Genomic DNA, 129,081 nt, shown 5'->3' on the forward strand with positions numbered 1-129,081 from the left:
CTAACTCCACTCAAGTCTGGTTAAATTCAACGTATTTCACGTTTTGAGTCACTCCCCATCTAAACCTCACTCCAATTCCTCCAATGCACGTGAACTCGTATGCGTCACTGGACACCACCTCCTAAGAGTAATTCACAGTGAGTCAGTGACTGACAGCCCATCAGAAGACCTGGAGGTGCTTGCATTCTTCAATGCAGATGCTCCAACCTAAATGAATCTTCATTCCATGAAACTTCAGAGGCTAGAATTGAACCAAGAAATTCATCAGTTGTGGCAAAGCTTTAGGGAGGCACCAAGAATGTATATTGTCAACTTCTCTCACTTATTCATAATTTCCTCTATTCCAATTTCACATATTGTTAAATAAATGCCACATTTTCTGCACAATTGTTCCCATAGCAGAGAAATTTGGTCATTACTTTCTTGTAAATTTAGCTCATCTTGTATCACCAACTGTTTCACAACACCGGACTCTGCGACATGTCTCTGACTTACGCCTGACATACTTATCTATAAAAACTAAACCAAGGGGGAAAGAGGCAACCTGAGGACTAACTGGAGTTTCCCCGGGTCCTCCCTGGAGAGACAGAGGGCTGGGCTTGAAGGTGAGGGCAAAGCCAGCTTCCTGCCCCGTCCCTCCCAGCTGTGCGAGTCAGAGCTGATTTCCCTAATTCCACTCTGAACCCTTTGCTCTTAGATTTAGAAATGCCAATAAACGCCTCGCCAGGTCTTTTAAGGACTAAGTGCCCTGACATGTTGTTTTCCTTTCCTCCTTCTAACTCCAGCCCCCAGGGTGAGGAGGACGTAGGAGAGAAGGACTTCCTCACTCAAAACCCTCATCAAAAGCAAACTGTCAGGGGTGATAACGCTTGTTGCTGTCAGTGGGGTTTGAAGGCAGGGACAACCTTCTCTGTTTCATCTAATACATTTCTCTATTATGAGTTAGACCACGAAGGCATACAGGATACTACTTAAAAAGGAAGCACCTTCAACATAGATTCCAGGAATAATTAGTTCCAAAGGATAAGGAACAAACCTGGTGCTGAACAGGTTGAAGGGTCCTGGCTGGGAGCCCTTGCTTATTGCATGGCCCGAACTCGGCAAGGCTGCTTTGATTCGTGACCACTCATTTCATTTTCCACTCTCTCATCCAAACTCCAAACCTCCCTGAGAGGTAAAAGTCCAGCTCCAGTGATGACCTTGGGGGAAACGTCTCTGAATGACTTAAATGGCTTAAATGTTATTGGCAAGGGAACCCGGGCTGTTAAGACCCAGTAATCCCCTTTATGCCATGAAAGCCAGGCTTGCTGGCTCAATAAAGAGGGACTCACATTGGGCAGAATTATAAAAATCATCATCACGTTCCTCAGAGGGCTTAGTCCCAATTATGCACGCCTCCTAGTGCCATTGCTCAGTTCACCTTGCAGAGCATGCTCAGCTAGGCATGGTAATTATGTCTGTGTTCTAAAAATGGAAGATGAGAAAGTCTTTAAAGACCCATATTTCATATTAATACCAAATTACGTATCGGGTGGGTTTTCTCCTTAGATTAAAAAGAACTGGTGGTGAAGGTGAATGATTTAATTTAGCCCACTGTCCACCCCCGCACCCACCGCGTCTCCGCTGGAGAACACGGAGGCTGACGCAGCCAACAGCAGACACTGGGAGGAAGACATTCACCCAACAGCAGCTTGGAGTTTTCAGTTGGCGACAGGTTTATTAGCGCATCTTGAGCTCATGTCATTAGCTCATGGAGTTGCGGGGGAGACGTTCCTCTGACTGATAAGGCCCAAGTAGAACCTATGCTGGGAAAGAACAGGATGGCAAGCCCTCCTTAAGGGAACCAAATTCTTCACTTTGACAAGAACAAAGGCCTCGTTTTTTAAATTTCTTCACTCTTAACCTAGAAGTCTAGGGTTCAAGGCCATTTCTGTAACCAGTGCCGTATTCAGGGACAGCAGAACTGGCTTAGGCACTGGCTCTCTTTTCTCCCCAGTATCCAGTGGCATAGCTGAGCCCACATCTAATGAGTGAATGGTGGAAAGGAACCTGAATACAAATCCTCTGTGTAATCATCAGCCAGTTCACTCACTCACTTATTTCATTCATTCACCCAATTTTCGCTCATATTCTTTCATTATTAAGCACTAGGTCCTTGAGATGCCATCACCGAACAAAATAGAAGGAGATTTCTATCTTCGTGGGGCTTACATTCTAGGGGAGCAGAGAATAATGAGAAATGTGATACATAGTCTGCAAGAAGATGACAGAAGCTGGAGAATAAAAAGAAAACCAGAGTGAGCGATGACAAGAAGGGGGAAAAGGCATACAGGTTGCAATTTTAAAACACGAAGGTAGGTTAGAAATGATGGAGAAAGTTCTCGCTAGGCAGAGACACCGGAGGTGACAGATGTAGCCAGCAGACACCTGGAAGAGGAGCAGTCTGCATCGGCAACCCCAGGAAACAGCAAGAGTGGCAGAGCCGGGCCGGCCAGATGAGATATGGCACGGTTGGAGACAAGGCCAGGTCACGTGAGGCAGGCCGGCGCTTTGTGGATGGCATTGAGGATCAGTACTGTCCTCAGACTCTCTTTTTCTGAAGGCCCCCAAACTTCTGTTTGGTCTGGTGGTTAACATTTCAACTGCATGCCACAACCTACTTTGAGGGACCCCTCAAGACTCCAGATCGGAACACCTTGGCTGATGCTCAGGGTCATAAACAGACTTTGTCCCCTCTGGCCTCCCACACTTTCAGCACCATCACTGACCACACTGGCCAGGCTGGATGGGCCTTCTCCTCTGGTTTTCCAGTTCCTCCACCCGGGAAACCTCCTTCAGCTTCGTGGACGGTGTCCACGGTCACTCTGCTTCCCACTATTCACACGTTATTAGCTGGTAATGATCCATTTTTCTCTTCTCAGTTCAGTCCCCAGACTTAGACTGAACAGTGGTTATTAACTTCCCAACAGACTGTGTGACTGTGTGGAATTAGATATAGTCTTTATTAATTATGAATTGTATCTGCATTATTATAAAACGGTTCTTTTGACGTTAAACACGATCAGAATCCTTTTCTCTATAAACAGGAAGAGTCCAAAAGATTAAAATTCAGACAGAAGTTTTTCGTCTTTGCTTGATCTCATAGGATTCCCAGGGTCTGCTCTGTTTATTGTAGATTTAGAATAGTATATAGGAATTTGGGGGCTAAGATATTTAGAAATTATAGGAGGTTGTCATACAACAACCTGTGTAATTTTTAAAACTTTTGAGAAATCAAATCCAGAGGCATGACTTGTAGCTCCAGATGTCCCAGGAGACTGAAACTTGTGGATTCCTTGATCATGACAGTATGGAAATTCTAGGCTAAAATTTCCATAAAAAAGAGCATTATGTCTCATCTTTCCTAACTAGCACTGAGCCTGGTTTCTGAGTTATACACGTGGCACATTGGTAAAACTCCGTAAACACACATCAGCATTGTCTCCCACCCAAACTGGAACTGTTGTTTTTAAACTTTGAAGATGAGATTCCTTCTAGTGAAGTAATGCTTTGAGCTAGGAGATTGCCTCAACTAAGAGCTATGAACTTTCATCCAAAAAGAAGAATTTAGTTATTATAATACTAAATTCTAAAAATTTTAAGAATGATTATAGAATTAATGAGCTATCATTTATAATAAGCTTCGCTAATCTCACAGCATCACTAATCATCAAATCAGTGTTTGTTGATACAGAGCTTTAAAAATATTATGAGTCTGACTCACATGACTGATTTCAACCTCCCTACCACACGATAAAATCCATGACGCCTGGAACTGTGCCTTCTGCGTTTTGGTTTTGTTTTGTTTTCCACAGCACAGAAACCAGCCACATGGGAAGATATGGTAAGGATTTTGTTTTCTCTTATTTTTATCTCAGCTCATCTGGGGACCCAGAGGGATTGATGGGTGTTCTCAGCATCTGTGTGTGAGCATCTTGCCTCCTCGCTGCTGAGTTCTCCGGAGAGCTACCACTTGGCGCACAGAACAGCATTATTAAAGCTCCAGCCTCACCTGTCACATTAACCTACGTTGGCTTTCAAGCTCTTTCCCCTCCACCCATATGACTTCTAGGGGACTCAGGTTTATTCAAGGTCCTGGGAATTTTATCTGGTAATTTAAAAAATATCAGCAATGTATATACATATTTCCAATAAGCTATTAATAGAACTATACTCTCTCTAAAATAATTTCCTGATGTCATCAAATAAATCCATATGGTGGTTTCTTTCAGCATTAAGCTTCTGTCTGCTTGTCTTGTGGCTTAATTGATATTCCTTTAGGACAGGCTAAGAGTTGGGAGAAAAAACTGCAATTCATTTCCAAACTAGAATCCAGGTAGGTAGAATCTATTTCTCGTATCAGATTTCAGACACTGTAGCCTTATGAACAATAAAGTGAAGACAGAGCAAAAAAGGTCTGTGATCTTCTGGCATGCCGTAGTGCTTGGGGGAAGCATGCACATTGGATGAATGTAAGAAAAACGTTAGGTGGTGTTTACATAATCGATAGAACAGAGCTACATAAGACTCTGAACTCTTATTAAATGGAAATATATATTTTGGCCCATCCAGGAGAAACATTTCCAGGAGAAAACACTTGATATAGCAAAAGAAGAGTGATGGCATTCATATGACTGTGATGTGACCTTTATTGAGAGGCTAAAAAGCACCAAATGGTGATTACAGATGAATTACTGCATAGACTGCGATTTTCAAGAGGAATCTTATTTCTGAATCTTGAGACAGTGGGACCGAGGAGACATAGCTGTTTCTATTATCAGGAAGAGAGTGACTCTCAGAATGAAAAACAATCTGCAGCTTCAAATAAAAAGAGCTGACAGCAAAATATTTAAATTAATTTAAGAAATACAGGGCTGTTCATTGGTGGGTGCTTTTTGTAGGCATATTTCAAAACATCTGTGCTTGTTTCCATGGAAATGGTGGATGGTTTATTTTGTTGTTAATATGCCACATGGGCATGAAAGATATTCAAGGAAGCTACCTGATGGAAAACTAAATATAGACATTTCCAGACAGTCTTACAGAAGTTACAACTTCCACACCTAGGCTGAAGGTGGTTCAGCTCCTTGATGAAATCTTCCAAGTTCAATGAACTTTGACTATTTTCTGAATACCTGCAGCCTTTTTAGAAATGGTACCAAAAGCTATTCATCTTGATGCCCATTGGATGGGATACTCAAGTTTGAAAAAGTTCCAAAAAATAAAAGTAAGTTCATCCAACTTCAAATGTTTAAAAAATAGTGAGGAATAATAAGGCAACTCAGTAAACGCCTCTTGTGAAAGGCTCAAAGCCTCAGGTTTTGTTTTCTCGTCCGAGCCTCTCGCTGTTTCTCTCAAGGGCACCATTCTCCATTATTTCTCTATTTCCCTCTAAAGCAGAGAGGTTCCCACGTAATTTGGATTATGATTTTCCCACCTAAATTTCTGTCAAGGTGGAGAAATTGGAAAAGGTAAGAAGCAGTTTTAGTACACGGTTATTTTTTTAAATCTTCTTTCCTATTGTCACAGTCTCTTCTTTCATTAACTCTGCCTCTTCAAATCTTGGACTTTATCAATAGAGCTAAGACCTTTTTGCTTGAGTGTTCAGAGTTGCAGGGGATGGAACATTAAGGTCTATGGTTTGGCATATTTATTCGAACTTCAGTGTAAGTCACAACTCCGCAGTTTCACTGTTGGGCTAGCAAACTTACATCGCCACCCTCCAGCCCCCAGCATCACTTTTTTACATCATTAGCCCACAAGAATATACGATTCCAAGCTGAATCAATTCTTAGTTCTGGAATTTCCTGTAAGATGGGCAGGTATCTGCAGATGCCAAGCACTTTGGGGTTGTTTCAAATCTAACGAGCAGCAGAATGATGGCACCAAATTAATTTCAAAAACTGCTCTTGAAATGCCAGTAGTCATAAAGGCTTAGTAATCTGATATTGTGCTGTTTAGCAAAGAGATGAAAGTTTCTCAACATTAGTGCTGATCTCAAAGTGTCATTTAATAAAGTGCGATACTTGAGCTACAAAAGCTTTTAAGTTATTTTTGAATTATTTTCTCTTAAAACACCCACCATGAAGTTAAATGTGGTTAATGTTTCCACTAACTTTGTTACTTAAAAGTTTACCTCTCATATTTGAAAGGCACTGGGGATCACAGTTCCGTGGGCGACAAAGAAAGAGACTGTGAAATAGAGTACCAAATCCAAGGATGAACTTCTCCAAACTCAGCACTGACTTTCCGTTCAATTCTCAGCCACACAGATGGATGGAGAAAACATAATTGATCAAAAGAAATATTTCTAAAACTGATGGATTTTTAACTTCTCAGCCATGCTGAGCTGCCTTACACTAATAAATCTTGGAGAAGATTTTCTTGAAGGGTCATGGTGACATAGTTCGATAAATAGAGCAGGGGACTGAGTGCCAGGAAATTTGTTTGTGTTCTAGCTTTGCTTTTCAGTGGATTAAAAGTATTTAGTTTTTAAATAAATAATGGTGTTATTTTCCAATTACTTATTAGCTAAACTAAAAGAAACAAAGACAAAACAGCACATAAAAGTGACATATTTAGCACTTACAAAATGCCAGGTGGTATGATAGCACTGGGACATTTTTGTCTGTTGAAAAGTTCTATGAACTAAATATTATCTTCATCCTCACTTTCCTAATGAACAAACTGAAACATAGCAAAGTAAAGCAGCTCGTGTAAGAAGATTAAAAAAAAATGATTGGTGGATTCATGACTTGAGACCTGTTTCCAGAGTCTATACCATTGGCCACTATGTTCCACAGCCCCCTGAATAGGATAGAAAGACTGGTCAGAAATTCCCATCAGATTACCCCCTGCTATCTTTTCTTTATAGGTTTTTACATTTAATTGTCCTTGAATTTAACAGAAGCAAAATGAATTGCAGTTAAAGTGAGGGAATTGTCAAAATGGCAGATACATCTTTCTTCATCATAAGAGATCATTGCTTCTGAAAGTATCCCTGAAATTTAAGGGAAAAAAAAGAGTTCATGACAACATCAGAAGGTTGGCATGTGTTTATTTTAGTACAAATCCATCAACTCCCTGTTATGAGTGAAGAAGGAATAAACATACTTCGCTTCTCTCTGTCCCCATCCTGATCTTTATACCTTTGGTGTTATTGTTATTATTGATATCATTTAAATTCTGTTTTGTAATTGTAATTCCAAAAAGTGATTAAACCTAATGCTCTATATAAAAATGATGGGTACCTACCCCTGAAGTCTGAATTCTTTCATGCTTGAGAATTTGCCCTTGAATGAAAGCTTAGCTGGGTACAAAGTTCTTAGCCATATTTCCCACCTTCACTTCTACCCCTGCCCCCACTGTCAGAGTTTGTGTTTTTAAAATATTAATTCACGATTTTCCAGCAGTGAGTGTAGTTGTGGAGAATTCTGAAATCGGTCTGATTTTTGTCTCCCTTTTGTGTAGGTGCATCTGTGTGTGTGTGGCTGTAGGTGACACTTTTCAGCCTGCATGACTATCTAATTCTTTCCTTTATTCTTGAATTTTAGGGTCTGTCTCATTGTTGGCCATTTTGTTTCCATTCTTTTTCTCCCAGGCACTGTGCATTTTCAATATGCATTTCAACAAATTTATCTGAGGAAAATTTTCTCCTATTATAGCTTTCAGCATATTGCCTTCAGGTTCACTGTTGGATTGTATGTTGGGCCGCTGTGTCATATATCCATACACTCTCCATAATGATTTCTGTGTCTTTGTTCTTTATTCATTTGAAGCTTGCTCTGAGAGGCCAAGAGGAAAGTTTTTAGTTACGCTTGTTCTATTTTCTGTTGCTTCTGGTGTGCTTTTTCATCTCTCTAATATTTTTTGCTTTATGTTTCTTTGGCTTTTCTGTGCACAGACAACTTGCTTTTTATCTCCTGGTTTTGTCTTATTATCTCTTCTTTGAATCCTTGGGTCCCTTTTGTTAGCTTTCCTTTAAAAAACGGAGTAATAAATCATGTTGTTTGTTACTACTCTGAAACTGTGAAATGCCACTTTTCTTAATTTTCCCTTTCTTTTTTCTTTAATGAGTAAGGCTCATTTTTACTCATCTTTCCCTCGACTTTTGCTTAAGTATTTTTTAAGTATTAAGTTTTTGCTTTAGGTACTTTTCCTTCGCATCTTTCCTCCCAGTGTCTGTGCTGATTCTTCCTATGTCATGGAAAGGGGAATTAAACTGGAAGAGTCTGCAGCTCTGACTGGGTCTGGTTGTCCCAGACATCTCACCAAATCAGACACTGTTGGTACATCTATCTCCCCTTTCCCTCCTTTGCCCTGCGAGTACATGTTTCCTCAGTTACGAGTATCTAAGAACCAGCGACAGCTTGGAGGTAACAGGTTCCTCTGCTCCCCGCTATAGCTGCCTCGCCTGCCATCTCCCCATGGTAGGCGGCTGGGTCATAGTCAAGTGGCAGTGGTATCGTTAGTGTGGGTTCTTCTTCAGCTGTCATTCCCCTGTAACTCTGTGGTTCCTAGAAGGACACTTCCTAATTCTTTCAAAGGGTGATGGTGGCTCTAGAGTCCCCAGGTCTAAGCAAAGACTCTGTGATACAGTGATCATGACTGCTGAATTTAATTCTGTTTCTGCGTTTCTTCACCTATTTTAGTGTAGAATTCACGTTTTTGGAAGCTAGGCTTCCAAGAGGGTATGGCTTTGGGTTATGGTCATTTCCTTATTTCACTGAGGATATTATTTTTCTATCACTTTCTATTATTTGTCAACTGGGGTGAACTTAAGGAGGAGTGAATAAACACGCATTTATTCCACCATCTTTATTTAGAAATTCCTTTGGATTTTTGAGCAAGTTGATCAACTAAGCCCAAGTAAATGTGTGCAGAAGCCTATTTGTTCTTTATGCCAGTTTTGTGCTTCTCCCTAATTGTGTATTTCCTGCTGGGCTTCCTATTCATCTACCTCAGGGACCTCACTCCTACCCACCCCTCAATACACCCTTGACTCACATAAAACCAGGAAACCACTAAGCAAGTATGATTCTCAGCAAATCTTCCATCAGGAAGTTCTACTTTAATAAGACTGATTCAATGTGACCCTGTCCCTGAGATATTTATATTTGGAACTATAGTTCTAGTTCTAACGAAAGACAATTGTTATATAGAAAAGAAATAGAAGGTATCGGCGACAGGTGAAGGATAATGCTAGAGGCAAGAAGAGTTTTCTGGAAACCTAAAAACCAACCACTGGCCTCTACCTAAGAGCAATCTGACCCTTTGTTCTTCAATTAAAATATATGCAAACAGCAAGTAATCTGTCACACATCCTTAGTCATAAGCAATTTATGAGAAAAATAAGATTTCAGAGAGTGCTTTGGCATACTCTTCAGTACACAAAATAAAAGTATATAAAATAATCATATGCAAATGAGGATTATTAAGGATTTCACTGAGTTCAATATTCTCTTGAGCATGTTAACATTCTCTGAGAAGCATGGAAATACTACCAGATTGCTTAGAAAATCCTTCTTTTATTAAAAATAAGGCAAAGATAATCTTCTTGCTAACATGGAAATTATCAGATTCAGAATTAATAAGCTTATACTATATCATAGTAATAATTATTATTATATCAATAATATAACTTACCTTATTATGATTAAACTAACAATTTCACAGTATTCTTCTTTCTAAATACACTGAATAGTAAATGTTTAACAAAACAAATTTTAGTTGTGATAATGTTTTATGATTTATGAAAATAGGGCCATTTTTCCAATTATTAAAGTGATATATATTCAGGGTAAAAACATATTAAGATAACATTAAGAAAAGAGATATTTAAAAAGTTAAAATAATTCTTAACCACATAACCCACATTAATCACCATCAAAATGTTGAAGTGTACATCCTTTGAGAATTTCCTCTATGTGTGCTTTATGGTTATTAAGAACAGGAAAAAAAATGGAAAACATGAAGCTAGTCTTCTAAGAGTTGAATTATTACCAGAACATGCATTTTTGTTGATATTGATAACTAAATTCAGGTTCCTGGAACATGTGTTCTTTTAGCCGCAAGAAATATAGTTAAAACCAACTTCCCACAGTTTGGAAAGAAAACCAAGTCATGACAATATGGGAGTCAAGATGTCACTGGCAAATTCTTACAATAATATTTAAATATCAAACAAAAATACAATTTTAGAATTGTTTTCAGAACTGAGATGATTGATTACACCCTCAGCAGATTTCACATTTTGATGTTAACACGAACAGTTTTCTCACCCTGGATTTTGCATAGGGCTTTCAATCACTGTTCAAACCATCAGATATGTATAAATGCATCTGTCACAGAAGATTTGTGGCTCACATGTCTTCAGGAAAGTCACGTGAAACCTTTAATTCAAATTCCGTAGTACCCCAATGGACTATTTAACTAGTAATGAGTCCACACAGATATCTCTTCATTTGATTCTCCAGTTATACACGCAAAAATTATAAATTGTAATATTTGCTAAAATTGGAAATGTAAGCCGCTTCTAAGAAATGATAAAGAAGCTGTGCTGAGAACACTAATTAGGAACACTGGGAGGTCATTCCGGTCTTTCACATCAGACATGTAGGGACATTAAAATTAATGTGATGGAATGTCGCAGAGATCTGTCACCTGTTAACTCATCCGGAACACACTGAATAAAGTTGACTGTCTCTTTCAGCCTTTGATTCAGGAAGGGCAGGCACTTAGGAGGGAGCTGGGCGCTCCAGGGACCTGAAGTCACAGCCTGGTCATCAGACACCATCTGCTTGTTCCAACTACCCCTGGCTCCCTGCCTCCAATCTGGGATGAGTGTGTGCTGGAGACAGCAGATTCATTATGGGACAGCATGGTTTTCCTCATTTTATGGAAGATCATCATCATTAAATTAGTTATGAAAGGTTCACCAAGCATGTCATTCTGTTTCCCAGCAAAAACAACTCAATCAAGAGAGCTTTCCAGTAATTTAATATGACTCAGTATATGGTAAAAGTTATTTTGACTCTTTTAAAATAAAATTTTTATTTTAGAGTAGTTTTAGATCTACAGAAAAATTGTGGAGCTGGTACAGAGAGTTCCTGACACCACGTACACACATTCCCCTACATTAGTCACAATGCAAGAACTACCACTAATAGCAGGCATGCTGTTATATATAATAGTATATATGCCTTATGAATATCACTGATATGATGCACACCAATAAACAGGACATATAACTGTGAAACAAATTTTTTTTAAGTTTAATGTGTTTTGGGGGATTCAAAAAAAATTTGAACATCACGCTTTCAAAAACTGATCATGGAGTGTTTTTTTGTGTGTTGAGTCTTGTGTTACAGTGGAGACATAAGGAGGCAATAAACAAGGTCTAGTTCTCAAGGAATATCGATTTCCTGGGAATTCTGCTCAGGTAATAAATTCTCCATCAACATCAATTCAACACAGTGATCTAGAAAAAACCAGTGACGTTTGCATAAGTCCTGCCATTCTGCACAATGTTTCCAATTATTTCTGTAAGATCAAAGACAAAGGATGTCTTTGATTTTGATGTGTGTGTATGCATGTATCTCCTCTTAAAAACAGAAACAAGAACAATAATGTTAGCTCACAAATAAATTATACGTTGATTCGGGAGTGAAGAAAATGCTTGTTTTTTCCCAGCAGAGGAAGCTTACAGAGAATTTTTTATGATGTTTAAGTGCTTTGAAATGTGAGTTAGAAAGATAAGTACTGAAAGAGGCTAGATTTCTGTGGCCTTGAATTCATATGAATTCAAACCAACAGTTTCTCAGGCCTTTCATCAGAGCTTCAAAGTCCCCCAAGCCACAAACACATCTTAATAATTCTTGATAAAAGTCGAAGTGCCCAGCCTTAGACGCAGAGTGAAGAGAAAGAAGCTTGGTGAAGACACCACACACTTCGGCACCACAAAGCAAGCATAGGAGGACCTTCGGGGATGGGGCTATGAAGAGGTGCAGAGAGATCCTCCCTTCCTCCTTCTGTCCCTTCCCTTGAACCCGGGGTTGTTGACGTTTCCAGCCCAGATCTCTTTCCTCTCTCATAAACACCTGGATGCTAACTACTCAGCCCCATCAGGGCCCAGGGATGCCAAGTCCGCGGGGCCAGCTTCGGAATCGCCAGTCACAATGAAAAATGAAAATGCAGGACCCTTTGTTCACAATCACTGCAACAATGGAGATCTAAATCAAGGGCCAGGTCCCTCTGAGGGTCTGACCCTGTGTGATTGTACAGCCTCATGTCCCCGAAGCCAGCCCTGCAGGCTGGTGGTGCAAAATATTCCACAGGGGAAATTTTATTCCAGAATTCCAGAGTCACTCTCTTTTCTGAAAGGTAGTTGGCACTAGGGAAGAACTACAGTTTCCAAGAGGCTGTACCCAGGGAATTGTCAGGTGTTGGAACTTCCTGTAGCCGGGAGCCCCTTGTTGAGAAAAATGGGGAGCAGTGTGATGGGGAGGGGTCTATACGGGAAAAGAGAGAGAAAAGCTTCACAGCTGGAGGATCCGGCAAGCAGACAGAGGACAGAAGATAAGAGTGGAGAGCGTTTGTTGTTACCATTCTTGTTTCTTCCAAAAGGTGGGAAAGTTGAAACAAAATTTCTCCCAATCTTCTTTTCTGTTTCAACTGGGCACAAAGATTAAACTTCCAGTTTTAGCATTTTTCTTTCCAAAAGATTTAGTTTGCCATTTCTCTAACTAAAGGTATTGTACCACATTACAGTTTCAATGAATATAATTCCATAACAAAGCAGGGCCATGTAAAGCCCTGGCTGTCATGTGAGTTACATAAGAAAAATGCCATTAGTAAATTCCTAGTTCATTACCGTAAGTTTATTTGCCTTAATCGAAGTTTGCTTGATGGACTTAATAATGCAAGTCACAGATTAAGTCTCATTAAGTCAAGGATTCACCTGAAAGGAGAGAGTCCTGAGAACGTATTAGGTTGCAGAGTCCCCAGGATGCGGTCCACAGCTTTGTTCTTGTCCGTGCTGATGCAACGGGTGGAGTAAACAGACCCCTCTGCTCTTACTGATGTATCCCAAATTAGACAACAAAATAATATCTAGCAAATGGAAAGTGTTGTTGAGTTAAAATACTGCTACCAGCATTTTGATCTGACAGCAGCTCTCGGTTAGTGTTACTGAGTCAGATAGAATTTTGCAAATCTACAGGGAGAGACAAAAATATATTCTCCAGAAGGTTCTCCTCTAATAAGATTCCCTGAACTGGGCCTTGGGAAGCAATGAGTTTGGGGTCTTAGGTCCTGACAAACCCTTGGAAGAGAGCAGAGCTCAGTGTTAGGTTGATAGCCTCTTAGGAAATCTGAGAAGCTGGACAAAAATATGCAGGCTTTACGGCGATGTCAAAGCCAAATGCATCCCTTAGAAACTGCACTTTGAATTTTGCATTTTCCTCTTTTCCTGGGCTGGCGATCTGCACCACAATATTGTCTTGCTGCTGGGCAGTGAGCTGCAGCTCCCAGTCACCCACTCCATCACAAAGGTGAACAACTGATACACTTACAACCATTCTGGATCCAGACAGCCATTCTCTCTTTCGGCTTTTAGTACAGTTTTCAATAAATTCCATGAGATATTCCACACTTTATTATAAAATGGGCTTTGTGTTAGATGATTTTGCCCGACCCAGGAAACTAATCTCCAGGTGACGCACACCAAAATTTTGGAAGCAAAGAGGCCTTGGAGGTACAAAGCTGGTGTGTTATTCTACTGAATTACAGCAGGCTGTCAGGAAAATATGCAGTCTCCATGGGGGAAAAAGAAAGGGTGGGAGGCTGATTTGCCTTTATTCTGGGAATTTGGCAATTAATGAATACGTGTAGCTGAGGAAGAGGAACACTTTGCATCAGGAAATAGTATTAAGATTTGGTAATTGTCAAAATATCTCATGAGGCAATGTCCCGCCAGAGGCAGGGCTATGAGAGTGAAACGTTCTTAATATAGTTATAATTCCTATTAGATGCATTTTAAAACGTATCTGGTTTTGCTAGTTTCTAAAATATGGCTGATAAGGAAGTGGTACTTGTGAGTCCAAGGAGGCCACGTAAGAGATCGCGCTTAACCTCTGTTGCACTTTCCCAAAAGGGAACAGCCTTGTATCATAAACAGCTGGGCGCGCGTCCTGAAATGGTGAGGAGTGACTGCCAAAAAGCGCATCCTGCTGTGTGTTTCATGACTGTTGTTACTGATCATTTGTGGGGAATAGCAAAAGACTAGGGATTATTCTGAACACAGGTTTGGAAGTTCATCTGGCCAGGAAGCTCAAAATAAAAACGAGTCAGATGAGAGACAGACTTGAAGAGAGCGAGCAGAAGAGAAAGCTACAGCGTGAAGCCACCAACTCCACGCCACAGACCACGCAGAGCACTTGGTCCATCCCCTGTGCTTTGTTACGTTTGCCAATGTCCAGATGCTTAAGTCACTCTCCTTTTCCTCATCCTACGGACATGTAGATAGCACTTCCAAGCTATTACACATTCCTTACCCCTGTTCAGTGTGACAAGCAAAAAGAATTGCAATTCTATGTTCCTAGTAAAGAATCTGAAACACTGCCATTTTAAATAAATGATGTTATTTTTGGAGCCACCACAGGACCCAACAGCATTGATTTGGGGACCCTTAATTCTTTACCTAAAATCTCCACTCCTGAACTACAACACATTTTGCACATAAAATAGTTGCATTGAGTCAGTCATGAAATTAAAAGTTCACACACATTTTAAAAAATTAACCACCTCTCATCTGCTTTGATTAGTTCAGAAGGTTTAAAATCAGAAAGCCAATTCTGGGCTGAATAACTGAAAACCAAAAGGGCATGGTTGTCAGTTGCTTTTCTCCCTTGCCTACAGACCCCCAATTTTGTCTGGGTAGCAATATTCACCATAATTGCATGTAACCCAAGCCCAGTCATGGTGAGTCAGTTTCCTTTTGACGTAGGTTTGGACAAGGGACCAAGTTCTGGCAAAGATATAGGAGGAAGTCTGCTCGAGGTTTCTGGGAAAGGTTTTCCTCCTGATACAAAAAAAAAAAAAAAAAAAAAATCAAGAAGATGATCTCCAGGTCCATCCATGTTGCTTCAGATGGAATTATTTTATTCTTTTTTATGGCTGAGTAGTATTCCACTATATAAATATACCACAACTTCTTTATTCAGTTATCTGTTGATCATTCTAAGTGAAGTAAGCCAGAAAGAGAAAGAAAAATACCACATGATATCACTTATATGTAGAATCCAAAAAAAAGACAAATGAACTTATTTACAAAACAGAAACAGGCTCACAGACATAGAAAACAAACTTAAGGGGGTGGGAAGGGATAAATTGGGAGTTTGAGATCTGCAGTTAAACAACAAGTTTAAATTGTATAGCAGAGGGAACTATATCCAATATCTTGTAGTAACCTATAATGAAAAAGAATGAAAATGAATATATGTATGTATATGTATGACTGAACTATTATGCTGTACACCTGAAATTGGCACAACATTGTAAACTGAATATACTTCAACTTTTAAAAGTATGAAAACAAACAAAAGAAATCAAGAAGAGAAACCTCCCCTTATCACTGCCACCTTTCTTTCTGCTTGGGACACTGTCTTAGAGAATGTAGATACTTGCCATCTTGTGGTCATAAAGGTAATAAACGAGTGAAGGCGGCAGAACAGGATGACAGGAGGAGCCTACGTCACGGATGCTCACGCCCCAAACCTGGAACGGCCCACCTCCCAACAACATGTTCTGTGAGATTAGGAAATATTCAACCATAAGAAAGAATGCCATTGGCAGCAACATGGATGGACCTAGAGATGATCATACTAAGTGAAGTCAGTCAGACAGAGAAAGACAAATATTATACGATATTGCTTATATGTGGAGTCTAAAAAAATAGTTATAATGAGCTTATTTATAAGACAAAAATAGACTCACAGACATAGAAAACAAATTATTGTCACCAAAAGAGACAGGAGGGAGGGAGAACTTGGGAGTATGGGATTAACAGATGCGCACTACCATATATAAAATAGATAAGCAGCAAGGTTTTACTGGATAGCACAGGGAACTATATTCAATATCTTTTAATAAGATATAATGGAAAAGAATGTTAAAAAGAATATATATACATATACACATAAATGTATAACCAAATCACTTTGCTGTATACCCGAAACTAACACAATATTGTGAATCAACTATACTTCAATTTAAAAAAAAAAGAAATACCTATTATTTAAGCCACAATAGTCAAGAACTCTGTTACTGACGGCCAAATGTGTTTCATTGTACTCCAAAGAATAATATTCACAAGCCATCACCAAAATTCTATGCGACAAACAAGAGGCAAAGTAATTTAAAATTTGATACATAGTGAGATATAGAAGTGGCTGGTTTCAGTTCTCCAAAATCCTTGTTGGAGTTCAGATTAAATACAAGAGACCTCTTTTATGACATGAGACAGCACGGCTGGGATATTCACATAACAGACAAGATAAGACTTTGCATCACCAAAACGCACTGCCCATTGAGACGGCGGGCTGTGGGGCATGTGCAGAAAGACGAAGAGCAGAGAAGCAGTAGGCGATGCGACGCAGATTACAAATCCGGTCTGATTCAGTGCCAGAGTCGTGGTAAGAATACTTAAGTGCAAATAAAAGCTTTTTTTTTTTTTCTCTGAAGTTAAAATGCACAAAGCTAAGACTCGGAGATTTCTTTTTCCGATCCTGAAGTAAATCATGACTAATAAAGTTGTTTCTTTTTTTAAGTAAAATGCACCAAATGCCCCACATGGTATTTGTGATGTTTATCAGAGAAAACTGGAAACCATGAAGTGTAATAAGCAACAGGGCATCAGACCTTTCAGAATGTGTTGCCTTAGGGATTCCAAGAAGGTAGCAAACATAATATTATGCAGGATGTTTCTGCTGCTGTTTGCACAAAATGACAACAGTGAGGAAGCCTGGAGAGACAGGGAAATAGTTCTTTGCACAGACACAGAATTGACTTTAGTCGCTCTGCGCCCACATACGGAGTCAAGACAGTGTCACTGAAAGGTAGATTTGACCAATGACCCCACAGGGAACAGCCTGGAGAGGATGTATGTCTGACGAGTTAAAGATAAATGTGGAGGTGTTTAGCTCAGCTGAATAACCCTTCAGGTCCCTGAGTATTTGTCATAGGAGTAATCGTTCGACTCTTTGAACTTTTACCTTGGGACAGACCAGTTTGCAGTCAAGACAGTACCAGCCTGAGGGTGGGAAAACCAAGGTTCAGTCACTCCATGGGCGTTCATGACATCGAGAAAGTCACTTCCCTTCCCAAGCCTCGGTCACCTTGTCTGTAAAATATGATAGAACCAAGTGATTGCAGTGAGTCTCATTCTCTGGTCTCTCAGGTCGAGCAAGCCTTGTAGGTGGAGCACAATCTCAGAACTAGGAGTGGATCTGGGGGCCAGATTTTCAAGCTTGCTCAGTTAACAGAGGCCCAGAGAGGTGAGTCTATGTCTGCAAGGATTCATGACTGACAAGTGACAGGTGAGACTATGGCCCTGGTGGGGTGACAACCATCCCAGTCTTCTAGGGATGGAGGGATTTCCCAGGATGTGGCATTTTCAGTGCTAAAGCCAAGAAAGTTCCAGGCAAACCAGGACACATGCAATACCTTAGAACTAGGTCAACTCATTTCCAGCTCCTTGAACCACTTCTAGGTACCATAAAAATGTGCCTCCAGGGTCACAACACTCCGGTGGAACATGACACCTGCCGAGGCACTGCATAAACGACTGGGCCCCAATCCACTGTTGATGACACTTATGATCAGATCTTTCCCTGAGCTCTCATCCAGGTCTTCCAGCTCAGTCCGCTCAGCAGGAACAGAAGAGCTGCCATGGCAGAGACTCCTTCAAAGGAAAAGTGTGGAAGGATGTGGCTTTGTGTCCACTCAGAGCTGTAGCTGCCTGCGAGATGTAGTCTGAAGAGCAGCAGAAGGCGCAACGACCTCCAGCCTGCGCAGGTTCACTGACGATGATGCTGTCTACCGCCAGTAACAGAAACCGGGACAGGAAACAGCCCAGACAATAATGAAACTTATCATTACACTCACAATACTAGGAATCAGCACAGGGGCCAGGCATAACGTGAAGAGTTATAAAACTGATCCACTTGAAGAAGTTTATTTTTCTGTCTCCTCTCTATTTTCCTTTTAATACCAATCTCCTCCTTGTCTCTTAAGCGGCCGCCTGTGTAAAGTTACGCTCTTCCTCGTCATGTTCAATAGAAGATGGAAACGCAAAAACACACCCCTAAACATAAACCAGAAAGCTGTAATTGCATGCCCACCCTTAGAGCACTCCCCATCATGGGGCAGGCCGTGTCAACCAAATCTCACCTCTTTCTGAGGCTTTAAAGAAGGAAATGGAAAAGGGTGATAGCTAGGCAACTGCCCTTAAAAGTCTGTCATTCGCTCACATCTTCTCTGTCCCTCCAAATTTCCCTTACATTTCAGTGACTAAAATCCTATAACAACATTTCCCAGAAGCCCTCACTCATTGGAGACCAGTACACATCCTTCCAAAGGGAGACAATGTGAAAAGCAGAAGGCAGAAGAGGAGCAGGAGCAGTGATTCTCCTCTGGCAGCAGCTGGCAGACTTGTGGACGGACTGCAGTCGCAAGGAGTCCAGTGACTTCCAGGCGTTCTGTGAATTACTCACAGCAGCAGGCGGCAGCTAATTGGAGTCACCATCCTATGCTTCCTATAATTCCTGATTTCCCAAATGTTGGCAGTGGTTTTCCTTGACCTTCGCTTCCCCACCCCTTTGAATAGTTCTGCAAACACCGATTTCTGGCACTACATTTAGGTGGCACTAAATTTTTTCCCTGTTTAAAATACCTAGAAGATTGTCAGTGAAGAGTGTCATGGTGCAACTTCAACGTATTTCAAACCCAGCTTCCACACCACCAGGGAAGGGAGGTTGGGATGTGATATCGAAGAGAGTGAGTCGCTAGCGTAAATGTTGCTAAATAATTCAGGGGAAGGAGTGCCGAGAAGGAATGCAGTATTTCCACCGTCATTTCTAATCTCCATCTCAGCGTTTCATAGGATGGGTTTACATGCTTAACTAACCTGTCAACACTCATGTAGTGACCAGAGAGATGCCCCTCCACACACCACACCAACCTTCCTCACATTTGATGGTGCCAGAATATACATTCTTTGAATATCTCTGACTGGAACAAAATGAGCACCATGAAAGATAAATGAGGCAGACTTGCCAGGGTGAGAGTTAAATGTAGTCTCCGTTCAAACCCCACTCTCGATGTAGCTGTGGTCCATAGCTTTCCTGCTCCTTCTGGTCGCAAGAACAGCCTCATTTCCATCACCAAAGTGGCTATTTCCTTGTAATAATCATCAGTCTGAATTTTTCTTGAAGCTTTTCTCATTCTCATTTGGAGACCCCTGCTTGCTGGAAAGGCTGTCGGAGCTGGGGGAGGACGATGCACTGTCCCTCTCTGCTTTTTCTGCCCCTTCACTTTCTTTCCCCTCCCCGCCAGCTACCACTCCGGCTCAGTCTTGTGGATGAGGTGGGGGAGAGCACAGTGCACCGGGCTGGAGGCACGTGGAATCTGGCCCTGGTGCCTCAAGACTTTGAAGATCGAGGAAGAGAAAGGTAGACTTCTGTCCCACAGTGCTTACTGGAGCTTTCAGATATTCTTGCCTCGGGTGATGTAATGTCTCTCCTTACCCTGGCTGTTTCCTTCACCCTCTATGTAATGTCAGTCACCCTGTACTGGGTCACTTTGTCTCTCTCTGGGTCTCTCACAGGTGAAATGCTTGCAGGCTGGCTTCTTCACCTCTTCCTGTTGTAAAGAGCCCGCATCCTGGCTGGCTGTCAGCCACTGTGTAGTTGGCTCACTTATTGCCCTGGATCACTTTTCTTGGCCACAAGCATGTAAATCCAGATTCAGGCTTTCATCTTCAGTTTTCAGGTACATTTCTCTTCCATTTACTAAGACTGTGTCGCAAATGGCCTAAAACTTACACGGTGCAAAATGACCATTTATTATGCACAAGGATTCTATGAGTCAGAGTTCAAACAGCATAAGGGGACCGTTCCATGGGTCTGGGGGATCAGAAGCAAGACTCAACCGCGAGGGGCTAGAATCTAAAGGCCATTCACTGGAACGTTGCGTGACTAACGCGGGCTGTTGGCTGGAGTCTCAGTTCCTCTCCAAGTAGCCCGTTTACACGGACTAAGTCAGGCTTCCTCACAACCAGGGGCTGGATTCCCCCAGAACAAGCATCCCAAGGTGAAGGAGTCAAGTAGAGTCTACATCATAAAAATGAAGGTCACCCAGTAGCATTCTGTTCCCCAGTAGAGCAGACACTTTCCACCCGCTTTAGTGGAAGAGAAAAGAGACGCCTCTCTTTCCTGGCAACTGGCCAGGTTCTGCAAGAGCATAGTACTCTGGCCCTTTTAGGAGACAATATGCTAAAAAGTGCTTATCTTTCAAACTGCTGGGGACAGATGTCACATTCCCAAGCCCTTCTCACTTAGTTTGAAGTAAGAAAAACACCTCCCTCCTCTCCTCCGTACGAGGAGTAGAAAGAGGAAAAAAAAGCCACAAATGCCAACCGTATTATCCAAAGAAATTATCTTTTCAACTTCCAACTAATCTTTTTTTTTTTTTTTTTAGACTTTCAAGGTAGGTGTTGGATTAAGGAGGTAAAAAACAGATCTTCACTTCATTTGCAAATCTCGTATACATAGTCTGGCACCTGAGCTTGGAAACTCAACTCGAGGAAGGTGCAACGATCTTTTTGGTTGTTTTTGTCTCACCCTTGCCTTTTGGAAACACTGCTGAAGTGGAACCAGAGTCTCATATAAACATTTCTTTAATTAGAAAGTAGAATCTGGCAGTGCATAAAAGGAATACAGTAAAATTTAGTGGAGTTAATTTTAGAAATGCAAGGATTGGTCGATATTTAGAAAACTATTAACATAATATTCATCACCCATAAAAGACAGAGTGCTTTTACATAAGGCTAGGAAAAACACAGACTTTCATGGGAAACAGGCTAAGGACATAAAGTGATACATTAGATGGACTCACAGATACAAATACAATGGACAAATGTACAACCTCATTTGATAAACAAAGATTATGCAAATTAAGACAAGTACTGTGCTTAACCTATACAAATTACAGAATATGTAGAATACTACCACTCTGGTTTTTTTTAGCGTTCCACCAAGATTCAGCTAAATAATGCCGTCACTTGATTAAAGCTTTCAATGATTCCTCCAAAGGGAAGGAATCCTAGCCCTTCTTCCAACCCCCCACACCATTTATTGATAACACTCCTGTAGCATTTTCTACTATTCGCCTTTGACATCTGTGCATAGGTCTCAAATTTATTTCTACATGGTATTTTCTTCAAAGGCAAGACTCATGTCTTGTTAGTCTTTTGTATCCTTAACGGCACTTAGCTCAGTATTTTAGACAGCATTTTTTAAATAACAAAGACAAAAACAATGTTAGTTATCAAGTTTGCTACGTGCCCGGCATTGTACAAAGCACTTGATGTGAATCCTTTAAATCTCACGACCCTTAGAGATAGATACCGTGATTAGCCTAATTACAGACCAGGAATCAGAGGCATAAAGAGGATGAGTAATTTGCCTGTGCAAATACAAATCTCTTCATTTGAATTGTGTTCATTTCTCTAATGAGCCTATCAATGAATCCTGGGGGTCTTGTAGTATTTTTTTGACATGTAACGGTAGAGAAAGGAGAGAAAATGAAAAAAAAAAAATTCCAAAGAATAAAAATAGAGGCAAATAAATTGTATGCATATTTAAAGAAAGATTTGATTCTAAAGTGGTCTGACAATAAGAATTAGAAAAAATGGAAGAAAATAGAGGTAGTTAATGCATAGTTGCTATTTAAAGATCATCATCTTAAGAAAATAACTGGTTATATCACTTTTAAAAATAAGTTCCTTAAAATGATGGGAAAAAAAGAAAAACACTCATTTACATGTGGATCAAATGCATGCTAGAATGAATTTTATTTTCTAACTCTGCTTGAATGGGTGTTTAAAGAGAATGACTCTACTGTTACTGATTATAGCTTTCTGTAACCCAGCCCATCTTCCTTTTAAAAGGAGTATTGGTCTGATAAAAATTACAATACTGTGTACTTTTTAAATTCACTTGGTATTTATTCAGACCCCACAACCCTAGAACTTCGAGGATATATAATTTGCATCATTCAAGGGGCAAAAGGACATGCTTAAAAGGGTTAGAGGTGGTCTTATATACTTGCAGTGCTTCTGTTCCAGAACAATGGAAGAATCTGACTGTTTTTGCTTAAAAGTTCAGGGCTCAGAGGGTCCAGACAATCAAGGCATTCACCAGGCTCACATTGTGCTGGATGAAATTGGAACATTGGGTCACAATTGGATGTAAACCTAAACCTCTCTGAATATAAGCAGGCAGGAGTGTGTAATTCGTGGCAGAAACTTGAATGTGGAAAAGAGGAATGTTAGAAGTAATAAAAACAAGAAGAAATGAAGTGAGAATCCCAGAGCCTTCCTTGCATGCCAGAATAAAGTCGATGTGTGTTACATTCTTTCCTTTTGTGGGTCCCTTCCACACCTGTTGTTGCTTTCCTGGGGAATTAGCCAAAGTGATCTTATTTCTAAGCCCTAGTGGGGAGAAATGATTCTGTCCCAGGAACAGGAAGCCAAGGTTCACATTTTCCACCATTCTTCTTTTTAAAAAATCTTTGATAGAGGAATATTATTTTAGTATAGTGGCTCAGGGAAAGCAAAAACCACTCTCATATGCACACAGCACAGGAAAGTTGGTTAATATATTAATAGATTGAATTACTAATGCATCACTGTGGCTCAGAGCTTAGTTCGGTTTTTTTTTTTTTTTTTTTTTGGTTGGTTGGTTGATTATAGGTTGCTTGGTTTGTTGGACATATTACGTTAGAGAAATGACCCCTAAGAGGTGAGTCAGTTCTATCTTTTGATGATCTCATAGATACTTATTTGAAAACGACTGCTCTTCTGGACACACAGTCCCCAAACAAAGTGCAGGCTCTGATTTTATTGAAATAAAAATTTCTGCACAAATCATAGCCCTTTTATTAAGGTTTACAGGAAGAATATTTTATGCATATACTCATTCTTCAATTCTGTTTTGCATACTTCAATGCCCAGCACTGAATTTTATTAAAGGGCTGGAAAGAGAGTAATTATCCACAGGAAATCTACAGCCCTGGATAAGAGATAAAGCATTGGTGGTCTGCTTGAGGTCGTTGTCAGACCTTCTTGATAAAATATTATATCGCCAATAAAATCACTGTCACATATAAGTGTGTTTGTATTCATGCAAAGTCAATGGATGGTATTTTTTTTCTCTGTCACAAGCACAATCATTCACTCTTTCCCAGTTTGTAACTCACTACTGTCACCTTCACCAAGTTACTTAACCTCCCCAAGCCTCAATTTTCTCATCTGTCTGATAATAATACTGACTCCCTGGAATTGATGTGAGAAGCAAATGGCATAATAAAATACATCTTTTCGGGAGTCAAATAGCATACCTCTTTTCAACTATGCAGGCATATCTCCATTACTAAATCATAGACGTTGGCACAAAATAAAATATAATTCTAGCAGTCAGAGTTTTCCGAGGCAGAATGAATGGCACCAGGCAGTCGTGACTGATTGCTGCCATGGGGAAGTTTTAAGCTCATGATCACCTGGATGGAAGGCAGCAGAAGAGATCCAAGCATCAGATGAGCAGCTGGACTAATTGACTTTCAAGATCCTCTTCTCTAATTCTATTATTTTGTCCTATTACTCATGTTTTGTACCCTTTCCCTGGATGAATTTTTATTTTATTTTTTTCTAGAATGAATAAAATGTAAAAAAATCAATAGCAATTTGTACTGTCTGCCCAAATGCCCCAGAAAAGGCCATGAGCTGAGCCTTCTGCTATCAGCCAGTAAATATAGATGATCCAAAAGAATGTGACTCTGGTCTCCGCCAATCTGAGGAGGTTCATCAAAGACTGGCAGATTTACGTGGCTCTTTTACTCCAAGTGCCAAACCCAGGTCTATCTGACTTTGGAGCAATTGCCCTGAGACTTCACACAGCTGTATTTGTGCACTGCTGTGCAAGACTAGTATAGCAATGGAAATACAACTTCTTAGCTTGTCATCTTATCTTGGCAACTGGGTACTAAATAATGTTCACCATAAACCTTGAGATCTCTACCAAGAAATGAAGCTATAAGGGTTGAGGAAGAGAAGAAGCTGACACCATAAGAAATTTGATTCTGCTTGAAGAAATTTAGGTCAGCCGGAGAAATATCCTTTTTGAATCTGATGCAGCTGGAGACATTTTCTGGTATAGAATTAGACATTTACTGTAATTTATTTTTCTTAAGCAGTGCTTGTGGTTGGCAGTTCTAGATTTCCCTGATATCTGGTGTGCTTCTGCTAACAGTTAAATTAAATATCTCTTCCCCACCACTATCCCTGCTTTCAATAGTCAGGCAAGACTGTGAAACTAGCTTTGGCCAATGAAATATGAGTGGAAGTGACATGCCTCTTCTCCAGGAAGGCTTTGTAATCACTGCTAGAGCTTGACTTTCCAATGTCTCTTGCCCTGTCACAGGGAACCATGATGATGCGTGTGAGTCTGTAGTGTCATAAAATGATGTGGAATAAACACATAGAGACCTGCGGTGAACAGATACATACATGAGGGAGAAATAAACATTTGTTGTTTCAAACCACTGAAATTGGGGCTTGGTTTGTTCACAGCTAACCTGGTCTATCCCGACTGACTCAACGTTAATGGTCACTGTATGTTCACAACAGATCTAGTTAAAAGGGTTACAACACACAGACTGCAATAAGCAACTTTGCTCTCATTTCTTTCTCCAAAACTATTGCACAGGGTTTTATTTTTCTAGAAACTTTTGTAACGTAGCAAAACACTAACGGAGAAAACAAAGAGCAATTGGCCACGTGTTTGACTCTCTCTTTTCACAAGGTAGCTATCTCTATTACAGCACTCTGTAATTAAATATGCACCAAGCTATGAATTTTTGCAGAACAGAGAGTGAGACTTACTCTTCCTCAAAGGCACCACAGTGCCTTCCACAGAACTTTCAAAACAACAAACGCTGACTGAGCATGTACTGCTAAATACGTGCTTCTCCCTCAGGTGCAAAATGCCATCCGTTGATGCTACCTTTACCTTAACTTTCTAATTCAATCTGATTTGATTCTTGGGTCCCTTGCCAGGAAAGTTTTGCTCTCCCATCTGAACTCCTTACTTCCCACTGATGGACTTACTACCACCTCCTCCAGAATCACTTCCAACCGGAACCTAGCCCAAGAGATTCTCAAACCTTGTGTTCTCAGCATGACTTGACATTCTTAAAAACTACCGAGAATCCGAAGAGCTTTAGTTCACATGGGTTATAGTTCTTTACATTCATTGTTTACGAAATTAAAATGGAGGAAACTTAAAAATACATATTTATGTATTTCCTTAAAATAACAATAAGCAACTCATTACATGTGAATGTAAACAACATTGTTTTTATGAAAAAGAAACCGATATTTTCCAAATAAAGACGTTTTTACTGAGGATGGCAATGTTTCAGTTTTCACAAATCTCTTTAATGTCTGCCTGGATAGAAGACAGTTGCGTTCTCTCTTCTGATTCTGCGTTCAATTTGTTGCACTATTCCACATCTTCTGAAGATTTTCACTGTATACTTGTGAGGGTGTGAGGGTAAAAATGGAAAATGCTATCTTAGTGTTATTATGGAAATCATTTTGAATATGTGTACCCCTGAAAGGATCTGGGGGGCTCTTGGTGGCCCCTCTCTTTCTTCTCTGAAATGCTTTTGTGTTAGGAAACCCTATGACAGAGTTTACCACATGATTGTTTTCTGGTTGTTTTATGTGTAGTAGGTGTAGTTCCCAAAGTAAATACTATGAATAAAGGGATAATAAAGGCTTACAAAAGACAGAAAATTACAAAGCCTGCTATAAATACAACCACAGAATTATGACACAGGGTTAATAAGCACTAAAGTTCCATTATTTTTTAAATAAATATACCATTAAAAATAATCTAAGCTTTTAAATCTTATCTCATTCAACTTCTTACCCCCAGAGACAACCAGAATAATGAATGAGGTAATCATCTTTACAGTGAGTTTTTTACACTTTTACACAAACATAACTGCATGCAATATTCAGTATTGACTTGTTTGAGTTTTCCTTACATAAATATTATCTTATGCATCTTAATTCTTCTTAGCTCAGAATTTTGTTTTTGAGATCTATTCACATTGCTACTTACAGACCTTATAATGCCATGTCTTATTTTTTTCATTCCCAGGAGTAGACATTTAAATTGTTCCCAAATGGTCATACAAAGCATAACTGATGCTGAAATGAGTATCCTTGCTCATTTTTCTTTTGCTATTTGTACAATAACTGCTCTAGGTTAGACTCTTAAAAGTAGAATATCTGGTCTTTCCTACATGTGCACTTTTCTGTTTTACTAGACACAGTCACTCTAAACTCTATGCACCGTTTTTATATTTCCACCACCAGTGCATGTGAGCGCTCTCTGCCCCGCACTTTAAACTGTCAGAATTTATTTATGTTTGCTCGTGCCTTTCTGAGGCTAGCACCGTGTTAGGACATAGCATGCCTCCAGCACGTACTTGATACCTGAAGCAGCTCTAGCCTGAGGCTTGGGTATCTGGGTGCGGACACAGGTTACAAGCATAGGCTCACTGCTCTTTCTTTATTCTTTGTGATCCATGCAATGGACTTGCATGCTATTTTTCAGGTAGACTCAGCAGGGTATACAACAAACCCAGAAGCTTCTTCTGTTTTCTCCCATTCCAAGAAGCACATCCTGGTACATGCTTTTTTGCTGAAGTATAGTCAGTTTACAATGTTGTGTCAATTTCTGCTGTTTAAGTACAGTAGCTCTCCCTCATTGCCTGCATCCTTAGCCTCCAACACAGCCGTCCTGTCTTTAAGGGCACCATTACCAAAGCACCAAGACAAGTGCAGCTGAACTGCTTCATTCTAGACAGAAGCTGCCAGAATCCCCTTCTGCAAAGCAAACATTACTGTGGGGTGCATAGTTGTGCAGTGAGAGACTGCGGTCTGTGTTCAATTATTCTGCTGCGAGGCTAATATGATTGTTTCAAGACCTGACAAATTACCAGATGTTGACAACCAGTTCAGATGTGTTTCCATATCCCTATAAGCTGAAGGAAAATGTAAAACTCGAAGGGGAGACTGTTATCTCCTTGACGGTGATTATTTCAAATGTGCATCTTCTCGTTTGAGAGTAGTGGACATGCGTATGAGAAAATGTGATGATAATACTGTTCTAACCCAGCCTGGCTTACATATCTGTGACAGACTAAGTTTGCAAACCCCATGCACATTCTATGTTAAGAAATTTGTACTGGAGCTATCAATGGGTGGCGTGGAATGACGTACAATAAGTATTCCTATGAACTAGGCAAAAGAATGAGTCCACATAGCTTTGTGATTTTCTTATAAAATAAAACTTAAATCTGTAGTGAAAAATCAAGTTACATAGCACTTAGGACATTTGAAAATACCATGACAATCATTTAAAAGATCAGAATTGTTCTGTTTGACAGAAGAGTTGACAGGGAAGTGTGAAAGTCACTTAGCCAGAGGGTTCAGGATGAAGACCAGGACCTGGCGCCCCTGCCCAGACATAGTCCCTGACTCTTCTCCCCACTTGCGTGTTTATGAGCAGAAAGTCCTGGTGCTCATTTCTACTGAGCTTCCAGTCCCTGGATCATTTCCAGTGGAAACTTAAAGTTTACAGAACTTGGGGTTTGACCCAACAAGTCGCAAACTGTGAGTCATTTCTGCTGTTGTCATATATCCCGTAGCTACTTCTCAGGGTATTTTGTGAATGAAACGATCTCAGGACTTTAGAAATGTCTAAGTTAGAACTTGGATTTTGTTTCTTTCAAATTTCATGTTCTCTCTCCCCCATGCTAGAAGTGGATATCTTTATTGAGTCTTCTTTTCTCCAAACCCACGGAGAAGTCTGCTGGGTTTTAAATACCAGGGATGTCCATTTTAGCCCTATCTACAAAGATTTCCAAAGCTAAAAGGCTAATAATATTTGGTTTCACTATTATCTTAGAATAATTACAACTCAGTATTATATTAGACTATTTACAACTAATTTACCATTCTTTCCCACTAGAAAGTAACAAAAGCAATAAACAAATCTGGGGTGACACGCCACCTCTAAATTTCTCACGTAAGTTTTTTGCACCCCAAATATATCCTAATAAAGAATTTAAAAATATATATTTTCTTTTGGTGCAGGAATTAGAGAAAGTATAGGGTTTTGGCTTGTAAACTTCATGATTTGTTTGAATTTTGCAACAGGCATTGGTAAGAACATACTTTTTCTCAGAGACTTATCACAAAGTCAGACAATCTGGGTACATTATACAAAAATGTAACAAAAATGGTAAACTCATTAAAATACAATAAGTAAATTTCACTTAACAAAAGCAAGCAAGAAACGAAAAGGAACAAATATATCCTCAAGCTGGGAAAAATCATTTTAAACTCTCAAATATTTATTTGATTTTATCTTTCCAAGAATAATGGAGCAAAAATAATCACATTCCTTTTCCTTTACATACTTTGGTTCAGAGAAACCAGATTCAGAATGAAGCTTTGCTTCCCTGCCAAACTGTCAACTTTGTTTAATATTTAAGTTTCATACAACATAAACATAAGAAACAAAATTATTGCTAGTGTGGGGGTTCTGAATTTGACTCATTTTTAACTGATCACTGTGTATTATGAAAGCAGACATAAATCTCCATATTCCCCTGATCTTTTGAGTGTTTCCCACTGTAACTCCAGTGGTGATGAAAAATGGAGTGGTTTTATAAATGTGGGCATGCACACATGCTTTGTCTGTATTTCAAGTGGTATAGTTTCCCACTATTTAAATTTATTCATGTTCTTTTGGAGGAATATCTCTTTCAAAGAGAAATTTAAAGGCTCCCCATACAACCTTCTTGATCGCAACCAATTTCATATGAATCTTGGATTTAGTCCTCTTTTTATCTGCCTCCCTCCCATGAACCACTAAAATGGTCATAAAAGGCTGAATTCTTTGTTCACAGTTATCTGTCCCCGCCCACTGTGGCCACGTTTCCCTCTAGATGGCATGTGTTGAACTGTCCTGTTGACTTTGAGCTCACCCATATGATTTTCTTTGGCCAATGGAACACGAGTGAAAGCTTTAAGGCCACATTCCAAGCAGTCTTTAAGTGAGCCTACGTGGTTTGACAATGCCTCTCTTGTGTTCCTGTTCTCTGCTTATAAGAACAACATGTCCCAGATTTGAGCTGTTCTTTCACCCCGGGTGCCACAACGCAAAGACGCAGGGAGCCTAGCCAAGCCAGCATTGTCAAGAAGAACAGCGACTGACCCAGAACCCTCATCCAATTTAAGTGGAAAATAAATCTACGTTGAAAGCCACTGAGTTTATGTGGTTGGTGGTTACAGTAGCAAAAGCTGACTGAAAAATAACAGTATAAGAGGGGGAAAAGCTACAAAACCACAACAATATAAAGCTCCAGAGAGAGGCCATCTTAGGATAAAAAGACTCAACAATGGGAAGGGGGACGGTGGGAAGTTGTTGGAGTGTTGACTGGAACAGCTTAGGTGAAACCGCAGCTTGCAGCACAGGTGGGGCTACTGGAGACAGACTGGAAAGCAACTTGCCTTGCAGGATCTGGGACAAGCTTGGACCCGGAGGTATGAAAGAGCTCAAAGTCTATGATGCAACTAAACTCACCTTCCAGTCCTTACACTCAACCTAAGCTCGCTGGGCTAAGAAGCTCCACTTAGGAAAACATTCTCATGGTTACCTATCGCTCCACTGTTGGCTACCAAGAGTCATTTGAGTAAAACCTGTGAGAGAGGCAAGAACAAGACCAGTATTATCATCAATAAAGCACATTCTTGGAGGAAAGAAAGATGATTCATGAAGAAAAGAGAAATTTAAAATAACAGAAGTTGGTGTCCTCAGAGATATTTGAGAAGAGACTAGAGTCATAGAAATAAAAAAATACAACAAAACAGGGTCAAGGAATAACAAAAAGGAATATGAAAATGAATAGATGTATGTATATGTATGACTGAAACATTATGCTGTACATCGACACAACATTGGAAACTGACTATACTTCAATTTTTTAAAAATGGTCAAGGAAAAAGAAAAATTGGACAATAATAAAGAGGTTTTGGAAATAAAAAAATGTTGTTTGCAATACTGGTGATGCTAAGTTTGATTAAATAAAATTAAGGCGGTTAACACAGGATATATCTTTTGGGAAGATACATCTTCCCTGATGTAATATAATTAAGAAATAACCCATGGGGTGGTACTTTGAAGCTGTGAATACCCTATTTCACAACCACTTGCCATCCAATCAATGGTTTTAACATCCATTAGCAATCCTTGTCTGAATCAATCATTATATTGAAAATAGCAAAATGATGTTTTCAAATTTTATCATTCCTTTTACATTTATTGCCTGATACTCTCTTTCTTTCTCTTTCTTCACTAAGAAAAATATCACTAAGGATTCATGAATATTTTATTAATTTTTAGTCAATGCATCGTTGTTATCCATTACTATCATTTTTATTAGATATTTGAGTTGTCCTAAATTTGACCTCCAGGAGACCCTACAAGTTGGCTCCTATGAATGATTTATTTTTAGATTAATAAAACATATTAAATAGCTAGAAAAGTACAGAAATATCAAATACATTATTGTGAGACAAGAATAACAAGAGTCTAAAAGCTTTCAGATTAAAAAGCTAACAAACAAATAAATGAACAAAAACGGTTTCCCATTGAAAGGAAAATAGACATTTCATTAATAATATATGAGAAGCTTTTTCCTATAGGAAAATATTTGCAATCTTGAACTCTTTATCTACCCAAAGTCTGAATAAAGCATGAAGGAAAAATAGAGACATATCCAGCATTCAAAGACTCAGAAAATTTATCCTGAAAACACCCTTTTTCAAAAAGCTCTATTGGGATGTATGTCTGCAAAATTAGACAGGGAACAAAGAGTAAGGAAAATGGGGTCTGGAAATGAGAGTTGCAATGCAGATGAGCAGAGACAGGAAATCTCACATGGTGCTTGTGCCACAATCAGGAAGGACACTGGGGTCAGTGTGGGGCTGGGGGTTGGACACTTCCCATGGGCAGAACCTAGGGAAAGAGAGTGGCTTTGTCAGCTCAGGCTGCCATAAAAAAACACCGCAGACTTGATCGCTTAGACAGCAGAAATTTATTTCTCACACTTCTGGAGACTAGGTGTCCACGTTGAAGCCACCAACAAATCTGGTTCCTGGTGAGGACACCCTTTCTGGCTTGTAGACAGCTGCCTTCTCACCGTGTCCTCACATGGCCTTTTCTGTGTGCACGTGCATGTGTGTGTGTGTGTGTGTGTGTGTGTGTGAAGAGAGAGAGAGAAAGAGATCTCTGTTGTCTCTTCCTTGTATAAGAAGAAGAAAAAGCCCTATAGGATTACAGCCCCACCCTTATGATTTAATTTAATCTTTATTTCCTCCGCATAGGCTGTATCTACAAACACAGTGACCTTGGGGTTAGGACTGCATATGAATTTCGGGAGACACAGTACAGCTCAGAGTAGGGGGATTTTCAGAGATTTGATACTTTATTACAAAAAGTTGTAATTGCCAGCTAAAACATGTTAAGAGTACAGTGTGGGCCAGTTCTGCTCTAACAGCTACAGAAATGTTACCACCTTTAAGCTCATGAAGTCAGTTACCACTATCATCATGGTAGTCATTTGATAAGTGAGTAAATCAAGAAATAAGATTGAAATACTTAGCCTAAGGTCGTATACCTAGTATTTGCTAAAGCTGGGATTTTACCCCAGGCAACTTGATCCCAGTGTACTCCTTGGGATGCTACACTGAAAGACCTCTAGAGCACATCAGAATGTAGTCAGGGCAGGTAATACCAAATCAACTACGAAAATCAGGAACAAAAAGGAAACATAATCATAGCACATCACCTGGTTCTACAATGAACCACATCTATATGATCATCATAACAAAAATATGGCTTATGGAATTTCAATTTTGGAGTGAAGTTATGAATGTAAGTTGGACGGCTTAAGTATGTTCCTAGAACAGGAGGTAAACTTGGACACCCTTGTCAATTTAAAAGTAGAATACAGAGGACAGATGGTGAGAGATGGAGGATTTAGAAGAACTTGAGAGAGGGGCTAGGATGTTAACAGTGTCATCTGACAAAGTGCAGTATCCAGAGAGAATTTCTAATATTTATAGAATGGGAATAAAGATATGATCATTGTTATGGGACAAACTGAGTTCCCCCCCAAAAAGGTACATTGGAATCCTAAACCCCAGTAGCTTGGAATGTGACTTTATTTGGAGATAAGGTCTTTACAGAGGTAATCAAATTTAATGATACCATTAAGGTAGGTCCTAGTCCAAAATGACCAGTGTCCTTACAGAACGTGGAAATTTGGACCAAGAGACAGATATGCATAGAGGAAAGAGGATGTGAAAAGATACAGGGAGAAGAGGACCATTTACAAGCCAAAGAGACATTCCTGGAATAGATCCTTCCCTCACAACCCTTGGAAGGAACCAACCCTGCTGGCACCTTGATTTTGGATATCTAGTCTTCAGAATTCTGAGAAAATAAAATTATGTTGCTTAACTCATCCAATGTTAGTACTTTATTATGGAAGCCATAGCAAACTCATGGAACCATATAGGTTAAAGTGACACATTTATCCAACAGAGACCCTGGGAATGTGTGTGTCCCCATACTGGGAAAGGGAGGAAAATGAGAAGGTGCTTTACATTCACTTCATCATGAGAATGTCTAACACTGATGAATGAAGAAGCAGCATTAAACACGTATTTAGAGAGATGGAAATCACTTTCTCAATTATTAGAAACAGACTCACTCAATTTTCCCAGGCAGGATGGGGGGGAAGGGATGGGGCAGGGGATGGTTCCTTTTCACAAAAAGTCTTCTGTAGGGCTGGATACATTTTAAATCATGGCATATGTTACTTTGACTGATTTTTGAATGGATTAAAAATAATACTTATTTCAGGATTTTTTTGGAGGGAGGTCAACAGTTAAGATCAAATTCTACATAACCAAACGTCACTTTCTGTAAAACAGATCTCCACACCATGTACCAATATAAGTTACAGCTTTCAGTTTATCCAAGCTGAAGTTTTTCGGGGAAACTGAAGATGATATAGGTTGCCTCCAAATCAGGAGAAATCCCTGGCAAGTCAGGCCCTAATGTCACAAAGGTTTTTGAAATGAGCAGTTAGTATCATTGAATGTTTAGATCCAGTAAATCATAGTAAGAACAGACTTAATCTCAAGCCTGAAATATGCAGAAGCCATTAGGACAGAATAGAAGAAAACAATTTCTGATATTGGGGAACACGCATGGGGATTACGTGTAGTCTTACATAAAGTGAAGTGGCACAAGAAGCCAGTTTCATTTGATCTCATTCTATAATTTAATCACATAATTCAACCTCCCACCCATCGTAGGAATGCAGCCCGAAGGATTAATGCGGTGAATGTTTAAAGATGAATGGAACCATGTCCAAAGGACACAGGAACTGGCTTGCAGGGGCTCCCATTGGCCAAAAGAGGGAATATATGAGCATTGAACAGAATGACAATGATGGATTAGAGCACACATAATTTTTTGAAAACCCATGAGTCCATTGTTACAATCAGAAAGAGGCAGAAGAGGTAGAGAGAAATGGAGAATGTTCTTTATGGCATATTAAAGACTTACTTCATTTTTAAACAGAAGAATACAAAAAGGTTTAACTTGCTATTCAATAGGAAGACAACATTTACAAAGATGTCAATTCTTTAAATCCTCATTATTTTAATCTAGGAAGAAAATGCAATTTCATACAAAGAGCTCCATGAATTCGTAAGGGACTTAGTAATACAATACTGAGTTCTATCTTGAAGAATAAGCTGATAAGGATAATCTGAAAAATTCTAAAAAAGTGTGTGTACATGTGAGAGAGAGAGACAGAGGGAGAAAGAGAATTTAGATATCTTTACAAGAATATACAGCAACCGATGAAATCAAATTGAGAGTAGAAATACACCTGGGACTTCATATACATTTAAATTTGCACTTAAAATTAGTGAGGGAAAAATAGAATGTTTTGTAAGAGGAGCTGGGACAATGTCTAGCTACTTAAGAGTTAAAAAAAAAAGCTGGATTTCCTATTTCATTTCTGATTTCCAAATGAACTTTCAAAAGTTTAAAAAGTATGTAAATAAACAATAATAATAGTGGAATAAAATAACAGTACATATCCTAAAAGACTGAGTGATGTACTGGCCAGTAACCCTGGGTGGGCTACAGGAGCAAGCATAGAAAATGAGCAAGAACAAGGGAAGAGTAGGCAGACAAAGCACAGCTTCATTCACTCTCCAGAGCCAGCCTGCAAGGTCACCATGGCCACCACCTTGAACATCACTATGCTACAGGCACCTGGCATGGCTTCTCCCCGGAGCCCAGAGCCACAATGCCCCTGAGCTACAAATGTTGCTACAGCTGCTACTTCTCCAGATTCATGTGTTTACTTCACTGGGTTTCTGATGCAAATTCCTGGGCAAGAGACTCAAACTGAGTGAACCTAGATTGAGGTGATGTCACCAAGATAGCAACAGAGGTAGTTCCCAACTTCAACCCCTCTCATAAGAAGACCAACTTGCAACTCTCCATAGACAAGACACCACTGTGAAAATCCTCAACCCAGGGGTGAAGCTGAAGCGCCCCACTGGACCACAGAAATCAAGAAGGACCACATTAGAAGGGTTAAGAGGCGAGGTTTCACTTTGACCTCATCTCCCCTCTTCTCAGCCGGCACAATTAGAGAAGACGCTAAGTATATTTGATCTGAAAGCTTAGTAGCAGATGACCAAGAGGGAAGAGTCACCCCAAGCAAGGAAATAGCATGTGCAAAACATAGAGACATAGCGAGCAGTTAGATGTAACTTGAAGTTAAGAGATGCAAGGAGTAAGAGAAAACTGGCATAGTATCCAAGGGGACTGAAAAAACCATTTGGATGAAGTTGTCTAGGGGGCTATTTCAGCTTCTAAAACCAGTGTACATCAGAATAATCTGGAAAACGTGTTGAAACGCAGGCTGTTGGGTCCATGTATACAGATTCAAAGTAGGTCTGGGTTAGGGCCCAAGAAATTACAGTTCTAAAGAGTTACTGTTGCTGCTGATCCAGAATGCTTTGATACTTAGATATTTTGAGAATCACTGCTCTATACATTTGAAACACTCTACAAGATTTAAGCAGGGGGGTAAGATAAGAAAACTTTTGTTTTTGAAAGGTTATGCTAGTGGCCGATTGTGTGAAGGACGCTGTAAGGGTAGTAAGCAAAGTGATTAATTTGGAGGCTTTTGCCAATGGCCTAAATGAGAGATGATTAAGATCGGAACCTGATCCGTTCTTGAGGGGTGTATAATAGAGGATAAGCTTTTGATACATATAGGAGTGAATAAAGATACACAGATCAGATAGTAATCTTGGTATGGGAATGAGAGAAAGGACAAAGCAGAAAATAACCACAGATTTCTAGGCTTCCATGACTGGATGAATTTTATTGCCTTCAACCAGAAGAAATCAAGCTGCAGATTATAGACAGAGATATGATAGATAGGTAGATAGGTAGGTAGGTAGATAGATAGATAGATAGACAGACAGACAGACAGACAGACTAATAGACATAGATTACATATATATATGTACACATTCATATAAATAGAAGGACAGACAGAAAGACAGATATACAGAGTTAGATGTGGTAGGAAGGAAGACTCAAAGTTTGGCTCCATATATTTCTAGCAATTGAGTTTAGGGTACCCATGGATTAATTGCCTTTCGAGTATGATATCTTTCTGGTTGGCCTATCAAAAGAGTAAATCCTTGCAAATTATTAACTATGGGTGCTCAGTGAATGGGGGCCAGAGGAGGGGAGGGAAAATGGGTAGTTACTAATTAATGGGCATAAATTCTTAATTGTGAGAGATGAGTAAGACCCAGAGATCTGCTCTACGACATTTCCCCTGCAGTTAACAGTATTATACAGTCCACTTAAAAATTTGTGAGAAGGACAGATCTCATGTTAAGTGTTCTTACCCTGATAAAATACAGAAGAAAGAAAAGAAAGAAAGAAAGAAAGAAAGAAAGAAAGAAAGAAAGAAAGAAAGAAAGAGAGAGAGAGAGAGAGAGAGAGAGAGAGAGAGAGAGAGAGAAAGAAAGAAAGAAAGAAAGAAAGAAAGAAAGAAAGAAAGAAAGAAAGAAAGAAAGAAAGAAAGAAAGAAAGAAAGAAAGAAAGAAAGAAAGAAAGAAAGAAAAGAAGGAAGGAAGGAAGGGAGGGAGGGAGGGAGGGAGGGAGGAAGGAAGGGAGGAAGGGAAGAAAAAAAGAAAGAAAAGACAGACAGACTAGAATAGAATGTGTAAACTGCATCTCCTGGGCAAATCAAACTGGAAGGTCACTCAGCCACTGAACACCAAGAAGTCACTACTGTCGCACAATCATGTGAAACATCAGTGGAGGATTCCCTCTCTTCCCTCTCCGTGTTATTGGTTGGTCCCTTCTCTCCACCACTCATCTAATCTCCCCACCCACTCCCACTCTTATTCTAACAGACAAGCTATCTGTGCATGAACTGCTATGGAGACCTCTGGAAATAAAGAATGAAAAGTACTACTTTTCATAGAGACCAATCCAGCAATGCGAAAAATGATTTTTCTCCCATCCCTGGAAAAGCTGGTATAAGAGGAACAGGAGGATGTGTGGAGGAAAGTGAAACCCACGTGCCTGTCCTCACCAATTTAGTGATGATACGGGTGTGGGAGGAAACTGGGAGACTTCTCCCTGACCTTTCTAGGGGCTACCGAACATGAGAGTCTCGGGATGGCTTCATACCTCAAGCTGGCAGAGTGGCGGGACATATGAAGATGATCCAGCCAGTGATGCCTGGGTACAGGGACGTAGAAGAGCATCACAGGGGAGTGGGAGAGGGCCAAGTCAAAGATTCTCATAAAGCTATGTTTGCCAGCCTCCTGCGAGCTTTCCACACACAAGTGAAACGTGTGCCTCTGAAGTTGGCTAGAACCCCGAACCAGCCCATAGCCCCCTAAGAAGCCATGAGAAAGGCTCCGCTGAGGGTGAGAAGTGGAAGCAGTATTTCCTTGGTGGCAGCACCTGCCCAGGAAGCTGACAGGAGCCTGGCTAAGTGTCAGAAGCTCATTTAAAATCAGGTACCTTCTGGGCCACACAAGAGACTACAGTGGATCCAGGCATCTGGACAGCACACTCACAGGTCTGAGAGAGCCAGCGCTTGAACGGTGGACTGAAGTAGACTGGGAAAAAAGCAGGTACATGAGATGGAAGTTCTACTCAAGGTTATGACCTAAAAGTTTGTCATCGCTGCACTGGACTAGGTGCTTCTGAAAGAACTGAGCTCGATGAGCAAAAGAACACGTTGATTACTCTGCACTTCGGCCTTGTGCCTGTGCTGTGTCCTAGGACTTGCCCTCCGCCCCCATTTGCCCTGCTGCATCATTGCTTCCTCCTGGAGTCATTGTCAGCTCATCTCCTGAAAACAGGACAATACTCCTCACCTTTTTCACCTCTTGTACTTACTGCAGTGCTTACCTATGGTTTGTTCTCAAGACATATCTACTAACTGCATGCAATAAAGACTACGCAACAAGAACAGGAGCCTTCCAAGTACGTGTTTGTACAAGAGTTGGTTCAAAGGCTGGGATTCATGTCTCCATTCACCTCCAGGACTGACTTGGTCAGTTGAGCAGACTGGGGAGAATTTCGTCTTTCTTCTTTACTATACTATTTATACACTCAGAAAGCTGCTCCTTATAAAACACACACACACACACACAAACAAAAAACTTTTTCTCAGTTAAAGAACTCTTTTTCAGTAGAGGATATAAGTGGATTTATTCCCCAACTGGAACTTGTAAAAACCATTGGATTTTCAAAACAAGTATAATCTGAAGTTAGAGCAAGTCAAAGTTTGGTTAAATCAACACCTTTTAAGTTGTTGCAAAGGTTAACTTCTCAATGCCCTTAAGAAATACCAAAAGCGTTAGTTAGTTATGATGACTATAAATGAATGCTTTCTCTGTAATCTGTTCAAACAAAAACATATCCTCATGATTCACCAGTCAGATGAGGTTTGCTGTAAGCCAAATAGTGTTTTGGTCTTAATAAAGGATAATTATAATTTAGTAAAAACATCTGATAATTTAAACAAGCTGAGCACCACCGGCAAACACATGAGACTCCAGTACACAGTCCTTTTTTCCAAAACATCAGATTAAGAAAATGATAAATATGGAGCATAGAATACAAAATAGTTCATCATGTAGCTTGCAGATGTGTATCACATAACCCACGTTTACAAACAGCCCACAGAAAACATTTAAGACAGCTTTCAAAAAATACTTTTAGAATACATTAGCAACAAAGGATTCCAAACAGAGTCCAAATATCAATAGATTCCAGCTGCTTTTATTTTGATGGCCAATATGTCAGCAGTAGTCATTTCCGGCGGTTACAGCAGGATTCTGAATTTTGATTTCTGATTTGGGTTGTGTGCCAAGTCCTTCTTTTGACTTGGAGCATCATCTGGGACAAGTCATTCACTTCTCATGAGTTTCCTTATTATTTAAGAGTTTCTAACATTTATTAGCATCTTGATGATGTTAGAACTACAAGGAAGTCTTTCACAATCTTGGAGATGAGCCCTTCTCCTGTCTTACATGTTGGCTTGTTCACATGTAATTTTATTGGACGTCATGTTTAATGAATCTTGGACTGTTAGAACAGGAAGAGAATTTGGAGATAAAGGAGTCCAGGACAATCATGTCACAGACTGCATTTAGAATTTTCAGTAACTTATGGTGAAAAAGAATATGAAAACAGATATATGTATGTTATATATGTATGTTCATGTATGACTGAAGCATTGTACTGTACACCAGAAATTGACACAACATTGTAAACTGAATAAAAAAAATAGATATATACAAAAAAATAAGAATTTTTGTACTTAAAGCAAGAAGTAAACTGATAAGACCATTTTAGAGACAGAGAGCTTAAACAGGAAACCAAGCACACTAATTCTTTCCAGTAGAGCCTTGTGAATCTTTGAATTGGTGGAGGGTATACACAAATCAATGTTAGAACAGGAGAGAAGCTGCTTGTGTTGCCAAAAAATCTGCCTCCGCACCCCGAAAAGTGAATTCAAACTTAGAGGTAGAGTTTTGGGAGCAAAGAGAGCTGCTTTTTTGCTTTGCCCAGCAAAGGGGAGTCAGAGCAGGCTAATGCCCTGGAAACTATGAACCCATCTTGGGATTGGAGTTTGGTGATTATGTAGGCAAACTGGATGGAGCATATCAGTGATAATGAACAACAGAGTCCTTTACAAAAGTTTATCTTGTGTCATGGGAACTTCTTTCTGGAAAATAGCTTCTGGGTTTCGGATACAAGGTATTTAGGGTAGGGCGTAAATCATAGTGTCGGGGTTGCTAAGCACGTAATCATTCAAGCAAGTTAAACAATGGCAGCAAAGAGTAAAACAGGTTAGTCAGTTAGAAAGAACTCTGAGAAAAAAGATTAATCCATCACAGTGAACTCTGTAAGCTGCCTTAGCATCAGGGAAGCCATTTTGTGACTCCTTCACTTGCTCCCATTATATGCTTAGCAGAGCAGTCGACTTAGAGTCAACTGGTCAACTCAGTCAAGATGAAAGAAAACCTGCACCTATGATTTACTAGTTCTGGAATCTTAGACAATCATTTAAACTCTGAACTTCAGTGTCTTTCTTTATAAAATAGTTATTACAGTGCTTAATTCAGACAAATGTTGTGAAATGAATTAATGCATATCAAAAGATTGACTAACATATGATTGATAGAAGGGAAGACATAATTCATTCCCTGCATCAGATTATTGGTTCTCTCTCTCCCCTTAACCCATCATCTCTTCCCACCTCCAAACACTTTTCCCCTATTTTTACCAAAATCTTCTCCCGCCTGTAAGGCTCCAAAGTGCTGTGCTGATGCCATTAATGCTCGCACCTTATATCCAATCAATCTCTAAGTCCTGCAAAATTGTGTTTCATTTCTTCCTCTACTTCCTCCTCATTAGTTTAATGAAGGTGTTCATTTAAAGTCAGCAGCTAAGTACAAATGAAACAAGGTCAAGAACTGAGATATATATTTTCAAAAAGATCACGAAACAGATATGAATCAGGAGCCAGAATAGACCCTGAAGATGATCGGACAGGCAGAATGATGAACTCAAGAAACATCAGGACAGGAGGGTTAATGAGAAGGTCACCTGGCTGAATCCCAGAGGAAAATAGCTCATTGCATGTATGCATGGCCTCCACTTAGAGGGCCAAGACCAAAGCAGAGCAAAGTGAAAGATCTTTGAAGGTCACTATGTTGTGTATTTTATTTCCCTTGCCCATAGTATATACTTATGAAGGTGAGCTGAATTGAATCTAAGGACTACTTAATGTACGGGATACAGGAGAACTGTTTTCTATACTCTGTTTTCTTATTTCCCCATTCCTTCAATCATTCATTCAATAAATATTCTCTTTCTTCCTAATCTATTTTAATGTATTTAGTTCGTTTTTGTCTCTAGCCTTTTAATGCATGCCTTGAATTGTCAGAAAAGACGAAATTGTGGTTGCCTGTGGACATGCCCTGCTGCCTTGTGTATGGGGCTGGGATTCCAGTCTGTGAGGTGTGGTGAGAACCACAAAATCTAGGGGTGGAGAAACTTCTGCTGTTACCCAAAAGGCCAAGGATGATCTAGGAAAAAATTCAGCCTGGGTCTTACAATTTCAGAGGTATAGCTTCCTGGGGGCCCTATTGATTGGGTGAAATATATCAGGAATTGTCATGTTTTCTGAGCATCTAGGGAAAAATGGGTGGAAAAAAAATGTTGCATGAAGGACATTCTTCCAGAAGTTAGTGTGTACCTAAGTAGTTGAAGTCCTAGACACCTATGGTACTTCTCTTTTTCTTAAAGACCATTTGTTTATTCCTGCTCGTATGTCTTAGCTTTTAACTAAGTGGAAAGAACTCCCCTCCTGCTAACTCTACCCGCTGGACCTTCCCCTTTAAAGTGCAGCTTAAGCTCCAATTCCTAAGAAAGGCTTCTTGGACCATTTCACTCTGTAATGACCTCATGCTCTTCTAAACTCCGAGAGTATTTACTTAGCTAATATTTCTAAATAACCATAGTTCATATTTATTGAGTGCTTACTAATGAGTTGCTGTATTATATATTCTAGGTGCATTAACTCCTCTAATTCTCACAACAACCCAATAAACCAATGCCGTTTTTTACCTCACTTTATGGAGGAGGAAACTGGCTCCAGAAACCATGCCATCAACCACTATGTGCTGCGATGCCTCTCACTAGAAGGAAAGTTAAGAAAAAACCTACTGACCTTTAGGCCAATTGCTTATAATATTAATAATATAGACAATTGCTTTCCAATTTGGGGATTTTTTTTTCTCTTTATGTGTATACAGGTCATTAATTCACTCTTGCTGCCCTTAGTTGTTCAAAGAAAATGTAGCTTTGTTTATTTCATTTAATGGTTCTGATCTTTTTCACCCCACTGAACAATAAAAAAGTTAAATGTGCCAATGTATATGATTTCAATGTCTTCTGTGTAATCAGTCTCTCCATCTCTTTTCAGTCTAAAGCAGACTTCTTTGGCTCTGTCTCCTCCCCTTGCCCTCTCCAGATGATGTCTGCCTGTGTGTGGGAAGTAGAGCTAAGGTCCTATGTGGCAGGGAATGAAGGGTAGAAACAAATCTTTCTCCATTGATCTACTCTGGATCCTCTGTGGTGAGTCTTGTGCAGCAGCTGATTTGGTTTGCTCTCTGGAATGATGAGTACTAGGAAGGAACTGGTCAGGCCTGGCCTTTGAGGTTTTGGGGGGAGCCACTGTTGGATTCCGTGGTCCTGGCCAATTAATTGTTCACCTGCAAACTCTCACAAGTGGAACCTTCTTTGTCCTAAACCCAGATTCCCACTGATCTTCCATCTCTCTGTAGCTCTGTGTACTTTCTCACCAGGCAATCAGTGAATTTTAAATTCCATGATTTCCCAAGATCATAGTCAACCACTTCCTGCCATCAACCGTGAATTAATGTTCCCATGCACGGCTGTACATGGATATGTGGGAACTTCTCCTAAAGATATTACTTTATTATTTTATAATTTGACCTTTCTGTCCCTCTCCTCACATGACCCCCAAGAGAAGGTGTAAACTTTGCCTGTTGTTTAACAGGAGCTTTTCCACAGTCTTAATTATGGATAAAGTACAGAGAGAGAAAAAACAACATACCCATAGGGAACATAAATTGGGAGGTATTCTAAATTCAAAATTGAAATCATACTATAGCACATGCCATCCCCAACACTCATTTGGCATCTATTACAATAGATTACTCTTTTTGGAATTCACTGAGCACATAATCTGGACATGAGTTTATTAGATGGGATTTGTCAAATGATGTTATTATTCAGAATTCAAGATAAGAAGTATTTGAGCCTTTTTAGGTAGTTATTTTCTTTAACTTGATCACTAGAATTCATATCAGAAATGTTAATCCTACTGAAAAAATGAAACACAGAACTTGTCATGATGTTTAGACATGATCCTTAAACATAGGCTTGGACAGCTTAAAAAAATAGAGTAACATGAAAGGGACAAAAGAGTTGATCACCTACGACTCAAGTAAATATCCCCTGTTAAAAAAAAAAAAGGTAAAAATTTCAAACAATGTCCTTGAAACAGTTATCTAGTCTAGGCTGAAATAAGAATGGGCAAAAGGAAGATATGGGAGGAAGTAAGGAAACTGCACTCTCATACAAGATTTGTGATGGAAAACACAAAGGACCCAATTACTATGATTTAAGGATATTGCTACAAATAGGCACAGACCAGGCATAAAAGTGTTGGTAGTGATGTATAGCATCTGACCACCACCAATGAGACGCATTAAAAAATGAAAAGTTACCAAGGAAGTTTTTCACAGCTGCAGGCGAGCATAAATTTTTAACTCTACTAAACTCTTTTCTAAAAACAAAACTTAAAAAAAAAATCCCTCAGTTCATTCCATAAGTGTTGGTTAGCTGTTAATTTCAGATATATCATTTTGTGCCCCAAATAACTGTCTGTCTCCCTGCCCTCAATCATGATTCAAGTCTAATACTTCAATCTGTCATGGGCCAAGGGTCTCTCCACCTTTAAACTCTGCCTTCTCTGGGAGTGAGCCTTCACATTTGTTTCCACTAACTGTTGAGCGAGCACATGGGTAAGTTCATTTACTTTTGAGGGAACATTGAATAATAGCTATTCTAAATACTCCATTCAGCCCCCAGCTGGTTGCCAGCAGCAGTCTGCTGTAAATGAAATTCATCTTCAGTTGAGCTGTCATCAGGAAAATTTACAAAAGCCTACTTTGTTTTAGATGCTGTCAGATGACGAAGTCGTTCAGAAAGTTAGAGAAACTTCTCTTCCCCCTCATGCTGAAGCACAGGAAGATTAAAAAAGGCCAAGTCAGTGCAGAGATAAAGTAATCTAAGAATATGTTTCAAAGAATAAGGATTTCACTCAAAACTTGTCTATTGATTAATGCCTTGTGATTGTTCTTCATTATTTCCTGACTTCACTTAAAATTATCGGATTAGTCCAAGACAGGAATAAAAAGTTAGTTTTAGTTGGACAAGACTGAAAATGTTTCTTCTTTTTTCCGTTTCAGAAAAATCCCTCCTCTAAGTAATCATTCTTCTGATTTCTCCTTTTTTCTGTGTATAAATGGAATCACAGAGTAAGTGAGATAGAGTAAACCTGACTTTGTTCTTCATCTTCAAGATTGTCCTGTCTATTTAGATCCTTTGGAATTACATATAAGTCTTAAAATCAATACATCAGTTTCTAAAGAGCGAGCTGGGATGTTTTATTAGAATTATGCTGCGTCAGATTCACGCTGTAATGATATCGATTCTTCCAAGTAATTTTTTAGGTCTTCATTAATTTCTTATAGTCATATTTTGTAGCTTCTAGTATTGAGATGTAATATTTTTCTCTATATTTTCCTGGGATTTGATGTTTTTTCGTGTTACAGTACATGGTTTTATTTTCAAATTTTCTTTCTCCAGTTACCTATTGATAGTGTCTAGAAATGCATGTTTTCTATTGACCTTGCAGCCCAGGAGCTTATGAAATTCACTTATGATAGTAGCTTGTTTGAGGATTGTTTTGGATTTTTTTACATATACAACATAAATACAGTTTTACTTCACCTTTTTTCATTTTTATGCCTATTATTTCTTTCACTCTCCTTATTGAACTGGCTAGGAGTTCCAGACCAATATAATATTAGTTGTAACTGGTGAACGTAGACACCCTTAACTTGTTCAAGATCTTAGGAAAAATTTGTTTGGTATTTCCTCATAAGCATACTTGTCATAGGTTTTGCATAGATATGCATTGTCAGAATAAGAAATTTCCCAGGTACCTACAGTTTACCGAGAGCTTTTCATCACAAAAGAGTGGTTGAAATTTGTCAAATAGATCTTTTGCATCTATTAAACTGAACACTTATTTTCATTTTTTCTGGTGCATGTGTGTGTTGTAATTTGTAACAATGGATTTTGGAATGTTAAATAAATACCTTGTGAAAAAACAAAACAACAAAAAATGTTTCACTGATGGAATAGATTTCACTTATTCATATTACATATTTTATATGTTGTTAAGATTCAATTTAATGATATTTTTAAGGGATTTTTGCATCTACAATCATAAGGTTGTTGGCCTGTAATGTTCTTTTCTTGTAATGTTCTACTCAGGTTTTAGTGTCAGGGTTATGCTGGTTTCATAGCTGGAAAGTATTCCCACTCTGTCTCTGAAAATGTTTACTGGTGATATGTTTTTTTCTTTAAATGTTGGGTAGATATTTCGTTAACAAAGTCATCTGGACCTGGAGTTCTCTTCAATGAATGATTTGTTCTTTGCAAATGCAATATCTTTACAACTTACAGGACTATTCAGTTTTTCCATTTTGTTTTGTGTTAGCTTTATAAACTTGATCTGAAGAATCTGCTCATTTCATCTAATTATTGAGTTTATTGGCAAGAAGTTGTCAAAAAAAATAATTTCTTGTTTTCTTTTTAAAATTTGTGCAGTCTGTGAGGTCTATCTTATACCCCAGATAATGGTTATTTACATTGTCTCCCTCTCTCTTTCTTGATCAATCTTTTTAGAGGTTTTTCAATATTATTAATCTTTTCAAAGAATCAGACTTTGCATTTTTTTCATAGTTTTGTAAAAAATTGTCTCTCATGTTCATTTTTTATTTTGGTTGATTTTTGCCAAGATTATTATTTCCTTCTTTCTACTTATTTGGGTTTAATTTCCTTTTTTATAGCTCCATGATGTAGAAAATCAGATCACTAATTTTAGATTTATATACTTTACCAATATATGCACTTAAAAAACTTTAGATTTCCCACTAAAAACTGATCTAACTGTGCCCAGCAAATTTTAACATGTTGTGCTTTCATTATCATCTGTTTAAAATATTTTCTAATTTCTATTAGGATTTCTTCTTTGACCTATGGATTATTTAGAAATATATTTTAAATTTTCCAGATATTTTGGAATCTTCCAGTTATTTTTTTGGATACAGTTTTCTAATTTAATTTCATTGGTCTGAAAACATTTATCAGCATTCTTTTCAATTCTTTGGATTTGAGATCTGCTTTATAAGTCAACATGAGTTTACTTTGGTAAATGTTCCATGAGTAAGTGTAAAGACTGTGTATCCTGGATGAACTTTTTAATGACAGCCATTCTGTTATGAGGTGATACCTCATTGCATTTTTATTTGCGTTTCTCTAATAATTAGCAATATTGAGTATCTTTTTATGTGCTTGTTGGTTATTTGGATGTCATGGAGAGAAGTCTATTTAGGTCTTCTGCCCATTTTTTTATTGGGTTGTTTGTTTGTTTTTTAATATTGAGCTAAATGATCTGTTTGTATATTTCAGAAACTAGCTCCTTGTTGGTTGCATCATCTGCAAATATTTTCTCCTATTCTGTAGGTTGTCTTTTCAAACCATTCTGTTTATGGTTTCCTTTGCTGTGCAAAAGCTTTTAAGTTTAACCAAGTCCCATTTACTTATTTTTGCCTTTATTTCCATTACTCTAGGAGATGGATCCAAAAAAATATTGCTGCTATTTATGTCAAAGAATACTCTGCCTATGTTTTCTTCTAGGAGTTTTAGAATATCCAGTCTTACATTTAGGTCTTTGATCAATTTTGAGATTATTTTTGTATATAGTGTTAGTGAATGTTCTAATTGCATTTTTTCACATGTATTTGTCCAGTTTTCCCAGCATCACTTATTGAGGAGACTAACATTTCTCCATTGTATATTCTTGTCACCTTTGTCATAGATTAATTGAACATAAGTGTGTGGCTTTATTTCTGGGCTTTCTATCCTGTTCTATTGATGTATGTGTCTGTTTTTGTACCAGTACCATATTGTTTGGATTGCTGTAATTTTGTAGTATAGTCTGAAGTCAGGGAGCCTGATTCCTTCAGCTCCATTTTTCTTTTTCAAGATTGTTTAGGCTATTTGGGATCCTTTGCATTTCCATACAAGTTTTAAAATTTTTGTGCCAGTTCTATGAAAAATGCCATTGGTAATTTGAAAAGGATTGCATTGAATCTGTAGATTGCCATAGGTAGTATGGTCATTTTCACAATATTGATTCTTGTAATCCAAAAACATGGTTTAGCTTTCCATCTGTCTATGTCATCTTCAATTTCATTCATCAGCTTATAGTTTCAGAGTGCAGGTCTTTTGCCTCCTTAGGTAGGTTTATTCCTAGGTATTTTCTTTTTGATGTGACGGTAAATGAAATTGTTTCTTTAATTTCTCTTTCTGACATTTTGTTGTTACTGTGTAGAAATAGAACAGATTTCTTTTAATTTTATATCCAGCAATTTTACTGAATGCATGTATGAGCTCTAGTAGTTTTCTGGTAGCATCTTTAGGATTTTCTATGTATAGCATCATGTCATCTGCATACAGTGCCAGTTTTACTTCTTCCTTTCCAATTTGTATTCCTTTTTACTTTTCTTCTCTGATTGCTGTGGCTCAGATTTCCACAAGCTTTGCTTAAATGTGTCTGATTGTAGTCTCTTTATATTTATTCTGAATTTCTATTGACCCATCTCTGACTACCTGATCCTTCCTTCTGCTGTTCAAATCATATTAAATCTATCCAATGAATTCTTCATTTCATGCATTTTAATTTTCAGTTCTAGAATTTCCACTTGGTTTAATACTGGGTTTCTGCTTCTCTGCTGAAATTCTCTATCCGTTCTTCAATGTTATGCATCTTTCCTCTAAATGTTATAACTACTTCATAATAATTATTTTTAAATTCCTTATCTGTTTGTTCCAAAATCAAGGTAATCCATGAGTCTGCCTCTTGAGTATAGGTCACATTTCCCTGTTTATTTGTAAATCTAATAATAATTTTTTAACGTATGTTACATATTTTGTATAAAGGGACAGTAGAGTATGTTTTTGTTTTGTTTTGTTTTGTTTTGTTTTTCCCTGATAGAATTCACACTTTTCTTTGCTAGGCAGCAAGGACGAAGGCTGATCATTTTCGTATCTTGTGAGCCACAACTTTAATTAGTTTCAGTTTATAACTGTTTTCAAATGAGATAACAGTCATCCCTCAGCATCTGTGGGGGGATTAGTGCCACTACCCCTGCAACTACCAAAATCCAGGAATGCTCAAGCCTTCTATATAAAATTGCCTAGTATAGCGGGCCCTCTATTTCCACAGGTTCCACATCCCTGGTATGGAGGGCCAACTGTACATAAATCTCCCTTTGCCTTATAGCCCAACTCCTGAATTCCCCTTATTGACTTCTGGAGGGCTCATTTCTTTAATCTCATTAGAATTTGAGCTGGGAGGAAAATGGTTAGTTTCAGTTCACCTCGAGATTAAATTTCAGTCTTGTGTGTGATGCAAGATCTCCTTTTCCTCCCAATGGGAAATCAGCAAGATTCCCAGAACATGAGAATTTTCAGAATGGATTTATTTTGGCACTTGTGCTTCTCCAGACTTCTATCTATCATGCCAGGTCATTCTGTCAATCAAACTCTAACTCATTTTCCTTTGCCCAGAAAAATGAATCTTTCTGCATAGGTCTTTCCTTAGCTTCTGCCAGTAGCAGGGCAAGGCAATAGTCCCATATATGAAGGTGACAGCTGTTTTTCACTCTGTTATGAAGGGTTTATCCCTGTTTGGAATTTAGTTCACTAGACTTCTATTTATTCACCATACTTTGGTGGCTTTAAAAAAAAAAAGCATAATTTTTAGTTTGTCCATTGTGCTCTTGCTAGAGTAATGGTCATTCCATCTTGCAAGGAAGTGGAGTTCACTGTGTTGTTTTTATTATTGAAAGAGATAATATTTATATATTGAAAGACATAGCTTCTGTGACATAGCTATAAAACATAAAAGGAATGAGGCTACCTGTAGGGGGATATATAGAGTAGGATACATATAATCTTAAAAAATATGAGTGTAATGAAAAACAATTGGCATTAATAAAATGGTGGAATGGGATTAGGAAAGAACTCAGCATAAGCATACATAAAAAACTAACAAACTTTTTGGGAGACTATCTTCACTACAAGAGACTAGTAAGGAATTAGATACCTGAGAATAGAGAAACACAGAGAATATTTTCAACTAAACTTCAGTGGAGTTTCCAGAATTTTGTCAAAAAGCCTCAAAGACAGTTTATTCCAATATCTCATATGTGTCTTAAAAATTGAGCATTCCAACAGTTATGGACTGAATTGTGTTATCCAGAGTTTATATATTGATGTCTCAACTCTGACACCTCAGAATCTCAGAATGTGGATGCATTTGAAGATATCTTTAAAAAGGTGAATAAGTTGAAAATAGGTATTTAAAGTTGGCGGTTATCAATCTGACTGGTGTCTTTATAAGAAGAGGGCATTTAGAGAGAGATACCAGGAGTGCACATCCACGGAGGGAAGACTATGGGTGGGCACAATGAGAAGGTGGCATCTGCTAGCCAAGGAGGGAAACCTCAGGAGACACCAACCTGGCCAACACCTTGATCTTGGACTTCCAACCTCCAGAATTGTGAAACAATAAATTTCTGTTGTTCAAGCCCCCTAGTCTGTGGTATTTGTAATGGCAGCCCTAGATAATTAATACACCAACAAAAGGTAAAAACCATCACACTTCATTTCAATCTAAAGCCATACAAATTCTCTAATAAAAATTTCAAGGATATTTAAATAGAGAAATAATAAAATCTCTAATTATCCTTTAACTCAGTAGGGAGACTAATTGCCATTTTTCTCCTGAGAACAGAAAGTCTGTTGGTAATGGTAAAAGGCAAAAGAGAATGAGTTTAAGATTTATCTCACACTTAGAGCCCAGACAAGGTGGCCCCAAGGCTGAGGGAAGGATAGCCAATATCATCTTTTAATCACAGGGAGCATAATTTGTGCTGGCTTTGGAGCCAAGAATGTAAGAACATAGCCCTCTTGCAAATGAAAATAGTAGTTACAAGCCAACTGGGATCAAGCATGTCTTTATGCTTTCTACCATCGTTTGCATAAACAGAGGACAAAATGTGTTTGTCCAGACAAGTCAAAACTGTCCTACAACATATAATTAACTCATTCGAGTAAAATTATACATTATCTAATGTGTGACCAGTCCCATTTCATCATATCTGCTACAATCATGACTTCCTTTTTAAAATTTTTATTTTATCTATTTTAAAGACTATTTTCAAAGGTTGAAAATAAGATAGGGTATCTAGAGTCTTCCCTAAGTAAGTAGTCAGGCAAGATACAATACTCAGATATCTTAATTCTATTACAGGGTTGTTAGAAAACGCTATCCAAAAAATTGTATCATTTATCTTAAGTAAATCAAGGGTGAAAAGTGTAAGTGTTAAATTTTTGTAACCTAAATAGAATTTTGAGATTTAATTCTGGTTTACATATCAAAGATTTCTTTTTACTTTGGAGATGAAATATCCTTTTTGTGTCTAGTATTTTTGGTTTGTATTGATATAGTTTCTGTAGTTCAATACATAGTTTATATCAATATAAATTTTAGATATACCCCATCTTTTATATTTGTATTTTGCATTTTGGATATTAATTAAAAAGTAGAAACAATAGTCTCCATTATATTGCCTTTTACTCATATCAAATGTTCCATGAAGATTTACTAATTTATTCAACCAAACGAATACTTTTTCTTTTAATTGGTTAACTCTACTGTTTTCAGTTTTAAAGTGTAGGGGTTTAGTTACATAGCAAAGAGTTTATTTTCACTGGTAGGGAACATACCTCACTATCAGGCATTTTGTGGAATTTATAGCACATGGTAAAATTTCATTTCCTATAGTCTAGGACAATTTCAAGGTGTAGCAGAAATAATGAACTGGAAATTCAACAAACCTGAGTTTAAATCACCCTTTTATGTTGTACAAGCTGAAAGACTTTGAATAAGTTACATAATTTCTCTGAGCCCGTTTCTCCACTTTTAAAGTGGAGATAGTAATATTTACAAAGTCATTTTGACATTATACATAGTGATCAACACATAGATCTTGCCCAATAAGTATATTTTCTTCCTAGTTCCTCACATCCTAGGGATCAGCCAATTACCTGTTCGTTTAGTCTTTTCATATGATCTTAATTCCTTCATTTGAAGGAAACTTTTTTTTTTTTAACTTTTATGTACAGAAAACTTGATAGTGTAAACTTAGCTCAGTTTGACCACCAGTTCTTTGGCCTTTGCCTTTTCCAGCTTGGTGACTTTAGACCCAGGATTTTGCCTCCCTAGTGATGGCGGTTCTCATCATATCTGTCATTGTAATTGGTCCTGATAGCTTAGCCTGAACTCCTTTGTCTTCTGAGTTAACTCATGTGAAGGTGACAGCAATACATGTCTTTCTGTGGACTAGATGCCCCAGCCTGGCCTTCCCTTTGCTAAGGCAGTATGGAATCTCATTTCATGACACAGGGCAGGCAGGAAGACAACCAGCTCAATGGGATCCACGTTATTTGCTATCTCCACCAGCTGAATCTTCTTGTTCCCCACCAATGTGGTGACAGTGTTAAGCCCTGCTCGAGGGACAGGTGGCCTCTTGGTGGAGACATCCCCTTTGCCAGCAGCTTTCTTCTCAGCCTGAGACAACAACCTTGCTTCTCCTCTTGCTTCTTGTCTGGTCTGTACTTGTGGGCCAGCTTAAGCAGTTGAGACACTGGAGGTCCAAGGATGGGGTGAACCAGTTAATCGTGGGAGGCAATTTTAGCCGCTTTGCCTCTGCAATCTGATACCATTGGGCCATTTGACAAAGCAGGTGAGATCTTTTTTGAGCTGGGTATCCTGTCCTGAGAAGTAGATGGTAACATTGTGAGTGAAACTCAAATTCCTTGGAAAGTTCGTGTTTAGGGCCACTCAGAAGGGTAGAGCTGCATCACTGATCTTGGTTGTATAAAGTGTTGTCACTATTCTTAATTCATTCTTAAATTTCTTCAACTGAAAGAATTCTGATGCGTCTTTGAAAACTATGTCAACACACACTTTCCAACTTAGACCTGCACCTCAAAGTACAGACATACTTCATTTTATTGCACTTTGCTTTATTGTACTTTGCAGATATTTTGGTTTCTTACAGATGGAAAGTTTGTGGCAACCCTGTATGGAACAAGTCTTTCAGCACCATTTTTCCAACACCATTTGCTCATTTCATATCTCTGTGTCATATTTTGGTAATTCTCACAATATTTCAAATTTTTTTATAAATATTATGTCTGTTATGGTGATCTGTGATCAGCGATCTTTGATGTTACTCTTATAATTCTTTGAAGCACCACAAACCACTCCCATATAGATGGAAAACTTAATTGATAAGTACTGTGTGTGTTCTGACTGCTCCTCTGAACTGCTATTCGCCCCACCTCTTTCCCTCTGCTTGGGCCACTTTTCCCTGAAACGCACTGCTGAAATTAGGCCAATTAATAACTCTACAAAGGCTTCCTGGTGTTCAAGTGAAAAGAAGAGTCCACATTATTCACTCTAAGTCAAAAGCTAGAAACAATTAAACTCAGTGAGGAAGGCATGTCAAAAGCCAAGACAGGCTGAAAACTAGGCCTCTGGTGCCAAACAGTTAGCCAAGTCACAAATGTAAAGGAAAAGTTCTTGAAGGAAATTAAGAGTGCTACTCCAGCGAACACACAAATGATAAGAAAGCAAGGCAGCCCTATTGCTGATATGGAGAAAGTTTGAGTGGTCCGGATACAAGATCAACCCAGCCGCAACATTCCCTTCAGCCAAAGCCTAATCCAGAGCAAGGCCCTGACTCTCTTCAATTCTGTGAAGGCTGAAGGAGGTGAGGAAGCTGCAGAAGGCAAATCTGAAGCTCACAGAGGTTGATTTATGAGGTTTAAGGAAAGAAGCCATCTCTATAACAGAAAAGTGCAAGATGAAGCAGCTGATTGACAAGGTACCTGGTCACCCAAGAGCTCTGATGGAATTGTCTGAGATTAATGTTGTTTTCATGCCTGCTAACACAATATCCGTTCTGTGGCCAATGGGGCAAAAAGTAATTTCTACTTTCAAGTCTTGTTATTTAAGAAAAATATTTTGTAAGGCTATAGCTGTGATGGATAGTGATTCCTCTAGATCTGGGCAAAGTACATTGACAACCTGCTGAAAAACACCCACCATTCTAGATGCCATTAAGGACATTTGTGATTCATGGGAAGAGGTCAGAATAGCCCCATTAACAGGAGTCTGTAAGAAGTTGATTCCAGCCTCAGGGATGACTTGGACGAGTTCAAGATTTCAGTGGAGGAAATAACTGCAGATGAAGTAGAAATATGAAGAGTACTAGAATTAGCAGTGGAGCCTGAAGATGTGACTGAATTGCTGCAATTCCATGATAAAACTTTCATGGAAGAGGAGTTGCTTCTTCTGGATGAGCAAAGAAAGCGGTTTCTTGAGATGGACTCTCTCCCTGGCGAAGACACTATGAAGACTGTTGAAATGACAACAAAGGATTTAGAATATTACATAAACTTAGTTGATAAAGCGATAGCAGGGTTTAACAGGATTGACTCCAATTTTTAAAGAAGTCCTGCTGTGGGTAAGATGCTACTGCAGAGCACTGCATGTTACAGAGAAATTGTCTGTGAAAGGAAGAGTCAATCGATGTGACAAATTCCATTGTTGTCTTATTTTGAGAAATTGCCATAGTCACCCCAATTTTCAGCAGCCACCACCCTGGATCAGTGAGCAACCCTCAACATCAAGTCCAGACCCTCCATCAGCAAAAAGATTACAACTCGCTGAGGGCTTGGGGGATGATTAGAATTTTTCAGTAATAAAATATTTTCAATTAAAATGCTTGCATTGTGTCTTTAGACATAAGACTATTGCACATTTACTTGACTATAGTGTAAGCATTACTTTTATATGCACTGGGAAACCAAAAAATACATGTGACTTACTTTATTGGAATATTTGCTTTATTGTGGTGATCTGGAACCCGGCCCACAATATCTCTGAGGCATGCTTGTATAGAACACATTTTTCCCTTGGCAAAAATAATTTACTGTGCTGAAATCAATTTCCCTCTTATTTTGGGCCACTGTTTGTACACTGTGTTTAATATAGACAGCATTGATTTTTCACCACAAAAAGGTGAAATATCAGATCCTTAAAAAAATAAAGAGTTTTAACTAGGTATCCCCAGTAAATTGATCTTAAAATGTTACAGGCCATGGTGTTGCAGATCTGAAGATAACACTTTTTATGACAACCTGGATCTGCGGAGGCCTGACAGGATAAGTCTCTTGCAGAAAGAAAGAAATGTAACAGGGTAGCCAGTGGAAATGAGACCGCACGATGTAATGAAACGTATCAATGTAGAAGAACAAAATCGTGAAATTTTAGATTGACGGGGACAAAGACAGTTCTATGATCTTCTAGAAAGGAAAATTAAAAAAGCAAATTCCTACAAAGAATCAGGAATACGAATGATTTTAGACTCCTCAATAACAACAAAAGGAGCAATAAGACGACTGGATCTGACTCTACCATGCCGAAGAAAAGTTAATTCCAACAGCATGTTCTACACTCAAACTACCTGCCACCTGCCAGGATAGAAAAAAAATAATTTTTCTCAATTCAACCTCTTAAAACAGTTACTTCCATTGCAGCCTTTCTAAAGGGGCTTCCTGAAGATGATTTCCACCTTAAGAGGGAGCAGACCAAAAAAAAAAAAAAAAGAGAGAGAGATGATGAGAGATTCGTAACGGGAAAGATGCAACACAGGAGGGAAGTGATGAGACTTGTCAAGATAGAGCAGGAGGTTGATCTCAGGGAAACAACTGTGCCCCAGACATAGACAGACATTCCTGGAGTAGTGACACAGGAAACAGACATATGGAGGGCTGTCAGCTCCGCACCCCCTGTGGAGGTGCCATCTTGAGTCTGATGAAATTTCTGGAGGATGCGTTTCACTCCAAGTTTGTAAACTAAGAAAGAGGAAGACATAATAGCTAGAAAACAAAGCATTAAACTCCAGATTAGTAAATGATTAGTAAATTCCAAGGAGAATAGTTAAGAGAAGTAGCCACCTGGTGACGGTGTGCAGCAGACCTGGAGCAAAACTAGCCCAGAGAAGACAAGGAAGTCTCCAAAAGAGGTACTGGGATTCATGAAGAAGGAAATGTCTCGGTAGATTAACTGGGCTTATTGACCTGATGGAAAATTGTCCTATGGAGCTATCAGGAGGTTGGAAGAATTAGCAATAAGTGCAAAAATAAAAAGCAAATTAAAAAAAGCAACTACTTTAATTTCTAGAAAAACAGAAAGAAGGAAAACATCATAATTCACTCAGTGTTTGACTGAACAACATTTGCAAAGGCGTCAAAGAAACACAAATGTTATTTAAACTAAAAATTATAAATCCATTAGGAAGAGGGTAAAGAAAAGTGGGGTGGGTGGCAATGTAAAAAAGAGAAACCCTCATCTAACATAAGAGGAAATCAATATGCATATGATCCAGATGGATGTCTGTAAATTCCAGAAGAAGAGAATAAAAGAAAGGGACTTGAGGAAGTGAGGAGGGAGAAAGGGAGCAGCCTGACATCTGGGAGCTGGCAGGCATGATGTCCCCCGCCTTGAACATAAGCTTCAGGGAACATCAGTATCAGACAAAGCCATTCTGTGCCTAGGATGGATCAAGACAAAATCAAGACCAGTCCATAATCACATCTGAACACAGACAAAACCGAGCATTGTTCAAGCCACAAAATAACCGAACTTCCCCCTTCCTGCTTATTATGAGTGATTGCTGTCTCTTCACCCACATAGTTTTAGCTTCACTCTTGTCTCTCCTTCTTCAAGATAAAATTTATAATGATAGCCAATTATAGAATTGCCCCTGCTTGCAGATAGCATCCAATCCTGAGCAAAGACCAACTTCCTTAAAACTTCCCTCAAATCACCTAACACAAGCTCAAATCTAATGAGTTTATCTAACACCTTCTTCCTAGGACTCCCCCAGATCCCCACAGCTTGTGGTCTCCCAAGCTACAGCGAACAATAAACCAACTCTTTCAACCACAGGTCTGTTCCTGATGGTCTTTGGCTGGAGAACATTTATTTATAGGAAGTATGGAGAGAAAAACCACTGAGTTTTGTTAAAATTCTTCTAGTACTTTTGGACTCGTTAAAGTATATATGCATGCTGCTTTGATAAAATACAAATCAGTTTTTAAAAAGCTTATCACATATTACTTACCAAGGTGGGAAACCAAATGCATATGATGGCTGATTAGGAGATTTTGTAATTGTGGTTTTAAAAGGTGTCATCTTATTCAGCAAGTCCAATGATTTCCAGTGAACCCTGAAAATAACTGGGCTACTAACAGGTATTATTGGTCCCTGGTCCATGGAGGACAACAATTTTAGACCCTGGGTCTGGTCAGCAGCAACAGGAAAGGGTTAACCAGTAGGAGAATTGAAACTGAATCCCCTTCACTTGCTCTATTTTGCAAAGACCAAATATTAAGAGGAGAGAAAAATGAGTATGGCTATTCCACAAAATTTAGATCACTGCTCAAAATGAGCTTGCACATATTTATTCACTAGTGATCCATGAAAATAAAGTACTCACTTTAAAAACTCAATATAAAATGTCAAGCATCGGATGCACAAAAAAATGGATACACCGAAAAAATATCTAGTATGTGCCAATTTTGATTGATGTCAAATTCAACCTTGTTTCTAAACATCCATCCACTTCTGTGGCTCATGCTAATGGTTTCTTTTAATTACAGGTTCTGATTCCTGGAGGTGATTACCATGGCCAATATTTTTTTAGCTGCCATTAAAACTTCTCTTAAATTACAGAGGGGAAACAGCTACGCATCAACATAATCATGATCCAAATTAGGCTTAATAGTACAGATGCCCATGGGTCAAACAAAAAGTCACAATTTTAGAATCTGCCAGGATGTTATAAAGAGGGGAAAATCCCAAATATTGACTTCAATCATCCAGTTTCAATAGCTTTCAACACATTGTCAATCCTGTTTTATTTATACTCCCACCCACTTTCCCTACAGACCCAGAATACTTAGAAGCGGATACAAGATACCATATCATCTCATCTGTAAATGCTTAAGAAAATGCCCATGGAAAGATAAGAGCCTTCTTTTTGTGAGCATAAACACAATATCATTTTTGCATCTAAAGTTACTACCAATAAACCTATAATATACCCAGTGTTCAAATTTCCCCCAAATATCTTAGAAGTATTGTCACATAAATGCTGATATAGTTAATATTTTTCAATTGGGATCCAAAAATTCCATACATGGCATTTGATTGGTTTGTCTCAAAAGTTTCTATCACTTTCTCCCTTCTTCTTTTACCTGTTTGCAACTTATTATTTGAAGAAAACTTCTTTTTGTCTTGTAGAATTCTCATATTCTGGATTTTACTATTTGATTCCCTTTTTTTTTAAATTTTGTCTCCACCTACATACCCCTCTGAGACTTTTCTTTATAGGTTAAGATTAATCAGTGGGTTCAGGTGTTGTCAGATTAATTCATCCATTATAAAGATTTCCATCCACTTTCCACCTAATGGTTTGGGCAGCCATTCATGAATATTATCTACATCCATTATTGCCCTAGGGGGAGCAAAATGGTTATATTCTAATTTCATTATTACTTCTGCAATTATCAGCTAAAGTAATTTTTATAACCAAGACTGTTTCTCATAATGATTACCCCAAGGACGGTTCACATAGAAAAGAAAATAAATGCTTGATTCTTTCTACTTATTTACCAGTTCACAGCCTGAGTGTGATTCCTCCCTTCCTGCAAAAGTTGTCTAAGAAATGTTCTGTTTTATTTTGTCTTGCTTTAATATTATTATAAACAGCTGTACATTTTAACGTAGGTATTATATTTCAAGTTACTACACTTGTCTTTATTTATGGTTCCTAAATTTTCCACCCATTTTGCCAGGGGGATATTTTTGAGGTTAACTCCCAAACACTCCTGACACAGCCCAGAGTCATTAGGAGTGTTCTTTGTGTCTGGTAGGAAAAGCTGTCCCTGGCTCATCTTGTCCATTTCATGTCCCAGACCTGGAATCAGCTGTTCTCCACGGTGTTCTTGTTTCTTGTACAGACAAATTATATTTCAAAATCATAACCTGGATTCAGCAGGGTGTTCCTGTTACCGACTGACAATTGTTTCCAGGCTTTGCTAGTGGACAGAGATAAGAAAAAAAATCATAAAAATATGTCATGAATTCATGCTCTTATTTCCAGTTCAGATTTAGGATTAACCAGTTTTCACTTCATTTTGATCTTGCAATATGTCTCCTTTCCCTTATACTGAAAATATTGGTTCCTAATAACATTAACATGGTTACCTATTGGCTTTATCATGTATGTGTGTGTTTCTGATTGTATTCAGGGTAATTTGTTTAGAGTTGTCCCAATTTACATATTTAAATCTAGTTAATGATATATGACAAACCAACCACCTAACTCAAAAGTATACAGATTTATATATACCCCCCCAAATCTAGTTTTACAGATTCCAGACAAGGCGCAGAAACCTCATTTCACAGAAAGGCTACTGCATAGAAAGTCTGTCATTTCTACAGAGAAAAAAATGAAAAGAAAAATCTCAAATTAGATAAAAGTTGTGCCTGTTCAGATCTCAAGCTGGATGATCAGAACTGGTGATTCTTTTTCAAATTAAAGTGAGAGGGCCAAGAAGGTTAGGAAAAATCACAGTGAAATTTTTTTTCACTGTGTCGAGAAAGATGGCAAATGAGATGAAGATGGACTTTGTCAGAGAAAGTGTCTGAATGAGGAGCAGTAGCACGAGCTAGCTGAATAGACAGGAGCAGAAAGGGAATATCTGACATTGAGACTGAAGGATGACACAACCTCTAGGATGAAACACTTTGCATGCAGGGCCAAGGGATGGTGAAGGTAGAGGTACTAGAGCTAAAGAAATCTAGGAAGTGGGAAACCAGAGTTGGGTCTATCATATACATGGGTGTCTCTAAGGTGGCGTAGGGTCAGCTCAGGGAGTGACTCAATTTAGATGTAGGGAATAAGTTATTAGAATTTCTACTTATACCTGACAATATCCTTTCAATGTTCCTTTCTAGCATGTGTCTTATATTGTATATTAGAGTTCAGTACTCTTTATAGAGGGACTGATTCAGATGAACAAGCAGACAATTAAGAATGGAGTTGGCCAGTGTAGAGCATAATTTTTCAGTTATACATGGAAAGGAAAATTAAAAATAAATAAATTAAAAAAAAAAAAGAATGGAGTTGGCCAGACTCTGCAACCTCTTCATAGGGGCCAAATTATACTCCATGGCATGGTTATGCTGCCATGTAGGTAATCCATTTCTTCTTAAGAGAATATGTGATTTGTTTCCAGTCTTCAGTATTATAAAAATGGTAAAATAAACATTTTTCTACCATATGTTTCTGCATAGTTATTCAACTTGGATAAATTTTTAGAAACAGAAACAGTGGGTGGAAAGTTATGCATTTTCAAGGTATATTAGCTAAGCCGGTACATATAATTGGAAAATACAATACTGACTGCCAAAATGTCACTGAGAATGTTAATTGGCTTTGTATTTTATGAAAGTTCTTATCAAATCATAAATAAAATAAAAATGATTAATACGAGGATAGAGAAAAAATTCATCAGCATAAACACTGATAAATCTGATTTTATGAAATGTAGATAAAAAATATTTTGTACACTAATTCTATTTTTGTTTTTAATAAGAGTCCCAATTTCCTAATATTTTCTTTTATATACCTATTTTATTACATAGACTAATTGGTGTGACCAAGTGGCCAATTTATGTCCCCAGAATCATGGAAATTTCACTATGCAACACAGAAACCAGCTTTTCCTTTGCCACTTTTTCTTCCCAGATAATATGGCGCAGATGTAGATAAAAGGTAACACCAGACATACTTTGTCAAACTCAAGGTAGCTGACTGATTCCTAAAACAAGAACAAACACCACCAAAAGCCCTCAGTCTAGTTTTTATTATTATTATTTTTTACTATTTTACCAGCTATTTTTTTACTATTTGATGCTAGTCAATGGTACTACATAATTTCAATTTATTGCTTCAATTTCCAAATCTGGAAAAATCAGTTGGAAAATCAATGACATTCAACTGTAATATCAAGCTAACCTTCAACAAAATTGTCCAAAATGGCGTTTCCCATAGAAGAGGAACCATTCCACTCATCCATGTAATAGAATGAGCATTAGCTTCTGTTTATGTCTTTAATTAGGCATATTCTCTTCTTCCAGACTGACAGTGCACAAAGGAAAAAACAGAAATCTGATCATGCAGATGAGAACAGTAGAGTGCTTCTTAAAACATATTAACCAAGTCATGGAATTTCTGTGGTTAAAGTCGTAAATGGCCCCAGAGAGGCCACTGATAATCACCGTTTTGACTGAATGGAGTCCTGTAGTCAATGCATGCTGTTTTAGGTGTTTTTTTGTTGTTTTTTTCAATCACTTGATTCACTATTTTTGTTGTGGTCCCACGAGGCTTTGCCCTCTCCTGTGGAATTTTCTTGACTACAGTCTCATTAGATGACATGTGTTCTAATTAGATTTCATGGCCGTTAGACATTATTATGTTAGAAAACCCACATTCCTTCCTCCCTCTTCCCTTTTCCATTACTTCTATCCTGCTCTTGTGTTTTTATTTATGCAAGATGCAAGCCAGATGTTATATTAATAAGATAGTTGATTTTCCTCAAGGAACTATTCATCAGCATAGAAGTAGACCCTGTTGCAATTTCTGGGAATTCTTTAAATTCTTTCCTTGCTTTTTTTTTTTTTCCTTTTAAGTAGTAAACTTTGGAAGATAGACTTGAAAGCAATATTTCTGTAAGTATAGAATTACTTCTGTTTACTGTGAATGTTGATGGAGAGTGGGAATTTTCACAACTAAATTTTAAAATTAAAGAAGAAAGAATTAAAACAGGAACTAGAGCTTATGAATGTAAGAAACATATCACAAGTAATGTGTGTAAACTGTTTGAAAACTTAATTAAAATGAAACAAAGATGTTTTATCAAAGCAAAGGAGTATCATACACAATGGAGTCCAGATTCTTTGTTATTTGAGATGATGTATACTTTAAAATACAGAGAATTAGATGATATTTTCATTTCTACCCCAAATGTTATTTTATAAAATGGATGATGTTAAAACAACAACAAAAAAAGAACTTCTTACACTTTTCAGATGACTACATCTTCTAGGGCACAAAAAGATTTTTTTTTTAAGACCACAGTTAAATTCATCATGATTCCAAAAACAATCTCTTAAAACAGACATGAGATCCTTAAACTACCAAACATCCCAGGAACACTCAATAAAATTTTGGAAATCTTTTTAAAATTCTCTAAAGTCTTATTTTTGTGTCCTCTCTCCTTGTTGGTTTTGGTTCTGTAGCTTAAATTAACTAACCAGACAAAGGAGGTCATCTGAAGTCCATGACCACAGGGGTAAGACTTGAAGCTGGGGAACAAGGAGGTACTTCTCCCTTTCAATCGGTTGTTCATGCATTCATAACCTGTGTGTATTATTTATAAGTTGAAGCAGCATCCTGATTTTTATTTACAGCATATTTTGAAATCAAACTATGGACAGCCCCAGCAACCGCTGCTAGCTTCCCCAGTGCTATCAAGGTAGGAGCTGGTAAGACTCATCCTTGATTTCACTGAGCCATTTCTAGTAGTGGTTATCTTCCAGCAAAAACCAAGCCCTCAGGGTCTCAAGAGCTACCAGGGTTTGTAGTTGTGCTAATAGCCTTGGAGGTGGGATGCTTTCATCAGCACTTCCATACCGTTATCTTAGTCATCCAGAAAAGTCTCAGCTTTGAACTCACGTTTGTCCTCCTTAAAGACTTCTGCTTTCCATGATTCTAGACTCTGTGGTGTGCTTCCTACTTCACTGGCTTCTCCTTCTCAGCCTCCTTTGCTGATTCATCTTCATCTCTCTGAACACTTATCGTTGGAGTCCTCCAAGCTTCAGGCCTTGTACAACTACTGCATCCTTTTGGTACTATTACCAGGTCCAGATGCCATCTTTATGGGCCGACTCCAAATTTTAGATCTTTACCCAGATCTTCTCTCCCGTATATCCAATTGGCCGTTGCACACTACCACTCCAATGTCTAGGGTCTTTGCAATAACGTACTTTGAACATCACCTGATTGCTCACACTTCTCACTTCTTCATGCCCAGGTCCAAGCTATGGCTATCTCTCCCTTGGGCAATTACAGTAGACTTGGCAATTACCAGTCCTCTTGAGGACCCATTTCCTTCCTACAGAAATAGTCCAAGTTATATTCTCTACACTATAGACATAGTGATCCTGGTAAAAATAAGATAAGTCATGTCACTTTTCAGCTCAGTAAGTATTTATTTATTTCTCTCCATCACACTGGTTGCAATGTGGTACATCGGGTGCCTTATATTCTTATTTTGTTTATCATCTGCCATCCTCCATAAAAATTTAAACTCTATAAGGGCAGGAATTTTTACCTTTATTGTTTACTGATGTTTCCACGTCCCCTAAAATAATACGTTGGTAATAGAGTGCTTAATAAACAAGTGTTGAATGAATGAATTTCAGATGGCCTTGAAAGCATACGTATTACCAGTCAATCTGTTGGCAAACAGAAAACAACAGCCTACAGCATTCATGGTTGTGTGTTTAGAGCTACGGTGGACAAATACAAAGAATAACTGCCCTCAAAAGAATTGTAAGAAATTATATTCTACTGTGGGGTTTGAGACACCTCTGTATAGAACACAAACAGCCCAATACAACACAGAGGGTCAACAAAGTAAGAATCACAACTTCTTACGTCACTGCTATCTTTTCAAACAAGACTTGTAAATACATCGTTTGAAAATCAATTTATTTAATCATTTTATTTTACTTTATTTGGGAGGGAGGTCCTTGATTTTTTAATTCTGTTTTTATTTTTATGTTATTAGTTTTCTTAATGGAGGTACTGAGGATTGAACCTAGGGCTTGTGCATGCTAAGCACACACCCTACCACTGGGCTAAATCCCCTAAAATCCATTTTTTTTTAAAAAGCAAGTTACAAATCTATTCATTTGTCAAGAACAGTTTCACACATCACCAAGGAGGTTGACCTCAAAATCAGCATTTATTCAAACCCTTATTTATTCAAACATTTATTCAAAAAACAGATTCTGTGAGCCTCTTGTGTACCAGACCCTGCCCGAGAGCATACACTCTAACTGTGGATGAGAAGGGCCGGTAACTTGCACATTTTGTGATTTACTTGGGCTTTGACCTAACAGATGATGGAAAACTGGGACGTCTTCTTCATTCTTGTGTACCACAGAAGCATGCTTCCCCTTATACCTAGAATTCCTCCAAATTTTTTGCTCAATAATATAGGTTATATTTAAGTTTCATTTTCAGTAGAAATGAAAGCAACCACAGAAAGCCTTGTACATGGGTGTTCAGAACAGCTGAATTATTAATGTTCAAACACTGGAGACAATCCAGTGTCGGTCAATAGTTCAATGAGTAAACAAACCATGCCATAGTCACACAATGAAATACTAATAAGTAATATAAAGGGTAAACTACTGATGTGTGCAACAATTTGGGTGGATCTCAAAATCTGCATGCTAAATGGAAAAATAAGTGACACAAAGGGAATGGTATAATGCCATTGATTTAAATTATAGAAAATGCAAACTAATCCACAGGGACAGAAAGCAGATCAGTCATTGCCTGGAGACATGGATGAAGGAAAGGGAAGGTTCTAAATGGCTTGAGGAAACCTTTAAGAGTGATGGAAATACTTGTCACCATCACTGTGGTGGTATTTTATGGGAGTATACACCTGCCAATGCTCCTCAGATTGTGCTCTTTAAAAGAGTTATATCTCAATAAAGTTGTTCCAAAAAATAGACATACTGTACAATTTATTAAAAAAGAATTTTGGAACTATATCTCCCCCTAAATAAAAGCACTGGCTGAAGCACCTACATGTTTGGTACATATTGATGCTAAATGCACCATTGTGAAAAAAATACGTATTTGTAGATAATAGTTAGCACTTATGTAATGTGTACTATCTACCACAACATTTGTGAATTTAATTGCATTAATAAGAATTCTATATAGTAAGTTCTATTATCACAAATAAAAAAAAAAATACGGCACAGTGTCCTGTATGGTAGGTTAGGACACTGAGAGCCTAGTCTGTAAGGTTACCCAGTTGGTAAATTGCAGAACAGAGACTTTAAGGCATGCAGCCTGTCCCCAGATGCAAGTCCTTAACTCCCACAACATGCCACCACAGTAGAAAGGAAGGAAGAAATTAAAGAACTCAGAGAAGAGAGCTTCTCTGTGTGCTTGGCAGTCAGAAAAGTCCTTTTCAAAAGGCAGGATGTTTGCTGAGCTTTGAAAGATAAGGAAGCTTTGGAAAAAGAGGAGGGTAGAAGTACCTCTCAGACAACGCCGGGCATGAAAGGGCCTGAGAAGGTGTTTGTCCAGTCTTTGGTGGCATTCCTCACAGGGTGAGTCAGATCAAAATCCGCTGACATTTTATCTTGTAAATACTGCATGCAGGATATAAATAGCTGGCTCCGGGTGGAAGAAGGGCAGGGGCGGGGTGGTTTCTCCCCTGGCAGAAGGCCCGTGGCAGGAAAGGAACAAAAGATGGAACTAAAGCTGTTTAACAATTAAAGAACCAATCCTTTTCTTTAATGTATTATATGACTGAGAAAAGGGAAAATGATGAGCTGTGGCTGCTCAAACTGACAGGGAAAAGGAAATACTGCTTTCACGGCACCATTCACCAACCCCAAAATTGGTCGCCAGAATTACTCATAGTCACGACAAAAATATTGCTCTTGTGATTTTACCATGGCGGTAAAGATGATGTTAGCCAGACATCTGAGACAAAAGACAGTGCATACATTCATGTCCAAAGAAACCCAGAGACATGTCGCATACCAAAGAACAAAATATGAGGAAAGGACAGCCAAAGGAAGTGAAGGTCACACAGGGTTGCTGAAGAAGCCGAGAGGACTAGACACAGATCTTGAGAAAGTTTACAAAGCAAAAGCAACAATTAAAGACTGGAAGGAGGAGAGCAGGCTTGTGGCGGAGGTTGCCCTGAATCCATGCTGATACAAAGAAGAGACAGGAAGAGCGGCAGTAAGAGACATCACACAGATTCGCCCTATTTGTAGGAAACAGTCCGGCAATGAAGAAGTGGGAGGAGACATTGCCCATTATGAGCAAAGCTGCTGCTACCAATTTGAGTGGCTGGGAAGAATAATGTGCAGCATGATGACAAGACATTTAACGGATATTGTATTGCATATCTGAAATTTGCTAAGAGAGTAAATCTTTAAAGTTCTCATCACAAGAAAAAAAAGACTTTTGTAACTACGTTATGGTGATGGATGTTAACTAGACTTATTACTGTGATCATTTTGCAATACATACAAGTATTGAATCATTAGGTTGTACGCCTGAAACTAATGTAAGGTTATGTACTGATTATATCTGAATTTAAAAAACTTACAGCAATAAAATGTAGCACTTAATGTTTAAAGGACACTAATGCAAATCAATAAATATATTTCAAAATGCCTAAGTGAATAAATAATTTAACATAAAATGAGAAATACAGATGACTTCACGTATTGAAAACATATTCAACTTCACTTTTGTATTTCATGGATTATTGCTTTTATTTTTATTATTTTCTTTCTTCTACTTTGACCTTAGTTGGCTCTTCTTTTTATGGCTTCTTGAGATGGAAACTTGTATTAGTAATTTTAGACTTTTCTTATTTTCTAATGTAAGCATTTAAAACTATAAATTTCTAAGTACTGCTATAAATCTCTTTTATGTTGTATTTTCATTATCATTCAGTTCAAAATATTTTATTTTCTTATGTAATATCTTTTTTGACCCATGGATTTTTACAGATGTGTATTATGTAATTTTAAATATTAGGGGCTTATATATCTCTCACTGACATGGATTTCTACACTGCAATTTGTCAGTCTTTCAAAATTTATTGAAACCTGTTTTATAACTCTGGCTTTGGTCCATCTTGGTGAAAATAGTGTGTACCTTTGAAAAGAATGTGTTGAGTGTTGTGGTCTACAAATATCAGCTAGGTGGAGTTGATTAATAGAGTTGTTAAGATTGTTCTTAGTTTAACTGATGTTTTCTCTAGTTATTCTATCAACTTCTGAAAGAGAAGTGTTAACGTCTCCAACTATGGGGTAGACTTGTACATAAATAACAGACATTTTATTGTATTCATTTTAATCATCTCAATATTGACTCATAAATGTTGAAAGTCTACTATTAGGCATATATCCACACATTCACAATTGTTATGTATTACTGATTACTTACCATTTTCAGTATGAAATAGCCCATTTTTTTGATAAAAATTTTGTCAATAAGTCTACTTTGTCCAACATTAATATAGACATTCCTGTTTTCTTATTATTAGTGTCCACAGGATATATCTTTTTCTGCCTATTTCCATTTAATCTATCTGTGTCACAATACAGTGAGCTTCTTGCAGACCACATCTAGTTGCATCTCACTTTAAAAAAAATTCATTCTGTTCTCTAATTGGAATGTTTAATCCATTTACATTTAATGTAATTATTGGGATAATTGAATAAAGGTATACTATTTTGTTATTTGTTTTCTATCTGCCCCATCTGTACCTCTTTTTTTTTTTTTTTTTTTTTTTTTTGGTGTTGTTCTTTTATCTCCTTTTCTGCCTTTTTTGGGGGGTTAATGTCTTTTGGGTGAATATCTCTTAGAATTCTGTTTTAACGTCTGTATTAGATTTTGTGCTTATTTGCAGTGGTTATTTGAGAGATTATAATTCTTTTCCTTAATTTTGCACCATCTAATTAGAGTTAATATATCACTTTAAGTAAAATGCAGTATTTTGTGGCCTTTATAGTTCCAGCTATCCTGATACTTTATGCTATTGCTGTCATATATGCTACATTTACGTTTGTAATTCAAATTTTTTCCTTTAAAGAGTCATTGTATTTAAGGAATTAAGAAAAAATAATTAAAAATATATATATATCCACATGCTAACCATTTCTGGTGCTCTTCATTCCTTTTTAAGGATTTGAGTTTCCTTATGGTATCATTTCTCTTCAGCTTGAAGAGCCTGATTCACATTTCTTACTCAGCAGGCCACAAATTCTATCTGAAAAATGTCTCTACTATGCCTTAATTCTTGAAGGACATTTTCTCTGCATTTACAGTTCTGGATTAATAGTCTTTTTTTTTTTTTTTTCTTTCTTTCAGTATTTTAAAGATGTCTTTACACTGACTTCTGAATTTCATTATTGCTACCTGAACAATAATTCTTAACTGTCAAACTATCATTTCCTTATATGTAATGTGTTATTTACCTCTGGTTGCTTTAACAGAGATTTTTTTCTTTATCTTTGGTGTCTGGTATTTTGAAAATGATGCTTCTAGATGTGGTTTTCTTTGTGTTTACTCTGCCACATTTTTATGAGATTCTATATCTGTAAATTTTTCACCAAATTTTGGAAAAATTTAGGCATTACTTCAATTTATTTTTGCCCCATTCTTTTCTCTCCATTTTGGGTACAGTTTTACATCCGTGTCACTTTGATTCCTCCAGGAAGCAGATCACATTACAGAATTAGATAGTTAAGAGATTTACTGGGGGAAATGCCTGTGAATGATAAAGGGAGAGGGAGGAGGAGATGGAGAAAGCCTTCATACCACGATGCAGTTCTGACATCTGTGAAAGAAGAAAAGGAAGAGAGAAAGACTAAGTAGGAAGAAACTCAGGCTGCAGTCCAACTGTGAGAAAACGTCAGGTTGATAGGGCTCCCCACAGCAAAGACTGTTAAAAGAGCTCAATGTTGAGCAGAGATGGCCTGGCTCTAGTACCCCACTTTGTTTACTACTTGGGAATGCCTCGAGAAAGAGATGGGCTCAGGAGAATTGGTGGGCACTTGGAGCTATCAGTCAACTATGTATCTTGCTGTAGGTCCCTGAAGGGAGATCCAAGTGGTGTGTTTTCATGACCACCACAGTGTATGTTGGAATGCTCCGTATTGTATCTGATGCTCTGTTCTTTTCATGTCAACCAATGTTCATTCTATTCTTCTGATTGCATCATTTCTGTCTGACTCAACTTCAAATTCACAGAATCTTTTGTCATCTCCAATCTGCCATTAAGTTCATTGTCTGAAATTTAATTTTAAGGTTATTACTATTTTTTTAGACTCTCTGCTAAGTTCTTCATTTTCTGTGTCTTTCCCTCTGCTGAAACTTCTCATCTGGTTATTATGAATATATTATCTTCAATGTCTTAAACATGTTTATAATAGGTGTTTTATAATTCTTATCTGTTTATTCCAAACCTTGGATCATTTTAGGATTAATTTTAGTTGATTTTCTCTTTGGTAAGTGTCCACCTGCTTGTTTCTTCATATGTGTAGTAATTTTGAATTCCTTCGTATATCATTTGAAGTATACATCATAAAGACTATGAATTCTGTTATGTTTCTCTTAAGAGTGGTGATTTTTGAACTTGGCTGAACTCACACTATGTTTTTCCTGCAATGGAATTCAACTAAAATTTATTTTCACTGCTTTCAGCCTAAACTGGCTTGTTTGGAGTCTCCCAATAAAGGTGTAATTTAAGGATCCTCCAGAGATTTGAAAATAGCTTACACACACACACACACACACACACACACACGAAAACAGCTTACACACAGAATTTAGGACTCCGTATTCTGCATCACCCACATTGTTTTCTCCCCTCATTTCTAGCTGTGATAGTAGCCCTGAACTCCATTTTATGGTTTGTTTCTATCCAGTATGAGCCATCTTGTGATATACAAACTGTAACCTGCCTTGAGTCAAAAAGCCATTAAAAACAGCCTAATCACTCAGTGTCCTTTCTTTTTTCTAAGTGTCCACACTTACTCTGGTTTCTCTTCAAATTGTATAGATCTTTTGCCTTTTACTAAGTGTCCACTCGCTTCCAGCTTCTGCCTCCTTTTGTTACACTACAAGGCTTTCCAGTAGTTATACATACCTTTTACAGATTTTATCATTGTTTTGCCCAATCCATAATTGCTATCCATAGAAGGTTTTGTCTGCTAGCAGCTATGCTACCATTAGTCCTCATTTGTAATAAAATGCATTAAAATTAAAATTACAATGATATGTAGTTTTTGATCACAGATTGGAAATATCAAATGTAATATGTGTGCAATACAGTATTGACTGCAATAAAAGGAATTGTTATACATTGTTGATGAAAGTAAATTATTATTACCCATTAGTTCTTTATTGTAGAAAGTAAGTCAATGCAGTCCTTATTGAAATTAAAAATGTAAACACTTTTTGAGTAAGCAAATCCAAGATTTTATCCTACAGATATCCATACACAAGAGTCAATGGTAATGGATATACAAGGATATTGACAACAACATTGTAATAGCAGAGGAAATGAAAATGCTACACATTGATCAATGGGAAACTAACTCAATTAATTGTACTACATATACACAATAAAGTACCATGAGGAGAGCAAACACATATATAGTGTTTGGTTGAAGCATACACCACTCTAAGTGCTTTATATGTATTATCTCACATAATTTCCCAACAATACTACTATTATCCCATTTTACATAAGAAGCAAGAGGTTAAGCACCATGGCCAAGATGACACATATAGTGAGTGGCAGGACTGGTATTTGAATTCAGGAGAGTCTGATTCTGAGTCCATGAGTTTGACCACCATAATATGCTGTCTCACCATAATATAACAATTAGTCTTATATATCATGAGAATGACATAGCTCCCCAGGTAGTAATTGGAACACTGCTCATGATGTAAATTTAAATGAAAAGGGAAAGTTCAGAATATGTATACAGAGTCCACCATGAGTGTAAAATAATTAATAGACTATATATATATATATATATAAATATATATATATATATATATATACACACACACACACACACACACACACACACACACACACATATGTATATTTTTGTTTCTGCATAAAGCATTCCTGAAAATATACTGAAACAAACAAACCAACCAACCCAACCCTGGTCCTTGGGGAGATAACTAAATAGCCAGAGTACACAGGCAAGGGAGACATTTCACTGCATGCCGCTCTGTGACTTTTGAATGTCATGTTTTACCTATAGATAAAAATTCATTAAATATTCTTTCTAAAATAATACATACTTAGTGTTTAGTGCAGTGCATGGTTTATTGTAATTACTGTCTTAAAAGTGAAAGTGCTCATCAAGACTGAAATGGCCAACTGTTTACACACAGGCAAAGAGAGAAGACTTGAGCCAAATGGCTGTTAACAGCATTTTAGCTCTTCCGCAGTAGCACACAGCCAATACAGAGCTGGGTCTTAAGTGGACAGTAAACACTGCCCAGGTGACAGCAAGCTCAGTGCCTGACTTGAAGTCGGTCACACTAACTCCCTTAACTCTTAAGTTGACATATTTAGGTTTTCCTTTTCCCCTTTGTTCTCACTTTCTTTCTCTCTTATATTAATTTTAATGTTTTTTCCCATGTTGTAAACTTCAGATCATTTTGGAGTTAAAAATAGACTATCCATGCTTAGCATAGACAAATAAATAGTTTTCAATGTTCACCAAAGCCTGTCCCTAAAATGGAACAAGAGAATTTGTGTCTCTGACTCAGGCTGTCCACTCAAATTGGTGAAATTATTCACTTATAACAGTCTATAATTTGCTATTTTTACCAAAGCATTTTGTTTGTTTCCGGTGTTTGTGAAATAGTAAATCAATTCATCTCCTGAACGTGAGCTCTAAGCTAAATGACCAGTGTGCTCTTTAGAGTTTAACTTGAAAATGACAATCATGTTTTAAAACCACTGCAAAATAACAAGATCCTGCCTTAATGCACAGCCTGAAATGGGAGGAAGGATTCGTGGTGCTGTTTATGAATTGCTCAAGCATCTGCTGCCAGCCTGAGTTTCATGCATTCTCAGGCTGCTGAATTATGTCTTTGTGTGTGCTAAGAAAGCACGCCTAACATTTTTTTATGTAAGAGAGATAAACCCTGTTTGTGAGCCCTGCTGTGAATGAGACTGCATTCAGTACTTGTTTGTGGGTCCCAAGATTGTTCACCAAGCCTGAAATGTGTCAAATAATTACACAGTAGACGTCGGAGTTGTGTTTTATGGGCTAACGGCTCAAGTCAATTACAACTTCTTTAAAACTATCCCATCAACTTCTGCTAATTGCAGCATATATCTCCGTGACAGGAAGGAAGCTCGTCTTTCATTTACATTGCACTTTTTCCCAAAGTCTAAAGAGAGAAGATTCTGCCTTGACTAATTATAAATACTCCCCACCCCTCGGGGTATGACTGAGATATCTGCTTTTCTACCCCTTTGTTGAAAGGGAGTTGTCATTCAACTAAATTGAATTTTCCTTTCATCTCTATGGATGAGTTTACTTAATATCTTTGCAGGCACATAAATACATTCGGATTGTTGCCCATCTGGCTACTCAAGGCAGCACTGTAGTTTTGCCAACCAAGTGGAAGCTTCGGGATCAGTCTGGGACAGAGCCATTAGACACAGAGTTTTATAATATCCCTGTTGTCTTCATTCTACTTGCTGTCCACCAGGAAGCTTACTCCAGGGCCCATTCAGACCTGGTAATCTAGATCCTTTCTGACCCACTAGAAGTTACCAGTCTTGTTCCTCAGTTTCTCAGGCTTACTAGGTATTACTGACTCGTTCCATTCTGGCCATGATTGAAGAAAGGAGTTAATTGCTCATCGACTACAGAAAGGTCTCCGAGCTGCTTTTTAACAGCAGGGGCATGAAACCCACTAAAACATTAGGATCACTGCACTCTGGAAATTGATAAGGATCTCAGAAATTGTGTAGTCTCCACATCCAATAGGTTAGGAAACTGATGCTCAAAGAGACCACCTAATGTTCCAGAGCTGGTTAGTTGAAGATCTGGAAGCAGAACTCAAGTTTCTTTGTCTTTCCGTACTAGTTTGCTGACCTCAAATCTTCAAATAGTTTTTGAGGCTTTGAATTGCAAGATAATCCAAAAAAGGATCATTGCTTTTTGAGTCTCTGACTTACGTCTATCAGATAATAAAAGGTATAATATAATAAAAAAAAAACATATATAAAATTTATGTGTAGGTTTCTACAACAGAATAATATATATATATTAGATAATAAAGAATACTGCACATGGAGCATAAGGTAACAACTGTCATATGTCTTCTTTGAGTGAAGAGGACTGGTGGGAAGTAGGGTCCTTCCTCTTTGCTGGCATGTGTCATACAGACATATACACTGTGGATCATCCTCTTATATTTTAACTGGATAAAATTGGTTTAAAATAACTGACATGTTTGTTATTGAAAAGAAAATCTGTTGCTCTCTCCAAGCATCAACTCTAAGGCTGTTCATTCAACTCCGTGAAATTGTTCACCTACAATAGTCGTAATTTGCATTTTCACATGGTTAGACAGAAAGAGGAAATATCACAAAAGGTTTAGCTGATTCTTGAGGAGGACAGAGAGTGTCAATTTAAGAACATAGACTTTAGCATTAAATAGATCTGATTTTGAGTCCCCGTTGTTTCATTTATTAACCAAGATATCTTCAGAAATTTTCCCTCTTTAGTCCTGAGTTCCATCGTTGGTAACAGAGGCATCAAAATGAAAACTACTTCATAGAGGTTTTCTAAAGAGATATGAGATAACAAATGAAAGTGCTCGGCTCTCTGCCTGATTCATAGTAAACCCTGGATGAATTTAGCAAATTACAACCAAAAGGAGAAGGAAAGGAGCTGTTGCAGGTTTGTTTGGGTGATGAGGAATATTGGTGGAAGGAAGCTGCCTTGAGTAGAGTTTCTTATATAACAGGACAATGGAAGGTAGGGCTCTAGAATGTCATGTTTAATGTCAGTAATAGATAAGGGATCTCAAATCACCCCGAGTCCTGTTTAACTGATTTCTAGTCATTTTGCATGGTTTCTCACCAGTGCCTTTTCCCATACTGTCCTGACTCCCTGAAATGCTTGTTTTCATTTCCACCCTACTCTCTTGGTAGGGCTGGAGGTTCCCCAGTCTCCGTTCATCCTCCCATAACATCTCTGTGACAACACTCATCAATTTGTATTGTAATTTTCTGCATCCAAGACCATCTCCTCAGTGAGTCGAGCTCTTTAAGGGAACTGGCTATAGCAATTATAGATGTTTTAATGTTACTCATCTTTTTATTCCTAGTATGCAGAAGAGTGCCCGATAGGTACCCAAACATTATTTGACAAATAAATGAATAAATGAATCACTCATTGCTCAGCCTACCTGGATTAGGACTCCTGGAAAAATTCTGCTGATGTCTTTCTTCCTAAAGTGAAGAGCTATCCAACTCACTCCTGAATGGGTGTGATCACACACTGGATATTCTGAGTGTCTATTTTTCCCAAAATGTATGCCTCCCCTCAAAAAACAATTAAAAGAAAAAACTAGATGGTCCGTTTTTTCACTTAGAAGTCACAATGTATATTCTAAGAAGCAATCCTTCCTAATACAGCCAATCAAAGCTGGGAAGGAATTCTAGTGTCTAACCAATTTCAAGGATAAACTTTACTCAGTCTCCAGAGTTCACCTACTTGTTTAGATGGACTGTGTGTTACATGATATTACTGTAGCACTGTCAAATTTCTTGGATCTAATAATGTTCTCCATCTTCTAAAAGATTCATATCCGCAACAATCTATTCCTAGAGACTTCTTGACCATTTTTGAGTAAGTTCCTCATCCACTCCATGCCTCAGTGTTCTCATCCATAAAATGGAAATAATAGTAGGACTTATTAAGTCCTCATAGGGAGGCTCTGAGGAAGAAATAAGTGATAAATGTAAGACATTCAAAAGAGCACAGTGAACAGTTAATAAAAGTTAAATATTATGATTATATTAAAATTATTCTACATTAATTTAGGGGATTTTATGGTTATAGTTACATAGTTTACAGGTGTATAAATAAATGATTTTTATAAACATTGTAAAATTCCTCTAAGAACTGGAGAAACTTACTCTAAAAATAAATATTGTATTGGTTATATTCCATCATGCGTCTTGGATGATATATCAGAAAGTACACTCCCTGAATTAAGAGGTGTATATGTCAGTCTACCAGTGGCCCCCTAATAGCTTATTCTTTCTTTCTTTCTCTTATTCTTCTTCCATTTTCTCTCTTCTTACATTTCTACCCCACATGCTAGTGTAGAATTAAAATCCTACATGATCAAGAACATAATAAAATCCTGAGGTTGGAAACGTGTACATGCTGCATTTTCATGGTCTATCCTTTCCCCCTCCACCCTCTCCCTGCCTCCCCCACCCCTCCCATCCCCAGCTAAACTGTTTCCTGACTTCCAGCTGCCACCTTGACAAAAACTGAACCTCAGAGCCTAGCATGTAGGCCTATAAGTTGCCATTTTATTTTTTCAATCTCAGTAGGGTGATCCCAGTTGCCAAGGATTCCCCACTTTGAAATGAAAGATGAAACAAACACCTGCAGGATTCTCCTACAACTGGTCCCTCACCCTGCTGGAGAGCCTGAATAGGACAGCAGAAAAGGCTTACAGGAGGCTAGAGGGATAACAGTCAGTGCCAAGAGGGACTCCCGAGGTGAGTGCCAAGACGGTTGTTTTGTTCAAAGGGCAGGCAGTCGCGTCCCCAGAGACAGTAAGGAGAACCAGCTCTTCAAAGAAAAAAGATTTTACTTGTGGATACTCTTTTCAGTTTATCTGGCCAGGCCACTTTCTTCCATTATTTATTAATTTAATTTGTTTTCTGAGAGATCTGGTTGATCTAGGATGACGACATTAAATTCTGCAGTTTGAAGTTCAGATGGGTATAGAAGTAATTCCATTGCTCACGAGGTCCAACCTCAGAATAAAATGCCTCTTTAACCTAAAGTTTTCAGAGACGAGAACCATCTACTTTCTCCTGGGGCTTCAATTCCTCTCAAACCCAGTCACACCTGGTTTTTGTTTATCTTTGCCATCAAATTCACGATCAAAGTACTGTCATGCTTTCTTCTTTCTTTTTATCACTGAGCAAGGTTTCTAGGCTCAAACACAGGCAGAAAATGCACCAAATCATATCAAAACAGAATATTTTACTATATTGTATTATATTGTATCACAAGCAGCATTGAGGCAAATCATCCATCTATCAAGAAAGTTGTTACTACACCGTAGTAGTTCTGCCTGACTAAAGGTGTTGAAAACTATTTCTCAGAGGAATGCTTTTTGGTCCACGTGTAACAGTCGGGCCTCTCCTCAGAGACATTAAGATACTTGTTAACCTCACTTCCAGCCACCCATGTGTTTTTCCAATCTTTCCTTTTTGGATAATTTTCACACCTATTACAAAACATAAAAACCGAAATCAACTGCTCTCTCCATTCAGAAGGGACGGGAAGGAAGAAAGGACACTAGCATGGAGAGAAAGCTATGCTTAAGTCGACCCTTTCACTCATTTATTCATCCTGTAAATATTTATGGAGGGCCTATTGTGCCAAGGGCGGTAATAAGTATCAGTTTATCGTGGAGAAGACAGACAGGATTCCTCCTTCGTGAAATATTCATTTGTCAGCAGAGGGGGAGCAGACAGTAAACAAAATAGAGCACATGAATATCAGACTTTATAGATTCGCATAGACAATAATACGCATTAGGAAGGAAATAAAACAAGAGAGATGTGATGCAGCAGGAAGAGGCGGGGAGAGGCACTTTCGATGAGGACGATAAGTTCTCCCTGAGCTGATGTTTAGCTGATGAGGGTTAAGAAGGAGCCAAATGTGCAACATTCAGGCACAGAGTGTTCCCAGTGGAAGGGAGAGCGAGTGAAAAGCTCTGAGGGGAGAAAGCTCTTGGCCGTGGTGTCTGGAGCAGAGCCAGCTATGGGGGGAAGCAGTGTGGGAAGAAATCTGAGAGGTGGCCAGGGGCTGAACTGCATAGCCCAAGGGAAGAACATGGTCATAACTTTCCCTGTTTGTGAAAGGGTGGGAGGGCAGAAAATTCATCACGAATGGGGAGTGTAGCCTAGAGGTGTGTAAAGATCACTGCAGAGGGGAAATGAGGTCATCAGACAGCTCTCACTGAATCTAGCTCTCAGAATAGGACTTGGCTGCCTTGAGCAAAGTCACTTAGCAAACCTATAACTTTCTGATACATCTAGACAGCAACGTCTCCATGCATGAGTGTGTTGGAGAGACCATATCCTAAAATACTGTTTGAAAATTGTATGTTCATTATCGTTATAACAAGTAAAATATACACGGCTGAAGCAAAGAGTGGAAGAGAACGTGCAAAATGAAACATTTCATTCAGATGGTAAGATAAGGAAATACTTAGTTGTCTTCTTTCATGTTTTAAACAGCATTTTTATAGTAAAGAAAACCCATTTTGGCTCTTAGGGGATCAGAGCACACCTTCACAACTAGAAAGAAAAGCTTTCAACACTTGACAAATAGAAAGTAACTCTGATTTTTTTTTTCAAAGTGTTTCATTTGGACTAGGTAATATAAAGCGCCATGAGATATAATGCTGGTAATTTGAATTAATAGGTTATCACTTGACAGCAGTCTAAGAGATTTCAAGAGAGGGGACAGTATTAAATGAGCAGCCAGCTGTTCATCAGTTAATTGAATTCTTTTTAAAATATTCAGTAAGTGTTAGATCCTGTTATAAAGATTCTCAGTATGAGCCAATCACAGAGCAACAACACACAAGATGCCCGTCTTATGAATTTTGAGCTCAGCGTGTTTTCCAACCGGCTTATATTCCTTAGAAGATAAGTTGTTCCCCAAATAATTAAGCACTTAACATCTTTAATGTGTTTTTGCAATCTGGCCTAATGATGTGACAGAAGGAATGGTCAAAGTGTCATATGGCCTGTGGATGTGAAGATTTCCCAAGTGACCAGCTGTCCTTCTGTCAGAACTGCTTTGAACTGTTTATCAACTTGTGTGTTTAGTATATCAGTTTCTGGAACTCTGAATTATTTGAGATATGTTTCCAATGTTTCAATCGAGAGTGGGAGTTTTCCGTAGGTATTAACCTTGGTATAGTGGTTTCTTAGATATGATGTCAAAAGGACAAGCAATGAAAGGAAAAATAGACAAATTAAACTTCATCAAAATTATTGTTTTGTTATTTCAAGTACATCATTACCAAAGTGAAAAGACAACCTTCAGTCTAAGAGAAAATATTTACAAACTACACATCTGATCAAGGATTTGTGTATAGAATACATGAACTCCTACAACTCAGATAATAAAAAGAGAATCCCACTTGCAAATGAGGAAAGGCTCTGATTAGGCATTTCTCTAAAGAAGATATGCAAATGGCCAGTAACCACATGAAAAGATCCTCAACATTATTGACCATAGGGGTGATACCAATCAAAACCACAATGAGATACTACTTTACTGGATATGTAGGGTAACTATAGTCAAAAAGACAGACAGTAACAAGTGTTGTCAAGAAAGTGGAGAATTTAGAAACCTCATAGACTGCTGGCGGGAATGTAAAGTTGGGCCACCTCTTTGGAAACAGTCTGGTAGTTCTTCAAAATATTAAACATGGAGTTATGATCCAACCTAGCAGGTTCCCTCCTAGGCATCTAAGAGAAATAAAAACATCCACACAAAAACACATGGATGCATGTTCATAACAGTATTATTCATAATAACCCAAAATGGAAAGAATCCCAATGTCTATCAATGGATGAATGGATAAACTGTGGTACATCCATGTAATTGAACATTATTTGGCAATAAAAAGGAATAAAGTACTAATCATGCTATGATATGCACAAACCTTGAAAACATCCTGTTAAAGCAGCCAATCACAAAGACCACATACTGTACGATGCCATTTGTATGAAATGTCTAGAATAGGCAAATCCATGGACGCAAAAGGAGATTAGTGGTTACCTAGCGGTGGGGACAGGGGGATTTGAGGAGAAATGAGAATGACTGCTAGTGGATATGCAGTTTCTTTGTGGGATGATGATATGTTCTGAAACTGAGTGTGGTAATGATGACACAACTCTGTGAATACACTTAAAACCATTCAATTGTACACTTTATAAGGGCGAATTATAGGATAATATGGTATGTGAATTATATCTCAATAAAGCTGGGTTTTTTTTTAAGTAAAGGTTCTTAACAGAGATTATTGCACTGTATGATTCATACTTCTGCATATTTGTCCCCCAGCTGGAATAATTCTTACATACTAAGAAAGCAGCGGTCAAGTAATAAGACTAGAATTAACTGACCTCTCACTGAGCTACATACGCTGCTAATTAAGCCCTCAATGTGGATGTGAAAACTAGAGGGGGGCAAAAATTAAGTAATTATACAATGGTGGCAAAAAAAAATAAAATTTACTCTTGCAATATATTAAACTCAATTACTATATTTACTAGGCCTTTAGAATTGTAGCTTCAGAAGACATCTGAGTAATCATCTCATCAAGCTTCTGCATTGTAAAATAGGGACACAGAGACCAAGAAAAGTTAAATGTTTTGCCCTCTGGTCACAGAATAAGTGATAGACTGAGCAAAAGTCAGATCTTCTGAGTTCCAATCCAGTAGAAAGTCAATTAGATAATCTGTTTCTTTCTTACATAAGGATCTCAGATAATAAGTTCAGCCATTATTTTAAAAGAAAAAAGAAAGTATGTCTGTTTTAAAGTAGTTATTTATCTTAAAGACGAACACTATATTTAATACATACAGTACATGTATTCATATTAAATGTAGTGTTCATATTAAAAGAAGAGCAGGAACTTCTTTCTACCAGGAGTGGTCAAGAGTATTATCTTGGAGAATTCTGGTATTTGGGATTAAAGCCAAGAACAAAAATGTATGTCCCCAGACACACATGAAAGATAAGAAATGGGTTGTGAGTATTCCTAGGGAGGATTCTTTGAAACCTTGGGCAAACCATGTTCTCTTATCCCTTCCATCCCCAGGGTTTCCAGGGAACCTCAAAATGGCATAAACATCAAATGAGGTAGGGGCAGGAAGGGCACAAAGAGAGTAAGAAGTTGATAGAAGAGAAAAGTGTCCTTTCCCTGCCTACTTTGGGATTGGGGGAGGGCTGGGAAAGAGCGGCTGTGGATGAACCAGCCTCCCAATTTTCCTATTTCCAATGGTCTAGGTTGTTACCCAAAGTGGGGACCAGCATCACCTTTTAGAAAAGCAGACTTCAACCCCACCTCATCCCAGACTGGTCAGTATCTGCATTTTCCCAAGATTCCCAAGGGATAGGGATGAACATTAAAAATCAAGAAGACCTGGAAAGCTTGCTGGTCTCCATCAGTCATTTCTCTGAAGCACTGCTCAGGTGTCTGCATCTTGGGGGTGTAAGTGCCCAAGGAGGCTTAGCTATTTGGTTAGCACCTCTATATTTTTCAAGGAACCCTAGTTTCTGGGTTTTATGAAAGTAATCCACTTTGGCTCCAATCAGAAAAGAAGCTGTGCTTGTAATAAGAAGTACTAAGTCAGCTTCCTACTAACTCAACTTCAGTCCAGAGTCATTTTCCAGTTTTCCCTATTTTTTTAAAGGCTTTTGACCTTTAAAATCTCCTAATGAGTTCCTGTAGCATCTCTGCGAATGCATTTTCATTAGATTTCTGTGCTTTCATCCATGCAAAGTAAGGAAGTTCTCCTTTCTCAGAAATTAATGTCGTATCTCCTGTCAAACTCTTCATTTTCACAAGTTCAAACTAATTATGGCTGCAGATGGCACTGCTAAATAAAATTCTCTATTGTGGACACTTAATCAAATCAGTATTCCCAATAGAAATGTCTGTCTTATGGTAAAACCTGTTGTTGTGGGTTAGTTGAGACTTTAAAGTTATGTTGAGGAGTTCTTTATCCTAATTTAATTCCAAGCCAAAGATTGCTATGAAACTCATGTACAGCTTAGAAATGTCTCATTAGGTTTTCTTTTTGTCTAAATAGTAAAGAAAATGCTGACATCACATTAGCATTTAAACCCTGCATGGCTTGGGCAGAGGCACAAATAGCAGGGTAAGCGAAATTACATCCAAGTTCAGCTGACCAGTCACTGCACGGATGCTTCCTTTTCCCCATCTACAGTTGATCTAGAACTCTTTCCATCCAACCACTAAACTGTCTTGTGACAATCTCATTACCAGCCAGCATGTCTTATGCAGCTCAGAGAAAAGAAAACATAATTAAAAAAAAAAACAAAACAGTTACAGTTCTTTGTGAAAAACTTCATTTCTGAGTAATGCTTACTCTAGAATATTAAACCCAAGGGTAAAGATGTTAGGTGCTCACAGATTCTCAATTGTTCTTTCTTTCTTCACATTGTTCACCTAGGCAATAAAGATCTGTCTTCTATGACATAAAATTCAGCATCAGTGACACTAAATCATATCATATTTCTGGGAAAGGCACTAAGAATTTGGTTTTGTTTTTGTATTTTAGTGACATGTGATGAACAAGGAGAGAAGTGAACCTCTATCCCACCTGGCAACTCTCTATGAGAAAATGTCCAGTGTTTTTAACATAGCCAAAGACAATTTCCAGATTCAGAATTACCTTCTCAGAACCTTATTTTTCAGTGGGATGGATTTAGATTATGTGACAGATAAGTGGTAACTTACAGCTTAATTTGGGCCAAACTCTAACCCATATGAAGATCCCCTTTATGAGCCATGGTCAAGTGTGCTCTCTCTTAACTAACTACTAGCTTGCTGGCTACCACAGGTACATAGCTGCCTTTACAGTTCCTATCCCCGAGACAACTGACCCCCAGACCAAACATTTTGGTGTGGTCTTCACCAGAGCCAGGCTGGTTCACTAAGCTCTCCCTGCTGGTTGCAAACCTCTGGGGTTGCCCTTAGACATTCTTACTCTCCAAAGGATGGCCACAAGCCTGCGAGGGGTGTGAATGTGCTAAGTCCAAGCAATGTTTAATTTATTATAATTCATCTTGTTGTTTGTTCCCTAGCAGCTAACAAAAGTAGCAGTGCTGAACATTGAGCAGTCTGTATTCTATCTCATTCAGTGAGAATGAAGCTCCCTGGCTTCTAATTCCATCTCTACCTCTTCCTCATAAGTTGGATTTTAAAAAAAAAAACCACTCATCTCTCTGGGTTTCAATTTCCTGTTCTGTAAAATGGAGCCAAGATTTGTAGGAGAAAGCGTTCTGCCTATCTTGGGAGACCAGAGACCTAGCCTGGTTTCTGGGCACATCAGCTCTCATCAAGTCACCCAAACACTGCATTTCAACTATCACATAAAATAATTATATTTATGTGAAATAATTACTGTGTTCTTTCAGGCAAAAAAAGTTAAATCACTTACGTGTATTTCTTTTTAAGTCAGTCTGCAATTTCTGTGCCCTCAGTAGGCTCTGTAAGTAGCTTGTCTGACATGGCGGACATAAGTTTTCAAAAAGAGATGGACTTGCCTTCATACAGGTTCATGCGTAAGAATAAAATGTTTTGTTGTACAACAAAACCTGTAACCCTACACGGAAATATTTCTATCCCTACCTCCACCCTTACCCTACCTCCACCTCTATCTCTGTAATTTCTGTCTCCACCTACAGCTATATTTCCTTGAAGCATGAAGATCATGTTCCCCATCCAGATTTTTCTTCTTTTCTGATAAAGACTCTTCCTTGGAAAATCAAACTTTAGGAATGCAGAAACATTTATGTAGAAGCATGTTTTCACTGCTATTAAACTAGTTTCAAAATAACACCTTTATAAGAAATACAATTATCAACTTTTTCCATTTAACCTGAAATGCATTTCCTACTCACTTAAATATAACAAAGTTGTTGATAAGTTACAATTGAGCTAACATTTTGAATTGTTCTGAAAATATGGTTTTTATTTTATTCTGTTTGGCAGATTGGCCTGGTCCCTGACTGCTGGGTGCCAAGATGCAATCACTAGGCTTCACATACATGTGCCTAAACATAGATCTGGACACAGACGTATCAAGTATCCAGTATCCAGCAAAGATTTCACCTTAAAAGAAGAATATTAGAGCAATATTAGGAAAGCAGTTTTTCCACGGGTAGGCATTATGGACCGAAATGTGTCTACCCACAAATTTATATGTTAAAGCCTTAGCCCCCAGTGTGACTGTATTTGGGTCTTTTAGGAGGTGATTAAGATTAAATTAGGTCATCAGAGTGGGCTCTAATCCAGCTTTATAGGAAGAGGAAGAGATATCATGGATGTGTATGCCCTAAGGAAAGACTGTGAGAGGACCCAGAAGATAGCCATCTACAAGGCAAAAAGAAAAGTTGCAGGAGAAACCAACCCTGCCATCACCTTGATCTTGGACTTCCGGGCACCTGAACTGTGAGAAAAAAAAATTCTGTTGTTTATGCCACCCACTCTGTGATAGTCTCTTATGGTATCCATAACCAACGGGTACAGCAGGGTACCATCAACATGTAGTAGAGGGAAGAACTGGAAACAGGAAGTCCTTCTTTCCACGGTAGATTCAGGTAATAACACTTTTGTGACCTTGAGCAAGTCTCATATGCTTATCAGTAAAACAAAAAACTTGGGTTAAGAGAACTCTGATATTTATTCTTGCTTTTGTTTTGTTTTGTCCTGTAATTAGTAAGGATAATAGTAAGTAACACTTGTTTGAACATTCTATGAGCATGGCCTTCTTCTATCAGTGCCCTGGGACACAAAGATGCTGAAACCATTGCCCCATGCAGCTCTCCTAGGCTCCAAGGAAAAGACTAGCATTATTCATCACTCTCCTCAATACGTGTTCCATTGAAGAGAGTAGAATGCTACTATTGCTCTGATTCTGACTGTCAACTGTAACTCCGAAAGATCTGTCTACATGTGTAAGAGTCTCTGCAGAACTAAAGAGACTTTATTTACATAATATTATTTATTCCTTTCAACAACTGTGCAATGTTCCTAATTGTGTACCCTCAAAGAACACCAAAAGATAAGACTCTGAATAGTGTCATGTCATTGCTTGAAATTTCTCATCTGTACACACATACCTACTCCCTCATAGTGTATAAACATGTCTTTGTGTGATATATTTTTGAAAAAAACAGTCTACACCCATTCATAATAATGCTACCTAATATTTTATGTACTAGAAACTTTGTTAAGCAATTTACACGTATTATCAGTTCTTCGAATCCTCCTAAACTATGAGGTAGGAGTATTAACTTCTTTTTAAGCAAGAGAAACCAATGCTTAAATGGAACAATTCAGAATTCAGCTAGCAAAAGGCAGAATAAGGACCTGAACTGGAAGAATTTACTTCCAAAAGATACATGTTTAATACATTATGCAATTCTGCTTCTCCAGAAGACTTCTAATTTCTGGGCTGCACTGTTTTCAGTTAATATGTAGAAACAAACATTCAACAACAATAAAACCCAATAAATTCCATTCCAAACATCTCTTCTTCCAAAAGAATGTTTAAGCAAAAGATTTTCCCAGCTTTGACAATTATCATTTAAGGATCTAAAATAAGTTCACAGACAGTTCTTTCCATATCCTCTACATACAAAGCCAAGTTCTCCCTGCTCTGATTCGCAACAAAACCTCAAGCTGACAGTTGCATTTAGCGCTTAATCTCCATCTAAATCATGTAGATCCTGCTGGAACTGCCAGTTCAACCAGGTCCAGAATTTGCCATGGAAAGCAGAAATCACCCTTCTCTACTCTGTAACTGTGAATAGCCAGTCAAAATTATGCTCCAGGTAAAACTAACATGACCTTTTACCCCCGAGAGCTGTCTGCTCTGGGCATGGCTTCACCGAAAGAAACTAATGCCCTTTAAATGCAATGTGTCCCAAGGTCATAATGTGGCCCACTCGAGGATACTATGTCTCCTCCAGGTCTGAGAATGACAAGCTTGAGCAAATATAGCAGTGCAACCAACCAGAATGCTCCATTTCTTTCCAAAGAGCCATAAAATTATTTTATGGATGTTTTCACCTGCACAATAAAAACTTCTAACTCGCCTGAAAAAGGATACTCCCTTAACACTGTTGTCCTGGATTTCTTTTTAAATTAGAATATTTACACATTTAAAAAAACATTTTTTAAACTAAATGGTATTACTAGGCTTATAAGATGAATAGTATCTTGTCATCGGATGCCAGTCTACTCTCATTTTGCACTCCATTAAGGAAATCATACACAGCCTCTAGCTCTCTGGTTCAAATAACATATTCATATTCCTAATATTCCTTTTATTTTTTAGTTTTAGACATTACACGGCATTTTCTGTTGTCCACTCACACTACCATTGTCTTCTAAGGTCAAGAACTATGTTCTCCAAAGTCACCTATCCTGTGTGGTCCAGGTTTGAGCTTGAGATTTGGAAATCAGAAATGTACCAGAATCGATTCTTCTGGGAAGGTGGGATAGACTGTGTGTGTGAGGACATGAGCTTTACAGTGGCTTCCTGACATGTTTATGAAAGGTGTCAGGTGTCACTCTACTGCTCCAGACAGAGCCTAACTGCCACATTCCCCAGCCTTCTGCAACTGCTCCCTGAATTTTAGTGGCCGTTTTACTAAGGATTGCTCTCTCCCACCCCATCCATCTCTTCCCTCAGTACCACAACCTGATTCTATGGAAACATTTAATGTCCAGATTTCAAAAATAGGATTCTGTTTCCTTGACCAAACCCTGACTGATACGGTTGTTGCTAATAGAGTTGACTCCAGAGAAACAGAGCCTTAAGGATGAGAATCTGAGTGTGGTTTTCTGATACGATTAGATTCAATAATAAAAGTATCAGTGACCTACGTCCTGTAGCAAATGGGAAATCCTATGACCCACAGAGGCAAAATGACTGTTAAACCATCACCTCTAGTCACCAAAATGAAAATCCTATTAGAAGATACATCTTTGAAAGATAAAATAACTAACTTAATAGAATACTCTAGTAGTAATTAGATGTGAGGTTGATTGATGGAATCCGAGTGAGCCGGTGAATGGAGAGTAAGAGAAAGGATGAGCTCGGGACTGAAAATTTCCAGGCTGTGGTTCAGGGAAAGAACCAGAGTTCTTCTATAAGTTTCCTGAACATGTTATCTTCTGTATCCATAGGGCCACGATTCCAAAAAAAAAAAAAAAAATGTGATTCTACTGGTGGGCAAATTAAATTCAGAATCTCCTGGAGCGTTTCATGTTGAGATTAGGGCTTTGGTTAGAAAGGAATGAGATTCTGAAAATTAAAGTGAGCTATACAAAAAGTAAGATGAGATAGATGAAGCTATGCCTTGAATGCCCAAATGCACCACGCCTTCCTTGATGGGAGGAGCAGCCCTTCCTTTCTTATCTGAGACCATTAGCTCCCCCTTCCCCCTCTGCCCCTCTAACTGTCTTAAAAACTTGTATTAAACTGTCCTGATGTAGCTGACATGGAAGGAGAACAACAAACCTCCTCAAGACTCGCCCTCACCACCACTCGTTGCTTCAAGGCGTAAACCAGGCTCAAACCCCAGCAAGCTCCAACAAGACAGGAATCATGTATGAGCTCCCTGGGGGTCTCATAAATATGAAAACAATGTAAAATTTTTTATAATTTATTTTGGATGAAAGCTGAATAATGCATATGAGAATGGATCCTAAAGCTCATACACTGTGTTGGAAAAAAATGAAAATATTGGATTGGACTGAATTTGTTGATATGGTACACAATCCAGACAGTCTAGATTCAGTAAGATAGTTCGAGTGGCAGGAAGTGGCTCTAACAGTTTTCTTGGAGATAGTCATTACCTATGCTAAATGAAGTTGCAATGCCAGAAATTCCTTGGTATATTCAGTTTAGAAGAAAGCATCTAAGGCTTTGGGAAGCTATCTGAAAGCTCAGGGAAATGAGAATGTTGGAGTAATAATATTATTATTGCCTACTTATTTAAACTTTAACTGTGGACCCAGGATATTCCAGAAGTTACCCCCTTCACCAGAGTTTTGAGAAATATCTTTGTGAGGAGAGCAGCAGAATCCATAAAAAGTTTTTTAGCTAAAAATAAGAGTGTGAGATTTTGCTATAAAAATGAAGTTTCGGAATCTCATGGGATTCCAGAATGGCAGGAGCCAGGTGGCAGGGGAGGGAGGCTGAGGGGTTAACCTGTAGAGATGGGCATGGTTCCACTAATGGGTAGCAGGACTTAAGCAGTAATCAGAATGGTCTGACCTGCAAATTATTAGTGGTGTCCCTCAGACAGAATTACATGGGCAATCTACTAAAGTCTTATTTGACAGCTACAAATGATGAACTCTAAGTCTTGTGAACAGAAATCTGACTTGAATCACCACAAAAGAATCAGGATGCCTTGGCCAATTTCTAGATGTGATCCAGTTCACTGACTCAGAGTCTGCTGAATGGAAGCCTGGCCTCCCTTAAAGAAATCTCCTGATATAAGGCCAAAGCTTTGCAACGTATATTTTCTTCTTAGCCTTCTCCAGTGGGACCCGGAATAACTTACTAGGACAGTAAATTGAATAAAGGAAAATACCCAGAAATGGGGGGGATTACTAGACACTGACTTAACTGACTAGACTACACTTAATTACTAGGTTTAACTGATGCTAATTCTTAGGGACTCAGATAAGATTAAAGTCCAATAAGATCATGGTCCATTAGGGTCCAGAGTAAGGGCTTATGAAATCCAGGTGACTAATGAAGTTTACCTTTGATCCAGCTCACAATGGGTCTCTTGGGTTTCTAAACTCACTGTATGGTTATTTTTCTTTCAAGTCCTGGAATGCATTGTTGGAAGAGACATACTCAGCAACTGGCAGAATCCCCATATTGTTTTCCTGATGTACAAAGTGAGGGTTATTGTCATAGGAAAAGCCAAGTGGAGGCCTCTAGAACTGCCTCTGCCTGTCAAAATAGTAAATCAAAATCCATACTGCCTTTCTGGAAGAGTGCAGTGAACCCAACCACATCCCCGTTCAATCATCCTGGTTAGCCTATGTGTAAGGGAGATGGCTCTTGAGGAATGAAATGGATTATTGCAAATTCAACCAGATGGCAACTTAAACTGAATATGATGCTCTGGATGTCGTTTCTTCTCTGGATCAAATCAACCCTGTCTCTGTTACCAAGCATGCAGCTAGTAGTCTAATGAGTGCTTTTCTCCTTTACTCTATATAAATACACACTACTAGAAGTGGTGTGCCTTCACCTGACAAAGACAGTAATACCCCTTCACTGTACTGCTCCGGGGATACATCAAATCTATAATCTTATGTTATAATCCAGTCCAGAGACAACCTTATCAACTTGCATTGCACAAGAGATTATGCTAATTCCTCATATTGATGATAGCATGCTGATTGAATGTGCCAAAGAAGAAGTAAAAATATCTTGGCATATTTGCAGCAATATGGATGGACCAAGAGATTATCAAACTAAGTGAAGTAGGTCAGAGAAAGACAAATATATAAGATCACTTATACGTGGAATCTAAAGAAAGGATACAAATGAATTTATTTACAAAACAGAAAGAGACTCACAGACATAGAAAACAAACTCATGGTGACCAAAGGGGAAAATGGGGCGGGGATACATTGGGAGTTTGGGATTAGCAGATACTAACCACTGTATATAAAATAGATAAACAACAAGGTCCTACTGTATAGCACATGGGACTATATTCAATACCTTGTAATAACCTACAATGAAAAAGAATATGAAAAAGAATATATATGTATAACTGAATCACTATGCTGTACACCAGAAACTAATTGTAAATCAACTATACTTTAATTTAAAAAGAAAAAAAGTGTCCTGGCAAAACATATGCATACCAGAGAGTAGATAACAAATCCAACAGAATTTAAGCAGCCTGACACCTCAGTGAAATTTCTCAGGCTTGACAGGTCTGAGGCAAGTTGAGATCTATCCTAAAGTTAGATACCAGATGCCAAGTTTTTGCATCTAGCATCTTCTTCCACTAAGAATGAGGCACAGTGTCTGCAGGACTGTTTGAATTCTGGAAGCAACATACACTCTTATATACTGAGTATGAAGCAAATCACTTACCAAGGACTCCGTGAGGCTAGAATGTTTGAGTGGGGCCCAGAGGAAGCTAAGGCGGATGACAGGTCCACAGTTTTGTGCAAGCTGCCGGCCACTGGCACCGTATGACCCAGCAGATGTAATAGAACTTGCAAAGCAAATGGCAGATCTGGATATTGCCCCAGTCTTTTCAACCAATGGGGTTAATACCTTTGGTTCTTTTTTTCTCATTGTAGTGGACTTTTCAGGGGGAAAGAGGGGTATGTATTCAATCTGTCCAATATAAGTATAACTCCCTATCGTAGCATTTTACAAGATAATTGATCTTATGGGAATTCAGGATTGAGTTAAGTAACAAAATACCCTTATTTATATTTGTTTCTATAATTCTTACAACCCTTTAAAATACAATAACAAAGTCAGTCAATGGATTGACTGCTGCTATTTCTTCTACCCGCACTGTGCTTGCAGCAAGTACATGACTTATAGCTTTCTTAAATGGAACCTGACTGGCTCAACTCCAGTGTTGCTAACACGATAACTGGGAAGCTAGCCTCAGCTTTGGTGTATAAGGTCGGCTATTTCCTTTTTATAGGACCCTGGACAAATCACTTGACCTCTCTGTGGACCTCAAGATTCCCTTATTGAAAGATTAAATGAAGTTCTTGTCTCTATAATGCTGGTGTGAAAATTAATATAAGATAATGCACACTAGCTCCTCAAGTTGGTAGAATTTATGGGGTCTTTGGAATAAATAGGAAAAGACCAACATGGTCATTGAGATGGCATCAAAGAGAACAAAAGCTCCTTTGTTAGTCAACTTCACCTCCTGGAAAATACCTGGTAAAGAACCAGAGTGTGGAAAGCACTCTGTCATTACTATTAGTCCTTTGAATAAGAACATCAGGGGCAACAAGAGATCCACCAGTAATCCCCGGATGACGCACGATGTGAATCCAAACAAAGGGGCCCAACCGTTCTTGGCTTACAAATGACTTTACAGCTAACAGTGCTGAATGCTGAAAGGGGAGACTCGTTGGAAGCCAAAAGGTCAGTACGCTGCCAGCAAATGGAAATTTTACTTTTTTTAAATAAAAAATTAACTATTGACCAAAAATTCTCTTAGCTCTGATACTGTATTTAAGGAGACTAAAAAAAGATCACTGCCAAATTTGATATTACAGAATAAGTGGTGGGAAAAGCTCATGAATATTTTTTTGGCAAACAAAAAATTTGAAAAATAAAAGTTGACTGATCCATTAAAATCTATTGTTAGGGGAAAAAAAAAAACAGCTGCTGACAATTTGATAAATTATTCATCCAAGAGTTTCAATAATCTAAAGCAGCTTCTCCCACATATGTTGACAGGGGAAGAGCTATCTAGCAAAAATGATGAAACACAATAACGTCAGGGTATTTCTAAAGTGATTAGAAAATCTGTTCGTCTTTTAAGCTTTGTTTGTTCTTAATGTTAAACTAAAATTATAGAACACCTCTGACAAGGACTTGATGCAGCTTTAAAAAAAAATTTGTTGTACACCAAAATACTATTTTAGCAGCATAGCAGAATTTAACATATATTACAGTGATCCTTTGTAACAGAAATAGAAAATCTGGAAGACTTAGCAAAATGTGATTATGACATTGCCTTAACTAAGGTTTTGGTAAAAAGAAATCACAGAAACTCAATGAACACAGAGTTGCACAGCTCAGGTGCCCTGCAAGGAAGGACATCCTGCTCAGGCCACACCCTTCACATGCTGGCCCAGGTCCAGTGACTGACTAACCAAAAGGGATGAAAAAGGCTGGACCATTTCTGCCTAATGTGGGACAACTCTGACTGGCCATTTTAGCTTCAGAGCTCCCTGCAGGATCGACTGAGGTTACTGTAGGGTATTCACCACAGCTCAGCTCTCCCTGGGCCCAAACTGACTTCCTCCTCCTCCCTTTCAAGGATACTCCCTAATAAACATCCTGTGCACTAAATCCTATCTCCGAATCTGCTTCCCAAGGAAACAATCTGCAACAGGGATCAAACAGCAGAAGTGAAAAGTCAACTTTCCTATCATTAATTCAACAAGCACCAATAGAATGCCAATGACATAACAAATTAAATTGTGATCGTTTGCCAGGAATGAAATAGAGTCCTTGCCCCAACGACTTCACAGTCCAAAGAGGAAGACTGAATTGCCATGGAAACTGTGAAGCATAATAAAATAAGTGCTATGAGGTCTATACAGAAAGACCTTTAAAGAATCTCAAGTATACATGAAAAGACCTCTGAAGACCTCTAGAGAATGAATGAACCTCGAAAACATTATGCTAAGTGAAAGAAACCTGGCACAAAAGACTGCATAGTGTATGATTTAGTTGTACAGAATGTCTAGAAAAGGCAAATCCATAGAGAAAGAGTTAGATTAGTTATAGGTTAGTGATTGCCTGGGGGCGGGGGTAGGGGTGGGGATTGACTACAAATGGGATTTGGGGTCTTTCTGGGATGACAGATCTGTTTGCAAGTTGATTGTAGTGATGGTTGCACAACTCTATAAAGTCAATAAAATTTATTGACTTCTACACTTAAAAGGGGTGAATTTTATGGCATACAAATTATACTCCAATTAAAGTGTTAGAAAATAAAAGATATTTGACATCGTTTTTCTTCAATACAATGCAATGTCAGATGACTTACAAATAATTTCTCAGTTTCTTCATCCAATCCTCAAAACCACCAGAAGAAAAATTTACTTATTCCAAAGAATAAATCTGACATAGTCATGGTCTGGGACATCTAAGAAGAAAAATAGTAAGAATTAAAAATTAAATGTGGAAAGTCCCTTTGCCTCAAAATTGAACATGTAATTTACAGACAGCTAATTCTCAATTAGCAGAAAAGATGACTTTAACATGGTCCAGACATAAAAACAGTCATGTTGTCCTCTCAGATTAGTTCTTGAAAAAAGACTATTATTTATTCATTAATCTCAGCTGCCATCTCTTCCAGCATATCATTTAAGACCAAGCTGTACAAAGAACCTGTCTTTTCTATGAGGAAGTTGTAAATGAAAAAAATTAAACCTGAAATATTAATTCATCTCACTAGTAATTACTCAGGTTTGCCTGTGTGCCCGTGATTTAAACTGAATTTAAATCCAACAATGGCTCAAAGAACAAAGAACATTCCTATATATTTAGTTGTCAGCTGTTTTGTTACTAGACTTAGAAATAACTTCAGGGACATGAGGATATATTCCATCAGATCAGAAAATACGTGTTAATACTACCTATAATGTGGCTTTATCTGATAAATTGTCTCTCTTATTCCTTCTCTGCTTCTCTTCCACCCACCCCCTCTCTCATAAGTAGTATGTTCCAGACCAGCATTGCTATATTAATTTACTCCAAAATAGTTACTGCACTCTTACTATATGTAAGATGCTGTCATTTCATACTGAAAACTTAACAAGATATCTCCGACTTCAAGGACTTTTCAATGTAATGATTTAGATTTTTAACCCAAACATTGCTAGAAAACATTCCTAGCGAATGCATGTATAATAGATCCATTTTAAAATGCATGTTCCTTGGAAAGTGATAAATGATGTTGTATGTCATTGTATTATTAAGAAAAATCCAAGCTATACATATTTGTGGCTATTTTTTACCAAGAAAGTATTTTGATTTTGTTTTGTATGGGTTTAATTATTAATAATATTTGACATCTATATTATATGTTTCATTTTGCAAGAGAATTTAATAACACTTATTTTGCACCAGGCATTATTATTTAACTGAATTTTTCAGATGAAGAAACTGAGGCTCTAGGAATTAAAGCCTAAAGCCCTGCCCTCCTCCAAGGACTCTGTCATTCTCTTCATTGTTAGATATGTTCTCTGCCATCTTCACTCTAGGTTGATGACATGAAAAATTTAAGCAATCATATAGGCAATTATAAAGGAATCTCAACAGATTCCACCACCACATCTGCAGGATTTTCAGCATCTGTCCTCATGAACTCACCATCCCTTTTGTTATTAGAGATGAACCACCAATGCTCCTCCTTGATTCCATCCCAAGAGTGTTGTTTCAAGGATTAGCTCCTTCCTCTTCTGTGATATCTAGGTTTACCTCTCCACTGGATCATTCCATTAGTATACAAACATGCTACCGATTCTTTCATTGCCAAAAAGGAAATCCTTCTACTAGACTTCTCTTTCTAAATATTGCCCCTTTTCTCTGCTTCTTTTTGCAGCCACCCCAATACGTTGTCTATACTTAAATATCTAACTTTGCTACTCCAATTCCTTCTTCTTTGTCCTTATAACTTCACTAAAACACCTTTGGTCAGGGGCACCAATAACTTTATATTGTTAAATCAACAAATTCTTAGTTCACAGCTACTCGACCTTTTACATTGTACACAGTTGATAAGCAGCTCTCCTTTGAAGCACTTTTTGTGCTGGGATATCAAGGATGTGCATATGTTTAGTTTCCCTCCTCCCTCCCTGGTTGTTCCTTCTGTGTTTCCTTTGCCTCCATGCCCCCAACCTCTCACATGGAGTGTCCCAGGGCATGGGTGCTCTCTACGCTTACTCTTTCGTGACCGTGCTGATTACTTAGTGCCTGGGTCTCACCTTCAAGCTATTCTTTCATACCAGGCTTTGTGATGCTGAGCTTGGGTTTCTGGAAACCACAGTTCCCCTTTGCCAGTTGATCCCATTTAGGTTCTACCAATGGAAAACGCAAGAGGTGAGCTGGAAGATGAGAAAAGGGAGAAGAAATTTGAATGTCAGTGGCTTATCACCCTTAAAGAGACAAATGATTCCAGCGGCAGTGATTTTTCCCAGTTTGTAGGGTTTCCCCTCATATTACCAGGATCAGTCCTCTCTGAAACACCAGGCAAATGATACCCCCTCCTCAGAGGTCTGCGCTCCATGGGCCCCTCTTCAAAGCCTTTATGTTCTATAAGTCCAGCCTCTCCCCTCTGTCTCCCCAGCCAAGGAACGGTAACTCCTCCTGGAGTCGTGTCTTCTTGCTGCCTTTTCAATTTTCTAATACCTGACTAACATCTCTTTATATTTCATCCTCCAGTTAAAATAATTGATGTGGTTTCTGGTTCCTGACTGAACCGTGACCAATACAATGATCTAATCTAGCCACATAGCTTGAAATACTGTCTTTATGCTGATGATTTCCAGACCTTGCTTCTAAACTCCAGACTTGTTTCAGGTCGAATGATACAAAATTGCCATTTTTACAAGAATGCAAGGTTGAATGTCAACAATTACATACGGTTCAAACTAATATAAAACTAAATAGGCATACAATTTTAACAACTTCATAACAGAATTCCTCCCCTATCAACTTTTTCTGACTCCCCCACCTCAGTTTGGTGGTGCATTCACACCTTTGGTTACTTGGGCCAAGACCCTTGAAGTACCCTTGCCTCTTCTCTTTGCCTATACCCTGACTTCAATTTGTAAGCAAATACCATTGGTCTTGTTCTCAAAATATATGCAAAATCTTGTCATTTGTCTCTACCTCCATCACTAGTCCAGGCTGAGTCATGATCAACTCCCAGCCAGTCTTCCTGTGTCAACCTTTACAGCTATTCTCATCAAAGCCGCCAGAATGATCCTTTGAAATCAGTCTCATTCCTTTGCTCATCACCCTACAATGGCTTTGATTTTACTTAAAATAAAAAACTCTAGCACCAGTGGTCTCCTGGGCATGACTTGAACATGCCAGGCACACTCCTGCTTTGGAGCCATTATGCTGGAATTAGTGGAATGATCTTTCTTGAGATAGCTCCTTAGTAATTCCCTTACCTTTTTTAAAACTGAAAGATTACCTTCTCCAACCTACTCCAACCACTCTAATTAAAACCTGCAACCACCCAGCACCTTGGCATCCGATGTCCATTTAGCTTGCTCTGTTTTTCAGTTGGTTGGCTTTTTTTTTTTTTCTCTCTTTGTAGCTAATACTTTCAAACATGCTATATACTTATTTTACTCAGGACATGCTGGACTGCTGTACAAATAAAGCCAAAAGTATCTAAGAGCCAAACACAATAAATTTTATGTGTCATGCAAGAAATAGACCAAAGCAGTATTCCTGATCAGAGGGCAGTTCTTTTTTAAAAATGTAATTCCGTGATTGGTTCATTCCACCCTGTGTCTCCATCATCCCCCCGGGACCTGTGATTTTTATGTAGCCAGTCAATAGAAAACAAGATATAGAAGGATTTGGAGGGTCATATCAGCCTTGGCCAGGAAATGGCATATATCACTTCCTATCACATGGGCGAGAACTTAGCCATGTGAGCACACTTAATTGCAAGGGCACTTGGGGAATATAGTCTAGCTGTGTGCACAGGAAAGATGGAAAATAGAATTCTGGGAATCAGCTAGCAGTCTCTACCACAATAGCTAGCTAATTTCTTAGGTTTCTTGTTCAATATTTGTTCTGCTTACTAAAATACAATCTCCATGAAGACAGGAGATGTTGTAGATTTTGTTGATTGATTTATCCTATGAACCTGGACCAGTGCCTGACACAGAGTAGTCACTCAAAAATATTTGTGTAAGAAATGAATGAATATCAGATGTTCTGTCAGATAGAAAAGGAGAAAGGGTTAGCCATAAAATTGGAGAATCTGTTTTGTTTTGGGGAGGACAAAACATTCCTGTAAATATACAAATAAAAGATGAAAAACATAAGTTGACAAGTGGCAATGGGGCACACTGTGTAGATAAGTGTTGAGAAAATTCATAGTCAAGGGAAAGGTCTAGTTTGGTTTAGGTCATAAAAGAGGTGTTGGATTTGGTTTAGGTTAGCTGAAAAATATAAATGCCATCCTGTGGTTTTCAAATTGCTCCAAGGAATTCCAGGGCTCTTAGAAGCTATTTTATAAGTTCTTAAAATACACAACATTTCTATAAAATGTATTTGAAAGCTTCTGAGTAATTATTTTGCAAGGAACAGTGTTAATTGATTCTTACACATTACCTCATTTAATTCTTAAAACAATCCTATAAAATTAGTGTATTTATTTCCTTTTTGCCTAAGAAGTTGAGAAAATAGAACTTTTAATTTCAATGATAAATTTCTATAATTTCCTCCATGAAGACTTGTAAGGATTAATTGCTAGATAACTCACTGCTTTTGTTGCTATTGTAAATTAGATCTCTTTGTCTGTTAGTTACATTTTTAATTTAGCAATGCAACTAAAGGGTACATAGGTGTCCTACATATATGTAATGCTATTGTATCCAGAAACCCTTTAAGCCAATTTACGTATTGTACTAATTTGGCAATATATTCTCTAACTTTTTCATGCAGGTGATCATGTATCGCCAAAAAAATTAACATTTTTGTCTCTTCCTAGCCAATCCTTCCATTTCATTTCAGGTACTGGCTGAGAATACCCATTAAAATATTTAATACAAGTGAGAAGAGCTGGCTGGCATCCTTGATTAGCTCCTAGATGTGAAGAAATACATTTTAAGATATTTAGCGTTTTGGTGAATTGACTTTATCATGTTAATTTCCTTTCCCTTTTTCACTTTTTAAAGTGTTTTTCATTCTTGTTCCTTTTACTTAGAACTTAATGTTGAATTTCATTCACTGTTTTTGCTATAACTGCTAAACTGATTTCATATTCTCCTCTTTATCTATCAATGCTGCAGGCTGCACCGAAGCCATTATTCTGGGTCTACCTTCCTAAGAGAAAATTGATTTTGTTCAAGTATCAGGAGGTTATGTAGTTCATGGGCTGGATGGCTCCCCAACTCCTATGGTGAATTTTGATTAGTCTACAGAAAGTATCATAATTCTATTATCTCTCTCAGTGCCCGTTTAAACGTGAACGAGTGACATGACCGCAGCCAATGACACATAAAGAATATTCTGCTTGGGAGACTGGCAAAAAGGCTTGGCAAGGACCCATCCTTTTGGAATATTTTCAGTGTGTCCACTACCATCTTGCAGCCCTGCAGGAATCATTCACACACTGAACACTGCAGAGAGAAAACGTGACTGGAAACTGGTTTCTTGAACATGATGTTGCTCCAGAATTAACCCTGAAACCGCCCCACAAGCTCTGGGCTTCTTGTTTTATGAAATAATACATGCTACTTTTTTGTTGGCTTCTTCCTTACTTGAAGTCAAAGGCATCTTGATATGTGTTGATTTACTTTTGTAAGTTTCCTAATGTTAAGTCAATTTTGCATCTCAGAACACACCCTACCTGATCATGATGTGTTTTATTTATCTCACGTCACCCAAAATTCAGGGTGGTCAAGATTTATGTAGGTGTTTGAATCTACATTCTGCAGTCAGATTGCCCTATAATTTCTCTTTTTATACTGTCAATGTTCAAAGACAAAATAGCATTATAAAAAGAGATGGAAAAATTTCCCACTCTCTTTATTTTTTGAAAAGTTTGTATCAAACTTGAATTGCTTATTCCTTGAACATCTGCTGTAACTTGGCTTACGGTCTGGAACTGGTGTTTCTTTTGTTTGTTATGTTAGTTAACGTGTGTATTTTTGTGTCCTCAATTTGCCAGAGGAGGGAGGGGTGCTACTTTGAATATTAATTTGATTTTTTTAAAGAATTATGAGACAATTAGATTTTCTGTGTTCTCCTGAGTCACTTGTGGTAATATATGTTTTAATATTTTTTAAGAAAATTATTGACTTCTTCTAAATTCCAAGTGAACTGGCATAGAATGTTTTAGTATACACTCATGATATTAAAACATTTTGATAATACCTCTTGTAACATCCAATATATTCCTCACATTCTTATTTTCCTTTTTGCAGCTCAACTTTATCATTCAGTTGTGTATTTTATCCATATTTTAATGCACTCGCTTTGGGTTTTGTTGATTCTCTCTATTGTTTCTTTGTTTCAATTTCAGTAATTTTTGTTCTTATTTTTATCAGTTTTTTTCCTTTTCCCAGAGTTTTGCTGTTATTTTTTTTTGACTTGGATTCTTAAATCATTACTTTTTTTTAATTAATTTATTTATTTTTATTGCAGTACAATTACAATGTGTCAACTTCTGAAATCATTACCTTTTAATCATAGTTTATATTATGTAGATTAAAGACTGTAAATTCAGCTGGCTTAGCACTTGGGTTGAATCCAGCTCAACTTGATATGTGGTGTGTACATTTGCATTCATTTCTGAGTATAGTGTGTTCCAACATCCATCATGGTGTCTACTTTGACCAATAAATCTTTGAGAAGTTTGATTTGTGGTTGCTGTTATATTGAAGTGAGCCAGCCAATGGAAATCCAGGATTTGGGTCCAAATTTTCTGGCCCAAAGTCTGCGTCCCTAACCATCAGGCATACCTCCTCTCTGTCATCCTGACTTTGCTTTCTCTCTTAATCTGTGGAATATTGGGCTGGCCACTTCTTTCCCTGAGGTGAGATTTGCATGTATGTTTTGTTAACACCTGCCTAGCATTTCTGTACGTGTGTAGCGGGAGATAAGCTCCTGCTGACTCATTCACTCTGTGACAGAAACCAGAACTTTCTCTGCACTTATATTTTACATACTAATTGCTCTATGGCCAGTAGAAATTATTACAGTTCTAGACGATCAAATACTTTAATCCTCTATGGTGCTTTTGTCTTGAGAAAAATTAGATGGACTCAGTGGAAACCTAGAGGAAAGCGTGAAGATACTGATTCTCCTGTTCCCTTCTTACTTGGTTTCCCTGGCATCTAGGTGAGTCTGTAAGCCAACGTTCTCGTCTGCTCCGCCGAGTGTGGCTGAGAGTCAGGAAAGAAGGAGGGCCCAGGTGAGTGTGCACAGGCCCAAGGCCAACTTTGCAGGTCAAATAGGATGTACTCGATCCACGAGCTTTTAAGACGCGTTCATAAAATCGATTTCAGATGAACATTCTTTTCTTCCAGGAAATTAAAAACACATCCACAGACCGTCTCATTTCCCTCCAGAATTCCTCTGTAAGCAGGCACGGTAAGGGCTTTACTTTTCCCACTTGATTTCTCTGGAGTCTGAAGCTTAGTATCTGAGGCCCATTCCCTAATGAAGAATCTAGGGTGTTATTTAAAATACAGCTTCACGTACAGGAAGTATCACTCCAATATTGGTTTTTTTTCTTATGAAACAAGACATTCTTCAGAAATATATATGTAAAGAGGCAGCATATTTGGGAGCAAAGTTTGAGCCTCCTTTGTGTTTTGTTCCTTCTTCAAATAAGATACAGATTTACAACAAGGCTAGGAAAATGTCCTCACATCTTTTCATCCCAGTCTGTACCATATCTTTACCTAAGCAGTTTCAAATGACATTGTTGGTAGCCACACAGTCAGCATCTAGAATCATGGGTATATTTTTTTCTCTTAAATTTTTTCTCTTCCATTTTCACTGTGTGGACCGTATCTTCTTCAGCTGCAATGAGAAACAATCACATAGTCTTAGAGAGAGTAGAATAATGGCTTAAAGTCATTTTCAATCGAGTAAAACCTCATTTATTTGGTCTATAAATAATTAGAGAGTTTGATGAACAGACAGTGTTTAGCCTGGTGTTTCTTTTTCCCTAGAGATCAGGAATAATTTTAATAAGTAACTTTAAGATGCAAGCTGTATGTGGAAATAACATTTAAAATCTGTAAGAAAGCACATTGCTTTCAAATGCTTAATATATAAATAATTGATACTTTAATGGTTAATAAGTCCATCTACTCAAAATATACTCCTTTAGAACTATGGTAGTCTGGATTTGATTTAGTGGCTAGACCTAGAAGCAAATAATTGGGAATGCATATATCATCCTTCAGATGCCTTTTGAATTTCAACTGACGGTAAGTTTGTAAGCCTGTATCGTATTGTTTGATATTTTCCTTTAAGAAGTGGCTATTCACTAATTTTTCATTGTAACTCATGAACTCATTGTGGGGAGGCTGAAGAAAGCCTGGGCTCTCACGCGTAATCTTCCTTCAGCTTCTCCCATTGTCTGCTGGCTACACAGAGTTCAGAATCAATACCTAATTAGATCTAGTCAAGTCAGCAAAACAGCAAACACATCATTTCTGCCTTCCTGAATCAAAGATTCTGAGCACTCTGCAAGAAAATAAACCATCATCTTCTCCATTACTTTAAGGATCTGTTCCCCCAAAAAATCAATATATATTACTAAGGACTTTATACTCATTTATCTTTTAATTATTTCTAGAATGTGTAAATACTCTTAGAACAAGATTGAAATGCTCTGCCCATTATGTATGTGTCTGCTACATCTCATACTACTTCTTTTTGGCAAGGATCTTCGGATTTTCAATAGAATCTCACGTAAAGAACAATTTTAAAATATGAACCATTCGCAGCCTTTGCAAAGAACATTATAAACCACAGCTCTGCCGGGATTTGGGAGTGCTATTTCATGACATAAGAATATAGCAGCTTTTCATGCGAGTATAGTATTTGGACACATGGCTTACGCCAGGTGGTGCCAAATAAATAAAACAAGACTGTTGACAAGAGAAAGATTATTGTAAGTAAAATTTTGCACTAGTGGGGCTGCTGTACCTCAGCACAGTGAGTGTCATCTATTCTTTAATATTAGTAAAGTCCATATTTCAGTCAAAATGAGTAACATTTTTGTATCTTCCATCACTTTTCCAGGGATCACAGAAGGAACAGTCAGTGGATATGTTTACTGATCTGCTTCGCTGACTCACTAGGGGACCATTTATAAGGCAATTGCAAGAAGAAAACCTCAGTGCCAGACATAAAAGACTATCAAGAAGCCACTTTGTGTTCTAATCATCTGCATGACGATTTTATCAGTTTTAAAATTTTAAAATGAAGTGAGTATACTCTTAATAAATCTCCCCCCTTTTAAAATATCCTCTGTTCCCCTTTATCTACTGGATTTATATTCTTATAACTAAGGAAGAAGCTCAAGATACGCGTGCACATTCAGGCAGTGGTATTGCAAAAACAGAAATCCCCAGTTTGACTTACTTACCCTGTCCAAGTGAAGGCTGTAATTTTTCTGGAAAATGTATGTGTTCCAGCGTGTAGATTGGGTTGATTTCATCTGACATTTTTAGCAGGACAATAGTCATGGATAGATTAAGTTATATAATTGTGAGAAGGGAAGAAACAAAAGGAAAAAACTGTCTTCTGTTCCATGTATCATAACACAAAAAATTCACACATTTTATATGGATCCATGGGAGAGACACGAGCATCTGGACTATCACATGAACTCGCGTTACCACCGCATGAGATCCTGGGGGGCAGAACCATTTGCTTTAGTGAACAAATCACTCTTGCACTGAGGGAAAAAAGAGAAAAAAAAATCCACAACAGTACATCTGTGCATAACTTCCAACTCCAGAAATGAATTGATGAGGAAAGCCTGTTTAAAATCATAGAAATGCTAACACAACATTGTAAATATACTTCAATTAAAAATAAAACTTAAATTTAAACAGACAACTGGACAAGTGAAAAAATAAAAATTTTAAAAATGAAAAAATCATTAAAATGAAGGCTATAGAGAAGAAAGCATATAAAACAACATAAAGGAAGAGATTAAGAAGTATTTAAATAAAGTAGATGCATCTGTTAAATGGGGTGAAGAATTCAGGGGGGGAAAGAAAGGACTACTGGTCCTGCTGCCTGGAGAGGCCTAAATGTCAAAGAACTGCCGCCTCTTGAGGAGCAAAGCAGCACGGGGTTAGCATCACAGACCCCAGACGTGCGCAGCTCTGCCATCTTGACTTGGACAGCCTCTGTCATGATCCGTCAGTTTCCTCGACTGTAGAGTGGGGGTGGCACGGGTACCAGGGACCCCCTCTACTGTCACTTACCCACTCCTGAAGGTGCTACCACGCCATCTCAGGGCTGTTGTGTTTTTATTCCCTACAGCATAGAATGTGCATCACCCAGAGCTTTAGTTTTTACCCCCATATTTTTCTTCAATCCACACCCAAATCTCACCTAGCCTGCCTACAATAGCACCTCTCTGTTTCCTGAATTCTGAATTAGTTTTCCCTATAACTTTAGATACTTATTTCGGTTTCCTGTTTTCTCCACTAGAACATAAGGTCCAAAGGGACACGGACTTGATGTATTCCTTGCTGGAGCACCACCTGTGTGCTCAGTATATATGTGCAGAATGAATGAATGAATGAATAAATGGATGATTAAGGAATGGATGAGCATTCCTGTTGTGGAAGAGGAGAGAGCAACTTCACGGAAGCCTGCAGAAGTCAAACCACACAGGATGTGAGACTGGATAAAGGAAAAAGGAGGGATGCAATTTCCAAGGGTTGTTTGAAGATGCAGTGATGGAGGGAAAGTGATTCAGCCTGGAATCAAGAACATCTTTACTCAATTCATGTCGATTATCAATGTATTATTCATGAATATCCCAATCAATCTGTTGCACAATGGGATCACCATTCAAGTGTTTATGGGAGATGTCATTTTCTCTTCCAGAACCTCAGAGTTTTCATGAGAAATTAGAGTATGAAATCCTCAGGTCAATCGCCATTCAAAACTGTTCCTCAGACCGAGCCTCCTGGACCAGCTCACTGGAATGACTGTTCTATAAAATCTGACCTCCATGGTGCCTGAAATCCCATATGCTCTGGTCAGTTACAGGCAGGATTCTGCCAACATGGACAGGCTGTTGCTTTATTCTCTTTCTTGATAAAACAGAGTCTGGCAGGTTGAATATCCAGATAAGCTTCCATGCTTGGCTCTTTCATTGAGCATCAGGCACTGTGTTAAGCATCTATAGACTGATTGATGAACACAACCCTTATAAAAGCTCATTAAGATAAATACTATTTTTATCCACATGTTATAGATGAAGAAACTGAGGGCCAGGTAGTCTCAATGAAATAATTTGCCACGGTTAGCTACAGGGAGTGGCAGAGCCAGGCTTTGAGGGCTGTGGGTTCTAGAGCCAGCGCGCACAAGTCCTCTATCGTTCCACTCTCTAATCCAAATAAAGTGCGGATTAGAGAAGTCAGGGAAGTCATTGAAGTCACACAGCTGTGAAGAGGTGGAGACGACCAAGTATGCAACACTGAAGCCCGTGCCGACAAATTGCCTTCTGACTAGTATTTTGTTGTTGTTGTTGTTCTTCATTAATCTTTAGTGATTTGGATGCACTGGCAGCCCCTCACCACTTCAGTGTACGTCAAGTTGTATCACGGTTCCGAAGCTGTACAAAGTGCGAATCAGTCTACGGATGGATTGGTGGTGTCAGAAGAATTATGGGTAAATTTTGATGTGTATAATCTAGCAAGATTTCAAGTTTTCATTCCCTCTTGTGTGATAGAATGCTTATACATGCAATTTCTTTCTTTTTTAAAAAAAAAAAAAAAACTTTGGGGGAAGGTAATTCAGTTTACTTATTTATTTTTAGAGGAAGTACTGGGGATTGAACCCAGGACCTTGTGCATGCTGAGCATGCGCTCTACCACTTAAGCTATACCCACCCCACTGTACATGCATTTTAATGCAACTTATAAAACACTCATTACTAGTTCTTCTTAAAGTGACATTTCTGCCTTGAATATGATAATTGCCACTAATCCTTAGCACTTCTGTCTTAAACAGCACCAACAGAGCACAAAAGGAAAAGAAAATGCCAATGTTGAGTGACAGAAACTATTTACTCAGTAGTTCTTTTACTCCTGGAATGAGAAACTTTGAACCTTAGAGAGACTTACTTAAATGAGATATATGATAACAGCATTTAAGGATCTGGGACGGGATGTTCATTTGGAAATTATCTAGTAAAAGGAAAGAAATGGCAAGAATCAAGTTTCTTCAAGAAATTTCTTAATGCAAGAATTGGCTCAGAAACATGATAGTTGTGGTTCTTTCTTTTTCAAGCCAACAGAAATGGCTTATAATCTTAGTATCAGCTTCTCAAACACATGTGTTTTCAGCTTGCTTTACCAGCTCCATCTGGTCCTTATTGCTATAAGGTGTATCCAGTGGCTACTGCTAAGCACCCTAGAGTTATGAAAAGTAAAAAATCATTAACCCAAGAAGAAAGAATTATAGTCCTTTAAAAAATAATGATGCATTGCCTCTCTTTTGATATAACTTTCTAGAGGCCCATCATGGGTTATTAAGCCATTATCCAACCAAGGCAATGCCTCAGAACATCTCCCAGACATACGCTAACAATTAAGAATGGGTCCTCTCATTGCAAACAACTGCCATTACCTCATCCTTGTCCTGAAGAGGCTGCTGCCTCTTCCTTTGATGAGAATAGTGCCAAGTATCTTAGTCCAGCAGATAACAGAATCTTCTCATTCTATCAATTGAGATAATTCTCTATTAAAAACAGCTTGATTCAGATTCACAAAACTTTGATAAATGCAGCCACCACTGAACCACAAAGCTAAGGTGCCACTTTCTACACTGAACTAGAGAGAGACCCTCCCCATTACACTCTGAACACTGTGGGAGGTTCAGATGGTAGCAGAAATGAGGAGAATATGGAGGCATGCTCCATACACTTAAAGGCATTCTTTACTTTCTTGCAGAAAAATCTTTCCACACTTAAAAAGAAGAATGCAGACGAGGGAGCTGAGCTCTGATTTTTCTTTTTGGAAAAATCTGGAATTTGGTATTGCTTTTAAGGAATGGGCATTCCATCAAGCCTAGTTACTGTTGGAAATGATTCTATTGGAACCACTTGGTAATTCAATACAGAATTTCTCTCCAGACCACCAGTCAGAATTGGCTCCAATGAGAAAGAATTCTTAGTTATTATCTGATGGCATCTGCCAGAATGAGACAGATTAGGGGAACTGATCAGTCTCCGTGTAGGAGTGCAGGGCCGTGTGAGTCAAATGCCATTAGTATCAACTCTTCATCACTCATCCCCTCCCCTCCACCTCCCACTGCTCTCAGCGGCACCAAAGCCAAGAAATGGGTTCATAAAGACTAAATCATTATTTTTGTTCCATGTGTGGTCCTATCTTTCACAGATATTTTTCAGTACAAGAGAACTAGTTTTAACGGTTATCATTGGTATGTAAGTCTCAAGAATTTACTTCTGCCATGCCAGTGTTGGTACCTGAAAGGTCAGATGTTTCTATCTCTGGATCTTTAGAGAGTCTAAGGACCAAAACATTTTGCAGTGCCACCCACACACATACCAACCAAAATGAAAACAGACAAAACCATGAAACAAATATAGGAAGTTTACCCAAACACAAAACTGAAAACTTGAAAATAGCTATTTGCAAATTTTTTTCTAATTTATGGGAGATTCCTGCTCTGCTAATGCCCCAAACACGTGCACTAGGGCTGCATGTTGGATATTACAACAAAAGGTGTGAGACTCAGCACGCTCGAAAAGTTCTGAATATGGAATTCAAAGGCTTGTATTCAAGGTTTGACTCTATGTGTCAAAAGCTAGGGACCTCGGGCAAGTTAGTGAACTTCATGGCAACTCTATTTTCCCATCCCTAAACCAGTGACAATATTTACTTCTTAGTATGTTGGGAATATGATGTGACATGCCTTGCGACACATTATTTGTAAATGATGTAGTACCATACAAATGTTAAGTCTTAATATTTTAGTTAGAATTTAGGTCCTTCTTTGTATCTTATTTTGCAAAGATTTAAAGAAGATTCTTTCTGGGTTTTTTTCCCCAATATAAATATAAAATTACAAACAATGCAAATAATACTCAGCCGTTTTGTCAATAAACTCTTACTAGATTCATTTTAATATACACTCAGTAATATGAATATTATTAATTAATGAATGTTAATTTAATATACATTCTGACTAAGGATAGATACTGAGAGCTGGCCATGTGCCAGTTCATTACTTAGGATAACTTAGATGATTTTCATAACAACCTTACAAGGTAGATATTATACCCATTTTTAAAAAATATGGAAAAATCATTCAAGGGTGAATCTGACATTATATAGTAAGTGGCAGAGCCCGGTTTCAACACAGCTACTTGTTTCAGAATATGTATTAATTACTCAATGATATTGACTTCCTATAAAACGTGAATTTTTTTTTTTAAATCAGGTGGGGAAGACAATGCTATTTCATGTTTTCATTTTAACGTTTTCATCCATTTACTCAGTTTTGTATTGTGCTGGACACCAAGGATACATGTCACGTTGTTCTCTCTAGTCGGGAAGACAGACAAGAAATAAGAAAACAAATGAGCAAGAAAATAAAGAAGAGATGTGTTAGTAGGAAAATGAACCTGGATTATACAGTAGACAGTGAGTGGTTAGTTGAAAAGGACTTCTGTAAGATAACAATATTTGATCCAATATTGAACATCAAGAACAAGTCCACCTCATGAAAATCTGGGTTTTCCAGGCAGAGAGAACTACAAGGGCAAAGACCTTGAGTTGAGAATGAGCGCGGGAGATCGTGTAGATAGAAGTGGTTAGGTGCTATAGAGTGAGTGTTTGTGTCCCCCCACCCCCAGCCCAGTTCATGAGTTGAAAGCTTAATCCCCAGTGTGATGGCACTTTGAGGTGAAGTCTTTGGGGGGTACATAGGTCATGAATGGGACTGTGTCCTTATAAAAGAGGTCCCAGAGAGCTCCTTCACCTCCTCCCTCATGTGAAGTTACAGTGAAAAGAAACTGTCAGTGATGAATCTGGGCCTCACCAGACACTGAATCTGCCAGCACCTTGATCTTGGCTTTCCCAGCTTCCAGAACTCTGAGAAATAAATTTCCATAGTTTGTAAGCTACCTAGTTTATGGCATTTTGTTATAGCAGCCTGAACAGACTAAGACAACAGGGAAAAAAGGAAAGTGGAGGGAGGAAAGGAAGAGTTGTGACTTTTTTAAGGAACAGGGAGATAGGCAGTGTGACTGGAGAGTAAGGATGAGAGGAGGCTGCAAGGGCAGGTGGAGGCAGACAATGCAGGACCTAGAAGACCACGCTCAGCACTGAAGAGAAATGAACAGTCAAAGTAGCGTTTGCAGTAGTCAGGTAATATAATCAGATATTTTTGACATGTTTTGAAAACTTACTCTGATTGCTCAGCAGACAAACAAATGGGAATCACAAGAATGAGGGAAGAGAGGGTAGTCAGGGGACTATTGCAAATAACATAGACAAGAGATGGCTTTATGGTTTCATTAACTAGGGTGGTGATGATGGAGATAGTGAATTATGGGTGGATTTGAAATATATTTTGGATGCAAAATTGACAAGACTTGGCAGAAGTGAGAAGGAAATATTAAGGAAGACTTCTAAATTGCCAGTTTTTATTACAGACTGAATGTATTATTTTCTGAGTGCACTAAATTGGATTGAAAAATCATGATTTTCACTGTGGACCTTTGAGGTCAAGAAATGTATACTAGTGGAGAATGAAAACTAAAAAATCAAATGAGTTCAATACATATTCATTGAAATAATTTTCTCTCCATTTTTTTCTGACCATGGATCACCACCAGTCACATGCATGCACATACAATATTTTGACACTGGAAATATTATGGACTGAATGCTTGCATTCCCCTTCCCCAGTCTAATAATTAATATGTTGGAGATTTAAGCCCCCATGTGATGGTATGTGGGGAAGGGGCCTTGTGAAGATAATAAGGGTTATATGAGGTCATGAGGCCGAGGCCCTAATGATGGGATGAATATCCTTAAATGAAGAGACACCAGAGAGCTTGTTCTCTCTCTTTCTGCCCAAACAGAAAGAATAGATCATGTGAGCACAGAAACATGATGATGGCTGCCTACAGGCTAAGGGCAGAGGCCTCAGGGTGAAATCTATCTTTCTGGCCCCTTGATCTTGGACTTCTAGCTTCCCAAACCATAATAATAAATGTTTGTTGTTTAATCTACCCATCCTAGGGTATTCTGTTACAGCAGCCCAAGCTGACTAAGACATGAAGTTAGCTGGTAAAGTGGAATTTAATGAATTCACAAATTCCACATGCCATTTCAGTTCTGCCTCATCCCCAGACGATTTTATTGATGATATCTTCTGAAACCCCACCGAAGTGTCTCTACGTCCTCTCTCTGCACGTGGCAATATTCAGAAAATTCCTACTCCCAATCCATTGGTCCCTTTCTGGAAATGTCTCAGAACAGACTTGTGATCTGAGATGGGAGAGGGAGAAAGAACAAATGTTCACCTTGAGAAATTAACCTGTTTATCCAGACGAACCTAAAGAGAAAGCAGCTGTAGAAGACATAAAATATGTCCATTACCTCTCCTGAATCAGCCGCTTAAACCAATCAACTGCCTCTTTCTAATCGTATTTACTGGTTACAGATTACTCAATTGATCAAGAAAAACCTTCTAATAGAAGAACACGGCAAACTTTTCTTGTAAAGGGCCAGACAGTAAATATGTTTAGCTTTTCAGGCCAGATGATCTCTATCACAAGCACCTAACCTGTTGTAGAGTGAAAGCAGCCACAGACAGCGAAGTAACAGGTGTGGCTGTCTTCCAACACAACTTTACTTACTAAAACGGGCAGGGAGCCAGACTTGGCCCATGAGCTATAGTTTGCCAGTCCCTACAATAGAACATTGCTTTGCTCACATATTATGTTTTCAGATAATTCCACAATTACTTCATACATTATCGCACAATAGGGCAAAAGCTGAAATTGTAAGTGCCTTTGTAACCATTATAGGGCATAGCGTATTTGTATAAATATGTGGCTGGCTGTTAATATCATTCCCAGGTGTCATTTACTATTCAGCTGGTAAAAATCCAGTCTGCCTTTGGGAAACTGTGGCTCTGATAGTTTGCCTTCCAATAATCCACAAGCAGCCTACACAGGCCGATTAAAGCATTCCATTCTACAAGTCAGTAAAAGAAAAATTAGCTCAGTGATAAGACCAAGTTTCAAAACTTTGATTATTTACTCATACTGGGAGAGATAACTTTGTTCTTCGTCTAAAATATGAGGCCATAAAGATGATGTAACTTGGGACTCTTTAGAATCATCTTCCAAAGCTACATGAATGAAGTCATTTATACTATCAGCAAATGAGATCAATGAAATAAAAGAGCAGAACTATCCAGCATTGCAATGATAGAATCCGAGGCCCAGGACCAAGCTGTCAGTTACAAAAGCAACAATAAACTCCTCTTTTTAATATCTACTTGAAAGTGGATTTCCAATGCTTATAAATAAAAGGGTTTGGAAAATAAAGTTTCACTGTAGATATGGCAAAATCCCAACGAAATGAGGCAATTTGAAAAAGCAAGACATGCCAGTATCATAACTGTACCAATGGTTGACTTGATTAAAGAAAATAAGGAATAATTCGTGTCCATAGACTTCTCAGAAAATTTACAGAATGCCGGGTTACTAGGGAAAGTTTTAGTGTGTTATGACATTGCATCTGAATTAATATTTATAAAGGACAGAGAACTTCATAGGCACAATGGATCATAGATACAGGGATCATTTCCTAGAATAGTATAATTCTATGGACAGGAAGAGAATGAAAGTTTTCGAGTATTATTCAAGTACACAAAATTTAAAAAAAAAAAATACAAGTGCAAATGCGTTTTAACAATACAAGATGGTCTCCAGATATGAAAGACTTCAATGGAACCTGATCGATTTTATTCCTACATCTAAAAGAAGAGTGTTTTAGTCAGTAGGGGAATATGATGAGCCAGGCAGAGTAAAGGAAAATAGCAGGGGGCAACACCCTCGGCTTCCACTCAAGCACAGCACAGAGAGAAGGAAGCCCTAACCTTGTAGTTTCCACTTTTGAGTCCTTTTGGCAGGCATTGCCAATGCCGAGATGATATTCAGATGATGACCAGGAGCTACAGCCCAGTGGACAGTGTAAAACCACCCCTGTTATGAGATTATAAAATGCGATGAAGCCTGAAGTCGCTGTCTATTCAGCCCACTAATTAATTCCATCCAACTGAGACAGGAAGCGGGCAGGGCACAGCCATTCAAGGAACAATACAACAATTAACATCAGGACGCCTGAGGATCCAGCCCCCAGGAGGCCTTGAGGCTCAAGGTGGTGGGAGATTTGACTTCCTTGAGCTTCATTATACGCCCGTTGTAATAAATTAACATGGTAAATAACATGCCCACAGGCACCACAGCAGTCCCAAGGCTAGCCACAAAAGGTCAAAGAGTGGGAATCGGCCAACTTCCTGGGAATCCCAGCCCCTTTCCCAGGGTAGTTAGACTGGTCCTTCCACTTATTAACATATGAAGCCACTGAGCCCATAAAAACGGGCAATAGGGAGTGTCGCAGCCACCCTCTATCTCCCTCTTCTGAGATGGCTCGCACTCTGTCTATGGAGTGTGTAACTACTTTTACTCTAACCTGAGCACCCAACCCCCACACCTCAGGCCTTTCTCTTGCCTTTCGATGTATCTCTCTAAATAAATCTACCTTTATTCAAGTGTGGCTCACTCTTAAATTCCTTCCTGTGTGAAGCCAAGGACCCACACTTGGTGGAGCGCGTCTCAGGGGCTCAACCAAAACCTGGGACACGGCCATCTTCATGCCCCACACCCGTTTTTCCTGCATCACAATCACACATGTATTTTTTCCTGATTTAACCTCACTAAGGAGACTTCAAATCATGCTTTATATTACTGTGAGAAAGATTTTGCCGATAGAGAGAGAACTGTCTGATCATAGAGTCTTTGAGCATCTGATTTCCACTGACAGTGATTTCTCATTATAAACTAATAAATCAGAATTGTGGTTTTATGAATTAATAGAACAGATTCAGCTAACGTTATGTCTGCCTCTGGAAGACGGAACTATTCTCTGCAAACCCTCAGAGTTCAATTTATGAACCTTTGAAAAAGCGTGAGATCCAGACCTTGAAACGGTGAATCCTCTAAGCCAGTAAACATGTCCCTTCCTCAGTCCTTGGTCCTTCAAAGCCACTTAAGAGGGCACCTGCCCAGACTGTCAGGTGGAAACTTGCCCAATAAAAGCATACATTGTTCTGCCTCTATTCCTGTGTCTCTTGGCTCTGCCCTCTGGGATCTTGGGTCCAGGCTCTGGGTCATCCTGCCTTTGCCTTGAAAAATAGCCTGTATTTGAGAGAGTAGTTTTTGTTTTGTTTTGTTTTGTTTTGTTTGTTTATTTGTTTAATCCTATTTCCTGCTTGTGAAAGTAAAGATATCAAATACTTCTCATTTTGTACAGTCTCTATCCTTTTTAGCCCGTGTTAATGGCGTTTCTTGCCAATGTAATTCCTTTAAAACTTCATGGGATTTCTAAGAATTACCTTTGTTGTTCCAAACATTCAAAAAATTAACATCCAAGAATCTCTTTCTGAGATACACTTTCTTTATTCAGGGCCCCTTGTGAAGCTGCAGTGGAACAATTCCCTTAGATTCTTAAAAACCCTATAGTTTAACAGACAGTGTGAGATACATCATTTAGATGCTTAGGAGGAGACGCCATCTGAAAAGCTCCCTGAGGCATCATCTTAAGTCCTTTCTACAGTTTACAAAAGGTTTCACAGTCACACCATGGGCTTCATTTTTACCCCCAAGACTCTTATTTTCTTGACAGTGCCCTGAATTTGACCTTTGCCATGAGGTCTTTTCTCACTTTGAAATTCTTTTGCCATCTTGAGAGACTGGTAATGAAGTCAAGTAAGTTTTCCAAAATGTATGGGTTTTTGAAAATATTTCCACTAAAATCTAAAGGCATTTTTTTTGTATTTCTACTAAATTTTGCTTGAAAACTAAATATTTCCCTTTTTACCCCATCTCTCTTTTCTACACCTTTGATGCATGACTAAGAGAAGCCAGTTGGTACTTTGTATATTCTGTTTGGAAATTTCATTAGAAAATCCACCAATTCCTTAGGCTTATTTTCTATTTTCTGTATCTCCACATGATAATCTGAACACTCAACTGTGTCATCAACTTTTCTCCAGTCTGCATAACACAATGATTATTTTACCGATGTTCCAACTTTCATTAATAGCCTCTTTGATGTTCTTCCAAATTTTCTTAACAGAAGCCTCAAAACCCTTTCATTTTCCATTTGCAACCTAATCCCAAAGACAATGACATGTTTTAAGTTTTTTTTATGGGAACACCCTGCTCTTGGTACCAGATTCTGCTGCAATTATCTATTGCTGTGTTAAAACCACTCATAAAATATTGTGACAGAAAGCAACAACCATTTGATATGCTCACAAATCCTGTGGTCATGAATTCAGGAAGGGCACAGAAGGGGTGACTCTTCACTGCTCATGATATGTGGCCCACAGCTGAGAATATTCTGTTCACTAGGAGTGACTCAAATGGCCAAGCACAGGACTCATTTGAAGGCTACTTCAGTGAGATGTCTGACAGCTATATAGGGACCAGAAGGCTGGCCTCAGTTAGGGTTGTTTACTGGAACACCTATACGTGACCTCTCCATGTAGTTGGGCCTTCTTGAAACAGAAAAGCTGGGTTTCAGGAAGAAACATTAGGAGAGGAAACATTTCAAGAGACTCAAATAGAAGAGCTAAGACTTTTCTGACCTAGTCTTGAGAGTCATGCAGTCTTACTTCCACCGTATCCTATTGCCTATTGTAATCTTTGATCTTAGATATTTTGACAATGTTTTTTCAATAAATAGAATTCAGAGGGAGTATCTGAGTCTAGCCCAGTTTTGAAGGGAAAGGATTTAGCTTCTACGCATGAATGTGAAAGCAAGAAGGTCACATCACCAAAGAGATCATCAGATGGAGACGTTAGACCCCCTTTGGAAATATGTCATAGACCATTGAAATAAACTACTGAACAAGAAGGAAAACATGAGAAAAGTAACTTTAAATGCCATAAGCTTATGAAGAGAAGAAAAGCTACAATAGAAACTAAAATGAAGCTTAGTATTTTGGGAGATTCACATTCCCTATACCTTGCCACAATATCCCATCCTTAGAAACAAGGTAAAGTAACATACCAGGGCCACCACAGGATAACATCTGATACTTTATTTCCCAAAGGACTAGACATATTTTGCCTTCAGCGAGAGATAAGGAAATATAAATTGAACTGGACTGAGTTAACTCCCTGTTTTCTCTCCAGCACTTGGTACGATGAGAGGAGGCTGGTTTAACCTCTATTCAAAAGGCACGTCACACTGCAATAACCAAGTAAGATCAGAATGAAGTCCCTGCAAGAAAGGAAAATAATATTGGTTGACCAGGCATAGGTCTGGTCAAGATGCTGTGGAATAAAGATAAAACTATTCGGTGGTAGGGACTCGGGAAATGTTGGCAGTCGTCATCAGTCATGGCAACACTCAAATCATAAAGTATGTGAACACACAGATATTAAGATAAACATTGCTTACAATGTGTTCCTACTTGGTGTTCTTGAAGGTTTTAAGGATGCTAACCAGATAGCAAATGTGTGCCACGGAGTAGCAAAAAGTTCCCAAGATTGGAGAATTTTGCCTAACTGTGACTTTTGTAACTGTAGTGCTTACTTAATTTCTCAATTGTTTATTCAAAGTTTCCCAACTTGGTGTTGCCACTGAACACAAAGGATAAAAGTTGGATTACACCCCTGAGGTCAGATGGCTCCTCTAAATCCAGACCCCCATTGCATCTGGGGAAGGGAGATCGACTAGGCTTTCATCCTTGAGTCTTGCGCTTCGTAACTCTAGATAACAATGTCTGACTTCAGACTTACAGGATTCACTTACAAGCCCACTTGGTCAGGACTTCCCATCAGTAACTATTTCTCCGCTGGTTATCCTGCACTATAGCTCTCACTCTATTCTTTACACTGAAAAGTTGATGTTGATGATCAGAGAAAAACCACAGGTGAATGAGGATTTGGCCAATGAAATCTGAAATTGTATTTTTTTTTTTGTTGGATATTTATTTTGGTAGCAAGAATTCCAAATACCTTGCTTGTCATAGTACTCTTGTTTCTTTTTCCATAGAGCATTACATCTCTGAGATTAAAATTAATTGTTTTGTTTTATTCTAATGCCAAAACTAAAATGCTAACAAAAGAGCCTGGCAAAGTATGCTGGATAGATAAGTCAGCTGAGTTCACAAGTTCAAGCAGCACATAAGTATGACTATTGCCAAAGAAGATGTTTAAAAAATACACAGTACCCCTCCAAAAAGCTATTATCCTCATAAATGTGTACGGAAGATGAAAGACATTCTCATGAATAAACTGATTATAAATAATCTGTTCTCTGTTATGAGGGAAAGAAATGTCTTCTTCCTAACAGCATCAAACAGTCATCAAGAATTTTACTAAGAAGATGGTTATTACTTCCACAAGGTACTCATCACTATTTTTAGGATGCACGTGTTTCCATATAAACACCAGTGTTCACTGCAGTAGGTTCATATGGAAAAATAATGTGCGTTAGAAGAATGTACTGAAATGTATAGCTGCTTAAGGGCCACACCATCTGAGCCCATGCAATACTATGTCATCTGCAAGTCCATACAGACGGAGACACTGGCCAGTGAACAGCATTTTATTCTAAGTTCTGGTATTCATAGCCAGTTTATAAGTGCTATGTTTCCCAACTCCGTCTCCATTTTTGCCCTTACTGAAAAATAGTTTCTAATGAATGTTTTAATTATATAAATACAATGCCTCACCTCTAAGGTAAAAATGGCAGTTCAAGGTTGTCAGTCTTGGTATGGTTTCAATGGAAATGAAAAATCCTTGTCAGTCTACTAGTCATCTTGTTACCAAGTCACAGGTACGAAGAGTCAAAGATACAAAAGAGAAACTTCCAGAGACTCTTTTTAAAATTATTCTTAAGATGTTTATGTGTTCTAGATGTGTTCTTAAACACCTTTGATAAGGGAGTCCAGAAACATCAGTTTTAAAAATGGACAAGCCCAAAGAGTTTACCCATGAAAAGGAGGCAAAAGCAATGGTTATTCCATTCAGTCTCCATAATTATTGCTTTGTCTCTCCTGGGCCTGATTTTCTCTCCATTCACTCATTATTCTATAATATTTATTGAGAGACTTTTCTAGGCACTTAGAATATAATCAATGACCAAAGCAAAGATCCCTGCTTTTGCTGATTATTCACAATTGGATCAGAGTGAAGTGAAGAAGTCACACATGAATATGAATATAATAGATAAATCGTGTGGTATTTAAGGTGATGACAAATTCTATATAAAAAGATGGTTGAAAATATAAAATTAGGGGCTATTAGAAGTTTTTAATAGTGTTCATGGCAGACCTCCCTGAGAAGGTGAAATTAGACCAAAAATTCCAAAGAGTCAGCAAGTGCACATGAAAAGATTTTCATCATTATTAGTCACCAGGAAAACATAAATCAAAATGAAGTAATATTCCTTCACATCTACTAGGATGGCTGTAATCAAAAGACAGATAATAATAAGTGTTGACAAAGATGGGAAGAAACTGGAACTCCCATTTACTGCTGGTGGAAATGTAAAATAGTGCAGCTGCTTTGGAGTATACATTTATTTTCAGAGAAAGATGTAAACCAATTTAAAAAATTAGCAAGAGAAACGTTTATGCTACTGGAGAATCATAAATTAAAGGAAACTGGAAGCCAAATGTTGCAAACACACTTTGTTCTATTACTTATGGTAGAACACCCCCGAGCAACTTAAACCCAGGGAACCAACAATGAAGAAGGAAATAAGAAAATAAAAGAAAAGGTGGTTCTTAGCTTTGAAAAAGACTATACAGAAGCAGGAAAAAGAAAGGTGTTAAATCAAGAAAGCATAAAAAAAGACAAAATTAGAGCGATAATTTGGGTATAAAAATGACTGCTTCCCAAAGCATATGTGGGAGTTTAAAATATTACTTTAAATAATGATTTAGAAATTTGCTTTTAAAAAGCTCTTGGTGCATTTCCAGTGATTCTCTTAGAAAGTACTCCAAGCATATCCAGCTTCTGCAAAAGACTTTGCCCGCACACCAAGCCACTGACACGTCTTTGCTGGGCACTCGGACTCCGAGTATCTTCCAAAGAAGATTCATCTGACATTTTGTTGTATGGTCTTAACAATCATTTTTTGCTAAGTAAAATGCAAACGAATCATCTCTTGAGCACGGCAGGCCTCCTAGGATAAATTTGGCCTATTATATGCTTAATTGGTTCAATTTGCCTTTGAATATTTGGCTGGCATTTTCACAGAAAACAAGTCTAGTGCACAGATGACCCAGCTCTAAAAAAACTTCTTGCCACTTAATATAGAGCAGGCCAATAGAAGCGATGTTTACAAAGTGCCCAAATTGTGGTAAAGTGGTAACAAATCTAGAAAGGTGGTTATTGGTGGGTTAAGATTATTATTTGATGATGATGATTTTGCTAATGTCTGTTGTGCTGAACCAACCTCTTCCATCTAGTCCAATAATATGGTGTGCAACTACTCTTTTCTATTTTCCAATGGATGAAGTTAATCTCAGTTATCTACCGTTATCACCGTGAAAGATGAGCTAAGTACAGCAGTCAGTTAATTTTTTAGCAATTGTGTTGTAAAAAACAGAAATCAGCTTGGCTAACTTAAGCACAAACATAAGTTGTTGGAATGGTCTTGGGTTACTCATTTAGTCAAACAAAAAATTGTACAACTAGTTCTTGGAAAAGCAGGCTCCACCCAGGGTGGCCCAGAAGGTCTTAGTTTCAAAGTCTGTAGGAAGAGGATATAAATAGCCAAAACTGGGTCATATGCTCAAGCGTGGAGGAAGGGCAGGAAAAAGAGCAGACCATGGTATCAACTCCTTTACTCTGGCACTTGCCTTTATCAGTGACAAGTTCTGTTCCACCTCAGGGTCTTTACAACGTGTTGGTCTCCCTGCCTGGAATGCAGGTGTCAGCTTGTCAGCTTGATTGGTTCCATCACATCATTTAGGATTCAGCTAAATGTCTCCTGTACAGAGAATTCTTCCCTCATTATACAATCACAAGTATCCTCTTTATTCATTGCATTTGTCAACACCTGACTTAGTATATACTGCACTGGGCTACAAACTCCACAAGAGCAGGCATAGTCCTAAAATTACAGGGTGAGTGAATGAATGAATGAATGAACACGTAAGGAAGTGAACTATCAGGGTCATTGGAATATGGCTGATTGCAGCTTTGCTGACTTCTCCACTCCCTTTATGCCCCACCCCCCATCCTAATGGACATAAAGAGAAGATCTGAAGCCCATAATATTTCTTCCTGCTCTGGAGACTATTCAATGTAGGGGGGGCTTGTCCCTGGGGCTTCTATTGCAGGAGTCTATTTCAGGGGACACTGGGCTGCAGCTGAGCAGTGGTGCTGCGCTGGGGGACCTGAGCTCCTGCTCTGCCTCGTGGTGTGTCCTAGGGAGTGACAGTGCCCCTCACCTCCACAGTACAGGTGTCTCATCTCTAAAAGGAGGTATTGGGACTGTGCAGTGGCTCTCATTTGGGAAGAGAGTATTTTATAAAGCTGTATTAGTTTTTTTTTTCTTTTTATCTTCAAATATACTCATTCCCATACAGTTATATGTTGAAATATATAACACTGTGAGTAAATTTCCAATTACATCTACTTCAAAGTACAGTTAGGGCATTGTATTAAGGTTTGAAATTATGGTTGTTTGTAGGTAGGTTACACAATCTATCATTTTAACTCAAGAGAGTAAAGGGATGTTATCAAAACATGTTTTTAAAGTTGTAGGGAGCTTTGGGACTAGTGGAGCAGAACCAGGTGACTTCGGCGATGAACACGCAGTGCACGTGACTCCTACCTCCTCCTCTGCAAAGTCACTTCAGTGCAGCATCATGGCCTCATCTATTGCAAATTCTCAGACCAGACACACTTTTGTGCAAAAACAAATATAAGCACATCTTCCAAACACAGGCACCAAGGGAACGGACCCTGGGTGGTGCCCCAGTCTTTCTGCTGCTTCTGACTCAGATCTGCCAAGACCCAAGGGCCATGGTCACAGGAGAAGGAAAGGGAGATTATGAGACCCTGCATGGCATCATGACAGCCCATCTCCAGTCTAGAGCTCCACACACACTCCTCTCAGCGCTCCCGGCCCACCGCTGAAATTCGTAGTTCGCTCTGAAATTGCTCTGCTGTCAGGCTGCTTTCCACCACTTTAAATTTTCTGTGTTCAGACCCCTGGAATGTACTCTCAAGAAAGTAAAAGTTCTTGCTTTCCTTCCATCTATTCCTCATTCTCAACTGAAAAATCTCATTTTATCACTTTTCCCCAAACTTTTTAAACACTGCCCATAGCTGGGATGAAGTCCGGTTGCCTTAGACAGCCCCTTCAGGCCCCGACTACCTCTCCAGACTCGACACCCCGAGGCAAGGCCTGAGGCCAAGCAGCGTTTGAAATCTGTACTTACTTGTAGTCGGAAGTATGCTCAACATGGTTTTCTGTAGGAAAGGAGGTTGTGCTCATCTACCTAGCTGTAATTCCTCTGATGGTGACAAATCCTATGAACGTCTCTAATCCAGCCTGAGGTTCACACTCCTCTCTCTGATCAGTCAGTGCTAATCATGCAAACTAATCGGAGATTTGTTTTCCTTTTTGGTTCCTAGAGAGGGCTGATCAATAGAGAAATCACCCTAATGAGGGACACTAAAAAAGAAAATAAAAGCAAAACATTTTAAGGCTCTGCTCCACACAGATTACCTGCCATATGCTGTTTACAGAGACGACCCGTCTTCTGGGACAGCTCTGAAGTGGTGTTATTGAATGTGACTCAGAACTGTGTGCTTGCTGGGGCCTGGGCTTTGCTTGCCAGGAGAGATTTCCATGATCATGACATTGACTGTGCTATGATTCAATTTGTGCTGTGTGTGAACAGGATTCTCACATTATGGGAATTGCTTGATAAAGACTTGTTGGCGATTGACTGATAGGAAACAAATAAAAGTGTCTCACGCAGGAAGAGGTTCTTGCCCCAGACATCCCCCCCAAATGGGTGATCTATCTGAAACATCATAATTTATACCATTTATCACATTTTCAACACGAAACTTAATTATGGAAAACGAAGACTAGATAGTCTAAGGCTCTTATCCTTCATGAAGCCAAATACATCAATCAGGTGTATCAGTTAGTCTTCGTATGCCTGAAATCTTTTCCTTTGGGGCTTTCCTTCTTCCCACTCCCATGGTGAAGCTGTCAAATCCTGTGGTCAGGCTCTCAGCACAGGGGTAGGTCCATGACCCAGGCAGGTCTTTCTTATGACTTTTGTTAGATCGACTGGGAAAGATCTGCTCATTTTAATCTGGGACCATGTGTCAAAAGTCTGCCTGAGAACAAAGTCAACCAAGAGAAAACCAAAAGAAAGTAGGAGAAGGAGAAAGAGGAATTGGTGGCACTGTGTGACCTCTGGATTCTGGCTTTACCTGAAGCCCATGGCCTTTTAAAATTTTTACTTAAGCTAGTTTGAGTTGAACCTCTATCACTTGCAATTGGAAGCAAATATTAACTAATAAATATGGATTAAATACTAATAATTACAGAGGAATAACATCTACCCTAAATCACTATCATTTTCACTCTTTATTCTGTTGTGATACGAAAAGTTCTTACCATAAGAACAGGCATGGATCTAAGCATTTAATATATGAATTAATCTTTAAAATATGAAGTAAATACTTTAATTATCTCCTTTATTACCTGACACAAAGTGCACAATCTCAGAAAACTAGTGATTCCTTCTTGTCTAAATTATATAAATTTGCCTCCCTGAACATCATCTAAACTTGGACTTCTTTCCAGAAATTCTCAGTCAGCGCCCAGTGGTGAGAATTTTCTATACCCTTGTTCCACAAATTAATTCCTATAGTATGCACAGAAATGTAGAGAAATAGCTTGAAATGTGCTCTCCAGAGTTCATACGATCTGGGCTGAAATGCTGACTTTGCCCTTTATTAATTGCATTGCTTGAACTCATGTCTCATTTCCCTTTTCAGAAGAAAATGCCCGAAGACCACTACTGTAACTGAACCAAATGAACTAAAGAGCAGGAAAGACACTCCCCTGACACTGCGTTGTGGCAAAGCAAAGTGCAGCATTTTTTGCAGGGCACCAAGCAAGGAGTCCAGGCAGCTAGTGCTTAAAAGACCCGAATTGCCCAAAGACGCTCAGGGAAAAGTTTTTAAAGATAAGGTGAGGGAGGGGTTTGTGGGGTACGTGATCAGTTCGTGGACATTCTTCTGATTGGTTGGTGGTGAGATAATCAGGAGTCAACATCATCAACCTTCTGGTTCCAATGGGCCTGGGGTCTACACGTGCTTGTGGGCAGCACATAGCTAATTTCTTCCACCTGGTGGGGGTTTCAGTCTCTGCAAAACAGGCTCAGGACATGGCTCAGAATATTCTCTCTAGCCCTTGGGGAGGAGCTAAAGGTCCTTGACTTTGTTTAATGGCTAAGCTATTATTATTTTGTCTTGCTTGACTGTTTTTCTTTCTTTCTGCATTTTCTCACTTCTCTGATTAAGTGCACTCTTTGGAACTGGGGGAAGCCTGGGAGAGTAAAGTTTTTCTACAGACAAGAGTCAGGCGGAGGACATGGTGGGGATGGGAGTAGGGTCTGTCCCAGGAAGGCCCCACAGGGTCCTGCTTGGTTACACTACCAGTCTCAAAGAGTGGTTATATCTAAATGAGCCAATGTGCACGAGCCACAGTGACCGGCACACAGCAAGCACACAACAAATGCCACTATCGGGACCAAGACCGTTTATTACGCCAGCACAGCCCATCTCTTCGGTGCAGTCCTTCACATCTGCTCATGTTTCTGATACTGTTCATAATTACTCTGGACCAGCATAAAGTCACTCCTCCCTGACGCCTCCTGATCCTTTTTTCTCATCTCTTAGCCATCACAAAAAGCTTCAGTCATTGTATTTGCTAGAAGGATGCCCCACAAGCCTTCTCACCACATCCCCATCCATGAATCCTCAGAGCTGCTGAAACAAGGAGTCTGCCCCTGGAGAGCCCATGTGATTCCTCCCCTCAGCCTTTGTTATCTGAGATTCTGTTTCCCTTTTGCCAAGTCCCACTTAACCACCATCTGACTATGAAACATGCCAGGAGAGGTCACAGAAACCAAGCTCTCGTAGGGAGCAGGGTCTTCATAGCATTTCCCAGCCCTCACCGATTGCTAGCACCGCTGTAAGGTAAGGCAGATCCAACCTGATCAGTCCATTCAGGTATGAATCATTAAGCTCGACCAGACACGTTTCCTGAGGCCGCATAATGCACTCGTCTACACTTTAAGTGCAGGACACTAAAGAAAGAATTGAACTACAGAATAATTTAGATCAAAATGAAACAGCCTCAGCTGGATCTGTAAGGGCCTGGTACACACAAGGAAGGACCCTCAGGTGCCAGCCTTCACTTCCAGGGCTCTGCGTGATCCCTGCCGATGCCCACAGGCCCCTCTCCCACTCCTCCTGCGTGAGTTATTTACAGTTCACAGTCTTTGCTCACATAATTATTCTGTTCAGTGCATCTTTGCAAAGGCATTAAGTGCGTGCTTCTGAGAGCTTAGGGAGTACCTGCTTTCAGAGAGAGAGCACCTCCAATGCTACACTGGGCAAACCTTGCCCCATCCACCCCCAGCGTCTTCTGGGATGGATGGCCCACCTCCTGTGGCTTCTGTTGTCTTCAATTACTGGGCCCACGCTGTATGCGGAGGTTCAACAGGCCTCATCTCCTTGTTAGAGTTATTTATACTTTTTTCCCGTTCATGATAATGCCTCTAGAATTACAAGAACCTAATTTGCATCAAATCTGTAAAGAACTAGGATAAAATTAAAGGGTCTGTGTTTCAAAAATACTATATATCAATTTTATGACATTAAAATATGGTATTATGTTATTCAATAGAATATATAATTATATATTTATATAACAATACTATATATGAAGATAATAAAATGCAAAATAATTATTTTATTATATAAAATATAATATTTTCAGAAATTTTCCCAAAGCATATATTGATTGATATTTCTGAAAATGCCTTAAAATCTTCCATTCTCTCCTTTCTATTAATTTCTATAATTAATACCAATATCAGTGACATATTTAAAACTTAGTTTATTTTCTCTGTACCTCCAAATGTTTTTAGTGCAGTCCAGCTATGGACTCGGATGCTATTGACATTGATAATGAATTATGTTAGTATTTACTATGCTGACAAAGTATTTATGTACAGAATAGATACTAAAAAACTTACGGGTGTGAGTTAATGAGTAAACCAGTGAACTAATGGTCAGCTGAATGGATAAACAAATGAATACATGAATGAAGATGGCCCCCTCTCAGCAGCAGCCATGACATTAGTGACTTATATGGGTATTATCTCCATCACTCTTCACATCAACCCTAGGAGGTAGGAAAATTTCATTGTGTCTCAATTTACGAATAAAAGAACTGAACCCAGTTCATTTAGGTTCCTTACAAAATGTCACAGCTAGAAAATGGACTTTGTCTACAAGACTCAGCCTACTTGAGAGTCTTCATTTTTTTTTTTAACACTTTAGTGCTTTTCCCAGTGCTAAACCATGACATATATCCACCCCCGCCCACACACACACACACTCAACTTCCACATCAACAGAGTTGACTGTGTCTCTCTGAAGACACTAGGAGAATCACATTAAGAAACCAGCCTCGGGTTCAATTTCCTTTAAAACCTTTGTAGAACTATCTATGATGGTCCAGCCATCCTATGACTGGTGGGTATAGTTGTCTAATTCTATGTTTCAGTTTGACAAAGCTCATTTGCCCCCAGACACATGCCACACTCTCCAAAATCAGCATTATTGTAAATTAAGATAATACTTTGGTTGGCCGCCTGCCTTATTTCCCATTTGGTTCAGAACTCGGATGGGGAGGAGGAGTCCTGTTCACTGTGCCCCTCTCAAGCTCTAGGTTTTTTCTGTTTTGGGGGGAGTGGTTTTGTTTGTTTGTTTGTTTTGTTTTTTGTTTTGTTTTGTTTTGTTTTTGGAGGGCCAGAAACTCTGAGAAAGAAGGAATGGAATCTGTGGATCAAAATAACACATAGAGAGATGTAAATGAGCTCAAGACACATGGCTCTGGTCCTTGAACTTCAACATGTAATGTCTGAGTGGGACGTTCTGACTTTGCAGTGTGGGAGACTTATATTGGACCATTAAGTTGGATGCAACCTGAGTTTACAATTGGTCTTTTACTCTTGAGACATAATGGATGGGTTGAAATTTAGCTGTGTGCCAATTGAAATTCTCACCTTGGCAGATCACAGGCTAGATGGTGACTCTTCACAGGCGAGTGGCTGTCTTGATAGAATCAGGGCTATGCACATTAAGCCTTAAGCGAGTAACTTTCAGACCTTACCTGTTTTGAGCAAATTCAAAGACTTCAGCAGAAGCTTGGGCCCCAGGGACCAGGGCAGATGTGGACTAAGAAGGTGACCTTTGCAAGAAATAGAGCTCTAGCCTGACTTATAAAAATAATCAAACCTCTTCTTAAGCTTTTCTTAAGACCATACAGCTTAAGCAAAGATCCATTGTAAGGAAGAATACTTTTCTGTATATAAGCCTTTCAGACATTAGTGAGCTGACAAATATATGCCATTTTCAAAAGGCAAGGCCGCCAAATTCTCTATGATCCATGAAGTATTAGTGAGAATCAAGTTCAAATTTTTAACTCTGAGCCTAGGAATCCAGTGTTAGATCAATTGTCCCAAGTTCCATTCTGCTTTTAGAGACAAGGAAAGAATTATGGAGAGACCAATCTAGGATTCCTATATCTTCTCCACAAGTTCAAGTTTTGGGACACACTCCAAATCAAAAGAAGCATATAAGGGGAAAAATGGTATTCATTCCAGCGAACACCATCTATGTTGGAGAAGAGAGAAGGCTCCCTAACCAGTAGGTTAAAATGTCACCATTTCATCTGGATCATTCTGAAGAAGTCGGGAATGAGTGGCAGGACATCAAATCTGAAAGGCACTTCCCTTTCATGACATGTGGAGACAGAACAGCAGCAAGGTTTGGGCAGCACGTGCCCACGTGGCTCTATATTTCAGAAATATTAAGAATAATTTGAATTCAGGAATCAGAAAACAGCTATTCCTCAGCTGAAACACATGTGAGGGTGAGGGGAACCTTCCCCTGGAGGGAGGTTACACAGGCCTATCCTATGTCATAGAAAAAGAAGCCTAGGACCTAAGATGATCATGAATGGGCTGAACTGTGTTCCCCCAAATTATATATGTTGAAGATCTAACCCTCAGCACCTCATCATGTGACCTTATCTAGAGTTAGGTTCTTTACATAGGTAACCAAGTGGAATTAAGGTCATTAGGAAGGGCGCTAATCCAACATGACTGGTGGCCCCATGAAAAGGGGAAATTTAGAGAAAGACAAGCATAAAGGAAGAATGCCATGTGAACATGAAGACGGCCATCTAGAAGCCAAGAAGAAAGGCCTGGAGCAGACTTTTCCTTCATAGCCCTCATGAGGAACCAACCTGGCCAACACTTTGATTTTGGACTTCTAGCCTCCAGAACTGTGAGACAATAAATTTCTGTTGTTTAAGTACCTAGTTTGTGGTACTTTGTTAAAGCAGAATAATACATCCTCACAAGGATTATGGACATTAGGCCACTGGATCAAGACCTCACTCCATCCAGTCTTTGAGAGATGAGAAATAAAAACTAACAGATTTTTGATAAAGAAAAAATAAGAAATTCAAGTTAAACCTTGTGAATGGCGATTCCACCATTGCAAACTTCTGAGCTTTGCAAGAAGGTGGCAACGTTTCTAATGCGCCCTGTGAGTACATTTGTGTAAAGAGATTTCCTGCCAGATAAGGTAAATGCAAAGTATCTAGGTTTACCTCCTGCTGATCAAGTTCTCCCAATTCAGCTTAAGGTCACAGATCATGGAGCCTGACTGGTCACTGGCTTAGACTAATAACTAAAACCCAAGATTTTGTCCTTTTACCCTCAATTCAGACATCAATTATTATTAATTTTTTACTCTACCTACAAGGTGATTTAAGGCTTCCATAGGAAATTACCAGGAGAAGAGGACTTTTATTTAAGTCTGAGGCATCTAACATTGCCATTTTAAAATTAGGATATACTTATAACGCAAGCTCTTTGACCATCTCAGAGAGGCTGACCTGCAGATGCCTAGACATACTTTGGGATCAGAAATAAAAGGGATGAAATTTTAGCCTTGGGAAACAAAAGGCCATAGGATATATTCTGCACAATACATGGTTCTGACCCATCTCAATACCATCAGAGGTTGAGGGGATCTACATCACCCCCAGAGGACTGAGGAGAGTAACCATAGGCAGGAACTGGTCTCACTTTTCAGACCGCAAAGCACTAGGAAGTAGTAAGCCAACCTTGCTAGATTATTCAGAAGGCACTATTTAAAAAACCAGGAACGAATTCCATTAGCAGCCTGTCTTAAAGTGACTCTATTACTAGGAGACAATTAGATTAGACATGCTTCTCTAACCCTCTGCACGAAACAAGGGTCACACTCTTCCCAGGAAGCCAAATTGCCTCTGTCACCTTCCTGCATGCGCAGCAGCTGTTTAAATTCACAGCCAGTTTTTAAAGAAGAGTAAAAAGATGCTCAGAATTGCCTGAGATCGATAAAGGGGGAGATGAGCCACGTCTCTGGAATTGCTGGGCCCAAATTGAAGCATACCTCAAGGAACTGATGAAACACCATTTCATGCAAAGTCAAGTGTCCCCACTACTCATGGAACCCATTTTCTTCTGGTTACAAGTGTTCATCTTAAGGAGGCCCACCGAGGTCAGCTGGAGCTCTCTGCCTGCTGAATACAAAACGTTCTGTTCGCACTGGCTGACTCAGGGGAGGGTGACAATCCACCTGAAGACATAGAACTGTCTCTGGATCCAAATTTGGCCAATACTGATCAGCTGAGCCACCAGGGACGCACACGACATGCTCATGAAAAGCTATCCGTCCCTGCACTGGCCCACCCTCCATGGAAATGGCCAAAGCTGAACAGATGGTGCATTTCTACTAACAGTGCTCCCAATGCAGATCATAACAGAACTTGCATCTCAAAAGCATCCAAAGTGTGGATGCTTTGTGTCTGAATAGTTGATGGGGTTGAACGTAGATATAAGGAGAAATGGAAGACACAAAGAGGCCCTCAGCTTCCAGTGTGGCCAATTCAAACCCTTTCCTTAGCAGAGCAAAACAAACATACTTTGGAATAAAAGTGGTGAAAAAAAAAATGCGTTTCAAAAATGAGTCAGCAAAAAGCTGCAAGTATGAGTAATTCAATTATAACAATAGAACAAAAATAAATGGGGCAAGTAAATACATATTTGCCATAAATCGTGATAGTCATGCCAGGCTGATTCTGCAGCTGCTGTTTCAATGCCAGTCTAATCATCCAGAAAGAAATAAAATAATGATTTCACTAACCCTGAATCCTGATCTGAATTTTCTTCCAATCATTTTCATCACCGCACCAAGAGAAATAATTAAAAAATAACAGGTCTAACAAATTGTCCTGTTTCAAGTTTAATGAGAAAGACTGGGAAGCATTCAATCTGAACATCTTATTTTAAAAAAGAAATGCCTGTGGCTTTTTAATTCAAGAAAGATAAATTTAGAAAATAAAAAAGAGTGAGTAAAAGTAATGAGTATCATTATCTATCAATATTCAACAGTTAACATTGGCATAAACTTCCTCTCTTCATATGCATAGAAGAGCTAGCGTATATAATGTTAGTCGTGTAATATACATTATTGTTTGTGGTTTTGCTTTTTGCTTAACATTATATCACTAGTAGCTTTAATGTTGTCTTTCTAGTCATTATTTTTAATAGCTGCATAGCATCCCTTTAATAGATATGCCTAATTTCCCTCATATCATATTGAATAGTTATTTTTTTCTTTCCTTATTGTTTTCCCGTTAATATTAGTTCTACTGCTAAATTTAGTAAGAACAAACACATATACAGTTAACGCTTGAACAACACAGGTTTGAACTGCATGGGTCCACTTACATGTGGACTTTTTTCACTAAACGCATACTCCAGTACTACACAATCCACTGTTGGTTGAGTCCGCAGAGGCCCGATTGTGAACTTGTGTGTGAATTTTCAACTGCATGACAAGTCACACCCCATGTTGTTCAAGGGTCAGCTAAATACTGATTAGTAAGGGAGATGCAGTGTTCTAAGCACTTTACATATTTAAATAATTTAATCCAAAGTAGGGAATCTTGTGAAGTGGATGTTTTTATGCCCATTTTACAGATGAAGAAACTGAGACACAGAGCATTTGCCCAGCTACTGTAACAACAAGGTTTCTAATGCAGGCAATCTGGCCCCTGAGTCAATGCTTTCCATCATTACCCTATAATGACTATACGTAGACATAATTTTTTTTCTCCTCTAACTTAGGATTGTTTTTCTTAAGATCGATTTTCTGAGAAGTAGAATAAATAAACCAGAATGAAAGAACATTTCAAAATCCCTGAATTGCTTCCCCAGCTGTTACAAATATCGTACCATCATTTTCTCCTAAATCTGCACATTGTAAAACCATGTATTCACGTGGTAGTTTCAAGATTATTCTATCTTTACTATGTTTTACTTTGATCGATAGAAAAAGACTCCCCAATTTTTCTATTAAATAGTGTTCTAATAATTAACTGCACTATGTCTAACTTTAATGCTATTTATGAAAGCTAAATATGAAAATGTGTCTGTTGTTTTCATCATTTTACCTAGATATTGAACCCAAGGGAAAAAAAAAAGAGGGAAGATGGTATAGAGAGAGACAAAAAGAGGGAAGTGTAGAAAATGGAAAGCAGATTGGGAAGGAGCAATCATCATATAACCATCACAGGAATAAACTTTTTTGCAAAGTTATTCAACCCAAAAACTAATGTCCTTGCTCATAAAAGTGACCTGTTTCAGCTTCGGGAATCAACATGGTACCATTTACTCACAAGGAATAAATTCATTAAAAAAATGTTGAACTTCCAATATTCTGGACAGTGACTTCAGATTCAAATACGTCAAATTTCAAATACTCTACCAGAGTCTGAAAGCTTATTTAGTTTCTATTTGATAGTATATGGACACTATACACACACACACACACACACACACACACACACATACACACACACACACACATATACACAATCCTTTTAAGGAAGAATGTGGGAGGAGAACACTTGCCTTTAAAACTTAGCTTTATAATTTAGAGAGCTTGGCTAAGGTAAGAGATAATAGAATATCCAATAAAAAAAATCACCAAAAATCACATGAAATCTTTTAACTGTCCTTTCTTCAGAATGTTCACAAATGAAATTGGTTATAAAACCTGTCCTTAATCAAACTTACACATTCAGTAAAGTTAAATGATGAGAACATGTGAGAATTTCAGATAACAAGTTCTAGAAAATTAAAATTCTAAGGTCTTCATATTACTATATGCCTGTCTTTTAAAAGAAAACACAGTGCACTTTTCCTGAAAGTGACAACCTCTTAGATATTCTTGCAAAAAACTTAAGGACCCAACTGAAAACCTTTAGCAATGGACAATCTAACTACTCTTGAAGGGCATTTTTACTTTATTTATCATTCAAAGAATGGTAACTCTATTCATGCTCTGTGCCCTGTTTTCTTAATAACCCAATTCTATGCCGTATCAGGCACATATTGTTCTTAAACCAGTTTGCTCATCCACAAAATCGTGACATCACAATAAAAAAAATTTATGAATGGAGAGACCAAACTCTCCTGAATAAGGGATTATTTAAAACAAGATGTATTCTTTGCCCCTCCCTCTTTGAGTCCGTTTGCTCACACACACAGGGACATACACATATCATGCTTATTTCTAACAGGATTTGAAGTGGTTTGAATTCAAAAAGTGCAAGAAAAATTAAAGCAAAAACTGCTAATACAAGAAGCATAAAAAGAATAGATAAAATTAATGAAAGTGTGGAAATGAAGGTGAGATAGGAGTTCATTAGTTAGAACAAAGAAAATTACTGCAAATGAGCGGAGAGATTCACATTAATCTTTCCTCACATCTAATCAAAGAGAGATGCTTAGATGTTCAAATGGGTGTGTGTGTGTGTGTGTGTGTGTGTGTGTGTGTGTGAAATTTCTGAAAGTATAATACTGGACTAGATAAGTCATAAAAAATCTTCATAAGACTTTTCCTAGGGGCACATGTATGTTGTCCAAGCCTAAGCTGTATTCACCAAGGGTTTGATGGTCCTTTCTTTCAAAACCCTTCCACTTGAGAGTGAAAGAAACACAGAGTGGAGAGGAACAGAAGTGGGAGCTGTGAAACTCATAATTCCATTTTAAAATGGGCTCAATGAAACACAAGGCTTAGTCCAGAGTTGCAGTCAGGATGCCCCAACTGGCAAGCTGCACTCTCCTATCAAAGGTGGAATAGGACCAGTAAAAGCCCATCTTTGGAATTAAACGTAAAAATTACTTAACCATAACAAATTATCACTATGATGGAATATACAGTGATTTTTCTTTTGCCCTTCTCATAATTTCTTAAATAATCTGATGATCGTGATATTCTGTCTATAGTCAGTCAACCATCAGAGCAAGTCTATATGTGTACTCACACAGACCCTCACTGACACCACACCCATATAAAATTTCTCATTCTCCAGGCTCCCTAGAAGGTCTTCAGTGGTTCTGCTGGAGGATGAGTTGCTACAGCAGTGAAGAAGGGAGGTGGTTTGAAAAAGGGAGGTAGTTTGACAAGAGACCAGGT

General features: G+C 38.4%; 1 long non-coding RNA gene and 1 pseudogene across 3 annotated transcripts in view; one reads left to right on the forward strand and one right to left on the reverse strand.

Moving 5' to 3' along the window:
- LOC116153119 (uncharacterized) overlaps positions 1-4,234 on the forward strand; it is a 14,247-nt gene extending 10,013 nt beyond the window's left edge. The window contains exon 5 of one of the 3 annotated variants that reach the window (XR_010380707.1): positions 3,918-4,234. This is a non-coding gene — a long non-coding RNA (uncharacterized LOC116153119). Of the gene's footprint in view, positions 700-3,917 lie in introns of those variants that run through there. The other 2 variants (XR_010380708.1, XR_010380709.1) reach the window with 2 other exon arrangements.
- A 47,030-nt stretch (positions 4,235-51,264) lies between these two features.
- On the reverse strand, positions 51,265-120,522 carry LOC105087340 (large ribosomal subunit protein eL8-like; annotated as a pseudogene).
- Positions 120,523-129,081: the final 8,559 nt, after the last annotated feature.

The sequence above is a fragment of the Camelus dromedarius genome, chromosome 4 (assembly GCF_036321535.1).
Source record: "Camelus dromedarius isolate mCamDro1 chromosome 4, mCamDro1.pat, whole genome shotgun sequence".
In the NCBI taxonomy this organism is placed as follows: Eukaryota; Metazoa; Chordata; class Mammalia; order Artiodactyla; family Camelidae; genus Camelus; species Camelus dromedarius.